This window comes from Pseudopipra pipra, chromosome 3, assembly GCF_036250125.1.
Source record: "Pseudopipra pipra isolate bDixPip1 chromosome 3, bDixPip1.hap1, whole genome shotgun sequence".
NCBI lineage: Eukaryota > Metazoa > Chordata > Aves > Passeriformes > Pipridae > Pseudopipra > Pseudopipra pipra.
In genome coordinates, this window is record NC_087551.1 from 108,444,442 (window position 1) to 108,588,620 (window position 144,179).

The 144,179-nt window shown below is 37.6% G+C and overlaps 3 long non-coding RNA genes across 4 annotated transcripts; 1 reads left to right on the plus strand and 2 right to left on the minus strand.

Moving 5' to 3' along the window:
- Window positions 1-3,828: 3,828 nt before the first annotated feature.
- On the minus strand, window positions 3,829-17,817 carry LOC135410644 (uncharacterized). Its single transcript, XR_010428814.1, has 4 exons — window positions 17,723-17,817; window positions 8,252-8,355; window positions 5,679-5,851; window positions 3,829-4,769 (listed from the first exon to the last, which is right to left on the minus strand). It is a non-coding gene; the product is annotated as an uncharacterized LOC135410644 (long non-coding RNA).
- A 28-nt stretch (window positions 17,818-17,845) lies between these two features.
- Window positions 17,846-23,326, plus strand: LOC135410646 (uncharacterized). Of its 2 annotated transcripts, XR_010428815.1 has the most exons (3): window positions 17,858-17,949; window positions 22,340-22,392; window positions 22,875-23,326. It is a non-coding gene; the product is annotated as an uncharacterized LOC135410646 (long non-coding RNA). The 2 variants fall into 2 exon arrangements; XR_010428816.1 differs by lacking the exon at window positions 22,340-22,392 and having other exon boundaries at window positions 17,846-17,949.
- Window positions 23,327-36,777: 13,451 nt separating this feature from the next.
- On the minus strand, window positions 36,778-110,179 carry LOC135410647 (uncharacterized). The gene is made up of 3 exons (XR_010428817.1): window positions 110,100-110,179; window positions 54,078-54,195; window positions 36,778-36,954 (listed from the first exon to the last, which is right to left on the minus strand). It is a non-coding gene; the product is annotated as an uncharacterized LOC135410647 (long non-coding RNA).
- Between the last annotated feature and the right edge of the window lie 34,000 nt (window positions 110,180-144,179).

Genomic DNA, 144,179 nt, shown 5'->3' on the forward strand with positions numbered 1-144,179 from the left:
ATGTATAAAAAATTCAAAATAATAATAGTTAATATTAAATTCTCAAAGTAACCTACATTCCAGATCAAGTCCAATATATTTAAATTATTAGGTCATTCAAGTGCTACACTCTCATTGAGCAGACAGCAACCATATTTCACTATCAGCTATAAAAGTGATTGAATGTTGTCAGTCTCAATTCTGAACAATATATATTTATAGCATTTCCAGCAAAATGTCTGGCTGCATGAGGGTCATAGCACTGCCAAGTTTAAACCAATGCCAGATTAGACATCCTGCCCAGATTATAGCTCCTCATGCTACGCAGGTCCTGTGTTATACACAGGAAGATACATTAGCTGATTGTAGAATTCTGCCTGACTTCAAAATCTATGAGTCTAAGATAACACTTCATCTCTTCCCTGTCAGAGTAGAGTTTCAATAAAACATCCCAATACAAACATCCCAAGGTGACACAGATTGCTACTTTTCAAATTCATATGACAAATTTAGGTGAAAACTACATGAGCTCTCGAGATTAAGCGTACAACTTCCAACTCATGAAATATATGCATGTGTGATCTTTTAGACAGCAAAGTTGTTTACCCAGGGGCTGTTTTAAGTATATGAGGAACCATCCTGTCAGCACTGTTTTCAGACAAATTCTGTAAGAAATAAACATTCCCATGCATACACCTACCACCAGTCACTTGTTGAATTAAGGCAAGAATGCTGCTTGAGTTCTTACCCTGATAAGTTAAGAGGGGAAACAAGCCAGAAACAGTATTCGCCAGTATGGTTGTTATGACAAGGAGCTATTAATAAGATTACACTCTGATTTCACTGACTTTTATGTACAAGGGATGGATTCCCTGGGACAGGGAGATTTAGTTCTGTACATCTGTCAAATATTAGATGTTTAATGCTCATGGAGTATGTGCTGATGTCAGCATTGTTGTACCCTCCTCAAGACTGACCAGAACACTGGAGAATGCCCTTTCTCAGGTGCAGTGTCATAGGCTGAGGCCAGCAAATGGTTTATTGTCTCTCTCATAGATATTGTATTCAGAGAGTTTCAGTTTCTCCTGTTCTTTGCATTTTTTAGGAAAGAGGTTTAAAAAGAAGCTCTTCTCATGGAGAAGAATTAGCATAAGACACAGTCATGAGAAAACAGAGTTCGGTTGTGTTGTCTTTGTGCAAAAAATTCCCCATTCCAATAGCTAGGGGCAATTCCACAAATCCAGAAAAAAACATGGCAACTTACTTAAAAATAGCAAGTACCTGGCCACAACATGATCTTTAAATAATAGCTACAGAAAAATAGAAATAAAATTATCCAGAATACATTAATCAAATTTTTCAGTCATTGTCTGAGAGGGATAGTTCCTGCTTTGTGCTCACCTTTAGATCCACTTTTTTATTTGAGTTTTTGGTATCTCAACTTTGTGTTTCAAAAGGTAAAGCTAAAATAAATCAGAAAGTTGGATTTTAATTTAACGAAAATAAAAAGTTTTTTCTTCCTAAAAGTCAAAAGTTGGATTGAGTCAAAAGTTGGATTGACGGCTTTTATGTGTGGATTTATCTACCTTATGGTATAAGGTACGAGTTGGAATTCTTATTCTGATTTTGCCTAAAAACATTATCAGAGTTGGTTCAGTTGCCACTTTTATGCGTGCAAAACAAGAGCACCTCAAATGAACCACATTTATACATGATTTATTATCACTGTGAATGAGATCAGAATTTGATCTAAGAACTAAGATAGGATATCCCCATCCAACTTACTGTAAAAACCCAAGGAGACGATACTAGCTAAATCAATTGTTCTTAAAAGTCTAAATTCCGAATTGCTCTCTTTAGTAGGGAGGTAAATTCCAAATATGGTTAATTTCTTTTTTATTACTTTTTAATCTGATGAATAAATTTTAATTTTTATAAAGCCTAATAGATGTTTGTTCTAATTTACAGCTTATAGATGATACAGTTATGTATAACATAATTATAGTATATAAGTCTAAGAGACTGGTGATCTTTAGAGATCCAAAGGATTGTTCAGTTCAGCACTCTGTGGATGATTAATTTTCCGTGGTTATCTGGTCTAAAGTTGTGAATTGTTTAATATGAAGTTGCCATGTGGATCACCAGTCTTAATTGGTGGTAGAGGCAGTTGAATCAATTAACAACGTCTCTAAAGGAGAGAAAAAATGATGACACTTTAATGAAGGATAGAATTATTTTTTTTTTTACAGTAAAGGCTGCAGCTCCTATTCAAACAAATGAACAAACAAACACGTAAATCACAACAAGCCCCTCCCTCAAAGTGGTCATCATGTATTAAAAAGGCAGGGAGACCTTACCCTATTTTCTTGTAAACATCACATTTTATGCTATTTGGAGGGTTATTTTTGAGTAAAAAATCAATCACTATCTTCAGGGAAACATTTTTCTACAAAATACCTTATTCTGTTGACTTGCTAATGACTTCCCTTGAAAGACATGAGAATCACCTTCAGTATTTGAGGTAGTTTACTTTCATTACCAACTCTAAAAGAAATCCTTCTTGAAATGATGCCATTAGCTGCACAGCAATAAGAACTGTATATTTGCCCTTTCATCTATCAACCTGAAGCAAATGGTGTTCCATGAACAGTCTTTTAATATACATATACATGACCATGTCACTCAAAAATGTACTTTCCGAGATTATTTTTGTTTGGGTGAATGTAAGGAACTGGAACTGTGGTAAAAAAATGAAGTTAAACCTGCTTTCTTTCTATTTCCTCAGAGCCCTTGACCTGACAAAATTAAACTAGAACTTTGTCTTTATCAGTCACTCAAAATAAGACATATCACCTTACCTCTTGAAACTGTAAGAACACTTTGATTATTCTAATGGTTTGGGGGCTATTTTCCTGTGCTTTTGTTGTTGTTGTTTTGGTTTTGTTTTCTTTTCCACAAAATAATAATTTTAAAAGCTTAATAAAGATCACAATTTTAAAAATGCCCAAACTGGTGTAACAGGACAGTGTCATTCTTCATTCCTTTTCTAGCGAAAGATCATATTCATATAAAAGGAAAAAAGCCCCACATACTTTTAGAGGGGTTGAACACTGCTACTAGCAGGTATCACTATTCCAAAATTGCAAAGTTTGGGATATAAAACTCAATATTGTCATAGAAGACAACATTATGAAGATTTCTTCCCCAATGCAGAGAGATTAGAACTAGATGATCTTTGAGATCCCTTCCAACCCAAATTATTCTGTGATTGTATGATTCTATGATCACAATCCATCTGCAGTGACCAAACCTAGTGCCTCTGGCTTTGAAATAGGATGTTAAGAAGTTGGGTATATGAAGTAGCAGTACCCTTGATATAGCCAGTGGAACGAGACAAAGATCCACTCTGTACCACTAATAGTAACAGAGGGGAAAATTAATTCAACAACAGGCTTCCAAAGGAGTTGCTGGTCTTGATATAGTGGATAAGTTTTATAATGCTGTCTTGTCTCAGCCCTTGAAATTCTTCTTAAGCTGTGAGTTTTAGCTTATTCTCCTCACTTTTCCTTTTTACGATTAAAAAGAGTAAAAGCAGGTATCTTCCACTAAAATACCCAAAAAGGACGTATCGCCTTACATTTACTCTGCGCTTTTCCTCAGTTTCCTGGCTAAAAAATCTTGACTCCAAGGAAATACATATAATGGTGCTCAAAGTGCATAGAACCTGCCAAATTGTCATGCCTGTCTTCAAGATGCTGAAGTCTTGCAAAACCCTCAAAAATCATTTATCAAGTTTCTGAAAAGAACGTGTTGTTCACTAGTGACTTCTTGAACATTCAGAGCACAGCATGATATTGAAGCTTATCTCCTCAGCTACTGGAGACTTACATAATTAATGAAAACAGTCTTATAACCAAATAAAACACACCAAAACTAAAATTTATGACCACTTTTGGCCAGACATAACTTCCACTATCTTTGCCAAAGAAAAAATATCTTTACAATAGCTACCACCTCCTTGAATGTAGAGGGAACAAAAATCAGTCCAAAGAATATCTTCATCTCCTGAAAATAAACATTTACACCAGAATTAAATCTAGCATCCTTTTTTTTCCTGTCACCTTATATGTGCATTTTACAATGATGAAGGTAATAACTAATTTCCTTTCACCAAGCCATGATGGAAATGGTGACTAGAGGTACAAGATAGTTCTCAGGGGTAAAGACTAGGCAGATATTAATTTTTTTTAAAAAAGCTCTGCTGTTGAGGGGATTAATTTGAAAGACAAATGTGTCCTCTGTTTAAACAAATTATGTGCAGTTACTGAAAAAATACCAAAGCGGTTTACTTTCTTCAGAAAAAAAAAAAAAAAACAAACAAAAAACCAACAGTCCAAAGGAAGCATCTGGGTTCTCCACAGACCATCCAGCACCTTGGTGGAAAAATCATCCATGTGAAAAAAAGATAGATGATAATCTATCCATTTTTTTAAAAAGATACATGTATTCCATGTTCATTACCCCCGGGGAATGCGGATTTGATTAAATAGGAGAGGTCTGTGACAGAATGGAGAACTTTGATCAACAAATGAAAGCAGCTGGTGAGTGCATCCATCCACATCGCCGTGCTGTGAAGGAAATTTGTAAAGTCAGCTCCAGCAGGAGCATAGTCCTGAGCAAACAGGCCAGATTCCAGGGTCTTGCTCTCTCTCAGAGACCATGGAGGACAAATGAGAACACTCCAGTCTGAGCACTAGTTGGTTATCAGCATTGCACTTCAATAAGTTGACCTAATTGAAGGGAAAAGCAAAAGAAAGGTCTAGAAAATACATGACAACAAAACAGATAAAACCCCCTATTTTTGTTGACTCTACAAAAAGTTCAGCTGTGATATATTGATAGCAAGATGTTGAAATAAAGGAAGAATTAACCTATCCTTAAAATCTTTGGAGGCTAAGACAAGGAGTGTGGAGAAAAATTTATACTGGGCATCAATAAAAACCATTTTAATTCTAATATTGATTGTCTTGGGAATCTATGCTGCTTCCATCATTAGGTGTCTTTTATAGGAAGCTTAAAAGCACTTATCAAAAAGAAACAGAAATAATTTTTCTTGCCTTGGATCTCTCTTCCCTGGATGAGCCTTGAATTCCTTTTCAGCCCTATTTTTTAGTGATTCTATGACTTTAGAAAGTTTTCACAAAGATAATGGCATTTTATTGCTACCTGGCTTTTCAGCAGCTAAGTCTCATTAAATTTAATTCTCTTTCTGAATTCATAAAGCAAATTCTGAAGTTCCCATGGGAATTTTACTGTCTCCTAATCTTTTTTTCTGCAAATACCCTTTTATCAAAGGATTCCTACCAATACATCCAATTTTCTCATGAGACATCTGTAACTGGTAATGTTGTAGAAACAAAACATTCTGAGGCAAATGAGAATTAGGAAAGGTCGTTCTGGAAGTCAGAATTCAGGTGCTGATACTGTACTGATTTCATTATCTGTAGTAATTGTAAAAAGTGTACCTGACTGCAGGTGGTGTAAATGATAATGTGTTTCTAAGTAGGCTCTTATTTAATTTTTTTTGTGTCTGTGTGGTTTTTGATTGACTGCATGTTTCATTGTGTATCTCAGCATGGGAGACTACTACTGCAATCTTGTAAAAAGTACACTTTTGAGCTCATATATGAACTGAATACCTTCTCACTTCTTGGAGCTGAAGTCAATAGAAATTATTATGAAACTGTGATGATACAATGTGATAATTCATGAAGCTCTTTGCTTCTTAGCTAATTCATCCAAAGAGGTAATTCTTTTTTTTGTCCCTCTCCTCCTCAGCTTTTTACTTCAACTCTGGTTTAGAATGCTAGCTCTAGAGGAAAACAGATACAGTTTTTAAATTCATGGCCATAAAGCAGGACTGAAGGGTATTTATGCTGAAAACCTTTAAGTGTGTATGTGTATGTATCAACATTATGACTGAAAGGCATCAATTTTTACTGTTGCTCCAGGCAAGTACTCAGTGGCGCAACTCTTTCATCTCTCAGTTTAATACACTTAGTCTCTAACCATCGGTCATATTATGTAGCAGTGTTATAAAGATATAGGTATTGCTGACAGTATAAGGGAGGAAACAAAGGCATGCAAGATAAAGCTCTGACAAGAACTTCTCTCACGTTAATAAAGGATACAGCAATGAGAAGGGACCTGTAAACTGTCAAAAGTTTGTTAAGATGGGAGAACTACAGTTCAACAAAAGTTGTCAGTGCTGGACCTTTACCTTTACCCTAGTCACTCCAGCTGATGGTAAATGCAAAGTCAAAGATTTAATCAAAATGTAATATGAAGATCCATCATGTTGTCACAACATAATGACCTATAACTGTTATTAAAAGCTAGAACATATTTGAACACCTGAGGATTGCTCCAATTTCTTTAAGGCCTCAGCTATTTAGACAGCATCCTGTTGTAAAGTGGTAAGTTCTCCAGTCTTGCTTAGTTGAACTGTGCTTCTACCAACTATTACACTCTTAAGTTCAAGTGACTTGATGAGGACTGTGATTTTATCTTAGTAGAAAGATTTAGAGTTAGCAGATCATGTAACATCTACCAAAATTTTCTATGTGAGACACAGATAGGTAATTGGGTAGTGGTAAAAAGCAGATCACAGAGGCTGTTTGAAAAACATGATGACCTAGTGCCTGAATCAGTATAGGATTCGGTTTTAGGGTTGGTCTTGTGTAGGGCCAGAAGTTGGACTCAATGATCCTGAAGGTTCCCTGCAACTCCAGATGCTCTGTGATTCTATGATTCTGGGCACGTATGTGTGTGTGTGTGTGTGTGTTATATTCCAGGTCGTAAAGAAATCTTAAATGCCCATCATGTCTATAAAGCTATCATGTTCAGAACATTTCCAGATTTGTTTTATATACTCAACAGACTGTAAAATTTTGTTTCAAGTTTGCTGTCTATTGTGCACATGAAGAATCTAGTATTTAATGATAAATTGATAATTGACCTAACAGAACATTTCAATAGTTGAGTCTGCTTCAGTACATTATTCTAGGAGTACCTAAGGTCTCAGAAAATGACTGATTCATTGACTGCTGTGTATTCTCAGTTGATTAAGTATGCCTGGTAAATATTCATAGGATATTTTTGTTAATATACTGTATACTATATCATCTTTTCAGTTAATCACATTCAAACAAAAATAAGGCAATTGCTTTTAATTTCCTTTTTTCCCCCCCTGGTTAATTGCCTAAAAAATTCAGTGTGTGACTAACACACATTCATCAATAAATCTCTCTCTCCACAATGAGATTATGAGGTATCAGATCACATAGTGATTCCCTTCATAGTTATGAAGCCATACAGTGGCCTTTATTTTTTTCTACAGGTTTGATTAGGGTGCCCCAGGGGATGCTGTGCCTCTGGGAGAGAACTCTGGGAGGCTGAATTGCCCTTTGTCACTTCATGGCTTTTCTACAGAATAAATTTGTTGCTTGGTGTCTACCTCAGCATCTAATTACAGAATGGCTGTGATTCTCCTGTGGAAGGGAAGAAAAGTTCACTCTTGGTTAATTTCTCGTCAAGGTACTCCAAGTATATTTAGTCAATACAGAGCACAGGAGGAAGTATATTCTCACTTAATGCCTAATATGTTCAAATTTTCTAAATGACGTAACTGTAAATGTTCAGGAAATGAGATTGCAAGGTCAGTAGTCTAGAGGATGGAGTGAGAAGTCTCCACAGATCACATGGAGCAGAGGAGATTAGTAGATGTGGTCCCATAGAGCTATGAGGCTCAGAATGTTGGATTGAAGGCAGAGAATTGAACTGATTTCAGAAAACATTAGTATCTCCCAGATACAGAAAAGGGCTAAAAATTAGAAGACAAAATAAGTGCCTGCTTCTGCGGAGTGCACACACTGTTCTCAAGCAGAGATTTCAGACAAACAAAAAAAGTAAGCATTGCTTCTTACTCGGGGATATGTCACAAGACAGAAGACAAAAAATATGAGACTGGGATTGTTAGCAGTAGAAATCAGACACTTAGATGAAGAAGTCATAGGAAATATGTAGAACTATAGGGAAAAAAAGTTTTAAGTGACCTCTGGAGGTTATTTAGTCCAACTTCCACTGAAACGTGAATGAATCTCCTAGTTGTCTTAAATTTCTCAGCACTTTGCTCACTCAAATTTTGAAAATCTCCTAGAGTGGAGCTTCAACAGCCTGTCCAGACAAGCTGTTTTAATTCGTAAGCACTCACATTTTGAAGAACTGTTTCCCTTCTTGCAACTTGTGCCCAACATGTCTTGTCCATTCACTGCACAGCCTTCAGGAAAGTCTGTCTCTCTCTTCTTTAAAACCTCTCTTTTAGGAAGACTGCAGTTAGATTTCATCTGCCACACCCTTTCCCACAGCCTTCTTTTCTCCAAACTAAGGCACATCATGCCATCATCAGTAAAGACAAACAGTATTGAACCCAGTATTGCTCATATTGCTCCATGAGGAACTATTAGCTCTGTATCAGTTGGACTTTTTACTGTTGAGTTCAAAGGTTTGTTGCTGATTGCCTCTCACCACAAAACTTTGAGCCAAATGGTCCTGTCAGTTTTCAAACCAACTTATTGTCTTCTTATCTAAACCATACATAACTCATCACACAATTATTATGGCATATTGTGTCAAGATCCGTGCTGAGTGTTCCCAGACACTTTCATACCTTTCATATGCCTGGAAATTGCTTCCAAGAGCCCCACACAAAATCAAAAGCCATCTGAAGTGTTTGTCTTCTCACAAAATAGGCAACAGATTTAAATATGCCATATTTTCCATGTGTACTCTATTTAGGTTGAGTAAAACATTGCCCCAGAATGCCAAACCCTATGTTTGTACTGGCAGGGAGGGTAAATGCTTTGTGCCTTGTGCACAAGGATACAGAGCTTGGCCTTGTGCAAATACTCTATCAGAACAAGAAGTGTGTTCATTGTTGCACCTCATGTCCTGCTTTCTTTAGGATGGAAATCAACAAAAGAGGGGCTAAAGTTTATTCCAGTGGAAACTCTCAGGTACACTGCTCTGCCTGAAAAAAGTTTTCCATGATACATATTCAGGTTCAGTCTACCATTACACTTCTGCACCTCCATGTCAATTCAGTATTTGAACCCAGTAGTAGATAAGCAATGTGAACCAGTAGGAAAGCACTTTCATCCAAGTATTTCCTTACTCGGTTAAAGAAGTTCAAATGGGATTTATTTTTCTTAGGATATAGGCTTTTTTCTCTCCTTAGAACCTTGATTTAAGATGGTCACAGTCATCTCTGAAAACAGTTTTAAGTGTAAACTTGGGCTTAGAAAAAGAATTGCTTGCTTTTATTGATAAGAAGAGGAGCTGGAACTATTATATTTAATGCTAAAAAAATGCTTCGAGTGTAGTTATAATCCACAGTCTTGAGAGATCAATGAAATCCTAATGGAATGAAATCTTCCTGTGGACAGACTCCAGCACATTTTCTTGTTTCTCAACTGGCCATTGCTAGGGACAGAATATTGGATTAGGCAAGGTATTCTTATGTTCTTGTGCTTCACTAACTGGTAGGAAGAGTTATCAGGAAGGGGGCTACAGTTCTTGAAAGAAGGGAATTCCTGTCTTTCTTATGGGTTGATGTTACAGACATGCTGATATATTTTCCTCCCTTGCAAATCTTGAACTCATCCCTATGCTGTGAAGGACGCGCCACTTATCCCACTTGTTTGAGGAAGAGTTTTTTGTGAAAAAAAAATTAGTTAAATTTTTGCATCCTTCAAAATTTCTGTGCATAAAACCTATGAATACTGAAAGAGAAAATATAAGTAGCTCATAATATATGTGCCAAAGATTTTAAATCCAATATATTGAGGTCTTCCACACCTGCAGATAAATTTTCTGCTTCTCAAAGGGAGACCTGCATATTCTCTTTCTCCAACAACATAAACCTTTGATTTCTGAAGACTGGAAATTCTAAAATAATTTGACCAATATCAAAATCACTGAATATGTTTCAGGGCCATGTGATAAATTGTAAGAAAGTTCCTATAAGTGTTGAAATCAAAGCACAGTGAGGAAATTCTTTCCAAATGTTTGAACAAAGTGTTGCCCATGAAATATCAAGTCATCATTCTGAATCTGCCACTAATTTTCAGTGTTGGCTTGAGCAACTCACCTAAATCTCTCAGTTCAATTTTGTCTTTTTAAAACTGAGATACTCAAATTTTATTTTCTATTCTATGTAGAGACATCTTTGATTAATTAGTTACTATCTGTGAAATCTTCTGAAATGTAAAGTGCTCTATAAGTATGATACATTGTTTAAGAAGATATTTTCATGCATAAATGACAAACTTCTCAAGTCTGTAAATTTCCTAGAGGAATAGATTAAATGCACAAATTATCATATCAGAGGGTAAAAAAGAGCAAGGTTAGATATAACTTCAAGAAGGAAACTGGAGTATAGATGAGACGGATAGTAGAGCATCACAGCTACAAATCTCAGGCATATTTATGTCCATTATATATAGTGAATGCTGTAGATCTATTGAGGTGCCTTAGGAGAATGATGTGGTAGTAAAAGAATAAAATATGATTGGATTAAATGAAGAGTGGTGTCACTATACAAAAAAGAAGGACAGTTGCATCGTGGAAGCATATTTTGAATCTATTAGAAAATTAGAAATGTGAAGTATTGGAATACAAGAGCTTGCTATAATATAAACATAATTAATCAAACAACAAAAAAGAGAAATCTTGAGACTGAAAAGATCAAAATAATGAGCATTTCACCAAAGGAAACTCATGTGTATTTAGAGCACATAGAAGATTTCATGTGGTAGAAAAACAAATTCAGAGGATTGATGGATTATTGCTAAAGAAGAGGCTCCCTCATGCAGTAGATTATTTTCTTTTTGCATTCAATTGACTAAATATTTTTTTCTAGATATCCTTTCACTATACCATGGACAAAAAATAATTTTAGAGTATTTGAAAAAAAAAAGTGTTTGTAATTGTAATAGTTTGGGTGGAAAGAATGACTGTAAAAAAAATCTTTTATTTTTCTATAAACGAATAATTTACTTTCAATAATTTAGAAATCTAAATGGATAAATATCCATTATGATTTGAAATGTTACATGATTTATGCCAATAAATGGTTTAAAATTGGAAGCTAAAACTCAAAACAAAATTTTTCTAAAGGACTGAAATGAAGCTTTATGTTGGATTATTTCCTGCTTTTCCCAAAAGTACCCAAGATACATGTGTTTTAATGTCAATTTAGCAAAGAAACAATAAGCACTTTGTTGTTGTGAGCTTCATGCAGATGAGAATGATAATACTGTTTAGGAGGTAACAGAGATGCTGAGTATCTGATTAGATGATGAATTTATACATGTTGAGTCTCTTTTTAATCGTACAATTTACTTAATATAATAATGAATACCACTAAACGACTCTTAGGAACAATGAGATCTATGAAGACTCCGAAAGTGGGAACAAACTGTCATTTCCTTCTGTTCCTTCTGGTACATCCTTCACCCCGCACAACTTTGATTTCTAATTATCGTTAACCATTGAAGCAATGTTTGCACCGGCAACCTGAGCACACTCAGCTAGACCCAAATAATTATCTCATTGGTCTCAGTACCCATCAAAGTGCAATGTTTCTTAAGTGTCTTGTCCCTTGAGAATGGATTTTGGTTCTCCAGAGAGCTCCCCTGTGGCACTAAACCTGCATTATATGGGAAAACTGTTGTTTAAACATGTCTTAAAATGGCTTTTGGTGGTCTCTTTGCAAACACGTGTTTCTTCTTTCCAAGACCCCCCACGGTAGTGTTATCTCAGGAATGTCCTGGGAAGATGTCCTAAGGTGTTTCATTGGACCTTGTTAAACCATTCCTGTGATTGGGTGTTCCTGTAAGCCCCTTGAGACTTCAAGCAGTGCTACAGGCTGGGGACAGAGTGGCTGGAGAGCAGCCAGGCGGAAAGAGATTTGGGGGTCCTGATCAACAGGAGGCTGAACATGAGCCAGCAGTGTGCCCAGGTGGCCAAGAAGGCCAATGGCATCCTGGCCTGCATCAGGAACAGTGTGGCCAGCAGGAGCAGGGAAGTGATCCTTCCCCTGTACTCTGCATTGGTGAGGCCACACCTTGAGTATTGTGTTCAGCTATGGGCCCCTCAGTTCAGGAAGGATATTGAGGTGCTGGAGCAGGTCCAGAGAAGAGCAAAGAGGCTGGTGAAGGGACTTGAGCACAAGTCCTATGAGGAGAGGCTGAGGGAACTGGAGTTGTTTAGTCTGGAGAAGAGAAGGCTTAGAGGCGACTTCATCACTCTCTTCAACTACCTGAAGGGAGGTTATAGCCAGGCGGGGGTTGGTCTCTTCTCCCAGGCAACCAACAATAGGACAAGGGGACACGGGCTCAAGCTCTGCCAGGGGAGGTTTAGGTTGGATGTTAGGAAGAAATTCTTTACGGAGAGGGTTATCAGGCATTGGAACGGCCTACCCAGAGAGGTGGTGCATTCACCATCCCTGGAGGTTTTTAAAAAGAGATTGGACATGGCCCTTAGTGCCATGATATAGTAATTGGAGTTGGATCAGGGGTGGGACTTGATGATCTTGGAGGTCTTTTCCAACCCAATCTATTCTACCATTCTATGATTCTAATTGGTTAACCTGTGATTCTCCCTAACCCTATAAATGTAACATCCCCAACAATAAACACTCTCTTGCCTTCTCTCCACGCCGGTATGCTGTCTCTGTGCCAGCCACGGGACCACGTGCGTGGGGGGAGGGGAGGGCACCTCTCCCCTCCAGGCTCGGGGCCTGAGAAACCCCTAGTTCTGGAGTTCCCTTTCCCCATCCCTCAAGATGTCAGAATGGCTCTTCAGATGGAGATGGAACTAGAACTGGGCTCCTCCACGTCGTGGGTGGGGAAAGGGATCCAGACTCCCCAGCTGATGGCATGGTCACTTCCAAGGACCAAATCCCACACAGATTGATGAGAGCTAGATCTTGTGTTGATCCCAAATTCACTTGGTAAATCTCCCTAAAGTCTGGTAAGTCTTCTAGGTGTGAAGGAGTTCCCTTCCATCTAAACTAGCATCTACATCAACTTGCAAAACTGCCTTGTGAAATCAAACACCATCTTAAATCCCTTGCATAACCCATTTGCTGTAGAGAATATTTTGTTTTGTTTGGCAGCTTTCAGATTGCTGTGAATGCATACCACCTTCCAAGATTGGAAACTATCAAGCCATACTCACCTGAGGACCTCTTTGAATGCTTGTAAGGTCACCAACATGGAGAGGTGAGTACTGCATTTGGAGATGCTGCAGTTGTCAGATATCTGACTGAGCTGTGCTTGTAGCTTTAATTTGTTTATCAGATTTTTGATGTTAGGTGATCTTTCAGGACGTAATGCCAAAAGGCAAAGGACATGACATGAAATCATTTTCATATGACCATAATACCTGTGCATACTTATGTCTGGTATGCACACTCACTATAAGCAGAGAAATAACACCATTTGTTTATGGGAGTCTAAAAAAAATCAGACACCAAGCATGCAAAATAAAGAAAGAAGCAAACATAAGCTACTGATATTCTATCTCTCCCCATGTCAACAGTTGAGTATATGTCTAGAATAAAGTATGCAGGGCCTCACAGTATTAGAAAAAATCTTGACACTTTGGAGGAAATTCAAGGAAAAGCAACATAAATTATTAAGGAGCTGAAAGGATTGACTTACGGTGAAAGATTAAAAGAAATAAATATGTATAACTTGCTAAGCAATGACTGGAGGGGGAAAGGGGGAAGGGATATGTTAACTGTTTATGTACATTTGAAGGCTATAAACACCAAGGATAGAGGGAAATTATTTAAGGTGGTCCTAGTGCATAACTGAGTTTAAATAAGATGTACCAGGAATTAATGCTGGTAAAATTAAACCAGAAGTGAAAAAAAAAAAATATCTTAAACCATACATTCTTTTATAATGCAGAAGAGAGTCATGGTTCTTCAGCATTGTCAGCAGTCTATTTATTTGGCCAGAGTGTGAGAAAGGTACATTCAAATCCGTCTGTTGTCAGAAATAAGAATTCAAATTTTCCAAATTCCGAGTCAGTTTTCACACTGGTAGAACTTGCTTTGTATTGGTCTCTCTCTATCTTTTTTGTTCTCTTATGAATTTTGAATGGTCTTTTGATTCAGAATGAAAATAAATGTTGAAACCTCTGTAGGGAGGGAGTGGTGGTGTTTTGTTTTGTTTTGCTTTGCTTTTCTTACAAAATTGAGTTATTTTCTGTCTAGGCCTGCACTAGATAATTTACCATAGGAAATGTTTTTCCACTGACAAGGAAAGGGATAAAATGATCTAATAGGCTTATTTCATCTGTAATACCTATATTTATGTGACAATTTTTTCAGGAAAACAAAGGCTTCACACTCAGACAGTGATCAAAAAGCTCACAAAATAAAGCACAGAGATAGAATGCCAAAATAGCCTTACACCACCAGACTTTGAAGCACTTTTTTTCCTATTTCCTCTACTCTTCCCTTGAAAAGCCTCTTAAATCCTTTAAACTACTAGTCTCTTTGTAAATCACAAAAGCTTGTCATATAATCATAGATTTGGTTAGATTGTAAAAGACATATAAGATAATTGAGTCCAACAATAACCCAGCAGTGCCAAGTCCACCACTAAACCACGTCTCCAAGCACTACATCTACACATCTTTTACATACCTCCAGGGATGGTGACTCAACCACTTCTCTGGGCAGCCTGTTCCAAGACTTGAAAACCTTCTCAGTAAAGAAATGGTTTCTAATAACGACAGAGAACAACTGGTCTTGCTATTAAAGACTGAGACAAAGAAGGAAGTACCTCAGCCTTTTTCTCAGCCTTTGTCACTGTTTCCTCCCACAACCAATATAGGATGGGAATTCTCCTTGGCCGTCTTTTTGTTAAAAATGTATTTATAGAAATATTTTTTATTTTCTTTTTGGGCAGCACCCACTTTAAAGTCCCTTGGGTTTTGGCCCTTCTAATTTTCTCCTCGCATAACCTCATGACATCCTTGTAGTGCTCCTGAAGTTTCCTGTCCCTTCTTCCCAAGGTCGTAAACACTCCTTTTTTCTCTGAGTACCAGCCAAGCCCAAAGTTCCACCAGTCTGTCTTCTTCCCTGTCAGCTCATCTCTTGGCACATGGGGTGTCCTAGTTAGAACAGCTGGGACCAGTTCATCACCTCATGGGTGTAACCCAAAACTGTGTATTCTATAGCCTTCCATGCCATTTCCCAGAAACTGGTATCAATAGACTATTTACACCATCTGCCCATAGAGCCTGACTCCTCAGGCTATAAACTAGGTGTTAAGAGGCCTGCGAGATAGGAGGGTGCCTCCCTGTCCTCACACTCTTTTGTGGAACTCCCCGCCCTGAGGGAAGTACTGAGCATTCCTGCCTGAACTGGAGAATATATAATCTTGGAGTCTTGGGACTTTTGGAACCACTCATGGGATCCAGAGGAAGACTGCAGATCACCACTCTCAACCAAACTGCAGACCACCACTCTCGACTGGACTGCAATCACCACTCTTGACCAGACTGCAACAGCACTCTCACCAACAGGTTTTCCCCTCTCCTTTTCCTTTGGACTCAGGAGGCCCAAAGAACACCACTCTGTTCATGCCCCAGGGTGCTGGGTCATACATTTGGGTTTTGTGGGTTAAAACCAATTGCTTGTCTGTATAATCGTACTTTATTGTATTATTTTATTAAATTGTTATTCTGATTTATAATCTCTCTTTTGGGTTGAGTTCATTTCCCCTGCTCGTTTACCTTTGAACCAGCACATGGGGACAGCCTGCTTTCCTGTCACCAACAATCCTCAAACCTTAACCTGCCAGAATTTTCCATTAATAAAGAGTTTCTTCCATAAACTGTTAGTGTCCTTCACGGGCACTGGCGGTCACCAGCTGCAGGGAATGCACTCAAATAAAGTGGAAGACCCACTGAGGGGTCTCCCCTATGCTGTCGGTGTATGTCCCTGAACAAGTCAGTGGAAATACCCTCCAGATCAGGAGGACTGTTCAGTGAAGGGTCCCCATAAGAAGATGCTGACAGACTGTCAGGCACAAGGGTCTTGACTTTCCTGGGGAGCTGACAAATAAAACATTAAGGCTGGAGGAAAATTCCCCCCACTAAGGATCGAGGAAATCTTCCCCTTTCATGGGGGAGTTTTAGAATTTTAGAATTCCATTTGTCAGTAATGAGAAATAGACAGAGTAACATATATATTATAGGATCAACACCAGAGTAACACTTTAGGTCACTAAAAAAAAGCTCTGGGAAAAATAATTTGGAAATTAACTTTCTTTTTTAATATTGGTAGTTTGTGTGCTCTCTTGGAAACCTGAAATAACAATTTCTAGTAATAGTGCATCATCCATCTTATAAATATAATTTCTTTAGACCAGGGACTTCAGGAATTGCTGATGGAGAGTTTACTTTCAAGCAGTATTAATGGCCTCGATTATTTTCGCTTACTAAAGTGAATAACTGCAAAATAATAGGTATAACATGTCCAGAACTCTAACTGACAGCATTTAAAGGAGTTCTTTGCTGTGTTCTTTTTCCTTCAGTCAATAAATACAAGTTTATGATCCTCCTATTCTTTGTGCCTCAAACCTCAAAGGCAAATGGAAGAAGTCACAATTTTAAGTTGTAATCATATGCCATAGTTTTACCAGCAAAAATTTGTGTTAAACCTGCCAATCTCATGGATGTCTGTGTATGCTGTAAAGCAGGAGTGAAGCTGCTGCTTTGCTGGCATTCCATTTATATTGAAGAGTTCTGAATGTCCAGTACAATCCTGAATTGTTGGCTGTTGTGGCTTAATCCAGTAAACCCCAAACCATATATTTAACTCCACCGGTGTAACAGATGTAACATTTACTACCAAGTTATCCTTAGCATACCCAAGTGGTAGGCAGATAATGTGTCCGAGTGATCAGCTGTTGGAAAGTACCTCAAGCTATTCTAACATCGGAAAAAAACTTGAAAAGGCATCTTCTGTGAAGAACATTCAGTTTTGTATGGGAAAATGTTGTGGCTTAACCCTGCCTGGCAATTTGCTTACCTAGGTGGAATGGGTGATAGAATCAGAAGCAAAAGAGTGGGAAAACTCATGGGTTGAGGTAAGGAAAATTTAACAGTTAAAGCAGAAGTAGAATGCACAAGCACGACAAAATAAGGAATCCATTCACCGCTTCCCACTGGCAGGCAGGTGTTTAGGTAGTTTTCCTATCTCTAGGAAAGCAGGACTTCATCGTGCTTAACATTTACCTGGGAAGACAGACAACATATGGCAAATGCCCCTCTGCTCCCTTCCTCCTTCTTTCCCTGAGCTTTTATTGCTGAGAATGATGTCATGTGGTGTGGGATATCTCTTGGGTCAGTTGGGGACAGCTTTGCCAGCTGTGTCCCCTCCCAGATTCTTGTGCATTCCCAGCCTACTGACTGGCCAGGCAGTGTGAGAAGTCTTAATCCTGTGTAAGAACTCCTCAGCAATAGCTAAAACAACCCTGTATTATCAACACTGTGTCCAGCACAAAGCCAAAACACAGCCCCACACCAGCTACTGTGAAGAACGTGAACTCTATCTTAGCCAAAACCAGTACAGAGAGAAAGGAAGAAACACAGCTCTGACCTGTTGTAGTTAAAAACTTTTTCACCACAAGCTTAGTGTAGTTTTGGAACAAGTTGTCCAGAGACATTTTGAAGTTCTCAGAGTAGAAAGCCCTGAGCAACCTGGTCTGATGTCATAGCTGACCTTACTTTGAGCCGGAGGTGGGGTTGGGAAACAACTGCAGTCTTTTCCATACTGAATTATCCTGTGGTTTTGTAGGGGTGGCTGAATCTTGCCACACAACAGAGGTGAGTCCAGCAGTCCAAGAGCTCCATCTCCCCACATTCAGTCTGTCAAGGCTCAATAGGTACTCCCAATAGACACACAGACAGAAGTAAACAACACACGTACAAATATACACATAGCCAGCCACATAGATAAACACAGACAGAAACACAAACAATATTCAATATCTGTGCAAACACAAAAAAAGTACCAGCACCCTCATGCTGTTCTCTTCTCTTCCTGATCGGGATAAAAGTCCATTAGTGGAAAATTTATTGGCATATATGGACACATATACAATGTGGATCCTTCCAGGAGCTGGCTTTGGTCACTGTTTGTTTTGTGAGTCAGTAGCCTGAAAGCTTTAACATTTCCCTAGTGATATTTTGCATCTAAACTGCAACATGATCAAAACACAACAGAAAACTATACTTGAGTTTTGGATCCAAAGATCTGCATTAGTGAGCTGGGATTCGAACACATAAAGAGGCAGAATTTTAGTATTAAGCCTTCTAGGAGGAAAAAAAACCAAACCAACCAACAACCTCTCCCACTCCTCCAAAAAAACCCAAAACCAAAAAACCAAACAAAGAAACCAAACCAAACCAAAAAGAAAAAAAACAAAAGCAAAAACAAAAACAAAAAAAACCCAAACAAACCAAAAAACCCAAACAAACAGAAAAGAAACCACAAAAAACAAACCCACCTTCTTATCCTGCATATTACCTCAAAAGAAGTGATAGCATGGTTTCAAAGCCTTATATTCTTTGTATTTTGCCTCATTTTTAACACTTTTAACTCTCTGTCTTATCCAAAACTGTCTCCAGCAGACATTCAAATTACTTTGCAGTCACTGCTTCAAAATTACTTCTGATGTATTTATTTAGCTTTCAAAGCAAATTTGGATCTATTAAAGATAGTTATTGACCAGAGATATTCAGTTCGTGAAGGTATTTTCCTTTAAAGTATACCAAGATGCATCTTCACATGGTTGCTCTACAGGCAAAAGACTCTGGTGAGTAGATTCCATATCTATGAATCAATGCTGCTAATTATGGCAGTTTTCTCACAAGTCTTAGAGTAGTTGCTAATGACTTTAAAGACACTATTCTGGAGGCAAACTCTATGATACAAACTTCTATATTTTTTGTGACTGAATTTTGAAGCCACAAAATTCATCATGGTTTATCTTGAAACCTTAGTAGGTGACAGACATACAAAAAGTTTGGAAAGAATATATTTGTGTGAAACTGTATCTATATATATATGTGTGTAGTTACATATTAAAATGAATGTTATATCTATATAGGTTATAACATTCATATGTATACATAACATGTACATATATATTTAACACATTCTAAGATTATTTAAAAAAAAAAAAAAAACACAAAAAGGACACTTTTTGTTAGTGTTTGCGTGGGAGACGGCCTCTTCCCCTGGGCAACTAGTGACAGGACAAGAGGAAATGGCCTCGAGTTGCACCAGTGGAGGTTCAGGTTGGACATCAGGAGGAATTTCTTCACAGAAAGGGTGATTAGACATTAGAATGGTCTGCCCAGGGAGGTTGTAGAGTCACCATCCCTAGAGGTGTTCAAGAAATGACTGGACATGGCACTCAGTGCCCTGGTCTAGTTGACAAGGTTTTGATCAGTCAAAAGTTCAACTCAATGCTCCCAAGTGTCTTTTCAACCTAAATGATCCTGTGGTTCTGTGATTATATATCTCTGCATAAAATTGGTAAAATTCACTCACGAGTTTTGAAGCTTTTGATTTACCATGCTGTGACCCCAGTATATGCTTTCTTAAAATAATACATTATCTTACAATTATGAAGTATTCTTTACCCCTAGAAATCAACAGAGGCCTATTTCTAAGTTTCACAGCAGCTATTTTACATTTCATGGCAATATAATAAACCATTTGGTGGACACAACTTCCATTTATTCTCATTTTCAGACCCCTTTAAATTGCCACAGATGTATAATCTAGCCTTTGTGTGACCAGAAATCACAGCCAGAACTGTCATTACAAATCATTACAATCACTCTGTTGATCACTGTCTGGGACTCAGCAATGTTGCATGACTCTTAGGACAGCAAAGAAGGGGATATTAGATATGAAAGGTTTAGAGAAATCTTTACAAAACGTAATTTCCATTATTAGGATTGACTGGCTTTTTTTTTTTTTTTTTTTTTTAGTTGTATTTAGTTTTATTAGTTATTACTAAATCACTCAGCAACAATATTGGATGGCTTAAAGGAAGGAAAATATACGTGTAGTCACTGAGGAACACCTCATGACTCTGAAAATTTTTGGTCTAAAATGACACATAAGTAGAGCAGAAGGAATTATATGTACTTCCCAAATGGCTGCTGAGAGGGACAACAAAATAGGATCCTTAATGGTTTACTGACTGCTATAGTCACTAAGGCAATAGGGAAAAAATGTAAATTCACATGGATTTTGAAGGCAGCTGAGAACCTGCTAAAGTGCCGCCCGTTCCATACATTGTTGATCAGGTTGAACTGAAAGTAGTAAAAGTTCTAAGGCATTGACAAAAGCAGCAGAGGTCAAAAGAGAGATTTCCTTTCAGAGAGAGATTGTTCAGGGCTAAAGCTGGTTCTCCACTTTCTTTACACAGCCACATTCACAAAAAAGACATTTCTCCCATCACAGCTTCCCTGGTATTCCCTGATGCAAGGTCAGTGGAAGTCCATGCCTTCAGAAAGACAAAATCACCTCTTAGAGATAAAACATTGTGTCACTTTATCAAGGGCATGAACTACAGTGAAAGACACAGCCCTAGAAGGACAAGGCAGTTATCATAACTGCTTGACCCAAAAAAACTGCTTAAATAGGCCTACAGAACTTAGCACCTTCCAATAGCAGGGAATCCTACATTAACAGGGAACATTGTTTATCCTTGGTGATGATTTAAGTAAATTTATATGTGTGATAAATAAAGCTGTGACCCGACTTTTAATGCTTCATGAAGTTTCTCTATCATCCTCAGTCACACACCCAAGCCAAAAGGAATACAGTACCATCAAAATAATCAGCTCTAAAGTTTATGAGATATATGATTTCCCCCTCCTTCTAAGAATGTGACCTCCCTATCCTTAATCATCTCACTTATGAGTTCTCTTCCATAAATGATAGACTGTTGTTAACATTAAAAACCGCAGCTGATTAAATCTTAGCAGGAGCAATAACCAAGTTTTAAATCTCAGGGACTCTAAAATAAGCACCAAAGTCTAATAGCATTACTTTGGACTCCAACTGGTAAATGTGACATCATAACATGGAGCACCAAAACATTAAACACCTTGGTTTTATGTCTCAGCTCTTCATACTATACCTACTTAGTAGTAAAATTCCACCTTCTAAAGCAACAATACATCCTACAGACTTTCTTTAAAAGACTCCTGCCTTTGTACTGGTCCAGTCACACCCAGATTCATTTCAGCTACTTACACTGAGATGTATACACCCTCTTGTTTCTAATAAATATATATTTTCTTATTCCAAAGTCTTAAAGGCATAGTTACCATTCTACTATGCTAGGAAAAGTCTATAAGAAAAATTTGTCATCATACTGTCACATTTATGATTTAGTGTGGTATTGAAGAAAACTTTCTTGATTATAGTAAGATAAATTCTCCAGACAATTTATGTTAATTTTTTTAATGGAACGGAAGTTTGGAACACAGTGATTATTAAAACAGGGAAACTCATCCAGCCTCTTATTAGATTAGATAAGGAAGTCATTTTGCTTAGAGCAACAATTTTGAAATCTCTTAATTTTCTTTCCCGTTCATGTGACTCTAGCAGTTTAGATAAAACAAGTAGTTAAAACAGAGAATGAGTATCAGATCTCAAGTTAATACAAAGTAAATTGAATTCTGAAGTATCTCTTCTATTTGCAACTTTGCTGCAGATGCCAAGGTTCACTCTGTGAATAGCTTCACTTATTTAGCAACATTGCAGAGGTCCAAAAGTCAGTTAGAAGGAAATAAACTTAAATAAACGTCTTTCAGTTTGACAGATTTTCTGCCCCTAAAAATCCTGAAGTACACTTCCGATTCACATATAGTTTTTAATGAAAATTCACATTATAAATGACCATCAACATTTTCCCTTCCCAACAGCTATATCCTACTTTTTATGGTTGGCATACATACACTAGGAAGCCTCACAGTAGAGATGCCTTAATACAACCTTGCTGGGGACAACCAAAATACTTCAATTGACATCTATAGGTTTTTGATCAGGCCCTCCTTAAACACTGCATGTCTCTGCTCACACAGCTAGATTTGGGACTGTGCATAGGAGTGTGTCTAAAGTCATTTGGTAGGAGATTATAAGGTTGGGTGATAGTTTCAAATTAGTACCTGAATATCTCTTTTCCAGGCTCACCAAAAACACTTTCAGAAAGAGATTAAAAAATGAAGGAAAGGCTCAAGGTACTATATTTATTGGCTAAAGGGTCTTCCATGAGTTAGACAAAGCTCTGAATTTGACTCAGTTTGGTGGAATATGAGGTTGATGCACACACATAGTGGAGATGATACACTTCCTTTCATCTTTGTTATTCATAATTATATTCTTTTTATTCACATATTTGAAATAATCAGTGGGCTTGGACTGTTTGAATTTTATTGTACTCTGAAATTTGGCTATATGGATAATATACAACCAATGAACAGACCAAAATTGGGATTACAGCAACCTGCAGAGAAAAAAAGAAAGAGGGATGTTCATCTGTATTTCTTTATATGCCTCATTCCCCTGCTGGAGATCTCCCTTCCATAATATTTTCTTCTCATCACAATCACCATGGCAATAGTCATATCATTGCAATTCCTTTAGTAACTGAATTACCAAGTCCTGTGACTGGGTTCTCCAAGTCATACAGCATTGTTTACGTCTTTCTCTGTTTTTCTAGAAACAAGAGGAAGACATGAGAGTTTTGCTGTCTTAAGGGAGAATGCATTTGAGGGAAAGGCATCAGGAAAGGAAAACAGGTCTGTTCTTGAGAATATTAGTGTGGTGGGCTGACACTGGCCAGCAGCCAAGCCTCCACTCAGTCTACCACTTACACAACACAAATCTCCATGAGGAAGAAAATGGGAAGAGCAAATGTGAGTAACCTGCTGGGTCAAGATAAAGACAGTTTAATAAGCAAAGCCAAGCTGATCTTGCAAGCAAAACAAGATAAGTAGTTCCGTCACTTCTTCCCATCAGCATCAGATGTCAGCCTCCCCCTGGAAAGCAAAGACTCAGCTTAGGTAATGGTTTTTGGGGAAGACAAGCACCATAAACCCACAAGTTCTCTCTTCATTATCCTTTTCTCTCTGCTTTTATTGGTGAATAAGACATGGAATATCCTATTGGCCATTTTGGGTCAGCTGTCCCATCATTGTACCCTCCCAGCTTGGTATACACCTACTCACTGGAGAAAAAAAACCATGACACTGTGCAAGCTCTGCTCCAGAATGGCCAAAACATGGTGTGCTATTGACACTGGTTTAGCCTTGAGCTCAAGACAACACTATTCAGGATGCCATAAACAAAGTTAACTCCTTCCTAGTCAGATCCAGCTCACAAGTTTACAAAAGAGTTAGCAAATTAAAAATGCTAGGTTTCAGCCTTGCATGCAGGAGGCTTGATTATGTGTGTTGATAAATTATTCAGGTACTTGCAGGTTTTTTCAGCCAAAACTACTTCTCGAACAGTGCTTGGCTGTAGCTCAGATATGAGCACAACCCAGGGACCAGTCTCAGTAGGCAGTTTGGATGTAGTCACTCTGTTTTGGAGAGAAAGAGATTGCAGGATTATGCATGTGACCTCATGGCCAGATAATGAGTCTAATTCTCAATAGTTTTGTAAAATAAAGAAAACTTTTTTTTAAGACCTGTCCTCTCTTTTATACAAACATGAATATTTGGATTTCTTTTATTTTTTAAAAAAGCAGAATCTTTTAATAATAGTAAAAATAGCTGAGGAGGAAGACATAAACCACTTAGACCAAAATTTACTGGCAGTGTACAGAAAGCTACTTTTAATTACCTTTTGTCACCGTTACACATGGTAATTGTATTTGCATTTACAATCCTGTTTGAAAAGGGCATTGTCACATATCTTTGCCCATCTTGTTTGATTAATTGCCTCACTGTCAAGATGTTAACCAAGGATTTTGGTACTCTGTTTTCCTGTCACTGATCTAATATTCCATGACTCTTTCTGTTAAGTTAGTATAATTTTTCCTATAGTTTCCTTACTAAAGATCTTACTCAAGTTCTTTAAAGTATCTTATTTAATGATGCAACTTAAAGTTGCATCATTAGTAATATCCTTACCTCTTTAGATGTAAGGCATATGACATCTTTTCTTAGATCAACTGTGAAAAAACAGATTATTGTTTGGACACACAAAAGTCTATGAACTGTAATTCCATCTTTTAAGAATAATTTTATTCCTTAAATTCAGGTGATCTCTTTGTATTCTTATCTTCTCCTATTCTTTTCCAGATGAGAAACAAGACAATTTTCCTAGATTTAAAAACCAAAGGAACAAACAAAACCAACAAAACCAACCAAAAAAACCAACAGCAAAACAAACAAACAAAAAAAAACCAACAGCCCCCCCCTCAAATATCCAAATCATATTTGATTTAAAGTATAAGGGAATATCTTTATTAAAAAAAAAAAAGGCAACAAAGACTACATCACTGATGATCCATTGCCACTTTTTTATTTTTATTATTTATTATTCATGCAGTAGCAGCCCCATATTGTGTTAAGCATTGTACAAGGAGAGTGAAACAAAAAATGTTCCCCATACCAAAATCATTAAAATCTAAATGTTCCCACCCAAGTATGGATACAAAGCTTTCTGAAAAGATTTATGTGCTGAAAACTTTGGTGTTAAGTCAGGATTTTTCTTCCTCATTGTATTCCCAAAAAGACAGAATCAATTACAAATTCTTGGTTAATCCCTTAAGTTATATGTGAGGCATGCTAAAGATCTTTAAGATGAAACCTTGGGATCAGCAGTGATGAAAACATTACTGAACTAATAACAGTAATGGAAAAAAAATCCTCAGCATTGATGCTGAGGATATAATCTTCTTTTTTTTTCCCCAGTTTTTAATCATTTAACACGGAAGGGAAAATGTTCTGCTCAGAATACAAATACTAAATGTTTAGCCTTCAATACAGAGTTTAATCTAAGTTCACTCCCATCTTCCATGTGCCTGTTGTTGTAGAATTTGAGCTTCTATTCTGTCATGGAAGACACTAGAGATTAAAAAGGGCACATTTGTGCAACAACACTCATACAGTTACACTTAGCATGTTGAAGGCAAATAGATCCACCACACAAGTACAGCAGAAAGTTGCCATGGACAATGCAAGTGGATCTGTGGAACTGGGCAGAGCAGCAGCACCTGACTTTTAGAGAACAGGAAAATTAACCTAATTTACTATAGATACCACACAAGTAACAAGAAATTTAAAAAAATCACTATCTCAGTAGTCTCTGGCTAATGCTGGGCATGTCGGAAGGCTTGCATCTTTCTAGTAAAAGAAGGAGAACTAAGTCTGAGATTTGACTCCCCAGCTGACAGCCTTTATAAACTTTGAAGAGTGATGAATATGAGATGTGGGTGCTTGTCATCCACAACAAGATTGCTATTAATTTAACTATCTTGTAAATTTTTTTCCTTTAAAAAGAAGAACAAGGAATTTAATCATGGTCCAAATGTTGTTTCTGTTTTGATTTGCTTTATACTGTCTAGATAATTCTAAACACCACAAAATCTGTTGTTGTTTGGATCTCTTCAGATCCTTAACTACAGCTGCAGTGAGAAACATTTCAATAATTCTCTTTAAAGAGGTGTATAGAACTCAAACAACGCTAATATGTAGGGATAGTTTGACTGAATCAACTTAGTCCTGCAAAGACATTTTTGAAATCAAAGTTCCCTAGGACTCTGTATTCTGTTTATATAGAAATTTCACTAAAAAGTATTAATGATTCACAAAATGTGAAAAAATTAGGAGAAAAAAGGAATTTCCATGTTGAATATCTGTATCTTTCTCCCACAGCTGTGCATTCAAGTTTATTACTTTTCACATTCTTGTGACTTTTCTGTTATTTTTAGAATTTCAAGAGATGCTTAGTGACTACTTAATTCTGCAGTAATTAGAGGCAACTGTACAAAATAGTATCAGTAAACAAGGTTAAATTTGGGAGTAAAAAGGAAAACAATGTAAATAAATAGAAAAGCAACAATATTTTTGATAAAGTAAGTAAATTCTCATGCAGTCAAATAGCAATTTTCCTCAGTTGTATATATGATAAAAAACTAAAGTATAATTATTCCCCAAAATACTATTCACTATAAAATAATCATCAGATTTATATCAACAAAGACAATTTCTCATAAACATCTAAGACAATTAAAATCATGATCTCAAAAATATAATCATCAGCTATTTAGAATTTCTGAATTTGAAATATCATTTGGAATATTTTTATTCTGTGGGAGCTTCCTGAGCCTTTGAGTAAGTATTTAATTGTTGTTCTATTTAGTTAATGAACCCAGAATCACTTCCGGTTGAATTGGAAAAAGCTGTACTGTATAGATGCATAATATCACAAAATCACAGAACAACTGAGGTTGTAAAATCCCTTTGGAGATCAACTGGTCCAAAGCTCTTGGATTCATAGCAGGTTAAATCAGGGCAGGTTACTCAGGAAATGTCCAGTCAGGTTTTGATTAACAAAGGTAATCAAATCTCTGTGAGTATCCATTTCCAGTGTTTGACTGACCTCCCAATAAAGAAAATGGTTTATTATATTAGATTTCTGTATTTAAATTTGTGCCCATTTTATTAGGCTGTCTTCTTTGCACTCCCAGGTCAGATTTATTCCTTGATAAGATGAGAGATCTGAGCCACCTTTTCTCCACACTGAACAGTCCCAGATCTCTCAGTCCTTCCCTTGTAGGTCAGATGCTCCACTGCAAACTTGCTGAGAGTGCACTGTGTGCCACCGTCCAGGGCATTAATGAAAAGGTTACACAGGACTAGCCATATTATCCATTCCTGAGTAGATCAATAGTGACCATCTTCCAGTTCACCCCGTGCTGCTGATCACAACTCTTCAGGCCTGGAAGTTCAGTCAATTTTCAGTCCATCTCACTGTCCATGAACTAACCTCTAGTTCATGAGTTTACAGATGAGAATATTATGGGAGATGGTATTTAAAGCCCTACTAAAATTGAAATAAACAAAAACCACTGAATACCCCTCATCCACTGAGCTAGCAATTTCATTTTAGAAAGCCATCAGGTGGATCAAACATCATTTCCCTTTCATAAATCCAACCTGATTGCTCCCAATCACCTTGCCTTTCATGAGTTTGAAAATCATTTCTGGGATTAACTGCTCCATCAACTTCCCAGGGATTGAGGCTACAATGACCAGCCTGTAGTTTCCTGGATCCACCTTCTTGACATTCATGAAGATAGGAGTGAAATTTGCCTTCTTCCAGTCCTCAGGAATCTCTCTTGATTGCATGATCTTTTGAAAATTAGCAAGATCAGCCTCACAATGACCTTGGCAAGCTTCCTCAGCATTCATGTGGCCATGCCACCAGGTCCCACATTATTATTTATGACCAGATAAAATGTTCTCTGTCCTGATCCTTCTTTACAGAGATATCACACTTTTTTAAAAATTCAGTTGTCCTTATCTTTATTGTGGAATAGCTAAATTTAGCAATCTACCGTCTGCAAGTTTTCTTATGCTGCCCCCTCCATCTCCTGCTAACTCTTGTGTTTGCTCCAAATACTGGCTAGATGTTACAAGTCAGGTCGTGGTCTTTTTAGGGTAAGGATTGACAGGGTATAATACATTCCTGCAAAAGCTTTCTGGTCTTGGTTGTGCTGTTTCTTGATCCAATTCATTGAAAATATGTAAAAACATAGTGACCATAATAGTCCAACAACATGAGACACACTGACTGGATGTACATCTGCCATTGGAAAGTCTATAAAACATAAATGATGTGCCAGCAAGTGGAATGAGAATACACAATTTTTTATTTTTTTTTTGTGATGCAACTGCAGAAGTCTAAAGAGAGATGATAATTTGAAGATGCTTCAGTTCTTGAATGTATAGTTCTCTACACTGCTGTGTATCTAATTTTACTTTGTATACAGAAAATGACAGAACAAAACCCACAAATTCAGACCACATTATTATCATTATTTTCTTAAGATTGTTCCAGATTTATTTCCTTTGGAGTTTTGCAATTCAAACATCCTCCAGAGTATATGTGAGAACTATTGAGTGAGATAAATAGCTACATGTGGAATGAAAACTCAAAAGTGGGGGAAACTACAAGCTATCTAGATTTGGGACATTCCACTATTCCAGCCACTTCTGATTGTCATCTATTCTGTTTGTTCATCAGATCTGACTCTAAATTTACTTTTCTGACTCTATTTGTTTGTAAATATGAACCCTTTACAAAACAGACAGCCAACATCTGTACTAAATTAACATCAATACTTTCAAAGTCTGTGCCAAAAGGCACACAGTTTGACCTGCAAATAAAAAAGTCAAGTATTCCCTTCCAGATGTCTAAATGTTGCTCTGTTAACCTCTTGTTTCTATACTGCCCATGATATTTCTTCTAGGTACATTGAAAAAAACAGGATTTTCTGTTCAGTGCTAGAATTGAATTCACATGGAGGTTTGTTAGAGATGTCAAAATATCCCTGACACTTATTTTTTTCTTAAAAACATTTGTCTTTTTTATTATAGTCATGCCACCAATAATGGCAGAAATAGTCTTCCTTCCAACATTGGTAACAGCTCTACTGGGAATCTCTTAACACCCCCAGGCAGTACAAGACTCCCAAAGCAATTTTAGTGCTGGTAAACTTCAGGTGAACATCCACACCATTAGGTATAAAGCTGACACATACGCAAACTGAAGAATGTTTGAGATTTATTTTTATTATACTGCTCCTGGAATAAGATAATTGAAGGTATCTCTGAAAGGCACTCTTCATGGCAGATACTGAATTGCAACAAATTCGGTGAACTTCAGCTGAAATCAATATGGTAGTAGAATAGTCATCAATCTGCTCCTTACTTGCTTAATCCAGGCCAAGATTTAGACAGATTACATATGGTGACACTGCATACTAACAGGTATTATTAGTGTTTGGAAGCCAGAATGCCTTAAAGAGCTTGTGTGTGAGCAGAGTGTCTCTAGTAAAGAAGAGTGACTTTCCTTTCCATGTGGATCTGAAGGGTAATTCGTGTAACTTGCAGTGGATAACCTGAGAAGGAAGGATCTTTAGGTATGAGAAATTCACTGTGTGCACCTAACAGGGTCTCACTGAAAGCACAGGTAAAGGAGAGGGTACTCTGCAGTCTCCTTTGGGTATGACTTAATGGCATACAGTGTATCTCATTTTATGAGAATCGGAAATTACAGAACTTCTTCTGGTGAAATTTTCTTTTTTTCTCGTTTACCTGAAAGTGTTCTGAGCATGTGAAATTGCTAAGGATCACACCCAAAGGGAACATGGGGAAGAAGAATGGAATTTTGAGTATAGGATGGAGAGTGATAAGAAAAGAAAAAAGAGAACGAGTCAATGCTCTGTATGTATTCATATGGGTTTCCCTTTACAAACTCAACTGTTGCTTTCCTTTTTTCACACATCTGCTGTGATGCCTGTGAAGTTTGATTTTTGTTTTAAGAAGCTAATATTTCATGACTGATGTTTTCAGCAGAATTCGTGGCAACTGATACACAAGGATGGCCTGAGGCCTGACATATCTTTATACTGACAATCAATGCCATGCATTGCATGGTGATTAAAAGGAATAAAACTGTTTATTCTAGACCTTAAATACATCATTAAGAAGTAGTCTTCTAAAGCTACTCATTAACATGAAGATTTGGCCATCTAAGTTATGGTTCATTCCTCAGTTTTACTGTTCATTATCATATGGCCAAAATAGCTGGCATCTCACAAATTTTAAGAAGTATAGTCCTTATTTTTGGTTTTGATTCAAAAGAAACAGTTTGATTAGCCTGACCAAAACATCAGGCTATGATGGCTATCATCAGGCTATCATCATCAGGCTGATGATTAGGGTCAAAATTTGCAAATTATTTTTAGGAGAATCTCTATTCCCAAGTTGCATGGTGTTTTCACACTTGTGTTGCAGTTTGCCTCCTTTTAAGTAGATTGTTTTTGTCTTGAAAATATATGGTGTTTCTCTCAAACCAGAATGATGAGGTAGAAAACAAATTCATCATGACCAGCAGACTCTAAAGGAAAATAAAACAAAGATGACAGCCTGTGTTATGTAGCTGTAAGGGTTTGGCTTGAAACAACTCATGAGGAAAATGAAAATTTATTCCTGTTTGAAAAAAAAAACAAAACAACCATAAAACTAAACTTGGTATGAATTACTATGATTCTAATCATAGTAATCATGGAAATTGTAATTAAGGTCTGAGTGATCTGCTTTAAATTCCACCCTTGGATCATTGGTCTGAAACTTGCAGTGAGTTTTTCTGACTTTCCCATTCTTCCCGTTTCTAGAAAAATAGTATCAACAGTCTCCCACTCTAGAAACTGGAATTCCAAATTGGAAAGATGCAGCAGTCTCACAACCTGTGTGTCTTTTCTCCAACACACTCCATTTTGAAACCTTTGGGGAAATCACATTGCCTTTTGCATCTCAACAGCCTCCATCCCTGGTACAGCATATCCAGATTTCAAACCATATATTCAGCAAGTGTAAACAACAAAGTTGATTCTATTGCCTTCAAGGGTTTTATGTTAACCAGCTGAGGATGTACGCCCACACACCTTCTATTTCTTTTGTTCTTAATGAAAGAGTATTATTTTCTGTGGAAAATCCTGTCCTTCGTTTCTTTAATGATGCTGCCATTCAGTTCTACAGCACTGATGGTTAGTGTCAGAGGCATGAAGCACTTGACAATAATACAAAGACCTAGATATTAAGGGGGAAAAGGTTCTAAAGTAGCAACCTGTATATGCACAACACAAAAAACAGTGGAATAAGGATCCAAACAAATGAAAAAATGCAAGGCTTCTGACCCCCGTGGTTTCAGTAAATACAGCAGCCATGATTAAGGAAATCAGAGACTTTTGGAGAGCTTCTTAAAAAATAAATAAGAGGAAAACAGTTGAGAATGATACAGGAATATCAATGAAGGAAATGTGTGAAAAACAGATAACAGAAAGGCAACATCAACAGAAAATTATTGGCAATAAACTAAATCATTAACAAAGGTTATATTCAACACCCTTCTTTCTCCTCTCCACTCTCTCCTGAAAAGTGTAACCATTTGGCTGAGACACTGAAGGTAGAAGTCTTGCAAATCATACATAAATCACTGAAATAAAATAGTTCAGATCATAAACAGAATTAATCTATCGTCTAATTTGAGATCAAATAAGGACTGACGCTCCTCTTCTAGTCCTGTTTCACACATAAATTCATAAAGCTGCAAAAATTACTCCTAATATGTCAACATGAACTATTTTCCCTTTCTTTTTGCATCACATCCTGTCTCCTTTTTTCCAATAGACCTCAGATGAGCAACATTGATTCCATACATATACCTCTCTATTGATTACTGGAAATGATTAGTGTATTTAGACTTTGAAGTTAAGCACCTGAATAAAAGTCCTAGATTTTTATGAGCTGGCTTTTGGCATGCTGTCCACAGAACACATTGATTTTACATTCACAAAATGAAGTACTGTGCCATTGGGGTTGAAAAAGAATAGGGTAATTCTTACAACAGTGAAGAAAATCAAGTGTCAAATTACACAGGTAATCCTTGCCCTTGCATTTGCAAAGCAGATGAACCCAGTTTATAGGTTTCATTCATTAACACATCAGTTTGTGTTTATGAATGAAAAATTATCATTCTATGAGAAAAACATTGGAACTCTTCTTTTCCCTTTGTAATGGCAGATAATAATATTTACCTTTTATACAAAGCAAAATATATTAAACATGCTGTGAAGTCTAGTAAGTATAGCATTCTGCTGCTAACACTAATACTGAAAATGTGGATTATGCTTAAAGCCATCGTTGCTTGCCAGAGTGACAGATGAGTTTGATGGTTTGGATACTTACCTAAAAGCTTGGACATATATCTGAATTTCACCCAACAAATTAACTTCTTAAAATGGAAACATTTGGCTAGAAATGTTTAATAAACAGGTTCTCTTGCACTGCATCCAGCATTTGCAGCACTCAACCTGTTTTGAAAGATGTGGAGAACAATGAAAGCTCCACTTGTCACTTGCTGAGGTCTTTGGCGCAAGGTCTATAGCATCACTCCAGCCTGGAGAAGACCATGCTGTGGATCAGTGTGTCATCCTGTTTCCTGTTACCCTTGATTCTAAGCACAGAATTTTAAGCCAATTTCAGGTGTCCTCGAAGTGCATGTGATTTATTGTGTTCCTAGAGAAGGAGAACTTGGCCTTAACTTGTGTTTCCTACAGGTAAAGGGTTACCGTAAGTCTTTTATGATTTAAGACTTTCCTTCTGTTAGAATAATGAAGAATAGCTATTTTGAAGTTAAGATAATGACAGTAAAGTATGCCTCTGCTGAAGCAGATGACAATTTTGCTGTCTGGGGACAGGATTTCACAAGTAATGGTCTTTTTTACACACAAATTAGAGTTCTTAATAATGGCTTGAAATTATTATTTCCAAAATACATAACAAATTATATTGCAGGCATATCTTTGTATACTGAATCAATTTTATTATAAATTAATTATAATTTTGTTTCCTAGTCTTTCTAGGTTTAAAAAAAAGGAATAGATAAAACAAATTAATAATATTGAAAATCATCCTTCATTGCATTGGTGCGTCTCCATTGGATTAAAGACAAGTACCTTGGCATTAAAATAGTGTTCTGAAATGCAGAATCAAGTCCTTTGAAAAAAATAAATCCCAGAACTTTAATTATATTGCAGATTTACCAGTGACCCTCCTGACAATAGACATCTTCCTTAGTTTTGCTCAGGATTTCGTTATTGAATACCCACATAATCCTCTCAGTGACTTTTCTTTTAAGCCGTGCCATTTGTCCTGAAAAAACCTGTTGGTTGTCATATGCTAGCAAGAATAAAATATAGCACTTACTGGGCACTTCACATTGTCTAGTATAATGCTGTTGTGGATATTATGGTCTGTAGATATAGTCAAGTTTTGTAGGCTGATATAAAGCTGTTATGACAGGAAAAATAGTATAGATGTTGTGGGTTGGACTTCCCTGTATAATATCTTAGCTCAGGAACTATTCAGGTCTAGGTGTTATTGAAATTATTACCTTTAGTGGCAAAGCCTATATGTGTATCTCCCATCTGAACCTCCCACATGCATTTTTGTGGAGGTGCTCTGGAGAGGCAGATGCTGTGATTAGCTCAACCCAGCTGACAGATGTGGATGAAAAAAAGATGAGAAATCAGAACCCTGGTGTTCAATATATCTGGAAACCAAAGAAGGTGCATCCTATGAAATTCCCTGAGCCAAATCGACAGAAGGCTTTATAGCCAGAAAGAGATATCTTTCCCCCACACCAATATCAGTTTGTCTAATTGCAATACTTCATTTTCAGAGCACCTTACAAGCACGAATCAATGTTTTAATAAAACAACATATCAGTCTTTTTTTGTCCTCTCTGTGCTCACAGCTTGATAGTAAACCTAGTAGATAGGAATAGACAACTCATCCCTTCATCGCTCCAGTCCTAAGCTATTTCTAGATTATAACAGCAACATTCTCATATGAAGCTTGTAAATTCAGTCCTAAAACTCTTCTCTTATCAATATACTGAGATCAGAATGTGTTGTTAGGCTGCATGAGTACTGCCATTCTCATCTCCATAATCCTTAATCAAGAACACTTAAATTTCTTAATCCATTAATACCTGAAATCACGGTGGGGTTTTTTCAAGAGAAGAGAGAGGATAAAAAATTCTGTCTCAAACAAGTAGCACTTTCGATACTGAAATACTTACAGACATAACCTTGAAGGCTACGAATGAGAAAGGAGGAAGAGGCTTAGAGCTAGAGCACATGGTCCTGCCCTGAAAAAGAAGCTTTTGCAAGGGAGTTACAGCTCATCTCATCATCTATTCTCAGTGCAGCATGCAAAAGGAATTAAAGAAGAGGAGAACAGAAAATGAAGAAATAGAATTAGAAATACCCTTAATAACAAATTATTGCAGCTTTTCTAGGTAACAAAAGCATCAATATTGTATATGAGAAAAGTTCTGAAAGTTCGATTGAGGAGACACAAATAGTACTTGGAATAACTTAGTGATAAAACTTATTTTGTTTGCCTCGAATCTTCTCTCCAGCAACGAATGTATCTACAGGTTGAGAGCAAAACACAATTGCAATTACCTGCACCAAACTGTGCTCTGTTGAATCTTTGTTGTCGGGGCAAATATCTGTAAATAGGTACAGTTCTAGATGACTGCAACATCATAAGAAAAGACAGAAAATGTCCACATCAACGAGGAAAGGAGGTATATGATCAGAACTTCAATTTACCATGTGCTGAAAGGACATCTGCAGTCATGGGGGTGGTAGGAATTCAGCTTCAAGTTCCATACTGTGTTTACATGTAAACTCTCATATTGGACCCCATAAATTCAAACTGATCATATAAACAGAGACACCCAATGCTATTTCAGACATTATACACTGAGATGCTTCCACTGAGATACTTCCACACTCTATAGGAACTTTTCTGGATCTCAAATGGCAGTAGATGACCATTTTTAGGCAGCTGAATATGTCCTAAGTTTTATACTATGAATTGTCTGTCTCAGCTCCCGTTTTACTGAATGGAGAGCTCATCAGCACAGTCCATGGATCCCACAGAGTAGTTCAGTTAGTAAAACTTGTGTCTCTGCTACAAAGCAGTGATAACCAGCTCTTTAGTCTCCACTGATGTTATTTGCCAGGAGAGGGATACTGCTCAGATTTTATCTGGCCTCCAACTTTTGCTTCAGAAGGATAAAGCTCTCTCCTACCTTCCACGCCATACTATAAGCCCTGTGTAGGTGCCTCAAATACCCTGAGCCCAACCAAAAGCAGGGACCCATATTAGGTAACAAAAACCCACCTGAGAACCCAAATAACTGCTCTAGAACCTTAGACAACAGATTGCATCCTGACAGCAACATTGTGAACACCTGAAGCTGAATCTTAAAGCTTCTAGAGAGTTCTATGGCAGATTTTTTCTTGGAATAAAAACAATTTCTCACTGTCTTCTCACCCTTCTCTCTAGTAATGATTCTGTCTTCACAATGAGAATCAACGTGGCTTAACCTCAGTTGCAGTTATATACAAAAATAGACATGAAGACTAGTAATTGTGACATTTTTTTTTTATTCCCCCCCCCAACTATTTGTAATACATATCTAGAATATCACAAGTAAAAACTACTCTTGAATGAAATTTTCTTTTTTTATTCTCTCAGATTAAATATAGTTACTTTTAGTGTTTCAAGATTTCCCACACACATAATGCTTTTCTAAAAATATAAGAAGTTAATTTGGTCACAGGTTTTCTATTTTCAATTCCTATAGGAGACTAACAGTTCTCTCTTTTGATTTGGAAGAGAATATGTCAGATTTAAATATTGCCTGACTTCCAAGACTGTGTCATTAAACAGACTAATACAAGAAGTATATATTCACATCAGTAAATCTCTAATACAGTGAAGCCATTTTTTAAACCAGTAAATCTACAGAATAAGCAAAGCTGTCAGCAGCATTTTGCCAGATGCTCTGGAAGAATATCCAGCTTCCATTCTACTTCTTTATAAAAACTACAATTTCATGGGATCCAAGTTTGCTACTGGCTAAATTACTTTTACAGACCTCAGCTGGAGTATCTCAGCTGTGTACCCAGGATGGCCAGAGGGTCAAGAATGAAGGAATGCTTCCCAAGGTTGAGGAATGAAATAGAACCTCTTCATATAACTCCATTTTACTCCTGAGGATAAATAATCTTCTGAGAACAGGCTACCTCAGGGTCAAATATGTCTAATCTAATTCTTAAGACTATCTGCACAACAGGTGGGCTCCTTCTCCTATAATCCTATTCTGCTAAGCATTAATAACCCAGCTGCAGCTGGTCTTCTTTGCTCCCCCCACACTCAGGTGGCCATTCATCATCCTGTGTGCTCCTGCCAACATCCCAGAGGCAAGAGGGAAACAGAACTGGTCAAACAGCAGCAAACCCTAAGCTGTGATAGATCGGAGGAGAAGAGGAAGGTGAGAAAGGAGGGACTGGCTCAGCCTTTTAATGTGATTCCAGGGTCCCTGCTGCTTGCAACAGACATATCCTGCTGCATAATGCAAGTAGCCTCGTACACCATATCAAGACCATATGAAATATCTGTTTGTAAATCACAGTAATACTTAAATCTTTGCCTAAATTATAGGCTCTTAAAAAGTGAGTAATAACAGAGTAGACACCAGGAGAAATATGTCTTAATTATTTTAGCTCATCCATAACCACTCTGGATCTCTCTATGCCAGCTGCAGGGGCACTCATTTGGAAACTGCACTGTTCAATAACCTCTGCATATCGCTTTCCATTAAGATATGAAAGCCTCAGCTATCTACTTACGTCAGAACCTAGGAGTCAATGCAACTTTAAATTGATGCTTAATATTCACAAATTCTTGTATTAGCATGCAAGAACAGAAGCAGTTGTTTCGGGGTTTTTTTCCCTCCTTTTTATTTATTATTTTAGATTTCTTCTGAATGCAAACAGTCTCCTTGCACAGGATGTAAATTATTATTACAATGAAAGCAGCCAGAAGGACAGAAGCTTGGAAATGATTTCTCCTCTGAGCAGTAGGAGATTGTTCGGGTCCTGCTGTTTTGAAAACCTTCTTCTCCCCACGCAGGCTACCCTGTGAAGATAAAGCCATTTGAATATTTTGGCAATCAGAGAAGGCGCCAACATAAATTATGGATTCAGAAACTCAGAAGACATTCTAACAAATAGAATACTATGGAACCCATTTTTCAGCCACCATATGGTGTCAACAGAATGCCACTTTGTTTCTTTTGGGTAGCAGCTCGTCATTAAAAAACTAAACAGGCTGGGTTGTTGGTTTGGTTTTGCTGTTTTTTGGTAGTTTTTTTTAGTGAGGAGGGAATCTACAATCATTATGTTGAAAAAATAATAAATGATAAAATGGCCTCTTGCTTTAGCATCTTCTTTCATTGGTGCATATAAATAGGTATTTAGTTGTTTCCCTTTTCAAGCAAGAACAGAAAAGAGTCTGTCATTGAAGCTCAGACGCTTTAATTTTGTTAAATATTTTCAGGTGTGAGAAAAGTTATTCAAAGTATTTTATAATAATAGACTTGTTGCAGGTAATTTACAAGTTGTTTTTTTAAAAGCTAAGCCTTGTCTCCTTTTTAGTCCCGCAGTCCATGTATTTCCCTTGCATGGTGGAAGATTATAATGGAAGATGAGACCAATTTTGATTTTTGGTATTTATTTATGAAAAAAACGCTGTGGACTGAAGAATGCAAATGCCTCCTAACCCAGAGAAGATTTTGCTTGCTTTGGTCTTCCTTCATAATATCATCTGACATAAACCAAACTATTTCTTTCCATTAAGTGGAAATCTTGAAAAATAGATCAATTTTCACCATAATTCCATGGACTTTTTATGCAACTTACATAATTTTCCATTCCTTCTAAACTAACCCTAGATTAAATTAGGTCAGTCTTTGATTTTCCTCTATTGAAAGTAATGTAGCTGTTCTTGAAGTGCTACCCCAAAAAAAGCTCCAGAAAAACAGTCTGTCCCTCTTTTTTTCCAGATTTTTTGTACTCACAACTTTTTTTGCCAACTATCCTGCAGTCAGGACATGAATTGATTCTTTGAGTTTGATTTTGGTCTCACAATGACAATCAGCTCTAACAGAGTGCAAGGTCACAAACAGAACAATTTGAATTTGCTGCAGACTCTATTTTTTGAATGAAATAAGTCAATGGTCTGGACAGGTACTGGTGCATTAGGATTGACATCTGAAGTTGTTATACTTAATTTTTGGTTTTCCTAAGTCAAAGTAAATGTACTTTGAGAGATCTCTTGACACATTCATTGGCTTTCATTGGATCTACTTTTCCTTCAATAATACCATATTTTACATATTAAAAGAAAAAAAATCATGTAAAGATGGAATAGGCCATGCTCAAAAACTGTCAAAACGATGAGCTTGAGTCCATTTACAATAATAGCAATTTGGTTCTGTATGGAAAAATACTAATTTGTCAACAGGCCTATGTGTCTTCTTCCTCCCTCATGGAGAAATACATCATAATTGTCCTCTCCCTTTCCCAGGTAAGAGCAGAACATCATGAAGCATGTATAGCAACTTCTCCCCTCTTTCAAGTTATTAACCTAGCAAAAGGTTTGCGTAATGATAGAACAAAATTGGATTCTGTCTCTAGCTAATGATTACACTCATAAAACCAGCAAAACTCAAAAATCAACCCTATGGAACTAAATAAATCAGAATGAAATCAGAGTTGCGTGTTAGTCCAGTATTGTCCTGATTTCAGCTGGGATAGAATTAATTTTCTTCTTAGTAGCTGGTACAGTGCTGTGGTTTGGGATTCAGCATGAGAATAATGTTAATAGAACACTGATGTAGTTATAGCTAAATAGTGTTTACCCCAAGTCAAGGACTTTTCAGTTTCCCATGTTCTGACAGTGAGGGGCTGCACAAGAACCTCAAAGGGAGCATAACCAGGACAGCTGACCCAAACTGGCCAGAGGGATATTCCATACTGTAGAACATTGTGCCTAGTGCATAAACTGGGGAAAGCAGGCCAGGAACTGGTGATCACTGCTTAGGGATGTGCTGATGGGCAGCATTGGTATTGTGCATCACTTTTTTCTCTTGGGTTTTATCTATCTTTCTCCTTTTCCTTACAATGATTAGTATTATTTTTTACATTGTTACCATTATTAGTATAAATATTTTTTATTTATATTTTATTTTATTTCAATTAATAAGATGTTCTTATCTCAATCCATCAACACACCAATTCTCTTCCCCACCAGGGGCTGGGAAGGGAGGGATCAAGAAGATGTGTCTTTCTTAGTGTCTAGCCGAGATAAAACACTACAGGTATTTTATAAGTTAGTGGAATAAACCTACTAAACCATTCTCCCAAGACAAACTCTTTCTGGAATATTTTGTCCAATGCATTTTCCAATCCAGTTGTAAAAAGCTATTGACTCTGTGTGATTTCCTGAAGAGGATTTATTATTAGCCCAGGGTATATCACAGGCAGGAAAATCTTATTATTTTTTCTTTTTTTCAACAGGATATTTTTCCCAAAAATGACCTTCAGAAAGTTTCCATTACTAGAGTGGATACTCCTTTGTCTGGTTGGGTTTTTGGTGGTGGTGGTGGGTGGAGGTTTTTTTGTTTGTTTCTTTTGTTTTGTTTTGTTATTTAGTTTAGTCTGTTTTTTCTTTTTTTTCCTTTCTTTTTTCTTTCAAATGTGAAAGCAAATAAATGAAAAACAAATCATACATGCTGCCTATAAGCGGAAACCTTTTTATTCATAGATATTCTGTCTGAAATTCATACAATTCAGCTCTGCTTGTCTGATCACAGTTGTCTTTCTTCTGTTTATGTGTCTGACTGGATAAGTATGAATTAGACCTATAAATAGCTGTTGACATTTATTATTTGTATAGTACCATCAGTATGAGAGATTTCAAAAAAAGTGTCATCATATCTGTGGCTACATAGGGTGACAGCAAAAAGTGATGCAGCCCTGACAGTTTTATTTGAATTATACGCTGATATACAGGAAGTACAAGTCTTTGCCCTAGGAAATTCCCTGCTATTGGTTAGGAATGGAGATAAAGTAGGGAAAGTCTAGAAAAGCAAGTGTGGCAATGTATGTATATAAATATATATCCACTGGGGAATTAGAGATGGCTAAGTTGGAAGTGCTTAGAAAACTGAAAGATCAGTTCAGTTTAAATCAAATCTTTGCTGAATTAATTTATTCCTTAACAGCACACATGCTAATGTTTAATCCGCTACACGTTATTAATCACTAAGGCCATACAGAGCTGTTAGCCTTTAGTACCCATATCCTAAATCAGAGATGATTACACAGCACCACAGCCATATAGTTAACACTGATGGCTACAGCCACTGACAATCGTGGTAGCTGAGATCAGATTCCAGAGTTAGTTGATTACAGAAGTCAGAATTAAGTAAGACTTATCTTGTTTCACCCTGTGACATTGTCGCTATTGCCCCCCTTCCTCATCTGCCTTATCTGCTCCTGACTGATTGTCTTAGTTTTTGGTTTTGCCAGACATCTTCCCTATATTCAGCAGGATGATCTGTTTGCTATTATTTGAGCTTTCCTTCTTCTTTCTCTAGCAAATTGTCATCATTTGAATTTCTCCTACCAGCAACTACATTCATCTTCCCTTGCCTTCACTATTTCAACTTAATTTGTCATGTAAAATGTTTACATTTATATCTGTCTATGTCATCATACTGCTACAAAATACTTATAGAATCACAGAATCATAGCATGCTTTGGGTTGGAAGGGACCTTAAAGATCATCTAGTTCCAAACCCCCGTGACTTAGGTAGAGACACCTCTCACTAGACCAGGTTGATCACATACTTGTTCTCATTACAGTGTTTTAGTATGCTTATGTTCAGGTTCAAAGCAAGCTAATATTGATAAGACATCTACAGAGGTAATGCAGTTTGACCCCTTCCCAAAGAAAGAAGGGAAGAAGTATTAATCTTATAATATGACCTAAGATTCCCTGCTTTAGACATACAAAAAGGATCTCACTCAAATTTACTTGCTCACTGAAAGACCTGAGAGAGGATCCTGAGTCCCTAAGTCCTGTTCAGTAATGAGTAACACCAATCTGGAACCAGTTGCTCTCTGTTAGCAGCAAACAAAACCATATGATTAGGCTTCCTACAAAGACAACTCAGAGAAGAGCATAAAGTTACACGAGATGAACCCAGATCTTGTTCTTAATCATGTTCTACTAATTTTTTTTATAGAGTTGAGCAAACTTTAGAGCAGATGCAATTATTTTTTCAGCAATAATAACTGTATAACAAGGCTTCAAACAGCTCAAGGCATGTTTTTTAGATGATGTACAATGCTGTAAATATTGCTGTTAGTTTACCATTTCATATCTAATAAAAATCCCTGTGCCTTATCTGGCAATTTATGATGTGGAGAGAGAAAGAAAAGGGTCTTTATGTGGCTACTACACTCTTTAAATTAATTTTTATGGTACTCTCAGAAAGTTATTGTTATTCATTTCACCAACAGAGAAATGAATCATGGATAATGGGTAAGCACCTTTGTACTGTTTACAGGGTTTCAGACTTTAAAGTTTACATCCTGGTAAGAAAGTATATCAATTTAATCAGGTGCTTTGAGTAATTTACCCAAGTAAGTTGTTGGTGATAAGTCCTTAGTCCTCAATCTTCTTCTGATTAAAAGGATGATTAATTTTCAGCTGCTTTAAAAGCCCTAAGCAACAAAGGATCCAACCACAGGTTTTGCCATTGCCATTTATATTCTGAGCATGGGAAGTAGGTGGAGACGAGCTGCCTGGCACTTTGTTTGTTGGAATATATTCCGTATTCCATAATTGCAAAATTTCCTCTTGTCATGCTTCAAGGGTGGGCAGTTTTATGTTATTCCCAGTTTTGAGGTTATGCCAGTTGGTACAGCTCAGTGCATTTTGGAGCACTGTAAAATTGGAGTTCATGGAACAACTGGTTTTCATTTCAGTCCCTCCTTTCTCATAGTCTGTTACTTTCTCCTTGGTTGTGAAGTTCAATCTTTATGCGGAATTGTACCTCTGCCTTTTGTAACACCCATGCACACACTTACATGATCTCTCTACTAATAATTGTGGATTTAAAGCCTCTGATCCCTTTTTCTCTCTCTGGAGAAATAAACACCAGCTACTTTTCTTCCCTCTTCCCACTTTGTTTCTTAATGTTGGCATTTCAGGAGTGGTTTCCTGCTGCCCTAGAAGTGGGATTTGCAGCTTGAACAAGCCAGGAAAGCTGTCAGGAAAGCAAAAATCAGCACTCTGGTTTTGTGGAAACCATGAATGTCTCCCTAAAAGGGTTTCTGGAGGGTGTCAGGAAGAGAGCTACTTTCTGCTATGAAGGAGAAAGCTAACTTAGGGTCACCAAGCCTTTCTGTCCCAGTTTGAAACCTCTCCATGGTGGCAGTGTGTTCCAGCTATGCTTGCTGACACCACTGGTGTATTTGCACTCCAGCAGCCTCTCAAGGTATGAATGTAAACAATTCCAGGGGAGGAGAAGGGATACCTCACTCACCTTCTTCACTGTCAGTCAGAAAGTAACAGTCAAGAATTAGAGTATTTGCATTCTAAAAGTATCAGGAGGAAGAATGCAATTAAAGCCCAAGCATCCCACTCCTGTCACTTTTCTCAAGGCAGGAAAAATATCTCTGAGGTTCCTCACTTCAGATATGCTCAGGTCTAGTAATTTTAAGTCATAGAAATTTATAATATATTTTCATAAACTGACTAGACTGACTCTTATTTCACGCACTACATTTTAGCTCAACCAGATTAATTTAACCCATGTTTGTAGCTGGCCATATTTTGACTGCCTTCAGCATGCTACTTTACTAGATTTAAGTCAGCAATGAATCACAAGCAAACTTTGGTCTGGCATTACTTAGCTTGCCCTCAGGTTAGTGGCACTGCTTAGAAATGTGTCTTAAAGAAAGTTGCCTAAAATGCTAGCTTGAGCATTTTAACTTCTCTCTTTTGTGCAAGACTGCTCTAGGCTTACAGCAGTAATTACACTGAGCAGAAATACCTGCTGCCATGCTAACTTTCTGCACATGTGTGATGGTGGAAGGTCTGTGAATCTGTTTGGGATTTTTTAATTCATTATTTTTTATTTATTTGTGGGCACTTAGCACTATCTCTTACTGTATATCTTCCCCTCTCTCTTTTCAGCTCATTCTCCCTATTTCCTTATGTTCCACAAGATCCTTGGCACTCCTTTCCAACTCTCTCTTTTTTCCTTATACATTGTTTATTTTCCTCCACTTCTAAGCCTTGTCTTTCTGCTTTCCTGTTGCCTTCCCTGCCCTTATTTTTGGCCAAGTATTGCAGTTGACACAAACCTAATGTTTTCAGAATGAAAAACTATCCAACAGAACGTCTCTTCCCCCAGTTGCCTCCATCAACCAAGGAAAGAGGAGAGGGAATTAGTTAGGCCACTAAATCTGCAGGTTATTTCCTCATCTAATCCAGAAGATACTGCTGCTGTGGGAGAGAAGCAACTGTGATTTTAGAATACAGTGAGTGTAATGATGATGTAACATCTTTGCTAAGCTTTGCCAAACAATCCCTCATTACATTTTCCTCTCATTTACCGTGTTTATCGTGGCATGCAGAGCATGGCAGAGGATTTGCCTGATTTAATGTCAGCAAGTCCAATGAGATCAAAACACTTCTATCCAGTGTTTTGCTTGTTTCAGGCAGGTCATGGGGAGTTAAACTACCTGAGCAGTCTCTTCCATCACCTCAGTCTGGACTGTTTCCTCTAAAGCAAAACTTCTCAGAAAATTTCCTGCTTTCTGTAACTCAGCTGAGCACATACTTGCAAGGAAGTGTAAAAAACTGACTTTGCATTAATCCAATGCTTTCCCTCAAAAAAGAAAGTAAAAATATAAAAGCCAGCATTAATTCTTCTGCATTAAGGTATGCCACAGCCACAAAATCATGGAATCACAGGATAATTTAGCTTGGAAGAGACATTTTGGAGATCAACTGTTAGGTCAAAACAGATTTTTCTGGGCTTTATGCTGAAAACATAAAGAGGGGGTAAACTCTGCACAGCCTCTCTGGGCAACCTGCCCCAATGCAAACAGTCATTAAAAAATGAAAAAACGCAGAAAATATTTTTTAAAAAAATCTTTATATCGAATTTGAACTTCTTTTCTTTCAGTTTATTTTCTCCCATTCTCGTATTATACACCATTGTGAAAAGCTTGGCTCCATCTCCTGCTTTTTCTCCAGAGCTGCCCTCCAACTCCCACACGGATAGGCACAAGAAGTTTTTCGCTTCCAAATACAGTTGTTTTGCACTTTGGATCTTCTCCCATCACTGATAAATATTTCTTCTTATTCTCATAAATAGAGCCATAACATCTTCTGAGTTCTAAGTATGCTTACCTTGCTTGTAATCCAGTTTTTATCTGCTTCTGGATTTTGCAAGGCACATCATGAATGATTACTCAAGTTCCTTGCACTTCTTGCTCTGGGACTTTGTACAAACAAATCTAACTAATTCTCACATGCATCCCCATTTAGTGAGCAAATCTTCTCTTCCTTATCTTTTCCTTAGTGCCATAGTCATTAATCTTTTTCTAGTCTTCAGACTCTTTATTTTAAAATGAGTTGTTTTCTTCTCTTTCATGACCAGTCAACTCTTCATAGCCAAATATTCTTCTCATTTCAAAAATCTCTCATAGGAAAGGGATGAGAGTCTTGTGACAATCTTTCTGACACTATAATTTTTTCAAAAGATGAATTACTTTAAAGCTTATTTTTCCCCTCGCCTGTTGTCATAGTTCCTTTCCACTGATAGTTAAATGATATGGGGAAAAGTGTCTCTGTTCCTTCAAATCTTTCTACCCATCTTGTTCTTCTCAAAGTAGCACAGTCGAAGAAGAAATCCAACAAGTTTTGGTTTTAACTGGCCTTTTGAACACGAATAGACACTACAGTGGTGGCAAAAGCAAAACCTTGTCTGAAAGGCTCTGTAAATGTTCAGACTCTTGTAAGTTGTGGTTAGTGCAACCATAATGTGCTGACTGTACCACTGACATTTATCAGAAGCAATATAAGATTAATTTTCTTCAATAATATTGTTTTCTGGTCCAGATTTCTGATCTCCAGTTTTCAGAGTAAAGGGCACCTACATGTAACACTCACTTTTTTCCTCTTGATAATGTTGCTCTTACAGAAAAATGGGCCTGCTAACAACTCTGGTCTATAGCTAAACAAAAAGTTCACCAGTTCTGATTCATTTTCTAGCTCTTTACAGCAGGTTCATACATAGCATTGTCACTTTTATTTATCTGAATCAGATGTGTCACCAGATTTAATCTCCTCTTCTTCTGTGATTTACATTGGGCTCTTATTTAGATTTAGGTTGTGTTCCTTACTCCTCTGATAGTGCTAAAGTTTTAGTTATGTCTATCACAGGTACTGCCAGGTATTAAAAATTATTCCTACAATTCTTGCCCTGTTATCTAGAATATCTCTTTTGCACAGGAAGCACCTAGAAGACTTTTCTTAAAGTACTGCTTTCCCAAGGGGATATTGAAATGCCTGATTTTAGTCAATCCAACCTGATAGAATTCAATGTGAAATAAAATATCCTGAATATATCTTGCCACTAAGGACTCATATACAACTTGTAAAAATGAGGACAGCAAATGGATGTCCAACATATTGTTCTCCTCATAGTCAAAGGGTGAAAAATATCCCACCGTAATGCAGTTTTCTGTGCTACCACCTAGGAATAAATGCTTTGCTGAAACTCTCCAGTTTTCTTTCCATTCCTATCACAGATATCAGTTGGTCCACTTGTATGTTCCCAGCATCTCTTCAGTGATTTACAGAGCTGTAGGCATTGGAAGTCTTTTTCCACATCTAGTAATATTGTTTGGGGCAGTTTTTCCTGACAGTACTGTTTCACACTTAAGTGAAGTAGATTCCTTTTATATCCTACCAGTCTGACTGACAAATATTTTTGCACCATTAGCATCATATTTTAGAAATACTTTCATTTTGCTCTGTCTGAAGGAAACAGTTAAGGTATGATTCAGTATCAGTTTGAATTTGTGTACTTCTGGTCCTTCCAATAGGAAGGACCTTCTCATCACGGTCTTTTCCTTCTTTGAACACCTCTGGAACAGTTTTATCTTTCTTCATTGAGTAAGGAGACATTTAAAGAGACCAACATCTAATTCTGTGTATGCTGGCCCAGCATACAAACCAATAGTTCTCTGTCCTGGGAAGTAGCACGTGAGAATTTGAATCAATCTTAAACTGCACTGGGCCTAAGACCTAACTTACAATGCCTGTTACAATTTGTTCCACAGTCTACAAAGTCAGGCTAAGTGCTATGATTCTGGTGCCAGCCTGTTACTTTGGTATCAGGAGGCAGAGGAGAAAGGGAAAATAGAACAATACTGTTAGATTTTTTTCTCCTCCAAAAAGCACCCTTTTAAAAAAAAATCTATGAACACCTAAGTCCAGTTCCCATTCTATAAAGAGTTCCCTGAGGATTTCTCTGCTTGTGGTAAATTACATTATTGTGTGATGAGCCATAAAGGAGCAAAAGGGTGAAGAACAGTGATTGCTGCTCATTGTTTTGTCTCACATTTCCTTGTACCACTGGCAAGAGTCAGAAGACAGACTGAGATTTAAGAGAATTGCTAAATTATTGTATTGCCCATAGAGCTTATTTGCAGCACCAGATGATTCATAGAATCAATGCTAATAAATAAAACTCTGTTCTTTTATTAGTGTTTCCTATATGAGAGTTTACTCTCAATTTAAAAGGAAATACTGACATGGTCATATACAAAAAAGTTCAGTCCACCAATTTTATTTAAAATAGTGCAGTAAGGCTCTGCAACCAGGAGAACTGCTGCAAAAAAGTACCAGACAATTACAGTACCAAACAAAACAGAAACGAGGAAGAAAGTCAATTTGTTTACAAAGTAAGGGATGTGACCATCCTGTAATAAAGTCCCTTTCCAGCAATAGCTTAAAGTGATAAAGCTTAGAATCTATAATAAAGCCCTGTGATAAAGCTTAGAAACATTTATAGAAGGAAGAGGACAAATTAATTCCCAGCAATTTGTAGCAAAATATTATTATATTTTGTTAAAATCTAAGTATCTAACTTCCTCTCCCTATAATCTAAAATGTCAAAAGAGGAATGCTAAATAATGAATGTCATTAACTCAGCTGACTGCCTGTTTCCAATAGATCTATGGATGTGGCTATCGTTGTTTAAATCTTAAGACAATTTATCGACTTGAATGAGATCTCATGGTGTACTGGGTATGGCTGCCATGGACATAATTTTCTTCCACATGGTGCTGTGCTTTACTTTTGTAACCAAGCAAATGCTGATAACACACTGGTGTTTTGACTATAGCGGAACAGCACTTGCACAGTGTCAAGTTTTTCTTTTTTTTTTTCAAATCTGCCCCCCCTGTAAGTATGTTAGAGGCACAAAATAAGCTGGGAGAGAAAACAACCAGGAGAGTTGACTCATAGGAGAGAGATTTTGGGGAGGAAGGCAGACATTGCTCAGAAACTGGCTAGGCATCAATCTTCCTGTGAGAGGTGGTGAATCATTGCCTTTGCAAAACTCGTTTTGCTCTTTTCCCCCTTTTTTCTTTTTTTTCTTTCATCTTTCCTTCTTTGACTTATTAAATGAGCTCTTTTTTAGTCTTCCTTTCCTATTATTTCCTCTGTCCCACTGCAGGAGACAGGGAGTGAGCAAGTGGTTGTGTGTGATGCTCAGCTACCGCCTGGGACTAACCCACAACATATGTCTGGAGAACTGGCTCTAGTACAGCTAGTTTTCAGTGAAAGTAGCCTGAGTCATCTTGTTATTCAACTAAATTCACAAATCTATTTTTAATCCTTGGTCATCTTCTGCTGATAATTTTTGGTGTAGAAGAGTGGCTCTAACTATTCATTGTTGAGTCATTTCTGCATAAACATTTTCAGAAAAAGCATAGGATCAATAGAATCAATTATTATAATTAACTAGAAAAGAGAAGAATCACAAGTGATCTAGCACTGCAGCAAGACATATTTTAGTTGGCTGTTAGGAAAGTTTTTATCTCAAGATGGAGTTTACTGTCAATAACAATAAGGAAGTCAGCCTGAATATCAAAATTGCTTCAGACTTTAATGGCTGCATTTTAATGATAAAATATGATGCATAAAATGACCTATCAGCACACTCTAATCATTATTAGACAACTAAGCCTCTACTGGAATTCCCTCTATCCTGGGAAAAGGGTCTTTCTCCTGGGGTCTGTTGTGGTATTGCTGTTTGCCAGATCTCTTGTACGACCTTGGATACGTCAGATACCCATTCACAAAATCACTACTTTATGAGTACTTAATAGCATTTTGGGAAAAGCTTGTGAAGTGCAGAGATGATATGATGATGGAAGCTGTATACATTCTAAAGTGATTGTTTTTCTGTTTGACTTTCACTTCTTTTTATCCCCTGAATAATCCTGAGTTCATTTTTAAGGCATTACTTTGTTGAAGTCACTGGGAGTTTTGCTTGCACAGGGTCTAGATGACTGGGTACGCTCTGTGAGTGATGAGGGACGGTTTGGCAATTACTTTTGAGGCATATCATCCAAACTCAAGGCTACATCTGACTCATTAGATTTGTGGAAGGTTTTTTTGCCATGGCACAACGCAACATTTACATTCAAGCCACAGCTCTTGGTTTCACTCTACTTTAACCACATTGTATCATGTCATGTTATTTTGATAAAAGGTAGTACTATTGTTGAGATATTCAAGGTCTTGATAAACAAGGGATTCAGTACAAACCGTTAAAATATGTACTGTATAATGAAGGAACATGACATTGGTGAATTGTTTCCTTTTAAATCATTAACTGTCCATTAGTGAGACAGTTTAATTAAAGCTTTAAAAGGCTAGGATACTGCTGAGAACCAGTAAAGAATGACAGTCATGTGGAAGTGGATCTGAAGCAAAATATTTGCAAGACATATGATGTCCAGAGAATATGCCCATCTGATCCTTGAGTTTATCAAACTTTTCCTCCAAAAAGGCACTGTCAGACCTCAAGCTGTCATCTGTCACCTGGTGCAGAGGTATTTAGAACACAGGGGATGGTCATCTGCCCATCTGGAAGATGTAGAAGAAAGTAAATTTTTTAATCAGCCTTTACTCAGCCCTAGTGATACCCATCTGGAGCTCTTGGTCAAGTTATGGGCTCCTCAGTGCACGAGAGACATGAACATAGTAGGAACAAGTCCAGCAAAGGTCCACAACTTAGTTGGGTGTTTGGAACATCTGACGTAAAAAGGAAGGCTGAAAGAACTGAGACTGCTCATCCTTGAGAAGGGAAGGTTCAGGATATGACTTTATCAATGTATGTAAACACCTGATGGGAGAATAAAGGAACTGGAGACAGGCCCAGTGATGCCCAGTGAAAGGATAAGAGGTAATACACACAAGATGAAACACTGGGAATTCTCTTTAAACAGAATAAAAAGTGGGAGGGTTACTGTTTGTTTGGTTTGGTTTGGGGTTTTTTGTTTGGTTGGTGTAGTGGTTGACCCCGGCCAAACACTAGGTACCCACTAAAGCCGCTCTCTCACTCCCCTCTGCAACTGGACAGAGGAGAGAGAAAAAAAACCAGCTAAGAATTCACGAGTAGAGATAAGGGCTGGGAGAGGTCAGTGACTGATTACCTTCACGGGTAAAACAAGACTCAAAGTGGGGATAGTACTTATATTTATTACTAACAGGATAAGAGCCAAAGAGTGAGAAATAAAACCATCTTAAAAACACCTTCCCCCCACCCCTCCTTCCTTCCATGTTCTCCCTCTTCCCCCCCAGCAGGTGCAGGGAGACAGGGAATGGGGCCAGTTGTTGTTTCTGCTGCTGCTCAGAGAGAGGAGTCCTTGCCTTGCTCCCATGGAGTCCCTCCCACAGGAGACAGTCCTTGACGGACCTCTCCAGCATGAATCCATCCCTCAGGCATCAGCTCTTCCTGAACTGCTGTCCTGTGGGTCACTCCTCCATGGGGTGCAGTCCTTCATGGATAAGCTGTACCAACATGGGAACCCCACAGGGGCCACAAGTCCTACCTGGGAAAACTCTGCTCCAGCATGGGCTTCCCTCTCCATGGGTCGCAGGTCTCCGGCAGGACCCCACTCCATCCTGGGCCTCCCACAGGGTCACAGCCTCCTTCATGCATCCACCTGCTCCAGCATGGGCTCCTCCATGGGCTGCAGGGGGGTCTCTGCACCCCGATGGTCCTCCATGGGCTGCAGGGGCACAGCTGCTCTATCCTGGTTTTCACCACGGGCCGCAGGGGCCACAGTTCTGGTGCCTGGAGCATGTCCTGCCCTTTGTTCTGCACTGACCTTGGTGTCTATGTTGTTATTCCCATGTTCTCACTCTGCTCTTCCCTGGCTGGAATTTCTCCTGCACAACAATCTTTTGTTCCTAAATATGTTATCACAGAGGTCTTACTATTACTTCTAATTGGCTCGGCCCTGGCCTGTGGCAGGAAATCTGTCCTGGAGCAGCCTGGCATTGGCTCCTTGGGACAGGGGAAGTTTCTAGCCATGGGACAGGGGAAGCCACCCCGTAGTCCCCCTGCTTCCAAAACCCAGCTACAGAAGCCCACTACAATTGTTTTTTTTTTTTGTTTTGGGGTTGGTTTGTTTGTTTGTTTGTTTGTTTTTACTGTAAGAGCAGTCAAACCCTGGCACAAGTTTCCCAGAGAGGTTGTGGACTCTCTATCCTTGAAGGTATTCAAATATGACTTGATGCTGACTTGACCAACCTGCTTTAGCTGATCCTGCTCTGAGTAGAGGTGTTAAACTGTGTGTCCTCCAGAGTTGTTCTACAGACCAAGCGGTTCTGTGACTCTTTGATTATTAATATAAAAGACTTTCTCAATGTCTGTGTAGCAGATTCCCAGCTGCACTGCAAAACTGCCTTCTCTCCTGTGTATATCTATTTAATCACTACTTATAACATTAATAAAACCTACTAAGAACGTAGCTGATTGCTGAAAGAGCTGTGAGCTATGAATTCAGTTCCTACTCCTTAAAAGAAGTTCCAGGCAGATATCAAAAAAATTTAGTATACTTTATTATCAGCAGCATAATGTGGATGTACCCAGTGCCTTAAATGGAAAGTCTATTTCTGGTAAGGAGAAAGTAGTGCGTCTATCCTTACTTTCCCTGCCACAGAAGAGCTCCAATTTATGTCAACTGTGCTGGTGGCTTTTGTGTTACAGACACCTGTCTACTCTGTGCCAGAGAGACATCAAATCATTTTAATTAAATTTTCTCTAGGGGAAATTCAATAGAGCAGGATGTAATTACCCAGATAGGAATTTTATAAGAGCATTGAACCTAACATCCTCTGCTTTGGGTAAAACTGTCATCGGATGTTTAATAAAGCAAAATGGTCAACGACCTATGTTTTAATTTTCTTCTGAAACACAGTACATCGTTATTAGTCAAAAGTACTGACTTAGTGAAGAAAGTGTTAACTAATGGACTACCAACCCCACTTCATTTAGCTTTTTGTCCCATTATAACACCATCTTGACTCATTTGTGAGAGGTGTTTCAAAGCACCAGCTCAAACTTCACATTTTAAGGTAGCTGAACATGAACACAGTCATGAAAACTGTAAGATCTTAGGGTTTTCTTGTGAGAAAAATATGTTTGTTTTAAAATAGTTTTTGCTCCTCACAGGAAATTCTTTCACACAGAGGAATCATTGTTCCTACACTTAGAATTTATGAAAGAAAAGTAAATCTTCCCCACTAAAATAGAAAAGTGAGGGTTTTCTCAGAATTCATTTATATGTCTATCTATAGTTAATTTGGGCTGCAGCTTGGGTAACAAATCGATTTACCTAAGAATATCTCTTTGTTGATGCATCTGCAGTTGTCAAGTGATATATGAATTAGGCAAGGTACGCGCAGAATAATTGTGTCTCTCAATGCCAGTACAAGATGTCCTTAGAAATCAGAGAAATCATGTTCACAAGTTCAGTCTAAAACAGACCAGAAGCTCCTGCAAAATAGTAGGGAAATGTCCAGCTACTCATGTTTTTCTTTGTGGTTTTTTGCTCTGAGACAGTAAATTCAAGGTAAGTTTCAAAGGACACACTTAAATTTAGCAGGCCAAAACCATATTGTCAGAGCTGAGATTGCTGGGATGAACTGATAAACATCATTTTTTGTTTTGTAGGAGTCTCTTGCCATAGCAAATTAGTGGCACTATCCTTACAAAGTCAGATCAAACAAGATAGTGTCATGGCTCTGGCAGGCTGGAACCACATAACTGCAGAAAAAATTGTCTTCTTGTCAGATTGGAACTCAGCTAAAAATAATGCATTTACCCTATGAATTGCTTCCTTCCTGAGAAAGGAAGAAGTGTATGATAATCAAGTGTTCTAGCCTGTCAAACTTCGACCATCAGATTCCATAAAGTCCTGCATTGGCTCTACTCAATCCCCAAACCAACATAATTATTGGGTTTTTAGGCTCCCTCTCACTCTCTGAAATTTAGTATGTTTCACCTCCAAGGCTAAAACCAATAAAGTTTATCATGCTGGGAAAAGGAAGGGAATTGGGCATCTTTTTTCTTTTTATCTATTTTTTTCCAGACCTGGCAATGAACAGAACTGAGATTAAGTTCAGGACAAATGTTTTGCTTACCTGTGATGGAGCCCGCTGACAGCACTGCATGTACAGCAGTGAGAAAGGCAAATTGTTGGCTTCAGAAATCACCCCAGTTCTTTGATACCATTAAGAAGAATTTTTCAGAAAGTCAGGTGTGTTTCCCTGGGACTGAGGTTCCAGATTATTGATGGATCCCAGATATGAGACAGAAAGACCTCAACTTACTTCTCCTCCTTCCTATACAATGTGCACATCCACAGAAGTGTTTGGCAGGATCTTGACCCCTGTTAATTTCATGTTAACTGAAACAGGGATAGGGACAGATGTACATTTTCTACGACTTCTGATCTCTCACAAGGGATCCCGAAATCCTTTACCCTTAGCATGTTCCTTAAGTGCTTGAGTTAGATGCAATACTGGAGTTAGAAATTTTTGATGTAATTGGGGCACAGATCATAATCAATTACTATTCATTCCAATATCAACATTAAGAAAGGCAAAAAGAAAATACATTTTTCTAATAATTCTTCTAAAACTAATTAGTTCTACCTGCACATGCAAATATTGAAGATTTAATGAAATTTCTGACAGATCCTTCCGAGCTTCTAGGTAATTTGGAAGAAGTGAGGGGGAAAACAGGGAGAGACATGGGAAATATTAGATACCATTTCAGAGCAATCGACTTACAAAATATGTCTGCAAAGAGATTATCAATAAACATAAGGTATTTTAATAGTGACAAAACATTCAAAAGATGCAGTTTATATTGCTGATAAGTAGCAGTACTCCATCTCTTTCTTCCTTCCCCATCTAACTTCTGAGCATATCAGCAATAGCTGAACTCTTCAGTCCTTTATATTCAAATGAATGTTTCCCACCAAAATATTTATTCAAATGGGAATGGTAGTGATTTTCAGATTCTCACAGGCAGAGTGGAAACAGAAAGATAAATGACTTTCTCACATTACTTCAGTGTTATTGTTATCATATATTGTGTGATGTTCCCTCATTATCTGTTGGTACACAAATCCAAGCAATGCATAATTTCTGAACCAAAAGTAAAATAGCAAAACATTTTTCAAGATGTTTTCAGCATTTTTAGATTTAGATGAAGAGAAAAATGTGCCTAACCCTGGCTGATAATAGACATTGAAATTCTGAACATGTACGGAGGCTTGAGGTAACTGAGCAGACAAGCAGTCAAATTCTCCGTTGAGTTCTGGTCCTTTTATTCCACTCGGGTTATGTAAAATGGAGAGATTCTAATTTAAGCAGCCATGGAGGGGTATCATTGCTGATAAAGGATGGCCTCTGCTCTAATGAATACCTCCCTCCATACTGAAAAAATGCTATTTTGTGAGAGGAAGGGCACTATAGCAAAGCAGAGTTATCCCTGAACTTCTTTTCTGCTCTCACAATTAGGGCCACCACAGCTCATATATTTAGGTTGTGTAATCAACTTTCAAAATGAAAGAACTCACCTGCTGCAGAAAGAGGTCTATACCAATACAATTCCCAGTCTGAAGTTTTCTCTTTCTTTCAGTGTAGAAAATATAGATTCATCCATGAGAGAAGGGGTGGGTGATAGGAACCACAACACTATAAGGTTAGGAAGAGATTTCAGAATTAGACTATACCTTCAATGACACTTTTATTGCTTATATTGTAAGCAAATACAATTAAATATAGGAAATCTGGGAAAATATAACAGAGGCAATTCTTACATCTCACTTTATGTGCTTGTGGAAGCACAGGTTCTTCATCTTCCTGATTTTTCAGAAAGATTTATGTAGTTAGATAATTGGTAGCTGATAGAGTTCATTTAATTTAGATTTATACAAAAATTTTAGGCCTCTAGTGAATTCCTAAAACCTACATTTTTAGAAAATCAGAGAAGAAAATAAATGCATTTGAGGATTCCAGAAGAGGAGACTGTTTGCTTAAACTTGAATTTCAACAAAAATTTTATACAGCAAACTTACCAATATTCCTTCTGCAGACTACCATCTCGAGAAGACAAACACTGACATAACAAAGGACCACATTAATAAATGATGTTGAAGTGACATGTGTTTAGGGATTCAGATGTCACAGAAGAAGGTTGCTTGATCTTACATAGATCAGTAGCTCCTGAACTGACTTCTAAACTAATTATTGTATTTATCATCTATCTCCATCCTGGTCTCTAATATCTTTTGGGTTGACATGTTCACAATGAAATGCTTTCTGTTTGGCATCAAAAAGAATTGCATATCTGTTAGATATTAGGAATTCCCTTTTTCAGAATTCTTTGGGGTTCTTTTAATATGTTGTTCTGCTTTTTTTCCTACTAAAATATGGAAATAATCATGTTTATTTTCATGGTTTTCCTACTTGCCTTTAGAGATAATGATGTAACATGGTTCTGATAAAACATACAGTGTAAATGTATTAAAGAAAAGAAATAGGAAAGATCAAACTAATTAGATTAGAAGATTAGTGCAGATGAGTAACCTTAACTTCAGCTCGTTCCTCAAATCAGGTGCGTGAGTAAGGTCTAAGTTAGGAACCTAATTTTCTGAATTCTTTCAGTAGAAGTTAACAGGTGAGTATTTCTGGATGGTCTTTTCATATATCTAAGACGTGAAATGCCTTTATAATTGCCCCCTGTAAAGACAGCCTAAGGAACTTGCTTTTTCAGGCAACTAACAATGCCTGATCAATAATGCAGTCTTGGCTGAAATCCTCAGATATCCAGCTGTGACCTGTTTTTTGGGAGACTTTTTTCCTTTTTTTTTTTTTGCCTTTATTTCATTTTACTGCTTTAGCAGTTTCTAATCTGTAAAAGAATTTCAACTTTCATCTGCAGCTATTTAGGAATCTAAATGCCATAGCTTGGCAGGGACATTGGAGCTCCCCAAAAAGACATATAAAGTACTTATGACTGCAAATATATCTTAATCTGCAAGGTAACCCTTTAACTGGTTTTTTTTTGTATTTGTTTCTCTGAGAAATTCCAAAAATCATGGTAGATCAGGTCCAAACTTTTACAGGAAAAATAATAACCATAAAAAAGAGAGATATTTTCTGTCCTTACTCTAGCATGTGTGGTTTGTAATTTTCTTTTAAAATTTTAATTTAAGCAAATGTTTCAGGTCCAGAAATAATTTTGAATGACCTTTATTTTTCTTCAATATCCCTTTTCAAAACTATTGATTCTTCCAAGCTAAAAGTAGTTTGCAAAAAGGCCTTCCACAGTACTTTAAGTGCTTTCTATTGACCACATTGCAGAGAAAAAAATATAAAAACCAGCCTTTCCAAGTATTTTGCAATATCTATACCTGAACGGCATCAGAACAGAACATTTGAAACCAGAACTTAAACATCATTTATTTGAATTTGAGGAAGTTAAAATTTAGAAGAATTAAGATTTTTAGCTTTGTTATACTTCAGAATATAAGGAAATTTGCAATTAATTGTGATAAGAAGGAAAACTCTTTGTGGGTAGGTTGTTTTATAATTTAAATTTTCTGAAGTTTCTGACCTACAACTCTGAATTCTGTCATGAGGCTGATAGGGTACAGGTCCAATGGACTATCAGCCTAATTTTATTCAATTTCTATTAATTTCTGATTTTTCCATTTCTAACTTGACTGAAAGGAAAACAATGCAACATATCCCCCTAAACCATGTCCGTGAAGAGGATATTCACTGTATTAGCCAGCAAAGAGTACCCAAATTCAAATATGTCAGCCTTTTCTTATAAGTAGCATTTCTAGTGGTAACAGTCAATTCTTACGTCTGACAGTCTTCATAGACTTTCCCTTTCTGCACAGTCTTATACTTCAGACTAATTCAATTTATCTTGTCCATTTTACTCAAACAACTGAAACAGATCTATGGTAAATTAATGTACTATAGATAATTTGGAATGCAGTGCAAGAATTCAATGCACACCAGCACTACTGTATTACCTAAGAATATAAGATTTTAATTTAAAAAGTTAAAGGTCCATAAATCACACTCTATCTACACTTGTCAACATTTCTGACAACCTATTTTAACACCTAGAATTATTTCTTTCTTTATCACATAAGAGATTTCAGTTTAACTTCACTTTACCCTGAAAAGGTAATCAGAAAAGAGAGGAAAATGTTGAAGAAAAGTAAAAAAAAGCACCAGGTACTCACTGAAGACATTCTCAAAACATGATGGGAGTACCCCTCAGGTGAATGAGGAATGAGAAAATAATATTTTTATGGTATTTTTTAGTTTATGCAGATAAGGCTAAGACACATGAGATACAGGATTGAGAACACATGTGCACCGCATGGCAGAAGATAGCTGGTGACAGCACCTCTGACAACCCAAGTTTAGGAAAGTCTGCTATGTACTCCAAAGCTTGAGGGCAAAACGATGACCTCTTTCATACTTGGGTCTGTAAATAGCAATTACAAGTGAGTAGCAGAAGGAAAATATATGAACAGACAAATTAACTTCTCTTCTGACTCAAATCTGGAAGGTAGTCACAGTTTATTATGTTGTCCTCCTTTCTTTCTCAAGGGCACACTTTAAAGCCCACAGCATGCTCTATGTTACCATGGCTATCTGCCTAACAGCTGTAGAAAGTAGGTAGTTCAAAGCCACCTTGCAGATGTCTCCAGTACATGATAGTCAAACAGACAGTCTTGGTGTAAACATAGTCTAACAAGCTGCTACAAAGGGTGGCAAAAAAAGGAGACGAGGTGTGGAAATTTCAGATAGGAAAACGATAATTTATAAGAAAAAATGCTTTTTCTTCACAATTTAAGGCTAGAATCTCAGGATCTGAAAAGTTAAAAGAAAAGCCTTCCCAGTTATACTCTGTGATACTAACAGGAGTTCCAGCCTTCAGTATCTTTTACACTTTGATTCATTTTTCACTAAAATATGCTCATATGTAGAACCAGAATTGTAGGAAAATTTCATGACACCCAAGAGAAGATTTCACAATAGCGTTCTCGTCATCTGCTTCTCATCCATCCTCTCTCAGCACACCCTCTCTAAGCCTCCCAAGCATCTCCCTGCAGCCCAACACTATGACTTCTCCCACAAGCACATGCCAGTTGTAGTCTTAGTTCCAGCGCCACTGGGGAGGAATGTGTTTATCCCAAGCAAGAAATAAAAAAGTCTTTCAGATTTTAAACCACTCTGCTCCCCTTTTGTCCTGAACACTACAACTGTGAACAGCTTAGAGCCCTCTATCTCCTGAAGCCAACCCTTCCTGTGCAGCCCACCTGGGCTTATTTCTTGACGTTGTCCTCGGCTTTGGAAGAATAAGCAAAACAGTTGCATGTTTCTATCACTTCACATTTCTGCTTTCCCCCATTTGCTATCCTCTCTCACAAAATTTTTCTTATAGGCATGTATCTCTCATACTCCTTCTGGAATTTTGGATACTAGTAAGTGGGAGGAGGGACAAAAATGTCAGAAGAGATATTTCTGCACTAGATGTCTCCAAGCATGAATGTTTTCAAATGCAGTAAAGTGCTGGAAGCTAAGTAGCCAATAAACCAGAGATGCAAATTCAATGCAGATAATATATCAACATTTTAACAACACATATATCAAAATGAGCACAAAAGCAAATAACAATAACTTAATTAGTCATGTTTTTAACCTACCATTTATATGAACCACTGTTCATTACAGTTTGAAAAACAGAGTATAATTACACCAAATGCATGATGGTAAGTACTTTTTTCACAGAGCATGCTCTTTCTCATGGATTATTTTCCACTGAATTCTTTTTATGATGGGATTTATCCCACCTTATTACAGTGTTTTGAAACTGGGCAGCTAATTTTAGCCAGCTGAAGAGAAGAGGAGGTACTTTCAGCAAGCAATTTTTTCCACCTATTTGGGCTGTTATGAATTGGCATTGTGCCATCACACTGCTAAAGTCTCTTCAACAGTACTGAATGGAGGGAATTATTTAATATCTTATATATAAAAAAAAATGTATGACTCTTTTACATTACTACCAGCATTTTTTTCATTTCTTTTGGGACAGTGTAGAGGGTAAGGAAGTTGATGAGAGCCCTGTAGCTATCAGTTTCCATGTAAGTTTGTTGAAGCAAGGCTCTTTTTCATTAAAGAGAGCAGTGATCTTGTATTTTGTTCCTCAGCACCTAAGCTCATATCAAACACAAAATTGGCCTTCAGAAATTAAAAAATGCTACTCAGTACTATTTTTTTTCTTCCTGATGTTCGTGTTGTAAATGTGTTTAAATTCAAAGTTATTTAGTTGCAGTGTCAAGCCATTGGCTTCCATTTTGACTCCAACACCAAAAAACTTCAATGTATTTTCTCCCTTTGAAAGAACATGCACAGTGTGATCCAGACACCTCTCATCATTCTTATGGATAATTTAAATAGCCTGAGTATTTTAGCAAGTCTGTAACTTTATTTCTTCAACTTCTGAATGTTTTATGGGGTTCTTTTCTGAATTTTCTTTCATTTTAGTAATATGTTCAAAACATGAACATTATTACTGACAAATCTTGAGGCAGCACCCTGAACGACCAAGCAGCCTTTCCAAGGACAGCACTGCTTGCTCCACTCGGAGAGGGGCCTAGAAAAGTTGGCCTAAACAAAGCTCATCTCCACTTTCACCCGGTTGGTTAACCGCAGACCAACGGGCATCTTCCTCCAATGCGGTCGCACAAAGAAAAGTCAAAGGCACGCACCTGCCTCCAAAGGTGTACCTAAATTAACTCTAGCATGTTGGAACATCAGAACCATGCTCGATTCTGCAGATAGCGGACGTCCTGAGCGTCGGTCTGCCCTAATTGCCCATGAGCTGGCTCGTCTCAACATCGACATTGCCGCTCTCAGTGAAGTTCGCCTTCATGAAGAAGGCAGCCTCAGAGAACATGGTGCCGGTTACACACTCTTTTGGTCAGGCAAGCCCAGAACCGAAAAACACCTCTCAGGAGTCGGCTTCATGATCAAAAACTCTATTGTTCCTAAACTCGAAAATCTGCCGACAGGTCACTCTGACCGCATTATCTCCCTACGCCTTCCACTAAACAACAAGCAACATGTTGTCCTCTTTAGTATATACGCCCCAACTCTCCAAGCTGACCCTGCTGAAAAAGATAAATTTTACACTGACCTGCGCCTCCTTACCCAAAAGGTCCCTGCAGACGATAAGATCATTATCCTTGGTGATTTCAACGCCAGAGTAGGCAAGAATTTTGAAGCTTGGAAAGGTGTATTAGGCAAGCATGGTGTTGGAAACTGCAATGATAATGGTCGACTTCTGCTAGAATTCTGTGCAGAGCAACAACTCACCATCACTAATACTATCTTTCAGCAGAAAGATAGTCTGAAGACAACCTGGATGCACCCCCGTTCTAAGCATTGGCACCTCATCGATTATGTCCTGGTGCGACGGAGAGATGTCCGCGATGTCCACCATACCCGCGTGATGCCCAGCGCAGAATGCCAAACAGACCATCGGCTGGTGCACTGTAAACTCAATTTCAAGATCAAAATCAAACCAAAAAGGGGCAGCATCCCAAGGAGAAAACTCCAAGTTAACAATCTCCAATCAGCCACAGTAAGAGACAGTTTCCAGGCAAACCTTCAAACTAAGCTCGATAACATTCCCAAAAATTCTGCAGATTCCTCTCCTGAAACAATCTGGCATCATATTAAAAACAGCATCCTGCAATCCTCCGAAGAATCCTTAGGGTTCTCCCTCAAGAAGAACAAGGATTGGTTTGACGAAAACAACCAAGAAATCCAAGACTTGTTGAGGAAGAAGAGAACCGCCCACCAAGCACACCTTGCACTGCCATCCTGTCACGCAAGAAAAGCAGCCTTTCGTCTCGCATGCAGCAAGCTCCAACAGAAACTCCGTGACATCCAGAACAAATGGTGGATTGACCTAGCTGAAAAAACTCAATTATGCGCAGATACAGGTGATCACAAAGGCTTCTATGAGGCCTTGAAAACAGCATACGGGCCTACATACCAGGTACAAAGCCCTCTACTCAGCGCTGATGGTCAAACACTTCTGACAGATAAAACCTCCATTCTGAATCGATGGTCTGAACACTTTCAGACTCTTTTCAGTGCCAACCGCACAGTCCAAGACTCAGCAATTCAGTCCATCACACAACAACCAGTAAAGTATGAATTGGATACTGCCCCCACTTTAGGAGAAACCCTCAAGGCCATACAGCAGGTGAAAATTGGCAAGGCAGCTGGGATTGATGGAATTCCACCTGAAATCTGGAAACATGGGGGCCCTGCACTCCACACCAAATTCCATGAGTTCGTGGTGCGCTGTTGGGAACTCGGCGAACTACCATCTGACCTTCGTGATGCAGTCATCATCACCTTGTATAAGAAGAAAGGAATTAAATCTGACTGCTCAAACTATCGTGGTATTACTCTGCTCTCCATTGCTGGCAAAATCCTGGCAAGAATACTCTTGAACAGACTAATACCCACTATAGCAGAAGGTATCCTTCCTGAAAGTCAGTGTGGTTTCAGAGCCAACAGGAGCACCACAGACATGGTATTTGTCCTCAGACAACTGCAAGAGAAGTGTAGGGAACAGAACAAAGGTCTTTATGTAACCTTTGTCGACCTCACTAAGGCTTTTGACACTGTGAGCAGAAAAGGTCTGTGGCAGATTTTGGAACGTTTAGGTTGTCCCCCTAAATTCCTCAAAATGATCATCTCACTCCATGAGGATCAGCATGGCCAAGTCAGATATGGCAACACACTTTCTGAGCCCTTTTTAATTAAGAATGGTGTGAAACAAGGCTGCGTTCTCGCTCCTACCCTATTCACCGTCTTCTTTAGCATGATGCTCCAAAGGGCCACAGCAGACCTCAATGATCAGGACGGTATCTACATTCGATACCGTACTGATGGAAGTCTATTCAATCTAAGGCGACTGAAGGCCCACACTAAGACCTTAAACCATCTTGTCCGGGAGCTGCTTTATGCTGATGACGCCGCCCTTGTTGCCCACACAGAAGCAGCTCTGCAGCGTTTAACATCCTGCTTTGCAGATGCTGCTGAGCTCTTTGGGCTGGAAGTCAGCTTAAAGAAGACAGAGGTCCTCCATCAGCCTGCACCTCAGGATGTCCCCCATCATCCCCACATCACCATTGGTCAATCAGAGCTCAAATCAGTCCAACAGTTTAATTACCTCGGTAGCCTCATCTCCTCAGACGGTAAGATTGACGGAGAGATAGACAACAGATTAGCAAAGGCATATAGTGCTTTTGGAAAACTCCATAAAAGAGTATGGCGTAATAAACACTTGAAGAAAAGCACCAAGATCAGTGTTTACAAAGCCATAGTGTTGTCTACTCTCTTATATGGATCTGAATCATGGGTCATCTACCGCCACCACCTGCGTCTCTTAGAACGCTTCCATCAACGCTGCCTCCGTACAATTCTAAACATCCACTGGTCAGACTATGTCACCAACACATCTGTTCTAGAGCAAGCAGCTATCACAAGTATTGAGGCCATGCTGATGAGAACACAGCTGCGTTGGGCAGGTCATGTCTCCAGGATGAAGGACCACCGCCTCCCTAAGATCTTGCTTTACGGTGAACTTGCCACTGGCTGCCGCATGAGAGGAGCCCCGAAGAAAAGATACAAGGACTCCCTGAAACAACATCTCAGCCTTGGCCATATTGATCACCATAACTGGTCTACTCTGGCCTCAAATCGGGAGGCCTGGAGACACACCATCTATAACGCAGCTGATGCCTTTGAGAAAGCACGCAGGATCACCCTCGAGGAAAAAAGGCAACGCAGAAAGAACCGTGTATTGCAGAATACACCATCTAAGGAGTCTTTCTGCTGTGCCTTTTGCAATCGGATTTGTCTGTCACGGATTGGCCTCATAAGCCACCAGCGCGCCTGTAGCAAATGTGGATAGAGCCTTCCCAAATCTTCGTTCGCGAAGCCCAGCCATGATGATGATTACTGACAAAATATCTGAGTTTTACTGCAATATTTTCTCCTGCATATAGTTATGAAATTATATATATTCTAGACACAACCTTGGTTAATGAAGAGTCTAGCATTGCATATTTTTCCAATGTAGATGATTTTTCTGGTGTCATCAACATCTAAATACTTTTTTTTTCTCAGCTTTGCTATTGTTAACAATAATGATCTATTCTCTTGGTTGGGTCAGGTACTTCATGTATCTAAAAATATGAGTACTTCGAAGTCGTTGGGAAAATAGAAGTTTCTTAATATTGAGTGTGTCACCCAATATCCTCTTGTGAAATAATATAGAAAAACGAGCTGGGATAGTTTCTGCTTTATCAATATATTTTTAGGATATTCTCCATGATGGGCACATTCCAGTGATGGCCTGCTTGCTGTGCTCCCAGACGTTCTTGACTCCCAGTAACCTGATCTCATTTTACCTGTGTGTGTGTGTTAACTCTTTGATTTTTACATTTGAACTCTGAGTTGATCACAGGATTACTTTTTTTTTTTTTTTTTTACTTCTTTTTTACTTTCTGGAAGAGGGAATGAACAGAAGATTAAGGATGGTGGATACTATACTCAAGTTGGAACGTTGTCAGAAGTAATGGTATCCACTTGCTCAGATCACTGGAAGTCACTTTAATCCTCATCCACCTTTGTGGAACATCTGTGAAACTGTGTCCTGCAATATGTTGCAATGAATGTTACAATAATTCATGAATCAGTGACCCACGTCAGGATGAAAGTCATCTCACTGAAGAGCAGTCAAGTGCAGGTGGACATGCTCCCCATTAGCCATTTATGCTCCCACTACAGTATCTGAAGACAAAGAGAAGAGCATATCAGTTGATGTAATTCAGATCACCTTCCTTACATGCCTCTTTTAGAAAGGGAATGAATAATTATCCAAGACATCTGTCTTGTCTATAAGAAGAGCCTCACTGATCATCTTACTCTGGATACCCAACTTTTAAATTGCTGACTCCAGCCCTGATAACCGAGATTCATAGTTGTAGCCTTCAACTAAGACTTCTGCTTAGCAAGTGATCCACATATTTCCTTCCCAAAAGTACTTTACCTCATTCTGAAACAGAGACAGAAGTTTTTGGACTAATTTCCTGTTAAGCTAATTACTGCAATTAACATTCCCATCCTGACTATTTACATCAAGGCCCAGAGTCAAATACTCTACAGAGTAGTTCATTGAGATGTACTAACCTGTCTCTTCTCATCTATAAAGCATCAGTGAGCACTTGTACTTTGGGTTGTGCTGTCTGTGGTCAGAAAGCAGTAGTTAGAAAAAAGTGATCTCATTCACAATCCAAAAGAAAACTAAGGTAAATGAGCATTCTCTGCTCTGAATTGGCCTCAGGTTGTAGTCAACCTAAAGAAATTACAATAAATTATGGAGATGAAAAAGAGTTGTTGATATTCCAAACTCGGTTAACTGTTAATCATCTCAGCAAACCTGTTGGCTTGCTTTGCATTCCAGTACAATTACATCTGTTAGAATTCCCCTAAGCATGCTGTCTTCACAGCCTAATTTATTTTTATGAACGTCCCAGGGACGCTGAAGACATTTTGCTGAACTTTGTTAACACAACTTGCTGTCAACCTGGTGCATTAATGAAAATAGTTCCACCTTTCTGATATTCTACCAACATTTAATTTCAAAAGCGCAATTAATATATGCAATGTTATTGTGTCTCTCTCTCTTTTGTAAGCCAGTAAACACTAACTTGGGATTTATTAACTGCTAAAAACAGCAGACATTCAATCAATACAGTATACTTCTGGCATGTGAATGTGGCAAGAGCATAATCAATCTTTTGGGAAAGATGTGAAACTTAAATCCTGACCACCTGAGAGGTGTAAAATCTTAGAACTTTGTTTCGTTGTGGTTTTTTTGCGTTGGTTTGGGTTTTGTTGTTGCTGTTTGGGGGGTTTTCTTTTTTTTTTTTTTTTTGTTTAGGAGCTTTTCATAAAAGAGAGTCAGATAAGAAAGCAGCTACATTGGTTATGATTTGCATGGCAAAGTACCGTAATTACATCACAAATACATGACCACAATAAAATACAATTGCCATAACAAAATACCATAACCGTTTTACCCAGGGATCTTCTACTTGAATTCACAGCCCTCTGTCATGTGAAACAGAGTAAAGTCTTCATCAGCTGAAGCACTTCAAAAATTTATAGTCATATCTAGTGGATAGTTATCAGACCGTATTTGGGTGGCCCAACACTCCATTCTCCAGAAGTCAATAGAGCATAAACACTATCTAGTAGATTATGTTGTATCAAATCCAATTTGGAAACCTGTTTTCATTCTAAATTCATGCTGTGTTTCCAGCATCAGGATCTCCATGTTTTTCTCTTGAAAATCTAGTCTCTGTTATTGTGCTTTAAATAACATTAGAATCATTTGTAATAAAATAAGCTAAATAAATATGACATTTTGGTATAAGCATAAGACATTTTTTTTCCGTGTTTTGATTACCATAGGTTGAAATGATATTTCCAAAACCCCAGTAATGGTCCAGATTAAATATAATATGTTATCAGTTCATTTTCTGGAAGATAATGTTTTATTGCATATGATTATATTTAAACGGCTTTTATTTAAAGATTGAATGACTGTCCTGAAAACTGAACACTTTGTCCATAAAAGTATGTGATAAGATTTCTTCTTTACCTAAAAAATGTTCCACACACAAGGAAAAAACCTAGGTCTTCAAAGTTAATATTAGTCAGTCTCTAACATAATTTTTGGTGTGTTTTCTAAAATTTAATCTTAGAACAAGAAATAATATTCTTAAAAGTCATCTGCTTAGAACTGAATATGACAACTGTTAGCCTTCTAATGAAAAATGTGTTCAGATGGGTTTGCTATGTCATACTACTTAACATTCAGCAGCATCTGGATAATAATGCTGGCCAATAACAGACTCCTGCACAAATGTCTCACTGACTTGAAGTTTGTTGTTTACTATGAAAGTCTCACTGGCTTGAAGTTTGTTTCTTGCTATAAAAGTCTCACGGGCTCAAAGTTTGTTGTTTACTATGAAGTAAAGTGGTTTTTTGTTTGTTTTTTTTTTTTTTTAATGCAAAACCAGGCTTTTACCCAAACAGTATGCTTAATCATTTGTGATAAGCACCTACTTCCCTGCAGCATTTAATGATTTCATTGAGAAATTAAAAGCTTTAGACTATCTGAACAGAATAACTGTCCCACAATGCACCATAGCTAAACTATATCATACATCCCACTCAGGGCCCTACAGAATCAATAAGAGGTTCACCCCATGCAAGATAAAAAGACATAGGCATAACAGTATTTTGGCAGTGCCTATGTCTTTCCTGACTATGTTTTACTGATGAACTTCGAGTTCTTTTCTTTTTGAAAATAATAATTGCCTTCTATTCTTTTCTCTACATAAAATGAGTTCTGTAAGGAAAGGCACGGCTGGTCTGCTGGCACAAGCTGTTGAGAACCAGACATGTCTCTTCTTCATAAGCATAATGCCATCTGCCACAGGCAGGAAGGCAGAGATTTAAACTGAGGAAGAAGGAAGAAGTCTTTTCCAACAGAAAAGATGTTCATTAAGTCTCTGATGATGTCCATTCAGTATTCTCTAGTTCCGGTCAGGAAAACAGTCAGACTGTTCAAAACCTAATATATTCCCAGAAAAAGAAGTGCATTAATTTTTTTCCCCTTCATAATATTACAATTGATCCATGTGTACCTTCAAAGACTGAGAAGCTCTGAGAATACTGCAAAAAAGTGCATATAATAACACTTTTGAGACAAGGAACACTAAGATGTTTTGTATTTCAAATATTTGAGGGCATTAAGGAAATGTCACTCAGGGCAGGAACAATATCAAGAAAAAAATCAAAACAAACTATGTAAAAGTCTTCTCTTGTGTCTATTAAGAAAATAATAGACTGATTCTTTATTTCTGGATTAGCTGCCTGAATTCAAAATACTAAAACAACAAACACAAGATGTAGTTTCTGTTTATATAAGGTAATGAACACCACAGAAATATGAAAACTACTTTGGTCTTTTTACATTAAAGTTACACTTGCAGGTTTTAACTGAAATGGATCCTCTCTGAGCTAAGTATTGCAGAAACACTCAGTTTGAACAGCCCCAGTCCCTTAAAATTTACATCATACACAGAGAAATTAGATCATGAATAAATAAAAAGAAGTTGTTTTTTTTTCTTTAAAGCATTTGTGGATTTGTGCAGGGAAGCAGAAGGAAGAATTGAAAGGACTTCCAGTCTTTTCTTACAGCTGTTTATTTACAAAAGCAGAGTATAAGTAAGGTTCATGTTCTTACTGCTACTCTAATATGTAAAGAAAACTGGTTTACAATCCCTCTTGAGCTCTGATATCAGGGCTGCTACATCCAAACAGAGGAACTGTGTTGTAAACCAAAGCAAAAGAAAATGCATCTAGCAAATACATGCCTATCCAGACCACTATTTCTTTGGGTAGCAACTTGTTTAAGGATACCGCTTTGATATGTTCTCCTCTCCACCTACACTGTACAGGGAGACAAAGAACCTAACAGAGGATGCTGGATTCCCTCTGGGAACCTGGAACAGCAATGCTCTGATATAGCCATGGTGATGCATGGCAGTGCAGGTGTGGTCCCAGGTAACTTGCACAAGGTCACACAGAAGAACTGCACTATATTTAGGCAAAATCATGCCCTTTGCCATCACTGTGAATGAATCCTTCAGTGATCCCAACCATCTAATTGATGATCCCTTTTCAAAAACACATGTCCAGTCATCACCAAGGAAGCTGCTACCTCCTGTGCCCCAACAAACACAACATAGCAACACAAACTGCAAGAGGACCAAGGAGAGAAAGCTGAACTGAAGAGATATCATAACATCATCAATACTAAGACTGGAAAGTCATATAATAATATACCTGTCAATACCGAAATGCTCCCAGAAGCATGATTCCTTGTGCTTTTTCAGCAAGACTATTGCATGTTTCAATAGATTTCACTTGCTGAAAGTTTGGCTTAATACTCAGCTTGAAGCTACCTTTCCTTTTCTTTACACCATTATTTCTAATTTCTATTAAGAGTCTTTAAATGAGGCTCCACTCATGCTGAGCAGAAGAGATTCTGCTCAGGTTGTGGTCTGCACTTCAGAAAAGAGGAAGGCTGTAAAGGAAAACACTGAGTGTGAAATACTGAATTATGTCAGTGTCTTACTGTTTCTCCATTTATGCTACACAGGTTCTTATAACCACTTTGAAGATATTGTCATTTTAGGTTTGTCTCTCAGAACACATCTCTTGCTTATTCTTCTTATTGTTCTTTAAATACTAGCCAAATGCTTTCTTTCTTTTCAACCTGAAAACACTCAAACCAATAAGAAGAAAAGAGTAGGATTTCTAAATCTTTCTTTCTTTCTTTTTCTTTCTTTCTTTTTCTTTCTTTCTTTCTTTTTCTTTCTTTCTCTTTTTTCTCTCTCTTTTTCTCTTTCTTTCTCTTTTCTCTTTCATTTTTTTTCTCTCTTTCTCTCTTCTCTCTCTCTCTCTTTCTCTCCTCTCTCTCTCTCTTTCCTTTTTTCCTTCTTTCCTGCCTTCTTTTTCTTTTTTTCCACTGACAGAATTTATTATTATCTTTAATTACACTGGCCAACATATTTGCTGCTCTATGACACTCAGGATGAAATATATAATCTCAACATATTCAACTCCATGGTTTTGATGTTGATTTTTCTGTAGCCAAGTTATCAGCTGTTCTCCAAAGCTTTCAGTTTTATATCCAGCACTGAGTATATGTGAGGTGAATTACTTTTCATCTATATAAAATATAGCATTATTCTGCAGACATTTAAGAACAAAACTGCAAACTAAAGTCAGGTCCATATCTGCTGCAAGTTAGTCAGTAATTTTTAAGGCCACAGGAAAAAAATTATCCCTTAACCAAGGTGATATTACTCAGTGTAGCTCATCTGGGGCTAATATATATCGAAAATAATTTATTCATTTAGCTTGACTTTTCGTCATAATTTTTTGTCACATTTCCTTCTTAAATAATTAACACCATTAATATTTCTTATTTATTGCTGAAAACTTAAAAAACATACATAACACATAATTTCCATCTCACCTTTAAATGTCTAAATGCCTTTAAAACTGTAACTCTAACTGATTTATATGCATTCCAAACACAGAATGAGCACCTTAAAAAGTTCTTTAATATTCATAGCCATGTACTTGTCCATTGTTTTTAAGGGAAAAACTCACAGAAAAATGCTAGGAAATGCTGTAGAGCTTGTTGTGGACAGATTTTTCTAAATGTATGTGTTTACATTTGAGCTACTTCTCTGAGTTGTCTTTAGCATCACTAAAGAAAGATTGGCATTTGGGAGAGCGATTAACCCTTCCTAAAGTAGGCACCTGTTAAGACTGAGTGGATCATGTCTTAAAACCACTGCCTCTTCATTAATTTTAAGAGAAACTTGGAGCAAATTCTGAAGCTGAAGATAACTATGATTCAATATGATAAGACATGGTTCACAAACAATGTCAATGCGGGTGTCTGAGTGAGCACCTGTGCATGTGTGGGTTCGTGCACGTTGTCAGTGGAAGGTTAGTGGTGAGATAATGGGATATGGATTCTATTTACAGTTTGACACTCTGAAATATATATATAACTTTAACTAATTCCTCATTCCACATTTTCCCCAGGGAAAGTGGGAAAATACGTAACTTTCTAACCAGGTTGTTCCAGGGTAGCTCGTTCATAATAAGTGTGAAACACTTCTGAGATTTCACACTGAAGATTTGAAAAATGTTATATTATTAACTTGAATTTTCCCTTTTCTTAATTCTGTTTCAAGTGCCTCTGCCAAACTCACTTTAAAAACAATTTTAAAAAGGAACCAAACTTTCACTCGTGAATTAATCCTGGACTTTGAGTGGTAATATCTACAGAATGTGTTGTTTTGAATAAGTCTGAGTGTACAGAGAGATGCACTAATGAAAGGAAAACAACCTTTCGTGTTCACTGAACAACAAAATATGCAGTAGACTCTCCTTTGTGTTTGATTATAAACTTTTTGAGAAGATAAAGCCTTCTGGCAATACATCAAACCTTCCTGCTTAGTTTCAGTCTAACAACTCCAAACCAAGCACTTCTTTACAACTTCTCTCCACAGTGCTCTTTAGAATGTCCTTAGGTTTTCCTCCAGGCAATGGCAGCTACAGTATGTGCTGAAGGATTTGTCACTACAGATATTAATACACCATCAAATAGAGAAATTCTTTTTAACTCTGTGTCAAATGCAAAATTATTATCACTAATACAAGAACTTAGCAGTGTTCTATTTTTTTTAATCTAATACATTTTCATTAATGTAGCTTTCTTATCAAACTTGAGGGATACTGTAACAGGCAAACTGTGATGACCTTGGACTGATTCAGTACTGAGATTTTAATTTGAATACATAATATTGTCTGGGAATACATATTCAAAAAAGGAAAATATGGACCACAGGAATAACTTTTCTTTTATATTTTACACAATTAGATTGTCAGTCGTAACCAGTATACTAATTACAAAATTAAAATCTAAGTAACATTTTATCTGCATATATTTAGAGAATGATTCAGATGCACAAAATACTAACCAGAATTTAAATTACAGAATTACAAATGGTGTAACTCCAAAACTACTCTTCTCTCTGGTAAGGTCTCCCTATAAGTCTACATAGATGAAATGGTACTGATATTAGTATATTTAATTTGCTTTTACATGAAAATCTCAAAACATCTTTAAAATAGCTTTTAATTATTCTCCTCCTTCTGTGGGTGAACAGAAAACGTTGCTGTACTCATTTCTATATTAGTATTCTAAAAGAAAGTAATTTGAAGGATTGGTCTTTTCTATATTGTGGACAAATCACTAACCGACCGACGGACAGTCATGTCTTAGCCAAAAGATGATGCACCTTCTGCCATAGGTATAGAACATTTTCTCATGTTTTTACGACCATGTTCATTTTTATTATTGTTGTTATTATTCACAGCATGTGAGTTTAATCTTACTACTGATATGCAGCAATGCACTGGGTTTTTGCTTTTATTCTTTTCCTTAGGAAATGATTTGTGCTCCCTCCTCAACACTTCACTTGCAAGCGAGCTGTAACAGCTTAGAAAAGAGATTTTCAGCTTTAAGCCTGCAGACTGGGAACAGGACAGGATCAGGCTTTAGGCTCCTTTTCGCCATGTTAGAACTGAAGAAGGTTCCCATCCTTACAAAATGTACAGCCTATCCACTTCAGACGTTTATAAACCCACAATTTGCTGTCCCTGTGCTAAGCTGTGTGGTTTGCAGTGGAAGAGCAGCCTAAGTGCTGTGTAATGTCTGCCAGAACAAGCTGGAAAGTCTCAGATCATATTTCCTACAAAGATTCTGCTCCTCATCTCCAAGGTGATTTTGGAGAAGCTATTTTGTCTCATTCTCCATGAGACAGAGATAATAACAGTGATCTTCCCATATCTATCTATGGCCACAAAGTCTGGCAAAAAAAAAAAAAAAAGTCAATAATATTAATGGAATTCTTAAAAATTGAGTTTAAGGCCTTAACAGAATGCTTGGTCTGAATTACCACCACCACTGGAAAGTTTCCCCTGCTCCATCCCTGACCTTTGCACATGCACAGCTGTAAACCATTGTTCAGTTTGGAAATTTTTTGATGCGCACAAATTGAGGGTTCTGCTGCCCTACCAACTTTATTTTTCATGGGAGCCTGCTATAATTAAGCCTGACAAAGAAAGTATTAGCATCCTATCTCTTCAGAAACTTAGAAATTCCAATAACATTTTACTTCTGTTTTGAAATGCACCTTATTAGTGAATGAGTCTGGAAAGTAAAAATAAAATCCTCTTAACTTCTTTGAAGTTCTGGAGAATTGAATGTAATAAATAAATTTTCCTCTTTTAAAATAAATTTTGAAATTACCAAAAAATTTTAGGCACAGTTTTTGAGGGGAAAAAAAAAAAAAAAAAGAATGCCCTTAGAATTTTAAAACTTCTCTTGGATAAGGTCTGTGTAGATTTCAGGTTGAGACTTGTAAAGTTAAAATGTGATCACTGTTGCATAAAAATTTGAGACTACTTTCAATTTTATTTTTTTTTTACCAGATATGACGAATTTCTCTGTAGTCAGTCAGTACAAAAAGAATTTATATTACATCCCAGTTAATATCTTGGGCTGAAATCTTACAGAGCTCTTGAGTTAAGGTAAAGAATAAATGATATATTTCAAATATTGAGTTAGTCAGCAAACAAAAATATTGTCCTTAAAAGAGTTTTTTCAACAAAACAACAAAAAGTTGTTTTTCTGTAATATTTTTTAAGGGGCTCCACTGTGATTGTTGAGAAAAATTTCTTGTTTCATTTTTCTCATTTCCCTCTACCAGGTTTTTTAAAACTCAGGAAATAATAAAAAAAAAGTTATTGTACTTCTTCCTAAGTCAAACTCCAATTTCCCAACTGATTTCTATGATTTTAATTGATTTAATTTTTAAAAACAAAATTAGGATAATAAAATAGTTTTTGTTGAAAAAGTCTTAATTTATTCACAAGCCTAAACCATAGAAGCAGAATATTATTTGTTAATTTTAAAACCTGGGTGATTTCTTTGAGTTCTAATAGATTTTGTGCATTTCAAACTGTTTTTCAACTTCCGTAAATGTATCTTCTTTTCCTTTTACATTAAGTAATGAATAATCTTACAAGTGCTGCACAGTAAGAAAAAACCTTACAGAAAGTAAAATAGGTCTCAGAGCAAGTACACGGCATTATTTGGAATAAAATGTAGCATGGCTTAATGAATGGAGCTTTGGCCTAGACTGGGCTTGAAGAAAAGTGTTTGACTCTTACTTTGGCTGCTGACCTTCTATGTAATCTTCAGCAAGCTTTATTACTTCTGCTTTCCCTTTTCAGACCTTTTCTTCTGTGTTTGTGAGGTCAAGTCTTAAGGTCGGAGCACAGACTGACTCTATTTCTCCACAGTATTTAACACAGCAAGGATTTAATCATAAATAGCTTGCAAAAACATCTATATTTATCTTTACAATCAAATGATTTGGTCATGTTTGGTCTAGACAAATTGTACAGTTACTCCTGCATGATGAGCAGAAATAAAATACAGGAGTTCCTCAGATTCATTATTCTCAGGATAGTCTGTACTTATGTACTTATCACTAGCAAGGATGAATATTTTATACTTGCAAGCACTTAAAGTGCACCCCTTCACTTGCTAAAATGCCACATTTATGGTTCACATGAACTCACCTGATACTAAAACATGGATATTAGGGCATGCTGCACAAGGAGCCTAATGTCTAGGGAATGTATTTAACTTCTGATGCGAGATAGTCTGCATTTATAAATCTTACAAACTATCTTTTCCTAATCTATAAGGGGAGAGAAGAGACAAAAGATCTCTACATTGATGCAAGGAGCAGCTTGTTGGATAACACTCTGAAGAATGGGTCTTCAAACACTATTGTCATGGGCAGCAGTTTTAAATCCCACAGCATGAGCATGGAGTTAGCAGAAATGTCAATATGAGCTCCATAAAGCAGAATGCCACCAGTGTTCTCATTGAGGGATAGGAAAAGGGAAATGAGTTTTTGAAAATGGTCATAAATAATAAAAAATGGTTGGCCTATAGCATTTTTCTTAAATTAACAAGAAGAACTTGAACCCAGTATAAAATGCCTCAAAGAAAACCTGTCCAGTCTTGAGGGATGGGGGTTTTGATCAGGATAGATCAAGTGTGTGAACAATTTTCAGACGCGTAATTTATTTCCTGTTTTGAAAGAAATTGCTTAGGCTTGAAAGGTTTGTCAGGAACATTATCAAGTTTTTTAAGAGTGTTCAGGGACTTCAGCAGGAAGAAAGCAATACATTCCTAGCAGATCCCTTCAAACTAAAATACAATTTCATAAAATATTCAGCATCTTTGTGGGCTTATACTTATAGGAACCCATTCTGCTAGGATAAGGAACTGAATCTGTTGCATATATAATGAAGCCATAGGTAATCATGGTCATAAATGAGGGTAGAATCCATCCTTTCTTGCACAAAGCTCTTCTGGGGAACAAAAACACAAAGAGGTCTGCAGCATGTCAGAGTTATTATTCAAATTTATGAGCCAGTCACCAAGCTGCAGTGCAGCTCCCATATAGGCTAGAAAAACATTCATGGCACCTCTACAAGTAGGACCTTTGAGTCAAAGAGGCTTTGATTTTGCCTCCAAATACTACTACAGCTCTTAGTCCCCATTCCTTTGCAGAGAACTCTCTGGGAACACTCTGTACTAGTCCCAGGTCCCCACCCCAGATGGCCCAGGAAGCCTTAAATAGCCTGCTCACACTCTACCCAGAGAGGGGAGGGAGTTTTGAACAGAAGAGGTTAGATCACTGTAAAAAAAAACAAAACAAAACAAGGAAATTTGTGAGGGGACAAAAAGAAGTGAATGTATTTTGTCTGATGATTGGTAAATGTGAGCAACTGCTCATCAGATTGGAGGCAAGGGAGTTCAGCCAGCTCTGCGCTAGGCTATGACCAGATGCACAATGTTGGGTGAATCACTTACATTCTGTTTCCTTTTCCAGTCTTTCTTTTACTGATTTTTAGTCAGATCCAACCTTCATAATTGAAATGTTTAGCCTGTGCTTTTAAAAAGCACATTTTAATGAAGCTTTCCTCCACAGTAATGTGTGTAGCAGGAATGTGTGTACCTGGAATGGGTAATACAACTCAAACGATGCTCTATTTGCAAAACTACCCATGCCAAATGAAGAAGGGAGTGTCATGCTGCTTTTGGTGTTAAATAATCCTGAAACAAGTCTGACTCACCAATTCTGAAGTTAAACATCCTGATAGTGAGATGAAAACGAGGTAGACCTGGTAAAACATCTGGATAAAGGAACAAAGAAGTGATACTACGAATAACTTATCCAAAGCTGCTGAGCTGACACAGCTGGCCAGGAGACATGTGACTGACAGTCAATCACTCAGTACTATAAAAGCCCAGTCCCAAACTTTAACAGCAGGGTCTTCTCCCATACCCCTTCCTGGAGTATATGTGTGGAGATCCATCCCTTGAGTGGGGACATCTCTCAAGGTTACTCTTCAAGGTTGATCAAAAGAGATTTGCCACAGTCATTGGTATGAGGGAGTAACATCAATCTCTACTTAAAAATTGTTTTTACTAGCTTTAATACAATTACTTTAATATAATTGCTTCAATATTGTTCCATCGTGCACTATACTATAATAGTTGTTATAACTCCCATACTATGTAGTAAATAATTCTAATTAAGATCTTTTATCTAATCACTATCATAATAAACCATATGTATTTATATAAATATATCTGGTGCCATCCTTAATCCTCTGGGACAAAGTTGTATAGAGGTTCAATGACACCTATATAATTCTTTAGACATAAACCTTTGACAAAGTTTGCGACCAAGATTGGATCCAGTCACATCCAAACTCCTTTCTGAGGAGTTTAGAAAGCAAGGGAGTATTTTCTGCACCCTGTGACTCAGCAAGAGAGTTTCTTTAATAAACTTTCTCTTAAGCTCCCACTTTGCCCGTGACAATGTGCTACAAACAATGTCTGTGTCACCTTACTTGCTGTGCTGTTTCATGGCCCAGGTCTTGGGCCTTATCACCTGGGTAGGAACAGCAGTCCAGCATCACCCATCAGCCACGTCTGCTAGGGGTTTTCCACTTGAGGAAACCAGTGTGTTTACATCAAATCAGAGACACACAGGCAAGAGCCACACAGACTGTGCTGATGCTCAGGAAGGTTAGGCTTTGGTGCGAGGACAAGTCCAAACTAGTATGACTAGATAAACTCTCAGCCTGCTCTACCTGAGTGGTCAGTGAAGGAGGTAGAGGCCCCCAAAGGCTTCCAGGTGGAGCAGCAAGCTTCTTGCTTACAATAATGAATTAACAGCTCAGGCTGGAGAGGACCTTGAAAAATCATCTGGTCCGACCTTTTGTGGAAAAGGGACCCTACATTATTCACCACCCCATCCAATTACATCAAAAACTTCCAGCAATGGGTCTCTACCCCATCCCTGAGGAGATTGCTCTGGTTTTCATGGTACTTCTCACTGTCTCTGTGAGGAAGTCAGGATTTTTTTTCTACTGCCTCACTGTATGCTTAAAATGCACATCTCTCTGGGGTGTCCAAGGCTGGATCCCACTATTATCAAGCCTTCAGAGTAAATATTGTTTCTCAGCATGAATCTGTGCTAATAAAATTGAGCTCTGGTTTCATCTAGGTCCCATAGCTGTTGCTGTAATACAAATAATCACAAATACAAGATTGAGCTTCTCAGAAGGGGTTGGGAAAATAGGTTTAAGGCAGTAAAACTTATGTAAATAACGTCAAATAAGGCAGACTGGAAATCTGTGAGGAAAATGGTGAAGAATGAGGTTAGTAAAGGTGGTAGAATAGTATAGGTAGAAAAAAAACTCAAATAGTTAATTTGACTGGGGAATGATACTTGAAGATATGAAGCCTTACACACATTTCTTCCTGGCAGATCCCCTCTGATGAAGAACGTAAATCACAAAGACCTGATATTGCTTTGTCAGTAATTCAAAGAGAAAGATACCATTTCAGAAAGAAATCATAAAGAGAAGGGAGAGAATAAACACGTAAGGTATGGCCACATGGAAATGGAAATGGAGATTTGTTTTGGAAGGAAATAGCAGAGTAGCATATTGAGTAATGTGCAGTGAAATATTTAGCTACAACATGCTATTTTGAAAACAGTGTGTTAAATTACAAAGTAAAAATGAGAAAAAAATTGACAGAATAATTTATTGATAGTGTAAGAAACTTATTTTCAATCCATCCATGAGTGTGTGAACGTGGGTGCATATTGCCAGTTAGTAATGAGAAATGCTAATAATTCAGAGGAAGATAGATGTGAAAGTGAGACCTGAGAAGAGACCTAGAAATCCTTTAGGAAAGTTTATAATTATTATTCGTTCACACACTGGAAATTTTATAAGCTGTTTTATACAGTTCTCTGTATCATGTAAACATGACCATCTGCCAAAGATAACCTGCTTTTCCTAAAAATCTGTATATTAGCTTAAGATGTAAGATCACACAGCATATTCATGAGCAAAATCTCTACTATAACAGAAAAACTATGAGAAAAACTATGTGCAAGTGGAGGTGCATACACAGATCTAGACACGTGTTGTTGCCCTGCTTCTTTTTTTAATATTTACTATTACACAGGCGTTACTTGCACACAATTGTGTTATGTGTCTTCTGAACCTTTAGAAAGTTCATTCTCAGGGAGGGCACAAGGGGATCAAGAGAGATATGTAGGAAGTAAAATTGCACAAAGGAGACAGACGTCATTAATCCATTGATCTGACTGCCTGGGTCTGCCTTTCTATGCATTGCTGACTCCCTGGCAGGCTCGAGCCAGGTAGCGTAGGAAGTGCTAATGCGATCTGACTCAAGATCAATACTAACACAGTCTTAGATGCACTGTTTGTGCTTGCCAGAGTACTAGTTTGGAGACACTACTGGATTATGTTTTACACCTTTTTAGCATCTAACAAGCATTCTGGGCCTCTAACAGAAACCAAACACAATTATCAGAAGGCAGAGAAAGGTTGGAGGACTTGGTGATGTTGTGATAACAGAGTGAACCTTTGACCTCTCCATTAATAGTCTAAACCTTTCTTAAATTAGTCATGACAGAGGGCTAAATTCTGCACTGACTTTTACCCTTTAGAGACTCATGGAAATAAGCAACTTGTAGAAATTCGGGCAGATCTAAAATTTGGTCTTCAAACTGAAAAGCAATTAGAAATGTATCGGGATTCTAAACCCTCTTCAGACATGCAGGCACACAGCAAGTGGCACCAGTCGTGTTTGAGAGCAACCTCCACAGGAATGCTGAGACTGCAGAATTCATCCTTCCCATCCTCAAAGAGAGCTATCCAGCTGGTGCCACAAACTGTCAGAAGGCAATGTGGCATGGTACTGCTGCCATCCATCCTCTACGTCAGCTGTGGGTATAGGTCTTCTTCCTCCAGAGGTGAACCCAGCTCTATTCAAAAGTGCCAAATCTGTCTGAAACAGGAGTCTAAACCAACTTAGAAACATTTAGTGGCTCTAATATTTGTTCACTGCAGAGATTTAGAGTTACAGCCCCCATTCTAGCTACAGGATGCCACTTAGACATTACGGTATGTAATAATTTCAGATAGCATATTTATGCGGAGGCATTTAAGCTCCCTAAAGCACTTCACATGTAAGACATAGACAAGCATTATTTCATTCGCTAGCAAAATGAAGTCACCTGATCATCTGAAATACTCTTCTGCACTTCTAGTATTTTAAACTCAAAGGAAAATAATAAAAAAAAAAAGGTAGAGAAACCTATGGGGGAAAAAGGCATGAAAATTGCCATCCGCAAAAGATAAAGATAAGAGCTTTGTTTGCTTCAAAGTACCTCCTCATAGTATGGGAAGATTCATATCCAAGAAAAAAGTCCTTCAAAATTTATGCTGTTCTGACAATCTGACAAGATCGGGTGCTTTGCTTATGTGTATTTTTCAGTCCTCTTTCTGATTTTTAAATTATTCAAGGTAGGACACTTTCATTAGTTCAGACACTTGAGGAGAAGCTTTTCTGTTCAGATTTTCTCTTACTTTCTTTGGAGGCCAAATGGTCAGAGTTCATGGACATAAGTCCTCCTACAGATCCGTCTAGAATGCCTCCATCTCTACAGAGTTTCTGGGGAAATTTGACTTCTGGTAAAATTTGCCATCACCATTGGCCGAGCTCAGCTCACACAGATCAGAGAGCTGATGCAAGAAATTAGCTGCTAGCACTGCTTTTTGGTATGGGAAGAAGTCTTTATTTGCCATGCTGCTAGAAAAAGAGAAATCAATTCAGCACCAAAGGACTCCTATCAAGGACACAGGACTATTATACTGTGTGCTGCAACATAATACATGAAGGTTATTACCCAGAAAAAACTCAGAATTAGACTCACCAGAATCACTACATGGACAAAAGAATATGTGAAAACTGTTGCTTGAAACTATGCAGCTGTTCACATATCTTGTGTCTTCCCCTGTTGTGACTGACCTCAATATCAGCATTTTTCTAATTCTTTCCCATCTAAAAAATTGTTACTAGAGATGTAAAGAAACAAGCATGAAGCTTGGATGAATCTGAGGCAACATGGAGTATCTGTGCTGCTGTTTCTCTTTATAACAAAGCAAAAGATGTGTTCAATGTAAAGAAGAATTATTTTTAATGTAAATAAGAAAATGCTGTACATATTCCACACTGTTCTGGAGTTTACGGATACCAAGTCTGCCCAGCTCAAGCAAGAAGGCTTTGTTTCTCTTTAGAGCTCAGGAAGGCGAAGGTCAGACAAATCAGAATATGGAACATTTGGTTCCTCATTGGCCTCCCTGGTGCTTTTTCCTCTCAGTGCATTTCATTTTCTTGGCAAATGTCTGTGACATATCAGTAAGTCATTTTAACACTTCTTCATGCCCTACTATTTCAGTTTCAAGATCATTAATAAAACAGCAGCTTGGAAGGTGGCACAACAGGTATTCTAGTATGTGAGCAGGTAGGGTGGCTGTCTGATTTTTTTTTCTCTGCTATTAGCATAACCAGAGCTCGGCCTCATAAATAAAGAGAATATACTCTACAGAGAGTTTCATTCATATATATATATATATATATATATATATATATATATATATATATACATATATATAAAAAAGCACAGTATGCTTTTCACTGACTAGCTATGTGCAATTGAATCATCTATTAGAGAAACTTTACCCTGGAAATTCAGGTCTTGTAATTTTAAAGTTTTAAAATGAAACCCCCTCAGGCTAGCCCAGCATAAACAATTAGTTGCTCCCTGTTAAACTCCATATCCATAACAGTCCATTTTGAATGTTTCATAAGGTACACTAAGGGACATCATTAGTATGTGAATTTCTTTTACAAAGATCACAATGAGGGCTTTAGGAAGAGAATGCACATATCCAGGGAAGATTGGCAGATGGAACATCGCAAGCTGCTCGTGCTGAGTCGATTCAGAATCAAGTGAAAGCATTTGAGCTATTTAGCTCTCTTTCTTTTGATCCTCAAATCTCTGGCTTCACATAATCTTATGAGTACAGTTTTCTAAACCCAATTTAATATCCTATCTTGATATTCCCTACTGGGTCTCCTGATTATTTCTTTAACTGTTTTTTTCTTCTTTTCTATTTTCCTTTTTAAACTTTTATGATTTTTTTTTGGTATGTGTATGAATATGTGTGTTGTTCTAACATGAAAGCATCTGACCTTTTTGCTTTTTAACCTATTTGCTTCTGACAATAGTTCAGGGATATCCACCATAGAGCATATTTACTCATCTATCTTTATAGGCAAGTCTAACACTGCATCTGATCAGCTTCATTGACTGCTGCATCCGTGATGCTTTACTTGAAATAGCATGGAATGCACAGCACCTCCTCATTGTTTCCTACTTCAGAACCCAATTCTGAAGCTTGAAATCTAAGAATATTTCCCCCACACACCCTTTATTCACACAAAGATATTCTAGGAACTTTAACAGAAATCTTTACCTGCAGATAAACCTTGGACTTACTGAAATCAATAGCTGGAATTGCAATAATGCATCAAAAATATGATCTGTTGAGGAAAAAATGAATTAACCTCTTTGGCAATTAGGTTTATTTAATGTCATAGCAGGACAAATCATTTACTTTATCTCTGCTCCTCGGTAGAAAGAATTGCATTTGAAACAGCAGAAAAATTGAAATACTAAGGTTTATCCAGGTTCCCCAAATTCACATACTTAATTGTCATGAGAAAAAGTAGCAAGTGAATCTTCAAAGGACAGTACTGTATTGCCATTATAAAACATGTTCTGTCTTTGCATGGACTCACATAATCACCAAACCCACATGTAATATTTGGGCAGAGTCATAATGTCAGGAACTTAGGAATGACTCTGCCCAAATGCTCTGACAGGTTTTGTAGAAGTGCTGTTGCCCTAAAAGAAATAAAATACTAACAATTCATACTTTTGCAAAAAAATCAAAATCTGATGAAATCTGATCCAATTTATTGGTGCTACACTTAGATGGAAAGTTCCAATGAGGAGCAGAGCAAATGCAAACAATGAAGCTCTGTCAGCAATTTTCTTCTTTTGTGCAATTCCTCACTAATATCCAGTGTAATGATTTTGAGTTCATATATAGCAGGAGTGGAACTATAACAATCTCAATAATAAATCACAGCTTTTCCTATTTTGGCTTGAAGCTTTGTGTGGACACTCTTATGTCAACATAAGAGTGCTTTTATACAAATTTAGTTAAATTGGAATCATATTTAAGCTATATCAAAATAGGTCACAGACTGAAATAATAGTGTCAGCACACAGACTTTAAACAAAATAAGGATGGGTGTGAATAATAGCTGGTATATTTATTTGGATTCTGTTCAACGCATAGTGCTTTAAAGCAGAAGCAGCAAGTGAAGGTTATTTTTAAGATATCTGCCTTGATAGTAAGAACTCAAAAATAAAAAGTTTGCAAAAAGATCCTGATGTTGCAGTTTTTGCAGAGTGTCAGGTAGCTCTGCTTCATAGCCTGAACTGATCACTGGATCAACAGAGAAATATAATGTTAGAAAGAAAAGAAAATAAAAGAAAAGAAGGCCTGAGGGTTCGAACTGGCAAAGAGAGACTTCTGATGTGCAGCACAAGAGACACAACACAAATTAATGTCAAGCATATGAGTTATTTATTTAGACATTCCGTTCCTACTAAGATTCCTCTACTCTTGTTGCAAAATATAGATAGATAGATAGATAGATAGATAGATAGATAGATAGATAGATAGATATTCATATTTACATCTGGATCTGTCCCCAGGGGTCCAATATTAAGCAATGGTTCAGTTATACTCGGGTGGATTACTCTCTTGCTTTTGTAGTTATGTCTGTGACTATGATTTGCAGATTTTCTACCAATCATCTTCAATATATTAATTTCAAAAATAGCTTTGTGATATTGGATCACACTATATGTATTATGTCACACAGCTTCCATATTATAGAAAATGTTGGGAACACCAAGGTATATATTTTTATTGCTCTGTATGCATAGATAAAGACCGACATTTCCTGAGGGAATTTTTCAGCCAGGGCTACCACTATTTTAAATGAGGCCACCAATTCATAATTTATTACTCCAGCTTGAAGCAAATATTTAAGTAGCCAACATCAATCTGCAACACTAAAACTAAAAATTGTCTTATAGTCAGTAAAGAGAAAACTCATGAAAACTCATGAAAAACAGGGGGGTTTGCTTTGCATTTATTGTTGCTTTGTCAAGTTTCATCATTATTTTCTTTTAAAAGTGTGTGTTACTGAATTATCAAGTTAGAAAAAAATGTTGACTTCAATCTCAACTAGTGCAGCATTAATAAAGTTAAGCCCCCTGTAATCCAGTTGTATGATTTATTTTACAAATATGAAAATTGACACACAATGAAGGTGTGTGTTCTTTGCTGGGTTTTGTTTGCTTTTTTGTTTTTTTCTTAAATGATGTACAATTGTTGAACTGTGCATGTTCAAGACGATTATACTTCTGAAAAAAAAAAGTTTATTGAAAGCAACTTCTTGTTTCATTAGTTTACAGAGGAGATTTTGGTACGGTAAGAATATTTAAAATGTCTTTCTGGATGCAATCTAATTTAAGATGATTTAATAACTGTGGAGAACAGGGAAATCTAGCTCTGAGTAGCAGAAAAGAAACAGACAATGAGGAAAAAAACCTCACTCCTCAACTTCCAAGATTGCTGCTGTCCTCTTATATGTAGATGTCTGGCCAAAACTTGAAAATTATTATATAGAACAGAATGTTCTCACTGCTAAAATTAAAATTAAATACCGTACTCATGCTGTAGGTCTGTGTGGCTCCAAGTCTTTCCAGCTCTGAAATTAAAACTAATTTATTTGATAAGACCTTCCCATGGAACTGCTTTTGGTCTTCCTGCTAGTTTCAGGATAAAGAGAAAAGTAAAAGTGAAAAAAAAATATTTAAGGAAAGTATTGTTAATTGCCATTTGTTAAATTAGTAGCTGCTTTCCTCCCCCAGAAAAAAAATTTCCTAGAAGCAGAATCTCCTACTTCATAATCTATCATACTACAGGCAGGGGCAGCACCTGCTGAAAAGTAGCGTATCGCTGGGATAGTTGTAAGAGAAGAAAGAATGATACTAAAGAAATTAAGTCTGCTTAAAAGCTGATAGCAGGAAATGAAGAACTAAAATGCTGCCTTGGGACACTGAAGCCTGGGAGTGGAAGGAATCACTTAGATCATTGAAACCTTGCAGTTCCTTGCAGTCATATACATTTGTTGGCTACTCATCATTATGGCTCCAAACCGAGCTGTTTGTCTGTGGACTGCCACTGCACACAGAGAGAGGGGAAACTGCAGTGAGGAAACAGTCTGAAATAATAATGGGTCTTGGAGTCCCAGGTTCCAAGAACTAGTGCTCCAAACACATCCCCATCCACTAAAACACACCTCAGCAACATAAAGAGAACTCCAGGGCACTAGGAAGAAGATCAAAGCAGTATAAATGTCAGACAGTCAGCGACACAAAAAGAAAAAGAGAGAGTAAGAGTACTATTTGTATCCATATTCCTGAAATAACCAATAATTTATCAGGAGAAAATCCCATCAGATTATAAGAATATAGGATACAGTAGGATCTTTAGCTACTGTACCTGGTATCTCACTGTTTAGAGCACATTAATAATGCCTGAAATAGAGAAAAAATTAGTGCTGATTGTCATATATGATATGGTAAACATCAACGTGTTCAATAAATATATATCTAAGCACAGTAAATACATATTTTATAAGATAAAGCACATGATACAGTGAATCAAATTATAATCTTTACTCTGCTAGTTATGGGAAAACCTCATTATAAAAGAGAGGAGGAAGGAGAAGAATAAGGAGAATATCCAATTTGTTTGACAAGTGGTTGTTTTTTGTTTGGTTTGGTTTTGGTTTTTTATGAACGAAACAAGGTAGACCTAAGTAAAATAAGAATACTTGCCCTGGAGAAAATTCCATTGTAACAGCACTTAAGGCTTTTTGTTCATTTTTGTCTGAAAGAAAAGGATAGGGTGAAAAACAGAAATTCTCAGAAAAACAAAATGTTCAATGTGAAATATTTTCTTTTCAGGTCAGGTGCTTGCTCTGAGCTAGTTCAGCATCAAACATCTTCACCCATGACTGCATAGCTTGCTGGAGGCTGTGGTTCAAGAGCCTTTTACCCCAACTTTTGACTATAACCTGTGCTACTCTGCTCTGCTGTGAGCTAGAAGACAATGAAAGTTTCCTGTGTTGAAATGCCTACTTTTCTATACTGTTGCCTGTCTACCTATATATGACAGTTTTAAACTGTATCATTATGTTCTATCTAAATTAAAATGAGGTATCCACAAACAAGTTACCACAAATGAAAAATTATTGTTTATGTGTTATCAGTCAAACAAGACTATCAGCTTTAGAATGCAATTTAATCTGTTTCATATTCTTAAGAAAAATTTTTCTGAATATATTTGACAAAACCTTGAATTTTCTGAGATACCTTGGATTCTTGCAACAGCTTATGGTCTTTCAAATTCCGTGGCTTTTTTTTCATCCTCAAAGTTACAGTTATATTTAAAATGCCATTAAATCCAGGCAGTGTTTTCTGAGTTAAACCTTTTCTCACTCTCAATTGTCCTCTCTTTAAAAAAGAAGTTAATATCTTTCAAGTTATTAACGCTGTCAATATTTTCCTTCTTAGAATAAAAGTATTTAAATTTAAAAATTAGTAAAACTGTTATCAAAACTTTCTACCTCCTCACAACTAGGTTTGCAATAAAATGAAATGTGAAAAGTCAAATTGATCCATTAACACTACAAAAGGCTAAGCAGTGCCAACAATATATGTCACTCAGTCATTTTCCATTTATTAATTACAATGACAAAGCCTCAACAGAGGATAAGAAAGAGGAAACTTTTGATTAACTGTTAAACAAAGATCTGTTAAAGGTCTTTGTTTCCTAATATTTTAATCTCTAATTTTAATTTGAGCCAATCTAATTTCTCATCTTAGTGAAAAGTGAAAAAAATATAATCTTCTTCAGTGCAGCAATTCACTATCAGCATTAGAGACAGACTAGTAGGCACAAAGACAGTGCTAAGTAAATTAGTTGTTTATGCTCAGCTCTTCTGAGTTTGGCTGAAATGGAATAAATTTTCTTCATAGCAGCCTGTATAGTTCTGTTTTGGATCTGTGACCAAAGCAGTGTTGATAACACAGGGTTTTAGCACTGGTTGGGGAGGTGAGCAAATGGCTGTGCAGAGCTCAGCTTCCAGCCTGGGTTAACCCAATTCATCAATTAATCCAACCCATCGATTCATCTTTCATTATTTTAAGGAGTTTTTTTTAATTTTTTTTAATTCACTACATTCCATATAAACATCTGCAAAATGCAATCTAAATTAAGGTCCTGCTCTATCAGAGATTAGGCAAATGTGAACAATAGGCAGAAATTCAAAGAAGCCTAGTTCATACTATCGGAAACATATCCCTAGTTTTCAGCCAGAAGGATACACTTCCTACACTACTAAAAAGCCTCCAAATAGTCAGATAGAGCATGTCATAGTAATCCAGGTAACAGTAGCAAAAGTATGGATAGGAATGGCAGACTTCATATAGGAGACGAAAGATCACAGACTAGGTAACCCACATAAAAAAGAACTTTTTTGAGACTAGCACTAATAACCTGAGATACTTTTGTTGACCTTATTTCCTCATTCTCATTTACTTTTATTATGAATATATTTGAAGATGTACATGATAAATTGTTAGTTATAATACTTTCTGCAGTTTAAAGTATTAGCATTTTCTGTTGTTCATGCAACTCTGCCATTTCATGAAAGTTTTTCCTATCTTTTGAAACATATACTGACCTAGTTTTAGTATCTGAATGTCAGTAGTAGCAATCAGGAATTACAGAGCTCAGCCTTATGTTGCTAAATGCTAAAATATCTTTTCTCTTTCTTTTCATTTGAAGTATCATTGTGAAACATTATTTCTGTTTCCTCCATTTTGTTTTAGCTTACCACAGTGCTCAACTCACATATAGGGAGCACTGAAATTTTCTCAGTTTTTGTTTAGAAAACATACCTTCTATTCACCAGATCTACCACAGAAATATTTTGGTATCTTTAACTATGTGAAGACTTTCTGCTTGCAGGCAGCTCTTTGTTCTTATTCATCTCTTCTTCTACTCTCTCATTATCTAAAACAATGTCAGGCAAGCAGTTTATTACTTCCACATTTCTGCAGCCTTCCTCAGAGGTCTCTCCTCAGCTCTTATCACTTATCTAAGAACCAGCAAACAACTTCCACATGTTACTTGAACTATTATGAGCCAAAGCATTTCATTTGCTTAGTTTAAGAGCTAGAATACAAAATGCTTTATTTGTTTGCCTGGTTTAAGCTATTTCACATAAACATCAGACTTGGCATTTAGTCCGACTCCAGGGACCATGCCTACAAATTAGGTAGCCATGAGGGGCCCTTAACTGGGATTTAGTTTATTGAGATGAAATGTGGCTGTTGGCAATAGTCCAAAATCCTAACACTTTACTATATTCTGTCAAAAAAAAAGCAAAACCAACCAAAACACAGTTTAGCTAGTTTTTAGGATGTATGGAGAGAGCTCCAAGGCAATAGGAACAAAACCTTGCTTTGGAATACATTTTCTGTTCAAAGTCCTGTTCAACCAGGACTTGATTTTACTGTAAATGTAACTCAAATAAATGTCCCTAAGTAACCTAGGAAAAAGAAGTGTCTACAGTTAAACTCTTACATTTCTTTACTTTTCTTTATTTCTTTATTATATTTATTTATTTTTCTTTATATTTCTTTTCTTTCTTTTTTAAAATGCCACATTTGTCAAAAAGGGTACTGTTTCTTCCTCAGTAATTTGGAAAGGATGGTAATGATTCATAAAACAAGCTGCTATTAATGCTCTGGAGGGCATAGACATGTTTTTGTATTAGTTTTGTAATTTCTTCTAGATGAGGTAGATAAGCCCTTAGCTTCTATAGATACAAAATCGGATATTAAATATTAAAATTGCCCGTAATTTTGTTGCCTACTGTGGGTAATTAAACTGTGGTGCAGGTTTTAATGACTCAGTCTCTCTACTTTTATTTACTTACAGATGATAATTCTGGTAGATGAAAACAAATCTGGAAAAAAATTACTTTTCAAATGAAAAAGTTGAACTAGATTTCTGTGTTTAACCTTTTGTAAACCTCAGGGATACTTCACAATGACATCAGGCTAAATCTCAAAATTGGTCAGCATAAATTCTAGTACTTTGGGGTATTGCCTTTATTGAGGAGAAGTTGTTTTTGTGTGATTGTTCTTTTTGTTTTTACTGGATCAGTGTGATACTAAGCGGTTTCAATTTGAGCTACCCAGGGACTTTGTGAGTGCTGTAATTCAGATGTGTCAAATCCCCATTCTTTTTCAGATCTAGCCTAGATTTTCTATACATACTGTATTTTTTGTTGCATAGAAAGTTCCCTTTTCTGGCTTCTGACAACCTGAAAAGAAAAAAAGAGTCTTCTACTTTCTTGGCTAGAACTCATACAGCATACAATGGCCACTCAACATAGGAAACCAAAAATGCATCGTTTTTTTCAGCAACATGTAACAACCATTTGCTATTTCAACAATATTTTAGAATATTATTTTCCATGAATAATTTTATATGTTGATTTTGAGCTCTACTCTAGGACAAAAAAAAAATTCTGATGTAAGGAATCTCTATATCATATATACAAACACTAATATATAGTCAAATGTGTATGAATACTTAGGATCTAAGAGGCTGTTTGCTTGAGTTCAAAAAGACTATTTTAATATTTTCACAAATATCTCATGATATTTAAGAGAAAGACAGATACCACCTAGCAGGGAATGTAATGTAGGTTCAAGCCTTCTCTTACCTTTTCATATAGTTCTACCATCTGTTATCACATGAGGCAATTTTGCATTGATATAATGGCAACCATAAAGGGAGTTGTTCCCTTATAAATATATAATTTGAAAAAGTCTCACAGTTAAATAATATTGTTATACTAATACATAACCAACGAGTGGGTAGGGTCTACTGAAACATGAGTCTGCATTTAGATGTGATTTTTGGGCACAGATTGGTAAAGATAAGAGAAAAACAATCCTATCTTGTTCTCACCTCTCCCTTGGTGCCTCAGCAAAGACAATCCCCTTTCAAATCTGTTGGAAAAAACTTAGGTTTGGCTACCCCTCATCAAAATGTTATAAGTAAAAACCTAGTGACATTGTGACTCTCTTATCAATAGTGATTGCTGTTTTCTGTTATTTTGACATAAGCATAGTTTAACAGACAGGTCTAAGAGAACAGTAATTCCCCACACAGGGCAGAGTGATGTTCAGATTATAACATACAGTCCAGCTCGGGTGTAATCTGTGCAGCATATCTGACCACAGCCTGACTGTGTGCTTATCCTCCAGCTACTGACACAGCCAAAACTTCTGAAGAATTTCTCAGCTTCCTTTCAGCCAGACAGGTGAGATCCCAGTAGCCATGGATCCTTGGGAACTGGGAATTAGAATAACACCAACGTATGAGTGGGAATTACACTTCTTATGGGCAACTACTGAAACAGCCCTTAAGAGGAACTACTTTATACCACCTTCTGCATCATTTTCATTTTAGACTTTGCTGATACCTGGAAGACTTTGAAAAGTAGCTGCTCTAGAAACTGTGTGTTCTTCTCTTTGGATTTTTTCTCTCTTTATTATTGATCTTTTCCTTCAGGTTTCTCTGCATGTTTGTTGGTCTTTTTCTTTACATATTCTCTTTGATAGACTGTAGGTTTGTTTTTTTTCTTCCAGTGCATTTATTTTGTTTGTTTTGTTCTGGTTTTCTGTCTGCTCTTCATCTCCTGTCTCCTGGAGATGCATAAGAGAATGATCATAGTAAAGTTTGACCCAAATTTTCCAACATACAACAGGTGAGGAGGTTCAAAATCAGGCAAAAGTTGCCTGTCCATCTGTATTTATAAGACACACTGAAGTTGAAGCAGACACCTTCAGAAGAAAATATTTTATAAGTATCTTCTACTTAGATTGATAGATATGCCAAGTCTAGGAGTGTATAATGTTTATAAAATTAAACTGCATTAAAGTGCTGATCTCAACTCACACTCCCTTGACATGGGTTGACTTTAAAACAATAAAAATACTCTTCGCGTGTTCTAAGCATTGAGTATTTCTTAAACCTGGCTTCTCTTTGTAAAGCTTTCTTTTTCTGATACTTTGTATGCTTTTGTAAAAATTTCATTAAAAGAAATAAATACACACACATTAAAAAACCCCAAACCCTTCTATTCATTTCCTTATTATAACATTCAAGCTCTTTGTGGCACTGTGCCTAGTTTGTATTACCAGGACTAGGTTTTTGCAAATGAAACTCTTTCAATTAGTGTTTCAGGAAGCAATTAAATTGTCTAAAATATATTAATGAACACATTGAAATCTGGAAGAGTACACTTTTTCTAATACTTCCATTATTAACGCACCATCTGTTTTGTTTTGTTCCCTCACTAGTGTACAGTTTCAGTAACCTCATGTCCACAGAAGACAGTATTCTCAAAAAGCAAAGCCAAGAAATTTAAGCTGATAATCAGTCTTAATTATACAGTATACATTCCAAATAATTTTACAGATACAATAATCAAGCATGACTTTTTTTCTCTCTTTTTTTTGAATGTTTTGTGCGACAAAGAAGCTCTCTGAATAACTCTGGGTTTGATCTCTGTTTTCTTGCAACAATAAAGACAATTAAATATTTGGCTTCAGTATTTGGGGTTATTTCTATAGCAGGCAAAGAAACTAACTTTGCACAAAGACACATACAATAATGAGGCTTAGGGGCAGTAGAGTTTTCATTAGAGAAAAGATTACAGACATCAGATGCATTTGGGGTATTATTTGTGTAGAATACTTGAAAGAGTTTGAGCTAATCGAGGTAGGGCCATGTGTATCACCATCTGTAGAGGGCAATCATAAAATATCCTGAGGTAATGACTTAAAAAGACATATGAAAACTATTAATTCACTCAGGCTACCAGAAGTATTTCTTTCTGTTTAAATGGTAGGAATCATTACATTTGACCTCAAACCAAGCTAAAGTACCAGATAGTTTCAAATCTGTTCTAAAAGGCACAGATTACTCCCTTGAACACTTGTGGCTCTTTCTTGGGAGGAAACCAGGTGCAGGGTGAGATGATACGCTGGCTGCCCTCACAGTGAGCGGCAGAGCAGGCATCACCTTTTCACTTCAGTATCGAGCAGATAATTTTTAAGAATCAGAAGCAACTTTAATGTTTCCAGTCCCACAGCAGCTAATCCTGAATATGCTTTTAGTTATGGAAGTCCTGAAACACATTGTCTCATGTTTCCCAGTTATATTAGGAACACAATTGTTTATAAAACTAGAAGTTTGCAAACCCTCCCTCCTGATTAATTTTTGTGGGCCCTCCCACAGTTTCCACAAAGAGCAGGAGTCATATCTGTTGTTCAGGATGAAGGCTCTTTTTATTAAAAGATCAAGCCAGTTGATGGTAAAGGGATTGTGGTCAGATTTCTTTGGAAACAGCTAGACCTTAGACATGAAAGAGCCCAAATCTGTATAGTTTCAGAGGACCAGCCTCAGTGTGCATTTCAAACCCAAGCTTTCAGAAAGGCCAGAGGTGATGTGCATCAGGAAAGACCGGCAGTGAAGGGTATTATTTTGATTGGTACCTCAGGTTGCCTGGGTTTTGTGTCAGGCACCAGTGGAGATTTATCATTTTTATAAATTCAAATTATTTATAGAGCAAAAATTTGAAGGTTTTGATAATTTTTCATTAGATTTCTGTGCAAATAGGAACTAGTCCCTCAGCTTTGTAACACAATAGGACTGGGAAATGGATTTGTACACTGTGAGATTTTTTTCAGATATGCAACAGTTTCCTATACTTTGCTGGTTCATCTGCCAACTGAAAGTCAACCCCCAGTCGCTCTTCCCAGGAATAAAGAAAGCAACATATAGATTAATTGTGAGCAGATAAAAGGAGTCCACTATCAGTGTCAGGATTTTTTTTTTTTTTAATCACAGATATGTGACTCAAACACCATAGCAAACTTTAGAGTACAAACCCAAGGTCCTCAGGTTCTGCAGGCTACAGCATACTTGTTACCACTGGATCATTTAAAAATTAGCTCAGATGGTGCATCCATCTGAGTTGCATTTAGGTCTGAGCCCTCTGAGAAATCTCTGTTCTGTTGATTTGTGAGAGCTTGGAGAGAAAAAAAAATAAATTTCATTTGTGTTCACTTTAAGGAGGCTTTTTATTATCAGAGTAGTGTGAAAGGATCTAGTATAAAGGAGATTTAGTCCTTAAATTTTAAACATTATATAAAAATTTAAATTAGTCTCTATTCTTCAAATTGTTGTCATTATGGAAAGGTCAGAGATGACGAATTGTTTGTTGCTGCTGCAGATATAATGTACTGTACAGTTCTATTATTTGCTGTTGAAGAAAACATGATTTATTGTATAATGTCAGAAAATATTTGCTCCAGGCCTGCAGTATATGAAATATATAGCCTGTTTTCAGCTATGTTGCTTAAAGGAACTACCATACTATCCTCTGAGTCTAAAAGGGAGATCTTCCTAGTAGTCTAAATCATTATTTAGTGATTTAGCAGGAACACTATGTCTTCAAAATAGTTAGCACAGCTACACATCAAATGGTCTAATTAATAGAAAAAAAATAAAACATGCACCAAGTAGCATTTCAAAAGCTTCTGAACTTTGCAGCTGTTTCAGGAGGCATTCTGTATGTTGCAACCACAGCCACATGACTGGAGCCACAGTTAGAAAGTCAACAAAAAGCTTTCATCATATATAGAAACAAGATATAAATTTAAACACTAAACTGTATTAAAAAACCCCAAAATTATGTAGTTTCTTCATCTTATTGGAGCACTTTTAGATTTTATTTTTCTCCATTCCCAAATCAGAATTAAAAAGCAGGAATAAAAAAAAGAAGTTAAAAACCTAAAATGTAAAGTAATCTCCAGTTTAATTGAAATTGTTGACTTGGTTCTGACAACTTAAAAGGTACTTCATTTAGCTCAAAAAGAAAATCCAGGTGAATTTAAATCACAAAATTGGAGATACTGAAAGAATGTAGAATGTTTTTTGAAAGAAATTAAATCTAACCACTTTTCTGCAAATGTACACAGTTCCAGGAAATCAGTCCTTCTAGCAAATAAAGGTTGTAGAAAATTTTGTGACCTGCTTCAGTTATATGTTCTGATCTGAGACATGGCACTTAGTGACATGGTCTAGTAATCATGGTGGTGTTGGATCAAGGGTTGGACTTGATGATCTCGGAGGTCTTTTCCAACCTGGTTGATTCTATGATTCTATGATCTGTAATACCATCATTTCATTTCAAATCATCAGTATTTTAGTAATGTCCAAGCAATGAGCATTATTTGAAAAATAATATCTCAGTCAAGCCTGTCCTACAATACCTATTTTGAGCAATGGGATATGCAGCCATTTTAAAGATGGACAATTTTTCATGAGGGTCTCTGAAACAGGTTTCAAGTCTTCAGTCTCTGCTGCCAAATTCACCTTCACATACGAAAAACAATAACAGAGTTATAATTACCTCAAAGCAGTTATTTTCAAAGAATATCTGGTGCATTATATCTGCTCAACAGGAGAGTCTCAAAGAGTGTGGGGAGACAGTGTGAAAAGAAATGTAAGGAACACAAGAAGCTGGGAAAACTGGCATGTGCATGAACACACACCGAGAAAGGCAAAGAGACATCTTTCCTAGGGTGTCTTTTGAGAATTATGACATCAAATTCTAAAGCACTTTACAAAAATGTGGCAAATTCATCTCAGCTGGTAACTCTGTTAATGTCAGTGGAGTTACAGTGGGAATGAATTTGTTCCAATGAGAGCATCACAAGGAGTACACTACTGTTAGACTGGTACATTGGTTATTAACTCGCTTTCCTTTCAGTGCTAAAGAGTATAGCTGAAACTTCATGGATCTATTTTTAAACTATGTAAAGTATTTGCTTCACAGATCAAAGAAATATGAAACCAAACTTACCATAGCACAGACTGGTGCAAAAATGGGCTAGACTGAAAGAAATGTCTTTGAAATATTCTAGGGACTCAGCATGAAGCCTGGTTAAAGTTGTATAGCTTTCCACTTGAAAGGTCACGTTAAGAATTGGCTTATAACTTTGTGAGAGAGTTACTTTTCAAGCTGAAATTGTCCATAGTTATTCTCAGTCAGAGACTTTTTTTTTTAAAAAATAATGAGCAAAAAAGGGGAAGTGATTTTTAAATTTTACTTTTGATTAATTGCCTTTAGTGCATACGAGAGCAGAGATTGAGCAGCTGGTGTGTGTCAGAATTAAGAAGGTGAAAAATGTGGTTCAAGCAGATGAGAAACTTGTCTCCCTGAGTGCAGAGAATGACTTGGGAAGCACTAAATGGATTAGGGACTGTACTGGGACTGAAGAAGGAGAGAATGGTGGCTAAACCTGTGTACTACTTCTTAAATTTGGGGGGGTTTACCCTCCAAATTCCATTGGCATCCCATTTTCATTTTCTCCACAGTGGATTTTCACTTTTGGAAACGTATGAGCAGTAGTCCTTGGTGTGCAGTAAGCAGAAAAAGTAGTCCCAGGCTGAATGGGACAAAACAAGGCCCACTCGTGCTCTCTGTCTGCCCTTGGGATAAGACTTACACAAAAAAAAACCTGCAGGTCTCCACTTGGGTCTCTGCACAGAGAAAGGTCACCTTGGTCCTGCTTGGGTAGTTCTGTTTCTGATCTGTCAGTTGTAAAGTTTGGACACAGTCCAGGGAAGGGAGCTGAGCTAATACATGAGCTAGAAACTGTCCTGATATATGCTTCCCTAGAGATATGGTGGCTTTCCAGGCTGATCTTTAGATTAGGCATGTGGTGAAAAATTCGCAGCTAGTCAGGCTCACACAACCTGTGCTAGATCCTGAGGCACCATTCATTCAGGAGTGTATATAGATAGAAATGAACTTAGGAAAAGGACCTTCTCCTCTATGTCCATGAAGGTTGTCTGATGGACAGTCTCTAGGAAAAAAGGCTGAGGCAGTCCTAAGTGAAACTCAGGATCTCTGCCATGATTTGTGTACTAACATGATGGAGGTGTTTTATCAGCAGCTGTTGAGTGACCCTTGGCACAAACTGAGAAAGAAGAACAGTGGGATATCAGATATTGTCCTGGACTTCCATCATCACAGAGGTTTGTCCTCTTTCCCTCCATGACATCCCCCTTCCCTAACCTTGGAGACACAGTGTGTACCTTCGCTGTTCCTGTAGTTGCCCTCTTATTCCTCACACTTCTCCTGCAACAGGTGAAAACACCAGCTGCTTGTCTTGTGGCAGAGGAACAGAAAATTGTCTCAACTAATTAATCAGGTGCCTCTCTCATGGGTTTACTCTGGATGAAACCCATCCTGTTCACCTACCAGTGCAGACACAATCTCAGGCTAACCCCTCTCCTTCCTTCTCTGTTTAGTTTTGCCCTGAATTAGCTGAAAATGGAGTGTTGTTTTCTGCTCCATCCACCTGAGAGGACAGAGAAAACCCTGCATAGGTGGGTCCTCAGCATTGCCCATTTCCTGGCACCAGAGGATCCTACCCCTCTCCTTGCTGTAGCCTTTTTGTGTGGAATAAGATGCAGCAGTAAACAAAGAATGAGCTTTGTCTGTTCAAACATGTTAATGACCAACCAGTCAATACTACCTTATTCATTTATTAGAAACTGAGAAAATGCCTGTTACCTTTTGAGACCTGACTATTGCAGGTGTGGGTTTGTTTGTTTAGTATATAAGAAGTTATCGATCAGAATATTTAGTCAAAAGTTAGAATGCTTATTGTGAAGTGTTGCTGAGATGTGTGGTTTTACTGGGCTAATCTAAAGCAAAAATTATTAAAGTCAGGTCAATAATATGGATTGCTCCCTTCTTTAACATCTTGCTCAAAGAAATACAAATGAATTTATTTATATCCATTTGTAATATAGATTTCTGCATCCATCTCCGATATACTAATGTTTATTCTTGTGGGAATTCAACTGGTAGGTCTTTCCTTATCATATTTACTGTCATTAAATTTGTTGAATAATTTTGATGCATAATTCAATGTGTATATCCTGTGAAATAGCTTAATAAAATCAGTGTTTACAGCTCTTCCGAAGCTTTGAAAAACATTTAGAAAGCAAATATATTATGGTTTCTTGACTCAGCTTGGGAAGCATACTTTCATATTTCCCAGCAGTATTTCCGCCTTTTGTTATATATCAAAGACAGATTTCCTCTCCTATAGCTTTCTAGTTTCCTGTGTAAATATGTTTGTCTACATTAGACCTTCACACATTGTAAATCATACCCTACTTGCACACTGTGTTTTGTTTGTGACTACAAACAGGAGCCCCATACTTTCTTTCTTGAACTATTTTTTACTTTGGTAATTTTATTGCATTTAATGTATACAATTTCTGTTTGAATAAGCCTATTGCAGCTTGCCTTTTTATTACTGCTCAATTATAAAGCACTCCAAGTGCATTATGAGAACTTCGAAGGTACAGAAATGAAAGATCATTTGCAAGGAGAACATATACAAAAGGTCACATTCGATACTGAGATACAGTTGATGCTTCCCTGCATCCCAACAACCCCTCTTCTGAGCCATGGGGCTGTATTGATAAGCACACTTATCTTCCTTGATGGTAAAAATGCCCTGCTTTCCAGCATCAGTCAAGCGCTAGAAAAACTAGTGGGGTCTCCCCAGAGGCATGTCCTCATGTCTAGTTGTTCATATTTGTGTTTTTCAGCTGTCTCGTACAAGCACAGCATCCACATCCAGGCACATTCATCACTTCAGCATTAGAAGGCTTATCACTTGCTGTCATAAGGCGATCCACTGACAGATGCTCTGGCATTTTCATCACCCTCAATACTGTTTCCATTATATCTTGTATAGGTTCTCTGAAGGGAGATGACACGCACATGTGGAGACAAATTCTTTGAAACACCGAGTAAACCCCAGTCTTTCTTTTCAAGAAGTATTGAATATTTCTAGTTTATTGAACACGAGTTGTGCTTTCTGAAGAACTTAGTTTTGAGTTATTTTGGGAGAGAGTAGATTGTGGTGGTGGTGGTGAAGGTTCTTATCCATATGAAGAAAATAATCATGGTCCTTTTAAAGAATTTTAATTCATCACGCTATATTTATAACAACTCATCAATCTCAAGGCACTTTTAAACATATGCAATTAATTTCATGCATGCATCCCTTTGTTACGTAATTAAATCAAATCACAGAGAGCTGAAGGATGGTGTGTCCCAGGTCCTATCATAAACTGGAAAGCCTCTTTCAGCAGATACACAGTATTTCATATTATATCACCATTAAATGTATGTGTTGATTCTTTTTCCCCTCACAGCACTGACAGCCAGTCTGGTGTGGTCTGAAGGAAGAAACTCTGGAAAATAATAATGTGGCTTTAGAAATGATACTTCTGCCTATCTTCTTTGTAATAACCTTTCTTGTTCAAAGCTACCAGAAAAAAAAATTACTTGTACTGTCCTATGCTTTTTTTTTTTTTTTTGGTAACTTGAACTATTTACAGTATCTCCATTATTTTCCTCTTCTGCAAGGAGGACATAGAAAAGCATATTTATTGTACTGTCTATCCTAAGTTAACCACAGGGCTTCAGGTTTAATATCTCATCACTTCACAAGTCTCATGTTTACAACATCCATGAGGTATTGAAATTCTGCTTATAGAGGGTATTGTATGATTTTTCAAGTCTGAAAGAGTTTAGCAATTCCTTGAAATTCTATAGCATACATTCTAATGTAGACAAATCCTTCCTTCACGTACAAGAGCAACAGCAATTATCTCTATGGAAATGGTAACTGAAAATCAGAATATAACATAATAATATGTATATGCCTCTGTAGGAGTGAATCTGACACCTGATTTGCTCATAAACCACCATAAGCATCCCACAGCCTATATGGTGTTGAAAGGAAGGATGTTTTTAGGCTAAGGCTTTGCTGTTGCCCCTCAGTGTGAGGATTTGTGATGAACACAATCTTCAGACAGTTCAGGGTAACTGTGTCAACACCTGTGTGCTAAACTAGAATACGAAAAAGTACAGCGAGAACAATGTCCATAAGCTGTGAACAGGAAAGCAGCTATCTGGGTGGAAGTGCAAACCATGTCTCTTCTAATTAGGTCAGACTCAAATGGTTTGAAAAGGCTCCAAAACCACTTTTGCACTTGTAGCTGGTCACTGACATTGTGTATGGGATGTCTGGCAGTGTTTTTAGTCCTGGGTGGGGTATATAACCAAGGCTTCTGTATGTTCCTTCTGCATTTCATTTCTCAAAGACTCCACAGGACAGGTAAGAACCCAGCTTCTGATATTTCAATTTATCACCAAGATACTTGATTAATATATTCTTGATCTCAGTAGGACTCTTCCACTGGGAGTTGGACTAGGTGCAGATTTATTTAGAAGAAAGCAGCCAGTGTGTGGCTGTTCCCAGATGTCTTTCTGAGCTCTGCACATTTGTGGGCATTAGCTTGCAGGCTAGCTGGTTCAACAGATCTCTTTCCCCATGGTTATTTCAAGGTATCAAGGCATAAGACAAAGGCAGTCTAGATATGTCAGATTATATATTCCCTACTCACTGTATTGTCTTGTTTTTCTAGTACATTTTCTGGGCTAGTTGCATTTGTCCGTCTGTCTTTATATAGTTCTGTTCTAACATTTAAATCAACCCAGCAAGGTACACCTATTTAAAAGACTGTTTTGTGAGTGAGAATGATGACCTGAATAAAACCTACTAAATATTCCAGGTAAAATTTGCCCTTTTTAATTATAACCTCTCTGGTAGGCCTGAGAGCAGTATATAATTTTATTTATATTCACAACAACAAGAAGCTTGTTCATGAATTCCATTAGTACTGTTGCTCTCTGCACTTAGGGGAAAAAAAGCAGATTCCAGTCTTTAGCATAACCAAATTATACAATTCTAGTGAGCAGTGATATAAATAAGAGCACTGATGTCTTCAAGCATCAACTGATGTTTGCTAGACTTGACAGGTTCTAGTAATTGGAGAACCTGTGATTGACTTAGCAATGCCTGTGCTGCTGTATATTGCTGTAGAAAAGCCCCTGTGTCTGTGAAGAAGGGCAGGGGAGTCTAACATTAAAAATAATCAGAGATGTTTTTAATTTTTAATCTTAAATGTCAGAACCAGAGAGACTTCACTCATTGCTCTTTTTAAGGTCCATCTATTATTACTGATTTTTCTTTCCGTATTTCCTAAAATCTGAAATTAAAAAAAAAAGATAATTGGTTTTCTACTGATAGCTGTTTCTCTGCCCATTGATTGATAACTGATGGGTACTCTTAGACCTGTAATGCTCTATGGGACCTGAAAAGTTTACACAGCTGTCATGGTTTGAGAACCCCAAAATCCAATTCCCTAGTCCAAGCCCCCTCTCACATCTCAACCCAGTGTGATATGGGTTTTCCAGACACCACACGAGACTCAAAATGGGGGAAGGAAACATATATATTACAATGATTGTACAAATAAATACTACAATACATTATATACAATCTTAGCTATCTCTACCATGACATAAAAGTATTTACAATGGATCAAATCTCTTCTCCCCTCCAAATAAAAGTCCAGGAGGGAAGAAGGAAACGATCCTTTCCACTCTCAAAGCAGCAATGTCTCTAAGGCAGCAGGCATCTCTGTCTCTCTCTTCCATGCAGCAGCTGTAGCTGGATCTCTGCCAGTATACATGAGGGGGTATCCAAGCCCCCGTGGCCCATCATCTAAAGCAAGGGTCTTCTCTTCCATGGGCTGCATTTCCCAGGACAAGGGCACTTCACCACGTCATATCACGAAGCGCAGGGGTCTTCGTGACGGTCCTTATCTTCAGGGGATTCAAGTTCCCTACAGAGCTCTTAGGCTCTGATCTCAGGCTGCTAGCTTAGTTTAGCAGCAGCAGCGAGGGGGTCCAAGGTCACTCCTTCTGCATTCTTTCTCCGTCCCGGTCCAGCTTTCCAGGACGCTTTGAGCTTCTCAGCTCCTCTCTGCAGTGCATGCTGCACTTCACCCCGCCTTTCTAGGAGGTGAGGGGTCTTCAAGGAGTTTGGGGTTTTTTGGTTTTAGTTCTTACCCCAGAACTCTGTCTCTGTCTGTAGAGCTTAGTCTTGTTCTCTCTCTCTGCTGCTGGCTCTCTTTCTCTCTCAAACAACTCTGTGTTTTCCTTGGCTGCATGCTGTTTGCTGCTCCTTATCTCTTCTGGTTCTCTGCCACCACTCTCCGGACGCTGCTCCTGCTGCTGCTCTGTCTCTGCTCACTCACAGTGGAGAAAACTTCTTCAGCCCACTTTTACACTGTTCCAAGTCCCTGTAGCCCCCCCTGCCGGGGGCTGGGGGGGGGCCAGAGCCCCCCAGGGGGCTTCAGCCCTTTCTCCTCGTGGCCTTACAACATAGCTACTTCTTCTACAACCACTACAACTACCTTCTCTTCCGTTCTGCTTGTGATATGTTTATATTTTGCAAAAGTGTTCATTGGGTAAAACATCAAGGGATGTTTTACCACCCCCTGGGGTTTTACAATTTTATAACTTCAGGGGGAAAACTATCATGATCCTTTTGCATCCCTGGAGAACTTTTTCTGTAAACCCTTAGAATTGGCTATACAGCCATGGTTCAGACTGTTTGTCACAAAGCAGCATTTAAAGGACTCATTTGACTTTATAATGTCTAATTTGTGAGTGGTTTTATTAGAAGGAGAGGGTTTGAAATGAGCACAGGGGCAAAATAAGACATAAATTAGGACAGTGACTACTCATAATATTCCAAAATTCCCCTTACTCTTCCATATTTTTCTGACACTTCATCTCTCCCAGATGTGATGAGAGTGAAGCACCAACTATGTGTGTCAGCAACAGTGTCTTAAAATCCTGTTAAATGTTCTCAAACAAGAAACTTTTTGTGCTTATAACTGGCAGAGCAGGGGAGGAGGACCGTGTGACCCCCTTCTGTCTGCTGCTCCTCTGACAGTAATTTTAGTTTGCTGACTGATTGGCAAGTCACAAACCTGTTAGCAAGAGCTGTTTAGCTGTGGGATCTGAGACAAGGTTGTTTAATAGTGTCAAGCTCTAAAAATGAGCTCCTTCTGAGGCCAGGGAAGGTTTGGCTTGAATATTCATTTCAGTCCTTTGTATTGCTGGAGCTTTACAGAAACAGATTATGCAATGGTATACACAAATGTATCAGGAATGGTAAATCACAGAACCAAAGAATCACAGAATCATGGAATCATAGTTTGTACTGGAAGGGACAGTAATCTGGTTCAACACCCTTGCCATGAGTAGGGACACCTTCCACTAGACCAGGTTGCTCAAAATCTCTCCTCCAGGCTGAACAACCCGAATTCACAGTCTATCTTCACAGGACAGATACTCCACCCCTCTGATCATCTTCCTGACCTCCTCTGAACTTGCTCCAACAGGTTCATGTCATTCTTAAGTTGGGTGCTCTAGAGCTGGACGTAATACTCCAGATGGGGTCTCATGAGAGCGGAGGAGAGGGGCAGAATCCCCTCCCCCGATCTGCTGGCCAAATTACTTTTGATGCAGCCCAGGACATGGTCACCTTTCTGGGCTTCCAGCACACGTTTCTGGGTCATGTTGACCACCAAGACCCCCAACTCCTTCTCTCCTGGGCTGCTGTCAATGCATTCTCTGCTCAGCCTGTTTTTGTGCTTGGGATTGCCCCAACTCAGATGTAGGACCTTGCGCTTGGCCTTCTTGGATTTCATACGATTTACACAGGCCCACCTCTCAAGCCTGTCAGGGTCCTTCTGGATGGTATCTCTTCTCTCCAGCATGTTAACCACACCACAAAACTTGGTGTTGTTGGCAAACTCACTGAGGGTGTTCTCAATCCCACTCTCCATGTCCCTGACAAAGATGTTAAACAGCACCAGTGCCAGTACCAATCCCCGAAGAAGACACTCATCATTGATCTACACTTGGACACTGAGCTGTTGACCACAATTCTTTGGGTGTGACCATCCAACCAATTCTTTATTCACCGTGTGGTCCATCTGTCAAATCCAAGTCTTTTCAGTTTAGAAAGAAGAGTGTTGTGCTGGACAGTGTCAAGTGCTTTGCACAAGTTCAGGCAGACGGCATCAGTTGCTCTTCCCTTTTTCACCAATGTTGTAACCCTGTCATAGAAGGCCACCGGATTTGTCAGGCATGATTTGTCCTTAGTGAAGGCATGTCAGCTGTCAACAGTCACTGCCTTATTTCCCATGGTTTAGCATGGTTTCCAGGAGGATGTGTTCTGTGATCTTACTCCATGATCTTTTTGGGTACAGAGGTGAGACTGACTGGACTATATTTCCTCAGATCTTCCTTTTTTTCCCTTTTTAAAATTGGGAATTATGTTTCCCCTTTTACAGTCAGTGGCAACTGATGATTGCTGGATTACATGGACTTCAGGGCTCTCCACTCAGCCAGTGGAATGTTCCTCCATCAAGAATACACCCTCCCTGTTCTCCATTCCATGCCAAAGTCTATGCAAGCTGCTGCACCAGGCCCTGACTGAGGCACCAGACTGGTTTGCCTGCCCTGATCCTTTGCACTTCCCAGGGGTGCCCTTTGCAGGGGTAGAGGGTAGCCACCGTTACCCATGGCCCTCCCCAGTCCTGATCAGCTGCCCTTGTGAGAGCTGCTGCCTCACGGAGGGTCTCGACACTCCCCTGGGTTTTCTCAAGTATAGCAAAGCCTGTTTCTGAGAAGAGGGTTGGAATAGCTGATGTCTTCATGAGCCTTCCTCGCTTATTTTATAGGTTTGTGATGATAAACAGAGCTAAACCACAAGGTTCTGTAAAGATGCAAAAAGTAATGATGCTTTGGGCTAAAGGATAGAGAATAAATCAGGTCTTATGGTCCCATGCCATTGTTTAAAATCAGTTTTTGTAAATTATATCCCTACTAACAGATTGAGGCATTTAGTCTGGGCTTGCTGGACTTAGATAGAACCTGCTGCTTCTTTTTAGCTCCTTAATCTATCAAATACATAATCACAACCTGTGCTTCCTAATGTTTATATTTCTGATATCTTTAGCTCCTGGTCTGCTCTGAGAAGCCCAAAATGGTCTTTTTACATTTCCACTTCTGAATTAAAATTTTCATGATACAGAAGACTGAAATTTTTTATCAGGCTCTCTCTGCTGTAGTTGCTACTCACACCATTAATGTTGGCTGGAATGGCTCATTTTCAATTTTCCATGTAACTCAAGAACCATGTGTTCTCCCAGGAAAGGCCACTACTATGGTATTCATATGCCCACAGCTCAGGTTTTGTATTTGCATGAATACATGCTTATAATTATTTTTCTTTTTTCTTTTTTCTTTTTTTTTTAAATAAGATGTTTAAAAAGGTTACTCAACACATCACTTCTTACATCCAGCAGCTGGCATTTATCTTAGCAGTATCAAGTGATGAACTGGAGACAATAAAAGATAGAAGAGAGAACACTTCTTCATAGGATTTTGCTGACTTATTTTTAACTTTGTAGAATGACCATCTACCATGCCAACAGATGCTTTAGAGAGCAGTATTATAATAAAAATCACTGTTAACATAATTCAGCTATGTCTCATTATTGAGAACACTAAAAAGAAGGGGCTAACAAAAAAGCTGGATTATATTGATTTATGATTGTCCTCATTTAACTAAACTCTTCTTTGAGAAAGCACCCAGACAAAGTTAAATTGCTTAAGTATTTACGTAAAAAAAAAGAGAAATAACTGAAAGAGATAAAGCAGTTGTTTTCAGTGTGTCTTTTTCTACTAAAGTTTTAGAGCGATTACCCTAATTGGAACTGTTAACAGGAGAATGAGATGCCAGCTGTTGGAGAAGGGGATAATGGAAAGGCTTTGTAAAAGAAGTCTACAAGATTAAACCTTTTGAGGGAAAAATTATAATTTATCTCATGAGTCTCCAGTTTGGCTGAACTAAAAATGCACAGAGATGAATGTTTTGGTTTGGGGATTTTTTTTGTTGTTGTTGTTCGGTGTTTTTCCTATTGTTCATTTGTAATACATTATCACTTACAGGAAAAACAAACCCAATTTTCTGCAAAACAAGAGCTCCATCAGGGACACCTGAAGGAGTGAGGTACTGAGTGTGATGTGTTTGTTCATCCTGAAGATGAACATGCAAATACCTGTTCCCACAACTGTCAGAGGAATAACAAGGATGACTGTCTGTGGCCCCTTTTCTGTCATCACAGCACAAAACTATTTTCAGGAAGCTCTCACCAAGTGTAAACATTTTCCTCACATTTCCTTTGCCTCACTGCTATAAATGTGAACACTGGATGTCTTCCCTTAAGCTTTCTGAAGGCATCACGAGTGTAGCAGTCCATATTTCTTCCTAATTCTGCGTTGAAGTGTGTGATGTTACCAAACCAAATGGAGGGAGAAAGAGTGGGGTGAAGAAAGCCAAGCAATACCTTTAAGAAGGAAGAAGCAGTTTATACAGCAAATAAAAGCCAAATAAAAGCTGTGCTGACATAATGTCTTCTCATGATATTATTAATATTCCAGTATACCCAAGGATGATAGAGCAATTGCTGAAGGATGCTGTTGGTTATTCTTTCCACAGTATCTTTTGGGAACAAGTGGTCTGATACTGTCCCTCTTTCACTCATTTCAGTTGTGACAGCATTCTCTGTCTAAAAGCAGAAGACTAAAATGTTGCAGACATTCCTACTGTTGTTAGTGCAGTAACACTGATGAAACTATCAGGTCCAAACACATCTGAAAGTACTGAAGGCAAAATAAGTTCATTCTCTGACAACATCTTTATTTTTTGAAAATACAGTGTGCGACTCTGACCAGTTCTTTATAGACTTTATACAAATTTGATCATCATAAATATCCTATGAGAAAATTTAGAATATTTATAAATCACATTTTGAAACACTACTTTCTTTTGGTAACCAGTGGTGAGGGTTATGCTCATTCTTGAAAAAAAGGGAGACAATACATATCAAGATAACTGAATGTACTTTGTGTGTTATTTATATTTGAAATATTTGGCAGGATCAGCTAACAGCATTTCAGGTGCCCTCAGACACCTGAAAGGCCAGTTGGGACTGGCATATATACTACATAGTCAACATGAAACGTATGCCTTCTTGGAGACAGCTAGAGACACCACAGGACATTGGAAATGATTGCATTTACCCACTGTCCCACACAACATCCTTGTCTCTAAAGGGAGAGACATGGATTTGACAGAAGGACCACTTGGTGGATAAGAAATAGGTTATGTGGTCACACTCAAAAGAGTTGCAGCCTTTTTGGAAGTCCTTTTTGGTGCCCTGACTTCCATCTACCTTCCAGAAATGTTTATCTCTCCCTTAGTACCTGTTTTGCCACTATCATCTCCAGGTATAAGACTCAGAGCTACTGGCCACAAAAAAATTTAGGAGCCACATGTGGCTCTTTGCATTTTGGTGCTTTGGTCTCAAGTTTAAGAGTGTCAAGAACAGAACTGCAAACATTGGCCTTGCACTGGCTCCTGAAGACAGATTTATACACCTTATTTCAAAAACCTGTGCATGTTTGAAAGATATGTATGTAATGGGAATGAGACTTGATACTCTTGAAGTAGGGAGAAGACTCTCAGGTGGCTGCTAGCTCATGCTCACTCTTTATTATTATAAGTTGAAAGATTTAAACTTGGTGTGTGCAAAAACTATGCAATACAACTCCATATGGAATCTTTAGTTTCAGTTTATAGGTGTTTTTTACTAAATTCAGATTTGATTTTGGCAAGTCAGATGTAATGAATATATCTTTTGTACCCCTCGTGGAGGAGATCTTCTCACTTCTATTTTACCTTAAGAACAAACCAAACGGATACATAGGACCCCATGCAAAATGTGTGACATGGCAATCAGCTTCTTACCTAATTGTATGGATGCACAGGTAAAGGTCCTAGGTATCTGGAAGGCTACCTATTCAGTTGATAAATCTGAGGCAAAGCAGATGGTGAAGTTTGCAGCACACTAAGTATAAAAGTGCTTAGCAATGCTGCTAGGTATATCACAGTCTCTTTACAAAAAATCCATTGCTATCAAGGATTTTAAAACATGCTTGTAATGATCCATTCTGCACAGTACAACTCAGCAAGTAAGTCTGAAAAGAGAGCAAGTATTTTATTAATTTCCCTGAACTGCAATCAGAACAAGTCTTTTGGATCCACATCTGATGCATAGTGGTAGGGACATGCAATGTTTTCTTACTGTATTATTTGCAGATATTTTTCAGTTTAAACTATTTGACCTCACTATTTTGTGGTCTTTTATATTATTTACTTAGAGATCTGTGAAAATATTTCAGTCAGGATATTTCCCATAATGCTAAATGCCATATAAAAGTAATGGCTACTGTCTCCAAAGAGCTTACAAGTTTAGCCTCAAGTCACGCACATTTTCTGTACACATGAGGTTATAGGAAGGATTGTTGACACGGACTATTAGTAAAGTTTCTCAGCAGTTTCCATCTTAAGATTCTGTTTACAGAATCTGACTGAAAACTTTGCCAAAATTTTACCAGTTTAAGTGAAGTGAGTGCATTTAGTTGCTCTGAAATGCTTAAGCCAAGAGTAAGAACAGATACCAGATAAGCTATTTTGTTTATCTGCCAAAAACAAAATGAAAACAAAACCAAAAAAACAACAACCAAAAAAACAACAACCAAAAAAACCCACTCTGGTATTCTAGTTTTTTCCATCCAGCACTTACTCTTTTTGCAATGACTGTGATACTACAACTGCTTCTACCACCACAACAGAAATCCACAAGTCAGCCATCAGCTTGGGGGAAAAAAATGAGTGTTCACTGCAGATGTACTGAAGCTTCCCTACAAATAACTCTGATGGCTCTGAGCACAATCGGGGGGGGTGAAGGATTCACTGAAATTATGGCAATTTTCCCTCTAAAGTCATCCAGAGGAAATGGCTGCGGGGTTATTGTATCTTATGAGTCTTCAATGATTCTTCAGCTGCACAAACTAGAAAACACAAAGGACAGCAGCAGAACAACAGCAAAAGTACAATAAGGAGAAGGGAGTAGACTGAGACAAAGAATCAGTCTGGGGACACCATAATTAGAGGATTCAGCCTTGATAAGAGGAAGACAGATATAGCATCAGTGGAGATAACATACAAGAATGGGGAATGTGATATAAAAGTAAAAGGAAAGAGAGAGATTGAAGTTGAGTTGAGAGGGAAAAAGTGAAGCTGGTTGGATAACAAGACATAAAATGGGATAGGTATGTGGGAAAGAGGTCTGGATGTTGCTGAGATGGAGTTTAAAAGCAAGTATCCCTTGTAAAAAGGTCATGAGGTAACACTGCAGAACTGATCACTCAAAAGTTAATAATACCAGAATTCATTTTGCTTAAATGAAAGAGAAACATTCTAAGATGCAAAAGTTCTTGAAAATAAAATAATTTTTCTAAAGGGTTTTTCTAAAGGCTTTCAAAAACTTGTTCAATGCTGCATCTTGCTGGCAGCAGCATAGGAATCTCTTCCCCCATCTCTTCCCCCATAGGAGTATCAAGCAGAGCAGTTAACATTTCATATCCTACAGAGGCGTGTGTAAAAGATAAATGAGGAAATTGATCATTCTGTCCCTAGGGAGCAGATTTCATGTTCCAAATTTATTTCATTGGATCCAGAACCTTGATGCTTCTGCAAACCTCATTTGAAGCCTGATGGTATCTCTAGGAGTATAAATACCATGGAATTTTCTAGATGGATTTGTACTATCTTCAGTGCCAACAACTAAACTCATATTTGAGTTCCTTTAACAAGGAAATCAGCTGCTGCACCCCTGCACATAGCAAAGTGGGCAATGGGGACTCATATAAGAATATATGACAGTACCAAAAAGGCAATATAAACTCACCCTCAGCACCACAGATAAGGGGGACCTTGCAGTTTCTTATGCTGCTGTGGGGATAAGTATAGGCTGAGGTGCCTAAATATAAAATCTTGGGAGTAAGATAAACATTTTAGGGAGATGTAACATAATTTCCCACTAGCATCACTGAATAAGAAATTAACAGTCTGAGAACAGAGACAAAGCTGCATATTTCATCTGCTAATGGAAGTTCTTTTTCTACACTCATTAACACAGCTGAATGACACATAGAGGATTTCATCATCAATCAATTGTTTGTGAATAATCTTCATACTCACTCTCCAATTTGCTGAAGAATTACTTTGAAAGAATTGAATTACTATTATTAATGAAAGAAAGTTCAGTTACAAAAAAAAAAAAAGGAAGAAAACTCAATGCCTCACTGTATTAGACATAAGGAGCTAACGTGACGATATTATTTATCCAGAGAGTCACAACTCTGAGAGTTGGATAATGTACAACAGGTGAAAAAAAAAGAAAAAGGTACAGAAGACAACAAGAAAGGTTTGAAGAATGTTAACAACAAATACAGATGTGACTGTGTAATCAAATAACTGCAAACAACAAATACCTTTGAGAATTTTACAATTTCCTCATAATTAATGGAAAGAGGGAGAAGGGAAGTGATACAAAATTATCCAACTCAATCCTATTTGCCATTTTCTGGTGAAAAAAAAAAATAGTTGATTTGCAGCAAGCACAACTGGATTCATGTCATACTCTTCTTATTTTGGCATAATTTGTGGTGTCTAGAGCCAGAAGAGATCAACAGTCCATCTAGTCTAATCACCAGCCTACCACATGCCATTTAAGTTCCCCCAGTTACCTTTGTACTAAGTTCACAAACTTGCTTTCAGCAAATCATAACTTCAGGAAAGTATCCTGTCTTAATTTGAAGACTTAGGGGAACATAGGCTTCATAAAGTCCCTTGGTGATTTTTCCCATTCGTTAATCAAGAAAGGTTTACCACCTAATATCTAAACTGAAATTGTCAATTCTTTGCTTTCACTTTTTCATTCTCCTTTTATTTTTTTCAGTTATTTTGAAGTACATGGTACTTTCTATCTACTGAAAATATTTCTACTCTGTAATCACATCTATCTTTGGTTATTGTTCAGATAAACTAAATAGATTGAAAAAAATATTTTTTTTTGCATTTTCTCTAATTCAAAAATAGGTAGTTAGCTACTTCTGCAACCTCTGCAATTTTTCAATATCCCTTTTAAAATAGAAGACACTTAGGGCAGGATTCATCTCCAGCTCAATATACGTGACTTGACTCATTTTTGCAAATAACTAGCACTATTTTTGATATCCACAGACATCTAAGACATAACACAGTGCAGGCAGAGGACTTTCAAAAGATATGCAGCCCTTCTGACAGGAAATTACAGTCCAGTTAGGTTATCCTAGAGCATCACAAATGGCAATAGACACTAAAGTTTAGGCAAAGGAATCTTGCCACAAGTTCCAGACTAAGTCAACTTAATTCCATAATCTCGAATGCACACGTAAAATACACCTTAAATGTTCACATATATTTCACATGCATATATAAAATACACCTCACATGTGCACATGTATTTCACCTGCACATTTAAACTCTCTCTACAATCAATAACAATCTGGTCAAGGTAGTCAGCAGTACTTAGAGAAAAAGTCAGCTAATTGAAAATAGGTGAAATTAATTACTTCTTAGATTAATGACTATTGAATAGGGTCTCAGATGAGTACTTCAATACACACACTGACATTTATTGCCACTGAAGATATTCTAGGGTATCTTCCTTGGCCTCCAGCCGCCATACCAGTCAGTCAAGAGACTACAACCATCCTGTGTCAGCTGTGTGTGGATATCTTGGATATCCTAAGACATCTCAAGTAGAACAAGGCAAATATGTTCCATCAACTGATTGAGGCCTTTCCTCCAAAGTACAAAACCAGAACTACAGTTGCAGTACAAACCTGGTAACATTTGTACTGCATACGTCTCTGAGCACTTCCCTTCTTGAATTGTTCCTACCCATACTGTAGAAATTACACAATTAAACAGACTTGTCTGTGAAACTTTTGAGTAAGTCAGTGTTATCCTTCTCCACAACTCTAATAGAAGGGTCTCTTTAATTTCTTTCAAGGCTGTAACATCACTCAACAATGAACAAGGCATTGGATGAAAATTGCCCAAATGTTACACTGGAGAGGAATTCAGGACACCAGTTTTCCCAGAGGAAGAGAAAGAAGGAAAGGAAAGTCTGTTTGTACCATAGAAAAGCAACTGGTTTTTCTCCACACTGTAAGCATATACGGCTGACCCTGAAGAGTGAATGTTCCAAAGTCTGGCAATCATATCCTTGAAAAATCCCAAGGAATATCTAGCATGGGTATCATCTGGAATTTTCCCTTTACTTGAAAACACTTTGCTGTGTACTGCTGAGGTTAAAGGCAGTGCTGAACAGCAGCATGCTCTCTGACACTTGAAAGGTTGTTCTACCTTCAGTGTACATCTGTAACCCTCATTAGCAACAGTGGAAGTCAAGGGTGCAAAACTGGACACCTCAGAAGGCACTACTGGGACGAGCCTTCAAAGGGATGAGGTATGAGAAGACGAGTGACTCATAAAGGCAGGAGGGACTTCAGGAGGCAAATATTTGTTGCCTATTATATGCCTATTTTCATGTTGATCTGCATTTCCTGAGCATAAACCTGTAAAACACAAGGCTGTCTAATACCAAATACAGCTGAGAGCGCTCAGCAGCTTGCAGAATTGAACCATCTGAGTTTTCCATGTGTTTGCTGCATAGCATATGAATGAAAACATGGGTTTGTTTGGTTTTCAGAAACCATGTGTGTGGAAAACAATTGTAAAGTGATTTTGCTGTCTCTAGGACTAACTTGCTGTCTAAATCTGGCACATATTATTATTCCATAGTCCAACATGCCAGGTATATAGGTAACATTTATAAAAACAATGCTAGAAAATATCCAAGGAAAATACAGTACACTCACTAGAGTTTTGCCCCCAAACATTTTCAGCACATTCCAAAATGTAAATAGTCTGGCATCTATAGATTGTATCAGTTATAAACCACTCAGGAAAACATCTCACCTCATACTGGTAGGTTTGGAAAACAGCTTTTCTTTCTGTTTTGTTCTCAGTGTGGCTATTCCTGCTGCCACCCCAGCAGCTACTGCCATAGCTATTTCTGCTTCTGCTGTTACTGCTTTCATTATGCCCCATGTTACTGTCCCTGTGCTGCACACACGGCAGTGACAGATGTGGCAGTGTGATTATAGCAGTACAGAGAAAGCATCACAGGGAACTGTGATGGGGGAGAAGGCAGGAGCATGAAAAGAGCTCTTGTCTGGAACAGGCTTGAGGAGGGGAATACAGACCTTATGGGCACATCTGATGTTGTGGGTAATTAACCAAAAATCAAAATTTTAAGAAGCCACTGTGTGTTGGTCCAGTCTATCAAGTGAGATTTGTACTGTTCTTTTTGAGGATGGGAAAAAAAGTTTATAAGTCAAGCAATGCAAGTTATCTTTTCTTTACATAATCTAATACTCATTTTCTTACTTCTGAGAGGTTCATTTTCTCTCAGTATTTCAAAATATCTAACACTTTATAATCAGATTAACAATCCCTAGGCAGATGAATATGAAAATTGCATTGTGTTTGTGAGGACAGAGTACTCAGCTCAGAGTACTCAGTGTTGTAACTGCACTTCTGTGGTCACATCTGTGGTACCTACATTTTTTCCTTAGCAAGAAAGCTGAAGTAGAACAACCTCATGCAAATGAAAAATCAGGTTTTGAAAAATCTGGGTTTTGGAGTCAAGGTAGTATTAGCAGATGCTTGGTCTTTCCTTTTTCTTTCTTTCTTTCTTTCTAGGATTTCCCAATGTCTGTCAGCTTGGTTGCAGCACCAGCTCTAGGAATGTGCAGAACTCACAGCCTGTCTTGTGCATACACACTGCAAATTCAGAGAACATATGCAGTTAGGGAGCCTTTGCCCTTTGATGTAAGATATTCTGTCTGCAAGGTGGTCAGTTTGGTGAGCGTGTAGTTGGCTCAGTGAGTACCCCAAGCCCCCTGCTTATTCTAAATGTGCACGTTTCTGCTTAGTAAATTCCAAGCAAAAAATTGATATCCTTTGATCAGGGAATTGATTGTCATATCATTTTGTGGTCATACATGGAATCCTCCCGTTTATATTGGTCTCTTTTGTGCTTCTGCCTCAGCAAAGACAATAAGGAATCAGATAGGACACTATATTGTCCTGCTTGTCCATAAAGGATCTGGAGGAAATCCTAATTCATACAAAACAGAAAAGTAAAGCGATAGCTAGTCTTTTTATTTCATGAGAATGCTAAAGTATATCTGTTTGCCAACTCAAAATCAAGGAATTGAGTAATTACTGAATACCTCTAGTTGAATTAACAAGCCCTGTGAGCAGGCAGGATTACCAACTCAGATTCAGCACTGCATGAGGATAGTTCAATCCTACTGTAGATAGAAGTCCAGAGGTTAAAAAAGTGAAAAAGTGTGGTCACAGAATCACAGAATATGCTGTGTTGGAAGGGACCCACAAGGATCATTGAATCCAATACTTAGACCTTGACCAGGACATCCTCAAGAGTGACTGAGAGGATCATCCAAACACTTCTTGAACTCTGTCAGGCTTGGTGATGTGACTACTTTCATCGGGAGCCTGTTCCAGCACCCAAACACCCTCTGGGTGAAGAACCTTTTTCTAATATCCAACCTAAACCTCCCCTGACACAAACAAATTCAGGTCATTCCCTCAGGTCCTGCCACTGGTCGCTACAGAGAAGAGAGCAGTGCCTGCCCCTCCTCTTCCCCTCCTGAGGAAACTGCAGACTACAATGAGGTCTCCCTTCAATCTCCTCTTGTCCAGGTTGGACAGGTCAAGTGACCTCAGCTGCTCCTCATACAGCTTCCCTTCAAGGCCCTTCATCATCTTTGTTGCCCTCCTTTGGACACTCCCTAATGACTTAACATCTTTCTTATAATGTCATGCCCAGAACTGCCACAATACTCAAGGTGAGGCCACCCCAGTGCAGAGCAGAGCAGGACAATCCTCTCCCTTGCCCGGCTGGCAATGCTTTGCCTGATGCTCCCCGGGACACGGTTGGCCCTCCTGGCTGCCAGGGCACTGCTGACTCATATTTAACTTGCCATTGACTAGGACCTCCAGCTCCCTTTCCTGGACCTGCTTTCTAGCATCTCATTCCCCAGTCTGTACCTACATCCAGGGTTGCCCCATTCCAGGTGCAGAATTCAGCACTTCCCTTTGTTGAACTTCATGTGGTTGGTGATTGCTCAGACCTCTGATTTGCCGAGGTGTCTCTGTAGGGCCTCCCTGCCCTCGAGGGAGTTAACAGCTCCTCTGAGTTTTGTGTCATCTGCAAACTTGCTCAGTATCCCCTCCAGTTCTGTGTTCAAGTCATTTATGGATATGTTGAAGAGAACAGGGGCTAAGATGGAACTGTCACTGTGGAACCCCACTAGTGACAGTTCACCAGTCTGATGTTACTCCATTCACTGTTACCTTCTGTGCTCAACCCATGAACCAATCCACCCATCACATGATCTGTTTATCCAGCTGGACATTTTGTCCAAAAGGATCCTGTGAGAGACAATATCAAATCTTGGTCACATCAGTTCTAGTCATAGATTTTGAAGATACAAACACAAAGCTCAGCTTTCACCTCTTCCTCCTGGGTTTCCTCTCCGAAAGGAAACCTTTTACCTTTACCTGAGCATTTACAAACAAGGATAGCCTTGACACTATCAACCTGAGTTACCTTGGCTGCTGTGCTGTCTGACAGTTTGTTGCTCCAGGTGGGCACTCCTGCTGCCTACAGCTGGGTTTTGCTGTTCAAAGGGGCTGTATAGCACTTGGGTTTTGTTTAAAACAGAATGGTAGATGCCCTGACAGCCTTTAGCAATGACTGCAATTGTCTGTGGATCTGAGCCCCACTAGCTATTAGCACCCTTCAACAGAATAGTATTTCTATTTGTACAAAGAGAGGTCACATCAATTTATAGTGTTTCTACCACAATAAGAGGGTTCTGCCACAATAGCAGGGCCACAAAAAGGAACAGAGGGATGGAGCACTTCTATGAAGACAGGGTGAGATAGCTGGGGCTGTTCAGCCTGGAAAAAAGATGACTTCAGGGAGACCTCACTGTGGCCTTTCAGTACATTAAAGGGGCTTATAAAAAGGAGAGAGAGGGACTTTTTGTATGGGCAGACAGTGACAGGACAAGGGATAAAGGTTTTAAATTGAAAGAGGGCAGGTTTAGATTAGATTTTGGGAAGACATCGTTTACTGTGAGGGTGGTGAAGAAGTGGAACAAGTTGCCCAGAGAAGTGGACACCTATCCCTGGAAGTGTTCAAGGCCATATTGGGTGGAGCTCTGAGCAACCTGGTCTAGTGAATGATGTCCCTGCCCATGGCAGAGGGATTAGAACCAGATGATCTTTAAAGATCCCTTCCAATCAGAACCATTCTATATTTCTGTGATTCCAAGAGCCTCAGTTGTTTGCAGATGCTATTCTTGAGAGGAAATAACAGCATTGAGATAGATGAAGAACATTCGAAACCTATTTAATTGCTAGACAGTTAATTCAGCTGGTGTCCAGAGCTGTATGAGATGCTGTAATGCTACACACAGCTTCCATCTGTCACACCAGGAGAACACAAGGTTTCCCATAAGTCATATGTCATGCCAGCCATGTGTGAATATCTGACATAGTCCTGTGCATTGCAAATTATACTGCACTCCTAAGTGTGTACAGAAGAGGAACAAAAATATCTTCAAAACTTTGTGCTGATTTTAAAATGTACTTGCAAAATGTGTCTATTTAATGCTGATCTAAACACATAAACCACATGGATTTAGCTATAGACATGAAATGAATATAACTGTGAATGTGGCCAGTGGTAACTCTAAGATAAAATTTTTCTCAGGCCCTCCTGTCCTGCTTCCTTCTCTTTTCAAGGATTTAGAGTTTAGTATTTGCTACCACTATCTCAAATGCAACAATCCCAGTGTTAAAACACCTCCATGAACTGCCTCAAAGCTGCTTTTTGATAGGATTTAGTTTTCCCAGACTCAATGAAACAGCATCCAAATTCTCCACAAGGAACTCCAGTTTTTTGCAGCAGAGAAAAAAAAGAGTAGCTGAACAATCTCCCTTTAATCTGCAGTTAGCTGAATCCTCTTTTCCTCTTGTTCTCTTCCAATTGGACAGGGGCACCTGCTGTCAAAATCCCATAAATCAGCCAAGCCCCTAGAAAATAATCTTTACAATAGGTCTCTGTGCTCATAAGAACTTCGGTATGGCTACACAGCCTATTCATACACTCTGAGTGATCTCCCACTGGTTCTCAAATAGACTTTAAAATGTCCTGCCATGTCATTTTATGACCACAGAAATCACCTCTGCAGCTAATGGTAATTAATGAAACCACACAGAGTAAGATTCATCTCAGCTATTTTTGGTCATCTAAAGACCGGAATTCTCTGTTACGAAGAAAAGCCTGTCCCTGTAAGTCCACATATTCATGCAATGCTAAAGAAAATTCGTGTCAACTAAAATCAATACAGACTGACATACCCTCTGGACAAACTTCTCTTTCTCCTCCTACTGTATATGAGACAAACTTAGATGCTAGAGTTTCAGAAAATACAAGATAAAAGAGATGAATCACAAATGGTTTGAAAATTTTTGAGATTTTGGCCCAGTTGACCAAGTTGGTCAGCCAACTAAATTCCCAAACAAAAAGATAAATTATAATGTGATTTATTTCATCTCATATTAAATGTCTAACAGTCAAAGCAGTTCAGATTCTCTTGCCATCAGAGACAAATAAATGCCTGAATCACCCTGGGGGTTGATGGCTGATTTTTTGTGTGTATCAACCAAGAAAAGCATTGGGAAAAACAGTTACATTTCTTCCTTTTAGTTATCTGAAGTAGAGCAAACCAGTCTTACTTCTTGTGACTTCCCTGCAGCGCTTTATCTCATGTACACTATAAATTTCTGCAGCTCATGTTTATAGATAAACTAGTACCTTGTTAGTCCTGTTATGATTTTTTTCTTTGCATTTCCTCATGATAGAAACAAGTTCACTATTTGTCACTAAAAAGTTCACTGTTTTTCTGCTGTACTTTGTTTGCACCAACAATCAGCTTGCTTTTAGCACAAAATGCTTTTAATACCAGAAGAAATATTTTTATTCTTTGAGAATGATGCCCAAATAATGTAAATAGTGATTAGTTGCAGAATTTATGTATGTTGAATTTCTAATTTAAATTATCCCTCACAACTGCATCATATGGTTGAATGCTGGGATATTCTAGGACTTGATATGACCAAAGACTGACAAATATCCAGTTTCTAAATCTCTTTATGTATTAGAAAGTACATATCCCAATAGAGGAAAGCAATATCTTCCAAACAAATGAGCAAGATGGAAAGTACAGTCATGTCATTTCTAAGTGATACATTGCTCACTGTCACCATTTCAGGAACAACAAGTCTGATTTGAAAGTGAATGTCCTCTATCTCTCCTCAGTGAAAGAAAATCAATTTGTCTGTGTCCACTCCTAATTCATTGTTCTCAGGAGGATCTGGAACATAATCCACTGTGAGGTTTGGTTTGCTTTCCCTTCCTTCCTTCCATTTTCTCAACTTGTTCCTATTTTCCCCACTTGTTCTTGGTTGCAGGGCTACAGGACTAAGAAAACATTCAAAGTACATCAGTGCTGCTATTAACCAGCACTCCAGCACATTAGGAATAAAACTCCAGCCCTTACCATCCCTGATGTATTTTGTCCATATGTCAACTTCTTTCTGCATTTCAACTCATGGGGGATTCCATGAGTTCCATAACCGGCCACAGTTGCCAGCACTGAAGCATTTGGGCTCAAATATAATGCCCTTGGACTGTAAAGAAATATGCAGAAGACAGATGGCAGGAGATGAGATTTTATTACTGTGCTGCTTCTCTTTTTTAGATGAAATCCCAGAATACATACTGTTGAATTAACACTGCACTTTGTGGTTAGAAGGAAGGAACAACCACTAGATGGCACATTGAAGGGGATAACTTTTTGCATGGCAAAACACATGGCACTTCCAAATACTGTCCCATGAAATGAGTAAAATGGGTTAAAATTGGATAAACCGAGAGTTCAAGCATCTCAATGAGAGAAAGACTAGTAGAAGGCCAGGCTGAAATGCCCTGTTACAAGGCAGCCTGGAAAGGAAAATCCTGTCAGTAGTTGTGATTTTCATTCCTTCCGCAAACCCCGACTACAGAAAAGCGCACTGCTGTTTATACAGACAGCATCAGCAGAGCAAGGAGGGAGAACACAACGTGGGAACCATCTGTTCTGAGAAACAGGTTGAAAATAGCCATGTAATAGCACGACAGAAACATCTGCGCCGCATGCAGGCTACCACGAGCAGAGCATCAGGAGGGACAAGGATGCAAACCAGTCTATGAGCACTGTGTCAGGAAAAGGCCCACTGCTAGGCAGGAAATGCTTCACTAATCCTTTTTACTTATGGCAGTCCCATTATTATATAAAAGGCAAGAGTAAAGAAGGAGATGGAATTTCCTGTGACATGGGCAGATGCTACAAGAAGGGCTGCATTGCATATCTGATGACCCAAGGACTGTTAAGGAAACGTGCTGAACAGTAATCATAATTAAGAGACAAGCAGTAAGCCGCACATAATATTCATCAGAGTTTCTGTGCCATGTGTTAACTAATACTGCATTTTTTCTTCTTTTGAGAAGAGGTGTAATGGATTATGCCATACCTGTTCAAATAGTAATGCTGAAATTTTATTTCTGATGCAGTGAAGACATGGAATAGATTTGTTCATTTTTTTCCTTAAACATTCCAGGCTTTGTGTAATCCATCAAGCTGGAAACAAAAAGGTCAACCCTTCAAGCAAGAAGTTTTCCCTGTGCTATCTTCAGCCATCAGCAAGCAGAATTCTTGTCCTTCAGGCTTCAAGCATGGTTTCTGGTACTATTGTAGTAATCTATTTTTGCTTAAAGAAGGAGACCAGGAAAGAATCTAGTTCATCAAACTTTCAAATAGTCCTGCAACAAATATATCCACACCTGCATTTACACGTAGGTGAAGAAGCCAGCATGAATATATTACTTAAGTGCACAAGTACTTTTGCATTATTCCTGCACTGCATATGCATCACCTTCCTTAGGAATATGCAAACACCAACTATGCAAATTCAACACTTTTTTGCACATATCTTTATCACAGCCCACTCATTTCTCAAGTCTTAGACAATTTGAGGTTCTTTGCAAAATTCAGTAGCATTCTGGTAGTTTTCCAAAATATGTCAAACCAGGGGGGATTCCAGAATCTTTGTTGTAGGTGGGAAATTACATTCAATAAGCTTTCTTCCTTCTTTAGTGATATTTTTTCTCATTGATTGCTATATGTTAAAATAGTTCTATAATATGTAAAGCCAGTACTGTATAATCTGATTGCTAAAGCAAAGATGGTGGATTAATAAGACTAGAAAAATAATTCATTGTCCTGAACCTACCAAAAAAAAAAAATTAAACTTGTTTGAAACTGACAATTGGTCCTTATGTGGTTACCTTGGTGAAGGGAAGACAATATGACATGGAAAAAGCATTGCAGGTCACAGTCATTCAAAGCAGTTGATGACACATTTATAACAAAATTATCAGCCACCACCATAGACAGAAAAAAAGAACTATTTTAGGAAACATTTCTGACTTCTTGTTCTGCAAAATGCTTTGACTTCCTTACTTACAAGCTTAGACTGACCTAAAATAGTGCTGCAGTCAATGGGCAACATTGGCAGCAATGTGCCAGAGATGGTTAGCAAAGAACAAAAAATTTCTGCGTGGACTCACATTGGAGTGCTTACCAAATAATAGCTGTGAAAAAGCTGAAGAAACCCCATGTGCAAAAGAACTGGTCACCAGAAGCTTTTCCAGCAAGATTGCTGTCATTTTTTTCACACTTCCTTTCATACAGATCACAGTCTTCCTCCTCCACCTCCTCTTCTTCAAGACAGAAACTCTTGGATGGGCTCCCAGATTTAATATCAGTGAAAGAAAAAGGACTGAATGTCAGAAGAAATCCCAAGGGTTTTGATTAATCAAGCAAATCAAATGTTTTCTGCCTAAAGACAAATACTTGTCACAAACCAAGGAAAATTAAATTATTATGGGTTAATCTGGTTTTGGTTGTTGGGGTTTTTTTACTTAACATTCACAAATTGACCAAATTCTTCAATTACCAAATAACATAAACAGATCCAGAGAATTCACAGCTAACTGTAAGGGAGAAAAAGTTGTAAAAAAATGCATATTGAATACAATGCTAACAGAAAGAAATTAAGACTTTTGGAATATAGGTATATTGGAACAAAAAGGAAGGTGGGAGAGACAGACCCATTTACGAGATAGATGAACGAGGCAAAAGAGAGAGTGTAAATGAGCATTTGGAAGATAAAAGCAACTGAAGGACAAAGACCTAGAAGATCCAGAAGCAATAACCAATTAAGTTAAGCACAGACTACTGAAACTGGTAAAAACAGTCATTGACTAATACTGGGTTGACTAGTCTTGCTTGCTGCAGGCAACCAGGCACACCTCAGATGCTTCAAGTGTGAAGGACAATCTGGACTCTTCCTGAATGACCCAAAAGGGCTGAAGATGGATAAACAACTGAAGGAAATTAATGTAGCTTCACTGAAGTCAGACAAAATCAGAAGGGAAATGTGGCATTAATTTTAAACATATGGTATAAATGAGAAACCACTGGAACAAACTATTGAGGGAGGAGGTGGACTCACCATCTGTTGATACTATCAAAAATAAGATTGCATATCTTTCTGGAAAATAAATATTTTATACAACCACATGTTACAGAGCTCAAAACAGAAGCAGCTGCAGGAAATCTTAAGTCTGTGAAAATATACATCTTCAGAAGAGTTGTACTAATGGTTTCTGTATCCTACAAGTCTGTAAAGCTTTCCCAGGAGCACATTTTGAGTGGCAAAGTGGTGTCAAATGGCAAATGAAAAATAATCCATTGATACCTGTATAGACAGTGATACAAACCAGACTATAATAGCTAACTTTTCTTTATGTGTGTGTGTACATATATGTTTAAATAAGAGTTAATAATCAAATACATATTTGAGGTTCTCTGTAAACTTAAAAAAAAAAAGGCAGTGATCCCTACAGCAAAATGACTGTCATAGTGTCAATTAGTGCATAATATTGTAAATTATCAAGAGAAATACTAAAATTACATAGCATAATATATCTGAAACATAGTACCACATATTCTTGCTTGGATTAGGATTTCACTTCTGCTAGTTTGTATTCTTTGCTAATTAAAATCAAATATCCACAGATGGAAGCTACTTTACACACTTGACCTGTATTACATTAGTTGAAATCAAGACTAAACCACCGCAGCTACAGAGCTGAAATCTGTTTTCCCTTCGTCACCAAATGCTACAACTTCTGCAACCGCCCATGACAGCAAGCTGTCATCCTTCAAAAGTAATACAGGCCCTTCTCACCAGTAACTAAATTTTATAAAATGTGTAATTCCAGAAAGCCAAAACAGTAGAAAAAAAACCCAATACAAAACCTCAAATTATTTCCATTCTTATTTTACTTAGCATTGCTCAAAGCCTCCACAGTCTCAAAAGGCAGGAGTAATGTTATCAAATGCAGGCATCTACATTAGAAACACTTCTATCTGAGCTTGTCACCCCACCTCCACTTAGAAACAGCAGAAAGAAATAAACACTTTTAGGATGCAATTCTTCCTGGTTTATAGTTGCTGTCTATAATAGGGCAGATGAAAGTGCCTGTTTCATTTAGAGGAAGACAAGAATGGAAAGTGCAGCATGAATTTCTAATAATAAAAGAGATTAATTCCCCTTGGCCTCTCACTTTCTGGAAAAGCCGAGTTCTGGAATATTTTAGAAGTTTTCTAACCCTCATGTAGAAATGGACATATGGCATGCAGCTTACCTAGATTAAAGCATTGACAAAAATCTTTAGCATTTTAACTCCAGTAAGTAGCTTGTGTTGCAGCCTAGATTGCCCTAGAAACTTTTGGCAGATTGCAGCAGCCTAAGTGAAGGACCATTTTAGATACCTTGGAATATCTGAGACATCTGTAGATGGATGGAAGGTACAAGACAGGGTCTACAGGATCCACATTACCTTCCAGCTAAAGGTCAAGGATAAACCACTGAGTCCAAAATGACTATAATCTGAATGCTGACTTCTTGTTGATAACTAATTTTCAATCACTTTACTTTAAGCAACCCAAACTGGGATCATAATTTCATTTGCTGTATAGATCAAGTTAAGTTATCAATAGTAAAGTAATCAGGAGTTGGAGTCAATGATCCTTGCAGTTCCCTTTCAAATCAGGGTATCTTAGACTTCTATGACTTAAGCAGGTTGTATCTCAGTATTGGTAGGTAAGGATGCTTTCCCTAGTTCATTCTGACAAAAACATTGCACCTCATCCAAACGGGAACTATCATGCTCAATCTTTACTTGCAAAGTTGCTTACATAAATTTTATTAAATTCTCCATTTTTTTTAATTAAATTATTTTTATAAAAAGTATAGGGAGTTGTGGCAGGAAGGATATTGCAAGGTGTTATGGCAGACACTCCCATATACTTCAGAGAATATGGAAAAACATTTCAAGGTAAATAATTATAGTACTAAACCATAATTCTTCACATATTCCACATATAAAATCCCTTTACTTTCCTACATAGAATTTTGACTTATACAGAATTGCTTTATTTAACCTGGTCTAATATGCAAATAAGTGTTTCCCATTATACTATTCTTTTATCCTCTTTTATCTGAAAATCTTAACATTGACAAATATATTGTATTGAACATTTATTTTATACTAAATTTAATTAATAGAAACTACTCACAGTTATTTAAAATTCATTCCACGTTGATTGAAATAATTAGTGTAGGGCTACTCAATATTTACTTTAGATATGAATCTAGAGGGATTTGATAAAATTAATTAGCAGGAACTAATTATAGTTAGGATATGAGTTAGGGTTTAATAAATATAATTACAGAGTACAATTGACGGATTCTTAATTAATAGATACTAGTTGCCAAACATTGAAGAAAGATTATCATATTTCTGTACAGGACATGCTATCCAGCACACCTTGAGTTCTGGTTGAAATGGTGACATTTAAAATGCTCAGGGAGGGGGTTGAGAGGGAGTTAAAAACAGATACACTAATTTGTTTCTATTTCGCAGTGAAGGTATAAGATCAATTAATGAAAGTTGCCTTCCAGAAAAGGATCCAATCTGGCTTATAGTGTATTGGCCCAGGGCACAAAGGCTACGAGACATAATTCTAGAGGTATTTAGGTATTTAGTAATGAAGATAGGCTCCTGATGGGATTTTGGTATTACTTAGCTGTTTCTGAATACTCTGCTTGGCTCGTGTTCTCTTCTTATACATTGGCTAGCTCTTCCTAAAAATATAGGCTTCACTTTGTTCCTTGCTATCCTACCTAAAAAATGGAGATAATAGTGTTTTCTTGCCTCAGAAAAGTGTTGTGGGTACAATTTCTTCAAAGATAGTGAAGTAATCAACTAGTAGAGGATTAGAAGCTATATAAATATTATGCTAAATTGATGGAAGAATTCCTGTCTATTTTAAGACAGAAAGCTGGTCATGTTTTAAATTAACTTTCTGCATTTGGATTTTTCATCCCATTAGGGTTCATTGCACTCTAGGGCTTTCAAACATGTGTCTACATAACAATCCAGAAATGCAATTGCTGTATCATAGACTGGCATTTGACCTGTGTGCTAGTACACAACAGGAACAATGGGAGCAAGAGGACACATATTCTATTATTTCAAAACGGGAAGGGCAGGTTCATAAATTGCAGTTACCGATCAAACATAGAAAAAGGGAAGAAGCTGATTATTATTTGGATGAGAAGAAAACTGGACTGTGATATTCTTTATGTTCCCTTACCCTGTCCTAAAAAATTATTTGAACAATACTCACCAGTTCAGCCTGAATCACAAATCATCTTTACTCACAAGAAATGAAATTTCACACTTACTCAGAAAGTCATGAAATTATGCAAGGATAAAAAGAAGCATACTTATATTATGAACAGCTATTCTGTCAAGAACTGAAATTTCTGTATATTGTCTTTTTAAGAATTCATGGGGAAACTGAATTAAAGATGGGGTGTTTTGCTCTGGCACATTTTCTCGATTCATCTCACTTGAAAAATCTTCAAATTACTCTGAAACAAGTAGATTGCTCTGGGTGCTCTGGAGAGGTCCCTTCCAACCTAAATGATGCTGTGATTCTGTGAGCAACCATTACCCAAAATTAAAAAGTGCAGCCATCTCTTTCTAGGACAGAGAAGAGAATTACATTCAAGGCAATATTTATTTCTCAGTTTGCTCCTTTTTGAAACACAACTAAATGTCCTAAGTAGAAGAGGTAATAGCTACTTTCTGCTCCCACATACTAGGTGTTTGGGTGTTAATCTGGAAAGCCTTATGATTTAACCAAATAGGTCATTTCTTATCTTCTAGCAAGGGTCCCACCTTCTCATACAAATGTTTGGATAGAACAGGCGTTGAATACCATATTTTTGCCAATGTAGAAAAATTTCTAGCAGTTTGGCATTATTTTGCTGACATCAGCTGCATATCCAGCTGGTGCAAAGGTACACCTTCTTCACAGCAGCTCACTGAACCAGAGGTTTATCTGTTTGCCAAGTATCCCATAGTGAGAGTCAGATGAGAAAAGTATGAGATCAAGCCAAAAAAGGGAAGTTATTGAATCACAATATCACCCACATGTTCACCAGTCAAGTCCTCTCAGACCTGCTGTTTAATGCTTATTTATGTAAGATTCTACTAACTAGATTTAAATTTCTTCTTCGATCTTTAAAGTATGACTGTAAAATATGAGGCTTTAAAATTCTTTCTTTCCAAAATCCCTCAACTTTTCCTCTTAAATTCAATGTAAAATACAAAAAATACCTAAAAAACCCAGAAACCCTCAACATTTTAGACCTGCCGTAAGCATGAAACTATACTAAGTTTATTAAATTCATTAGAAATTCTTTAATTCTATTACTTTATTTTAAATGTCCTTTGTAATAGCCTAAAGAGCGTAAAATAATGTCTTTCCATTTGTCAGTGTCTTACTGAAAGAATACTCAGCTCCTACTAGAGCCAGGGACAAAATTCCCCAAAGCACTCCAAGGCCGGATGGCAGCAGACATTGATGAGCAAAAGAGTAAGAGCTGACAACTAAAGATTCTTTCCTCTTTCCAGACCACATCTGACCCAAACTGACAAATTACATGGTCTCTAATCCCTTGTGGCCTTCCCATAGAGTTGTGTGTAGGTTGAGGGTAGGAAGTCACTCCTCCAGCAACAACAGTGGGAAATCTGGGAATGAGCAGCACCTTGGCCACAGTATCTCAATTTAAACAGAAATTACCTCTTTCAGATCTACAGTACAGACAGCAACCCATATGCCAATAAAAATTACTTTTATGCATAAAGCTTCACCATTTTGTAGGTAGATGAGGCTGCACAGGATCTAACTTTCCGATGAACTCAAAGGGTATATTCATTATTAACAGTGATGGAAACAAATGGGAGAAAGTCAGGGATAACGAGTAAAAAAGAAAGGAGCAAGTTGTTAATAGAAATATAGTCCAGGTTTATAAACTAATTTCTCCATTTTTCTCTTCGTAAAAATAAAAATTTAAAAACTGTGTGAGATGCATGCATACAGAAATAAGAGGGAATAAAACATCCAGCATTTAAAATGGATACAGGGCACAACACATCATTTATTTACAATTTTTTTTTTGCCCCCTTAAATGAACTGTCGCGTTGGCAAGAGAGAGAGTGATCCTTCATATGTTTGAAGTAAAATGAATTTTAAATATGTAAAGACAGGCAGGGAATAGCTGCCAAAATATGACTGTAAACTGCAGCTCTTCCTTTGCATTCTTTCTCTTCTACAGCCTACCTGGAAGGCAACAGTAATAGATTCTTGTGCAATTTCTTTCTACCTTGCTTCTTCAAGCTAAGCAGTGCTGACAGACACATCACTGCAAGTTTGTCTCTTTATCCAGCAGTAGTACACACCTTAAAGGAGACCTCTAAAGTCGGAAGAGTGAAAAAGCCTCCTCCACCTACTCCTCTTCTTTCTCCTGTCGTTATCACACCATAGTTTATTGCTTTTCAGAATTGCCTCTCTCCATCTCTTCCTCACCAGATGATCTCACACAAAAGTGTATAGCAAAGAGATACTGGCACCATGGGGCAAACTTGTCAAATGCTCCATGTTTCCTTTTTGTGGGTGAAATCTTGGCAATGAGCAGACAGTGCTCCTCTCTGTGCATCCTTCCTCTTGTGCAAAATTCACTGTATAGACAAATGCTGAAATACTCAGATGAAAACAAGGTCAGACAGAAATCCAGGCAAGGAAAAACCTGTGTGACCCAAACCATCCCAATTTGTCCTTTTGGTTCACCTATAGACTTATTTATAACTACTAGTTAAGTAATTGTCGCTTCCTCCTTTTTCTGTACAAATGAATTTGTGTTACTATACAGAGTTGTAGCATTTCTAGAAAAAACATGTGTTCAAATTCAGCAGGGAAAATTCCAGTTTGAACCAGAAATCATTCCACTGTACAATCTCAGTTCAGCTATGGAGAAGATGTCCTGCTAGGATGATGAAAAGGGCTGTTTGTCACAGCTTCCCTTCTACTTGGAACAGCCTGTTTGGGCCAGCAAAGATCAGCAAATATCTGTTAACTCCTGGAAGTAGGAGATCATCAATATAAGGGGTTCAGAGTGACCCCCTCAGCTATCTCTTTAGAAAAATGACTGGGGCTGCAGCTGGTTACGGAGATTTAAATTGCTGTTAATGCTGTTTGTTTTGTTATTTACCAAAGGTGCATTTGCAATTACATACCATATTTGTTTGCTGAGCTAGTTAAAAAAAAATAATGAATGCACAGAAGTTTCTGAAAGGAGCAGGCGCCTTATCTCATTTCTTTTCTGTTCTGATCATACCTGTGTTTCTATTAACACTCTTCTTGGCCTGTGCTTCTAAATCCATGAGAGAGTTTGCAGTCATTATTTCCCACAATCCTCTCGATATGTTTTCCACCACTAGCCCACGTTGATCAGCAGTTCCCAGAAATATTATGTCTACTGTTGATTAAGACATCAGATTCTCCTGTCTATACCACTGTCACTTCTTTACAATTACACTGCTAAACTGGCCATATCCACATTGAGATTAAGAGCTTAGCAGGAATGGACATTTCATCTAGAAAATAAGAATGGTCAGAGTTACAATCAATAGTCTGTCCCACACTTGTCAGTACAGCAGACTAGGATGTCTAGGGTGTACCAGTCCTCACAACCAAGAAAATGTTGCAACAAAATAGATTCATTTCCCAGTTCTTAATGACTGACTGACTGCTTCTGACTGGACATATTAAATGTAATTATTTGTGTCAACCTGGAGCAAAACTTGAACCCTTCTGCATGGAAAGGCAGAAAAACATGTAATAATTGCTCTCCTACTCTAACTCAGATTTTTCCTGTTAGTTATTATGACCATAAATGCAAGTTTTGTTAAGAGTTTAAATCCTAATTCATCTGTTCACAGTCTTTGATTATCATGAGGTAAGTAGAAATGTGTCCTGAGGAAAACTGGCTTTTAGCTGTCTTTTATCTGGATCCTGACTTCTTCATGGAAACAGCTGGCACTAGATATTGTCAGAAACAGAGTTTGCTGAATGATCCTGTGCAGATTTATCTACGTTTTTATTTCGTCATTGAACAAGTAGATTTGTTTCCATTGGCAAGATGGAGATTAGTCTGAAACACTGTAATGATCCAATAGCTAGAGGAAGATTGTTATAAGGACTCACCTTGTTCAACTGAATGTGTACCTGATGCATGTTTCTCCATAGCACAGAATCAAACCTAGAGGTGTCTAGTACCACTTCTGTTGCCTTTTAGCTTTTGTTAAGGAAGGATTTTCATTTTAAAGAGATTATGAAGAACTAGACATCACTAAGGCAAATAGTCTCTGAGGTAGACATTTTCCACCTTTTTTTAGATTGAAAAGTCAATTTTCAAAAAGAAAAAAAAAAAAAAAAAGGAAAGAAAAAATCCACTTGTCTGCTGTGAGAGCAGCAAACCCCCACAGCTTTTGCACATTGACAGAATCGTTTTTAATTTACAAGTACCTAATCTTGCATCCTTTTTAAAATCGCTGTTCTTGATGCTTGACTTCTTATCTTGACGATTGAAGGCTATTGCTGATTAGAAGATATCTTGTTTTTTCCCTCCATTCAGTAATAATATGGAATAGAAAACGTAACCCATCTCCCTAGCCATTAACTCTTCCAACATTTAGGGAAAATTCTATGGGCTTAAATGTTTTCAAAAACTTTGGGATGGCTTTCTCAGACTCTGCCAGCCATGCTCTGAAAAATAAGTGCTTTTTAAAATGACAGGGGAAAGCTAAACCAATTCTATTTGTTAATGCTTCAGTTTCTGGCCTTAAAGTCCCACTCATTAAGAGAAGTTGTATTTGCATGAAGTTCCTTGGCTTCAAAGGGAAGTCTTCATTAGAGTCTCTACACTGGTCACTTGAGAAACAAAACATACGACATATGCTATGATTAAATATATAAATTTCTCAGCTGGACCACCGAAGTCAGCCATAGGGGTTTCAGCTGGAATGGATACTGATTTGTATTCTTCAGAACAGAGCTGGGCAAACAGAGGTGTCATGAGAGCTTGAAAATTTAATGTAATATTCATAACCATTGTCTTTTTTTGACTTAAATCCTCCATTCCTATAGAAACCAGCAATATGGAATCCTTTTTGTTGTGTGTGTCTGTGTGTTTCAGTTTCAGTTCTCTGGCTACAGAGAATCTTGAAAATGTGGCACAGGTGCACAGCGCAGATGATGGACAATAAGATAAGTAATAAGATGCTTGATTTTGCGACACAATTCCATTGTTCGCGATTCTCATTTCCTGAATAGTGAGACTGCCACGATCGGACTTTCACTTCTATTTAAATATTGGGCTTGTTGTCAACACAGTGCTTTAGATGGTCTTCTGTTGAAAGGTAATATTTAAATTATTATGGTCTTGAACACATACTGAAACAATTTACTTGAAAGGTTTCTGAGTCTAGTATTTGGGGAAAGTCTACAAGCATGAGAACCGTTGCTTAACCTGTCAGTTAAAACCCCCAGGCAAACATAATATGTGAAAAACAAAACAGTTAAATGAAGCAGCAAGATGACATATGCACCAAGTCCTTCTTAGTCTTCATTTTTCAGTTATCTTCATTATCACTTTGCTACTGTGACAGAACTGCAGACACTCAAAGAACTTAGAAAAGGAAATCTCAGATTTCATTCAGCACCCGAGAAGGCCTGGTATATTTTTCATTTAACATTAAGGAATTCTACTGAATTGTGAGCAGCAATACCAGCCTATAGGCAATAAAACCTGAGATGAGACTCTTATTACCATAACAAACTCAGGTGTCCACCTGTGCACAACAGGCTCAGTTCTACTGCCTCAACATTGCCTTTTTCAAACCCTCTGGTTTATTCAGGAGACCCACAAGTGGGTTCGTGGATCTGAGAAGGGACCTGCTGGAGGAGATTTGCATCCTTTTGAAGCAGCAGTCAGCTGCCAGGGGATACAGTACAGCTTTTCAAACTGTATCAGGCACCTATGTTGAGGAAACTGAATCAAGATCATTGTATAAGCTCCCATTATCATTAATGGAGATGTAATCAATGCAATCTATAAAGACCTGAGAGCTGGAGAGACTATGATTTGTATTGACTAGGTCTGCATTGATTGTAACAGGATCATAGACACCTAGTGTAAAAATTAACATCTGTGCTAGATAACAAAATTTAGATTTCTTAATCTTAAACTGAACCAAACACCCTATCAACTTCCTTTAGAGACTAGGAGTAGAAATAAATGTTTCTTGAAAGTTGGAAGCAGTTTTAAATTAAGTAATAAATGAGAAAATGTCACTGTGCAGTGAGAATGTGATTAGATTTTTAGCAGAATTTAATGACAGTAGGGAGAAATATAAGAATAGTTTCACTTGGTCCAAGGTCCAAGGTCCAAGGTCCATACAGCCCGGTATCCCACCTCCCACAGTAACCATGAGCAGACGTCAAGGGAAATGTAAATACAGAGTAAACATAGTATTACCAGGATATTCAGTATTGTTGTGATCACAATTCCATTCTAAATATGCCAGATATTACCAATATCAATCCAAGCCATAGGTACACACCTACATCACTTCTCAGTAAGAATTTGAAGCTCACAAATTTTGAAGTCCTACGTCTCATTTGACTGTCATTAGAGAATTTCAAAATTATATGTTTTTATAGGAGCTGATACTTTTCAGCCTTCTGCCTAGATAATTTATGTGAAAAGAACATATTATTATTCACCAAAATTATGTATAAAGGGTTCCATCCCTAAATACCTTTGTATGATTAGCAAAAACTAATTGTGGTTACGGAAGAAACCTCCCCGTGTCTTCCCGGAATTGTGCCAATCTGCAAAATCAATCTTCCATTTTAAAACATGCTCTTACACTCCCCCCTCCCCTCCTTCTTTTATGTTGAGAACTTTCAGAAAACCATCTTGTCACATATTGACAGTGACGAGACGGGAAGCTGACCTGTTTGACTCCGCAAGCTCAGGACTTCAGAGACGAACTGCAGTAACCGAAGCTTGATCAGTTTATGGGAGGGATTGGATGTCTGTGCCAGTGGCAGCAGAGGCAGGGACTGATGATCAAAAAAGACCTTCCAGTATTCTTATTTTAATGAAATGTGTTTAAACACAGGGTTTTTTCTAAATTTTTCTTTTGGTTGGTTGGTTTTCTTCTTTTGTTTTAACTTCCCCTTTTTGAACAGAAAAGTACTGAGGGAACAAAAAGTCCTCCTTCAAAAAACGTATAAAGAAAAAAAATTCAAATCCACTTGAGACAACAGATAAGGATGGGAAAGCCAAACTGGCTTTCTACAGCTATTCTAGCAAAGCAACATGCTTGTGGCATTGCAGCAACAGGGCATCGAATGACTGGATTCTCCTAATCTACCAAATATGAAAGCCACTGGAAAATACCCAGTGTGACTCATCCCTGTCCTGCTCTGACTCTCGCATAGCGACTTGAAAAGGTTTGGAAAAATGCATATTGCACAAACCAAATCATGTTAGAGACTACTGCAATCTTTTGATAGTACAGAAAATCAAATTCCAGGGTTGCCCCTTGGACACAATACTGTTACAGCCCATACATGTAGTCTGTAGAAACCACACACACAATGCAAACAGCAAGTATGTCACTGTCAATGGAGAAAGCTATTGAATATCACCATGATCTTAACTGGTGATGGAGCACGGATCAGCTATGACCTTCCATATGGATTCTGGGTCCTTTTTACCTGATATTTTTCCTTTCAAGCCTGAGCAACAGTGTTGTTGCAAACTTTACAACTAACTCATCATCTCTATGTGAGGGGCAATAAGGACACTTTCCATGTGGATATAGGAATGAACATATATTGGTTTTCTTCTTATTTATATTCTTGTCTCTTTCTGTTATAAAATGAATGCCAGTGAAACAGCAACTGGGAAATGTTAATGTGGACACTGAAACATTAACTTCTCTGAGATATTTTTTTGTTCTTAATTGTAGAGTCTTAAATAACATTGACAAAGCTTTACTTTGTATTGATTCTATTGCTATACTAAACTCTTCATTATGTGAATTTGTGAATACTTACAAGAGTCAATCATAATTATGCATGGCCCAATATAATTGAAATCAAAACAATGGATCGATTCATGCTGTAAAGTGCATTACATCTAGCAATCTCTGTGAGGCAATGAACCAAAATTTAGATCTGTATATTAGCATTTTAGTTATTTAAGTATTAAGCAATAGCAAGCAAATCTCCAGAGGTCCTCTTCACATAGGTTCACATCAGCAGATTAACTGATTTCAGACTTATATCCCCAAAACTCCAAGGAGTTATAATCGAAACCACAATGCCAGACCGCCTTTTCATTAAGACTTAAAAAAACCAAAAATCGGTACATTTTTTTCTATTAAAACATGTTCCTGAAAGTCTTCATTTTAATTTTACAGAAATAGAATAATAGAAAAATTTTGTAAATGGAATGAAATGGTACTCCTTTATCTGAACAACTAATATGGAATTATGAAATAAAGGGAACAAACTGCTATCAACAGTGACATGGATTGTTTAAATAATACTGGGGGGGGGGGGGGGGGGGTGTTTGTTTGGGGTGTGGATTGTTTTGGTTTTGGATGTTTTTTTAGCAAGTCCTGGAAATAGGCTAACAAATTTTGAACCTAAGAACTCTACTGAAAAAACTAAGGTTAAGCTTCAAATTTATCTAAAAACTATTAGCAACGGTAAAAAACATGTAGGGATTTGGTAATCTTAGAGCAGTTCCAACTAAAATATGATTTCTTAGAGAATCTGCAATGATTCCTAGTCCTGCTTCCTAATACAGCAGAAGATGGCAAGTTATAGGCAAGCTGGAGTAGCTGCGATCAGCTGCTGAGTCAACCATGCGTCTGATATTACATTATTACAACACCAAAAGAAAAAAAATCAGTGTTGCAGATAAGTTAGGAAAGAAAATGAAGACAGATTAAGTTCTTCGATTTTATTTTATCCTGGAGATGGACCCAGGTGCAGAGCCTATTGACTGTCAATAATTGAACAATTTGAGAACACAAATTATGTGCAATTCTGCCCAATTCCTGCGCCCATCAGATGTAATCAGGCATGTTTAGAGGGATGTTTATCCCATTCAAATGAGATATGGATTTCTACTATAATGTTGCATTGAGTCACTCTTCTTTCATCTTTCACAACAGTTCTTTAAATTCTTCCAAATTTTGATTTCATGTAGTTCTGAGTTTTCTGTGATGACTTAGTGAAACCAAATTGTAACCCCAGGTAGAAGAAACCCATCAATACAATTGCCTTCCATGTTCATTCAAGGCATTGGTGTTCCTGCTTAGACTCTACACAGTGGGTTAATATCACTTCTCACACACTGGCCTTCAAACTACACATAGCAGACCTCCCAGGTGTCAAAGAGCAGATTATAAACGCTCCTTCTTAAAACAAGAAGAAAAGCGGTAAGCCATGTGAAAACTTCTTTTGTTTTCTCTTTCTTCGTCTTCATTCCCCTCTACTTGATAGACCATGGATAAAGCAGTTTTGTTTTATTTTTTTTCTTGTGAAAAGCAGCTGGGTCTCCACTCTGGAGTTCATAGTCCTCCACTGGACAAAGACAGAAACATAGAAAGAAAAGTGTTTCCCCACAGAGCCCTTCTCTACCACAGGACTCATCAACTCCTACCCAAGGAGATAATAATTTCAAGAAGGGAAATAAGTTTAATTTAGCCTCTAAGCTTTTTCTTTCCTCGTTTCTCTGATGAGATGTTCAATTCACTCCATTTTGTTGTCAGATTTGTGACATAGAGACCTGTCTCTGAGCAATGAGTCCAAAGCCAATATCTCATTTCACATAATCCACTAAGCAGTCATCGCATGGCAATGTTTTCCAGTCACTATGGGTGCAATGGCTGTAAGCTTTCATCTATAAATTCTTTTTCAGTTGCTCATTTCTGTCAAGCTGGTCTAATCTACTTACACCTGGCACATTAATTCTTATCTTTTCCTTGCAACATTGTAATTATATGTTATTTCCAGCAATAATTAATTCTCTCTCAGGCGGGCTTTTTATAGCTTATAAGTCAAAGTGGGCTGCACCATACTAAATAATTAATTCAGACTGTGTTTTATGTCATGACATATACACAGGCCCCCGGGTGTAATGGTTAGAGAATTCTTTTGAGAAGAAAGTCCTTGGCTTCCAGGGGTTGTACAGACCAGAAAGCACCAATTATAATGGTTATTTCTCTCAGCCCAACAGTAAGTGTGTTCAGTTCTTTGTACCAACAATCTATTTATGGCAGTTATTTCCAGAAACTCTTGCTATAGTATTAACCTACAAGAACATGCAGCTGCAAACCATATGAATAACTCCAAACAGTACGTAAGTCCCTTCAGAAAAGCCTGTAACAGTTCACATATTTGCCTACAACTGCCTTTATTTCTTTGGCTTCTTAATTGTACAGAAAAGGGATGTTCATATGAAAAAAATGTGATATGAAATTGTAGCTATGGGATATTGACAAGCTATGCACATAGAAAACTCAATCATTAAGTAAAAGTCGATAGCTAGATATACTATCTTACCTAGAGGAAGTGTAATCTCGAATACCTCACCACTCCAGAAACACAGCAAAGAAGAAAATTAAGAAGAAAATAAAATAGAGTACTTTAAAACTAGCCAGGAAAACAGATTAGGTAACAGAAGCCTGAAAGTTGCAGTAAGCCTAAAAGGATTTGCTGGAATCCAATAAGATAATGTTTGAAAAGCGAAAGAACTCTATTAATAGGAAAAAGTATAATTACCAATCATGAGCTATAAAGAATGCAAAATATATTAAACACAGAATTATAACACACACCTCCTTATCAGGGGAAGGATTGCAACTGCACAAGGAAGACAAAGATCAGAGAATAATATTATATAGAAAATATGAATAGCAGCAATTTAAATTGCTTGTGTATAATGAAGCATCAAAAGAGAACATGTTTAAGGAATATTATTTCCAGATACCTTAAAGCAATAGCTTTCAAATCTGCTTGCAAATTTTTGTGCTCTCTCATCTACTGGTGTGAGCAGTGGCAGTATAAATTCTGGGTCCTAATTTCCCATACAGAGCCTTTGAGTTCTCACTCCAGCAACAGTACATTAACCAGTAGTGCCACATGTCCCATCACCACAGGATCAGTCAAAGAGTCAGAAAAAGTTCTGTAAATTTACTCCTTTGGGATCATGTGTTCAGCAAGGAAGAGCAATCCAGAGCAAAATACTATTTAATCTTACTGATAGGAAAAAGCCTCTACTATAAACTATTATGTAAAGAGTTCAAAAACATATATTTCCTATTGAAAGACCTAAATAACCTGGGCAAAACCTTGAACAAAATTTTAACCACAATCTTTTTTCCTTTTAGGTAATACTTTGTGTTATTGGTCTGTCTTATTTCCTGATTCCAGCAGCTTGATAGAAACTTATGATATCAATGGGACTTTAAGTCTAGGTCTTTTCTGAAGGATAATTGTGTGGTATGACATCTCCCTTTCTTTTTGTACGAAAGAAATACTGTTATGAAGCTGAATTAGTAACAGACCAGTGTGATTCACACAATCAACTAAAATGTAGTAAGGTCCTTCATTCAGCAGCTGTTACCACTAGCTCTGTGTTTGGTGCTTCCAAGTGTGTGATGATCCAAGTTAAGGCTTTTCTCTGTGTCTGTTTTGAAAATAAAAGAGGTTCATGTAAAGGCAATCCCAAATCTGTGTTCCTTAAATAACAGCCATGGAGCAGACCTGGCGGTTAAAACCTGAACATTGTATTTGAGAAGGGACTGATGGTTACAGAGCTTTTCCTTTATTCGGCAGGGGAGGCAGAGAGCGAGCTTTGTCTTCTGGCACAATCCAGGACTACTGGACTACTGGACCGCTGGACCACAGCACAATAGCTGCTGCTCCCCACAGAAAAATACAGAGTGAAAGGGAAGATAAGAGTATTTCAGACTGTTTTAAAGTACCTTCACCAAATCTGAATCTCTTTGCAGGAGGAAGATGCCAGCCAATGGAAGGGAATTGTGTGGAGCCAAGGATATATTCTTCAGTAATGAGGCAAGGGTAGGAGTGTTCTGTGGATGCAATCAGTCATAATGGCAGGTTGTCTGTGCACACCCTCCCAAGGAAAATGCCTTGAGTTTTCAAACTTCATAAGGAAACATCATGTCCTGCAGTCACCAAGACATTCCTTCACTAGTTCTATTTGCATGATAAAGTTCCAGCCATCAGACATCTCTGAGCACCACAAGCATGTTAACAGACTGACAATTAATAATAACCTTCAGCAACATGGCTGCAAGGTGGCCTGAAGTAGTCCTGCAGCCCCTCAATATGAAAAGCACTGGCAATATTTTACTTTAAAGCTGCAGTAGATGTGTGAGAGCTAAACAGTCTGAAAATACTAATCATTTCTGCAGCATACTGGTAATGAAGAAGTGCATGACACTTTTTCTACTGTGGTTCTCAAACAGAGTTTGGAGGATAGGGTTTTACTCTATGTTTTCTCAGGAAAATTACTGGACATCTTGGTCCTACCTGTTGAAATATTTTTTTTTTTTCATGGCTGAGTTAAAATTTAAAGGGTTATGTTCAGTTAAGAAAAAGGAAAGCCTTTGGATATAAAGAAAAAACCACATACTTTTCACCTTCTAAATGAAGAACTGGCAAAAAGCCAAAACTATGTCAATTTCTTGTCTAAATACGAAAGTTTCTTGGCAGCTTCATTATGCATAATTTTTTACATCCCATGAGGGTCTTATGCCTATAAAGAACACACTTGCTGTCTCCTTTCCCTCACAAGAGGAAGGTAAATGCAGTTTCTCAAAAAGACTCACTAAGGAGCAAGCTGAAATTTTTTGCATTTTGCAAACTGACTCACAAGGTCATTAGTGCTGTTATAGCTGCTTGTTCGTTGTGTTATTTATACCATGGCATCTGACCATATTACAAGCATTAAAATAAAATATCTGTCCATAAGGTAGCTATAATTGTCATCTTTCTATTAACCACCTCTACTTATCATACAGGAAGAAGAAAGCTGCAGCATTTTGGCCTGGCCCTGCTGATCTGAAGGGACAGGGTGAGACTCATCTCATTTTCTGAGCAGCAAAAAGCCTCTGCCATAAACAACACCCATAAGTGAAGTCCTTGAAATTCCACACATTCAGTCAAAAATTTAAATCTGAGGATTCTGGCACATATCAAAATATCTTTTCTGAGCTGGGCTGTGATCATGGCTACAGATAGTCCTTGAGGCACAGGTATATATGACATGAGCTTAGCAGAGGAGTGGGCTGCGTATGTTCTGCTTCACTGTCCTTAAGGAAACTTAAGGGTCCTGGACACTATTCATTAAAATTTACAGAAAATGTTTATAAATTACAAAATAGTAAGGTTGTCTTAAAATTTCCCAGGCAGGGAAGTTAGCAAATGGCAGATTTATCAATCTCTTTGAAACACAATATCCATCCTATGAAATGCATGAAGGAGACGGAAAGAAAATAAGTAAAAAAAAAAAAAAAAAGAAAAAAATGCTAGTGAAGATGCTATTATAATGCACACATAGGTTAGTCAAAACAAGGTCTATCTAGAAACAATAACATAGGTATTTTCTAATTTTTGAGGGCAAAGCTCTGAATCCCATTTTTTTGCTGTCTTAACTCATATCAACTTTTGTAGTTTTACGTGTTTAGATGCAAAACTAACCCTGTTTGAAACCCATTTTCAAGGTGTTGTCTTCTGATATAAAAATAAACCAGAGAAATTTCACCTGCACTTTTAAAACAGTAGCATGGAAATGAAAAGTAATTTTCCTAAATGTCAAGATTTCCAAATTTGATTGGGAATATGTTGCACATACATTTTATTTCTGTCTTATTGCAACTATCTGATTTGTTAGTAATATAGATTAGGAGAGCTGAAAGGCAAAAAATATAGCAAGTTCCTTTTATTTTGACGTCTCCAAAGCAGAAAGACATCCTAACACTGAATAGTGCAGATTCTTCCCATTTTAAGTGTTGCTTGACTTGGTCCTTGTGTACTGCCATGCATACCCCATTCTGAAGTGAAATTCTCTTATTTTGTGTCAATACAAATAAAAATAATTCTACATTAGAAAGAATGGAGAGGAGTTAAGATTATTCTCTCTGTCAGCATGATGCACCTGGCTAAATATAAATGCCTACAATGAAGATATTCACATCAACGACACCAGTGAATATACTCCTCTCATACCTTATTGAGAAAAATTGTGCCACCAGAGCTCAGCCAATTTCATCCTTTTGTTGGAAAGGAGATAAAATAAATTTTAAAAAGAAGGCTCTAGAAGTGGCTATTTCTCTTATTCCTCTTCACCAGCTAAAGGAGGAGTCTAGACAGCCATTTCAATGTAGATGTCTGCTTTGTAGGTACCTTAAGTTAAGTGAGATGAGTCTTACCCCAAGTGGATGTCAACCTTTCCTGTATTTTCACTGTGTTAATTAAGAGCTGGAATGCAGGCTTTATTCATCACACACCAAATGTTCTGGTTTATCTGTCATGATCTGGATTAGTAGAGACTTTTCAACATGACTGTTTACTCTTAGCAATTTGTCTCCATCACTTAAATTCTGCTTTCTACTTAAATTATTGTTTCATTCTGCTTCCAGAAGTGATTCAACAGTTTTTCACATAAAGGAATAAAACAAAATATAAATCCTAAATTTTAAGACAATATGATTATCTGGAAGACTATTTTTTGAATACTTAAATCATTGACTAAATGTGCATTTAAGAAGAGATTGTGGGTACAGTTTTTCAATAAAATTTGCATGGCATTGGGAAACCCTGCTTTGGCTGCAGTGGCACAAAACGTGGTGCAAAACAACTAAATGTGCTGTGTGAACTTTATAAATAAAAATGAAATCAGTTTAAAGTTTTCCCATTAAAACTTAATTGCAACTTCTGCAGTTTATAGGAATATTTGTCTGGTTTCTTTCATAAATGGTTCTCTTAAATGGTTCTTACCTGACTTCAAAGCAAATACTGGTAGCCACTGTGGAGCAAGAAATGTGCTAGAGAAAAGGGACCTGGTAAATACAGGGAGCTGCACTGATCAGATCAAACTGATTTTCTGGTGAAGAAGTGTAAATATTTAACCCTCATGCACTGAATGAAGAAGAGATTCCACAGTATCCACAAACAGGTTTCAGTTCGAGTAGTTTTCGCAGCTTTACTGGTGTCTTCAATACTGACTGCACAAACATGACTATTTTAATACATTCAGTCCAGGGATTTTACGCAAGAAATCTGGATCAGAGATAATTAAGTACCTCTATAAAGGCTCTGGTTTTGGAGGCCCTTGCAGCAACACGGATATTCCCTTACAGAAGCCTGATTTTCATCAGCCCCCCAGCCTAAAGGAGCAATACAGAGTCAAAGAGACAAAGGTACACATTATAGACTGGAAGCAGAAGTGCATTCAGAAATGCTGCCTCAGTTAGAGGTGCCTTTCCTCGAATTGGCAATGTTGCCACCAGTCAAACGACATTATATGGTTGATCTATCCAGATGTGACATGCCATTGTAACAAACCTTCATCCCAGGATACAGATACTGTTTTCTGAAAATTGTGACCATAATAGTTCAAAACAAAAGGACTTTTAAAAAGTTTTTAAACCCATTTACCAAGTGTCAGAGCCCATGAAATAGAATGATACAGGGTGCTCAAGTTAAGATGCTGTAGCAGAAATACAGGAAAAAACCTGGGTAATTTCCCATTACCTGCTAGTATCAAATACTTGAAATCTGGCTGCTCTGCTTGAATCACAATAAAGCCCTTTTTTCCTCTGTAAGAAGCAACAGGATCTTAACCAACTTCATTATTTCCTCTTCTCTGTTGCTTTATTTTTTATATTATTAACTAGTGTGTTTCTGAAATCTGATATTTCATACCCACATGCAAGCTTAAGAAATAAGTCTGCCAGATTTTCATCATTAGAGCTTTAAAGGTATTAATGCCTTTAAACCTTGCATCCTACTGGATTTTCTTTTCTACTTGTCTTTCTATTACTTCTATTATAGTTGTTTCAATAGGTGAGAAAATGCAGGTATAACAAAGCAAGTCATCCCAAGTTAGCTGGCTATCTTTTGCACAGGATAAAAAACAATTTAGCACTCTGCTTTCCTACTGCAGACCTTTCTTCTCTAGAGTATTCAACTGCTCATTTCCCTTTCTGTTAAATTTTGAGAAGTGTTGAAATTGCTTGAAACATTTACCCCTCTGGTCCTTCTGAAAGTCTTATCTGTGTCAATAAGGAGATTCAGCCTCTTTGCAGGTACATGAGAGGGTACTTGAAAGAGGCCCTCTTGCAGCAATACATGCTGTTTAGGTGTCTATACCCTCTCGTCTCTTGTTTTAAAAAACTCTGGTCTCATAAGAATATTCTTACAGGAAATAATTATCGGTTCTGGAGAGCCCAATGACTGGTTCCCTCTTCATCTTGCCTGTTGAAATCTGCAGCAAATTGGTCTATAAACTTTGGAGAGACAGGTAAGATAAGAGAATTTGAGGGACTTGAACTTCCTTACGTATATGTCTGTAAATATACAAGGATCCAGACCAATATCTCACCAGAAAAAAAAAATAACGTGAGACACATGAGTGTAAAATCAAACTGAGAACAGTTTTCTTGTCTTGGGTTCAGGCTTACTTGGGGAGTACAAGCTCCCCAAGTTCCTCATCTGAGATGCACATAGGGGAGGGACTCAACACATTTTCCAAATTACCTTTCAGTAAGGGAGTTGAAGGAAATTCTGCCTGATCAGGAAGACTTCTTTGTGACTTTATGTACTTCCAGGATTAGACAGCTGCAGAGTGATGAGTGTTGAATTTGATTTAAACTGATGGAATATTCAGATATGTGCCAAAGTCCTCCAGAGATGGAATAAGCATTGCAATTCTCCCATGAGGACTTCGCATACTAAAAGAGATGATTTTCTACAGGACTGAGAATGGGAGGCAGGGGAAGATGACTTTTGGTCTGTGAAGAAATTGTGGGGTGCTTAAGGGACTGTGGGAAGCTTCAAAACCTCTTATGGGACATACAGGCAAAGGACAAAAGGTGGGCAAGTGAGATGTCTTGACCACAAACCTCATGCCTCAGGGATTCAGTTCAGGTATGAGCAGCTGGAGAGCATTGGGGTTTGGGAGTCACTTGCTGCTTAGACAGGGAGAAGCCCACACTGTGTGTGTCTATATCCCACCAGCAGAATTCAACCCTCATTGGCAGGAGAAGATGAGCAGGATGGGGTACTGTGAGTGCTGAGTGCCATCATGAGTGTGGCAGTGGATGTTCTCTTTCCTCTCTGTGTTGACATGTGTGGCCCATCCTGTTTTTATTTTCTGTAGGTGTGTGTACGTGTCCCTCTCTACTTGCGCTACCTGGGGACATGGAACTGTAGAAACCCTACAACTATCAGACCAGGAGGGAGGAATGCCCCTGGGGTGCATAGCTACCTGATGAAACTGCCTCTAAGAGCCCCACTTGGGCATCCAGAGCCACTAGAGCTGCCAAAGGATATATATCCATCCAGATAAGCAGGGGGAAAGCAGAAAGGATATTCTAGTGCATTTCACATGGCAGCAGATGTCCATATGGGCAGACTGAGACTCAGATGTTTGAAGAACCTGAATCCTACAGTAGCATTAGATAAAGTTAATCAGAAACCTTGTCATTATGAGTATTAATTGATTTCTGTCTCTTTCAGTTCACCTGCACTTGCTATGTGTTTACTTGCCCGAAGGAAATCTGATCTCCTTACATGAGAACACAGATCACCATCATTATTCTTCCCCAAACAACTGCTACCTTAGTGCTGTATTTCACACAGGAGTGGGTGTTTTTCAGAAAAGGTACTTTTAACCTTCCCCACAGAGTGCAGCTACTGGGAATACCTGGGGAAGGCAGAAGTGGCAAAATGCTTGCTCAGCACTCAGGACAAGCGAAGCTGTGTACGGCTCATTTGCTTTTACAATAATTCATTGTGCTACAACAATCTATTCTTTTTAACCTTTTAACTCCTAAATTTATTTTTTTAAATGAGACTATATGGCAAAAGGTTATTAAATAGAAGGTCTAATTAAAAAAAACATGACTTTTGCACTCTTTCTCCAGCTGTGATCCAAAAAGAGGCACCAGCCCTTTCTTCACAAATCTTGGCAGTGGGATCTGCTAATCCTTCCACTGAGCAGCAAGACATCATCTGGTTGCCAAGGGATTTAGTTACCAAAGCTCTTTCCCTTCTTCTGGATTTTTGTCCCAGTCCCTGCTCTGTCTTTGAGCTCAGTATTTAGGCAACTGTAAAGCCCAGGTAACACAATAATAAACACAGTGAGAAAGACAGGAGGGTTCCGCTGAGGGTTGTGAACATATGAAATGACAATGAACCCACTGATCTGGTGAAGCTTTGTTTAATTTGTGTAAGGGAAATGTTGACACAAAGGGAGAGATGACTTGCTGTCCAGTTGCTTGCTCTTAATTTCATTCAATGTAATGATTCTCCTCTTGTGTACATTGTTTCTTAATGTCCAAATGCCAATAGTATGAATTAGATGCTTTGTTTATTATTTTTTTCCTTTCTTTAACTCAAACAAGGTAAATAAGTATTTTTCTTACATTTTTAGCCATGACTATGGTTTTGATCCATTTTTAGACTTCCTCTGAACCCTGTCTTTCTCAGCACTATCCATTAGCCAAAGTTTAACATTCTGGAACTTCCAGCCTGACTTGAAAGCTGTATGTTAAATTATGCAGCTGAATTCCATCAGTCAATTTCTCCTTTGCTGTCAACAGATCAGCTACATTTTTTACTGTCTGAACGAGCTCATCCCATATAACAGGCTGCAAAAACATCAGAGGGAAAAAAAGAATCAACACAGGACAATACTTCCTAATCAGGCCTACATTAAAAAGAGAAAGACACAAGGATTTCTTTGTATTTCTTTTTTCTTTTGCAAAAACAAAATTTAAAAAAAAATCTCTTTTGCATATCAGATAAGCCAGAAATTGCCTTATTTAACTTCTGAAAGACTGGGATCATTCAGAGCAAAATTCTGCTCTGAATAAAAAATATGCAAAGCTGCCTGTAGCGATGTGGTACAGGTTATCTGACCTATCAGCTTCATAAAATGAAAGCTAATGAAGTCATGGCAGAAAAAGCCAACTGTTACACATCAAACAATTGTGGAGTCTTTGCAGAAAATGATTGTAAATTGCATGTTAGTATATAGATGATAGTTGTGCATAGCTATGTGCTTTTATAATATGCTAAAGCTATTGCTACTGCAATTTTTTTCTAGACTAGGTCTACAAGATCTACTATTCAGGTAATCTTAATGGTAGCTAAAGTGGGAATAAAATCTTTATGAAAACCACTATGGTTAGCTCATTTTAAGAGAGGAATTCAATCAGCAGCCCAGTGGAATTACTTATGTTTTGACTAAGGTATTTGGCTCCTTTTATTGAACATTCAGCTTTCAATGCATACATCCCATGGATATAAAATGATGGATCTTGTTGGATTTTAAACCAGCGGCACTTTATATCATTAATAAATATTCATTTTCCCTCTATCCCTCTAGTGGTATTTCATCATCAATCATGGCTGAAATCACAGCTGTGAGAGCTGTTTATGCTTTACTGTTCTCCTCTACATGATTTGGCAGATACTTGTGAAATTATTGGAGTGTGGAAATAAAGGAGGGTTGGATAGGAGGGAAGATGGGTATGCTTAAAAAAAATATAATCTTTGTGTTCGTATTTATTCCTGGAGAAGTACTGTTTTGTTTTGCCTTCCAAAGTACACATAAATCACTCCATTGGTCTCAACTGTCCTGTGAAAATAAAAATGATCCCAAACTGCTCAAGAATTACTCAGGGACTATTCAGTGTTCAATATGTCAGAGAAGCAAAGACAGACGCTCAGGAAGAGGAAGATTACAATCAATGAAGAAAAATCAATAGCGTGTAGAAGTTATCCTGCTGCCAGCATTGTCAGGAAAAGGTTTCTCCATTCCCCAGTCTCATTACATGTAGAAGATTATTAGAAACTGAGCAGCCAAAGTGAAGCTGTAATCATCTCCCCTTTGCTTTTTTTATGTTCTTACTGTAAATCAACATTTCACTTTGACTTAATAAACAAAACAACCTGTTCTTCTACCAATGTAGCATTTTATATATTTGCTTTACCTGCCACTGTAAACAAAAAGAGATGAGATTAAAAATCCTTCTTTAAGGTTTTAAAGTACAGGTTGGAGAAAACCGAACAATGACTGGAGGAGCCGTTGGCTGTTCTGTTTACTTGGTTTTTATTTTTCCATCTGTGATTTTTTCTGTCCCTCTGCCCAAACTAGTGGATCCTGGCTGCTAAGCTCTGCTTGCTAATGAGGTGGTCATTTCTTGATTCTCCCCTGAAAATCAATTAAAAAGCCAATGAAATCACTGGATTTTACAGAAAAACATTTGTGTGACCTCGGGGAAATATGTATGCTTTATTGTATAAACAGATAGAAAGAAATAACTGCAGAGCCAGTGACAGTATCTCTTTGGCCATGATTCAAAAAAAGTTTCCTTGCTTCGGAAAATTATTTAAAATATGCCAAATGAAGTAGTTGAAAGCATGAGAGATAAATATTTAAATGTATAACTAAATTAGGACCTGTACAAATAGCAAAATAAAATTCATGTATAATAGTTTATGCCTTAATATATTGTACATTTTAATAAAATATATACACACACAGTGACATATAGCAGACAGTCTACAGAAAAAACCTCATCTTCAGAAATATATGTCAAGATTAATTCCATAACCCTTCGCTTCCCAAGACCCTCTAAATTATGGTGACAACTGTTAGCAAACACAGATGTCCAAACTCATAAACTTTACATTTCTATGAGCTAGGACTGCTTGTGCATGCAGGTGTTCGTTTCATCTATGAAAAAGCCAACTCTATGTACAAAATAAGGGCAGTTTTTTTCAGACAACATTCAGTAGAATTATTTCAAAATGCCAACCTATCCTCATCACCATCTTCATCATCAAGTCTGTTTCTGAACATGGTGCATCACGTTGGTGGGAGTTAACATGAGACGAGTCAGTCTATAATATTTACATTTGAGAGGACTGATGTATAGTCAAAAAACATGTTAAACCGGGTATTTTTAAGTTAAATCACCAATTGCTTGATTATGAGACATTGTTTAAGTGCTTGACTTTGCTTTTCCCAGGTTTGGGACTTTTTTTTTTTTTAGACACCATTTATGTTAGAATATTTTGTGATTAACTAAACTGAGCAATATTTGATGTTGGTTTTTTGGTTACTACTGTAATTGGGTTTGGAGTATCCATCAACACTATAGGAAGTACCTGCAAATACCTGAGAGGACCTCGATCCTCTCCCTGAAGAACATAGTCTGATTCATTTACCTTTATAAATATCATCAGGAACTCCAGGGGAATGATATAAAAGAGTTATCCTTTATGTGTCTAATCTAGAACCAATGAAAAGGTAGGGCTAATCCACAAAAACCTCTCCAAGCTCCAATGGGAACGTCTGATGCAACTCTCAGAGCTAATAACAAGAGCATGTGGTGAATGCTGAACCTGGAACATGAAACTGGGGTTCAGTTCAGCTTCTATGGCAATGAAAAAATCAATTCTTTTCAAGGAGGAAATCATAAATAATGCTAAATTTCACTTTCCCACATGATCTTTCAAGTTACGTATTAAGCAATTTGTCACTTTTGAGAGCTCTGGTAACCAAAAAGTTAATTCTTCAGAAGTGAAACTCTCCAGCAGTTCTTGAAGTAATTGACTGGGATCTGGAAGTGAGTAATTTTTCTTGCCTGGCAAAGGTACCCCTTAAGTTAAAAGAGAAAATATGAAACACAGTACTTTAGGCCCAAATGCTAATGTCTGTTTTTATAAAATTCTCTGAAATATAATGCCATAATATCTTATCTTTATTCCTAAATTCTCTTTTATTCCTAAAAAAACCCTAAAATTAATAAACTGAGTTCTGTCTCACATCACCAGAAACTTAGTTAAAAGGTGTTTCTATAGGTAAATTACCAAAAATCTAACAGTCCAGTCCAGTTTTACTATGGAAGTGGTATGTACCAAACAGGCAAAGAAATGGTAAAATTATAGCTTCCATGGAGAACTG